The 116,634-nt window shown below is 37.1% G+C and overlaps 1 protein-coding gene and 1 pseudogene across 1 annotated transcript; both read left to right on the plus strand.

Moving 5' to 3' along the window:
- The first annotated feature begins 16,900 nt into the window (after positions 1-16,900).
- LOC143387590 (S-phase kinase-associated protein 1 pseudogene) lies at positions 16,901-47,360 on the plus strand (annotated as a pseudogene).
- A 4,077-nt stretch (positions 47,361-51,437) lies between these two features.
- On the plus strand, positions 51,438-61,754 carry Mmp13 (matrix metallopeptidase 13). Its single transcript, XM_076843828.1, has 10 exons — positions 51,438-51,557; positions 51,646-51,887; positions 52,523-52,671; positions 52,836-52,961; positions 54,942-55,103; positions 56,432-56,549; positions 57,533-57,666; positions 58,684-58,843; positions 60,870-60,973; positions 61,654-61,754. The coding sequence occupies exons 1-10, from the start codon at positions 51,438-51,440 to the stop codon at positions 61,752-61,754; spliced, it is 1,416 nt and encodes a 471-aa protein (XP_076699943.1).
- The last annotated feature ends 54,880 nt before the right edge of the window (positions 61,755-116,634 follow it).

A 116,634-nucleotide genomic window follows, 5' to 3' on the forward strand; every position in this document is an offset into this window, starting at 1 on the left:
GACAAATATGCTATACAATCACCCACTTTAAAACATAAATCCCCCTTTGATAGTTTACCCTCCAGCTACTGCCCCAGCTCTCTGCTCAACTATATAGCAAAATTTCCTTCAGTTATTTATATTAGTTACCTCTAATTCCTCTCCTCCAATTCTTTCCTAAAGCCACTTCTATCAAACAATTGAAATAGCTCTGAGTTACTAAGTAACTTACTGAGTAAGTTTCTAAGTTATGTAGTCTACGTTACTAATGACACCCAGGTTGGCATGGGTGAGGCGTTATACACCCGTAACCCTAGAAACTCAGGAGGCTGAGGTGAGAGGATTGCAAGTTTGAGGTAAGTCTGGGCAACTTAGTGAGACTCTGTCTCAAAATAAAAATAGAAAATTTCTGGGGATATAGCTCAGTACTGGATTTTCCCTGGGTTCAATCCTTAGTACAAAAAAAAAAAAAAAAAAAAAAAAAAATCCACGTTGCCAAATTTCTATCCTCAACTTAGTTGGCCTATCAACACTTGACACTGTTAACTAGTTTCTTTTCCTTGAAAAATTAATTTCCAGCATAATACTCTCTCCCAATTTTTTCTTCTACTTTATTCATCTCTGCCTCTCAGTTTCTTTTGCTGATTCCTCCTTATGTAGATGACCATTGACATTTGAGTGCTCTTCCTCTCAATACTCAGAACACTTCTTATCTCCTTCCCGCTACCCTAGGATGGCCTCTAGCTTCTAAACACTGCAAACCTGGAAATGTATATTTCCAGTTCTGATGTCCTTTTTTCTTTTGAGGGGGGAGGGAATAATCAGGGATTGAACTCAGGGGCATTCAACCATTGAGCCACATTCCCAGTCGTATTTTGTATTTTATTTAGAGACAGGGTCTCACTGAGTTGCTTAGCACCTTGCTTTGGCTGAGACTGGCTTTGAATTTGCGATCCTCCTGCCTCAATTTACCAAGTCTCTGGGATTACAGGCGTGTGCCACCACACAGGCTGGAAGTCCTCTTTTCTAAACTCCAGGATCTCCCACTGACTTTTCAACATCACTGTTAGTATTGTCTCCCACCCCAGACTTAGTTGACCCTTGATCTTCTTCCTTAAATCTCCTCCCCCTCCTCTCTGTCCCATTTTAGTAAATACCAGCCCCACCCTTCCAGCTATTTAGGCCAAAGAAACTTAAAGTCATTCTCAACTCCTCTTGTTCCCTGACTCTGTATCTAATCCATTAACAAACATTGGTAGGTTTTAAAGACACACAGAACCTGACCATTATTCCAATCTGCATGGCAGTCATTCCAGTTCAATTGCCATCATCTTGCTTTATTGTTAAATGATCTCTGAGGTAGTTTTTGTCTCCCTGTAGTTTGTTCTCCTCAGTTTTTGAAACCATAACTCATTCTTTTTGCAAGGTAACTCATTTCAGTTATTCTTTACTTAAAATTCTCCAGTGTCCTATCTAACCTAAGTACAGGGTCCTACAAAGCTCTATCACATCAGTCTGTCCTCTGTTAAACCCCTGATATCATTTTCTACTGCTGTCTGCCCAGCATCCATGCTGTTCTCTCTAATTGAGGATTCCTCTCTGATAGCCCTGGGCCACTCCTTCTCTGCCTTCAGGAATTTGCAGCCTCCATTTCACTTCCATCTCTACCTCCACCTCCACCTCTATCTCTACTTCCACCTCCATGGGAGACTCTAAGTCCATGTCTGCCCCTTTTCTCTATAACATTCCTCACCATCTGACATGCTGTATGTTTTATTTTGTTTATTTGACAGTAATTTAAGTTTCAAGAAAACAAGGGTAACTTCCTGGTCTGTCTTTCTTTCCTTTCTCCCTCCCTCCCTCTCTCCCTCCCTCCCTTCCTTCCTCCTTCCTTCCCTCCTTCCCTCCCTCACTTCTTTCCTTCCTTCCTTCTCTCCTTTCCACCTCTTCTTTTTCATTTCTTTCTCTTCCTGTATCTAAAGCACTTAGAATTATGTCTGATACAATAAGTAAATATTTGTTCAATGAGAGAATAAATTACATCCTAATGATGTGATCTATAGTATATTTTACCATTGTTATTAATGATCATTTCTGTTCACTGCTTTCCATCTAATTTTTTAACATTTTTTTTCATTGTTCAATTCAATAATTTTGCAATTGAACATAGTGAGGTTCTCAGGGGTTATATGGCTTATTAGGGTTGCATGAAGATTTCTATACAGAGCCCAAAGGACTCCTTACATTCATCTTCCAGCTGGTATAGGAAAAGCAACCACATCAGAGAAAAATCCAAAGAGTAAGAGAATGACAAACTATTATATAATTCTTTCTTAAACTGCTTGGCTTCTATCCTCCAAGATAACAATTACTTTAGTTTGGCAATTCAGACTCAGTTCTCTGGCTTTCCTTACCCTCTTTCTGTGTCTTAAGTAGTATGTTTTTCTGGCCACAATGAACAGACCCATTTCTGTATTTCTCAACTGAGCATGAAACCACATGTTCTGCTAGTTCCCAGGAACATTTAGACAATGCCAGGCAGGACTGTCAGATCCCAGTCATTTGAGATCATGGAACTGCCAAGTTAGAAGGAAACAGGGAACCAACCCCAAGTTACAGCTGAGAATCTTGAAGCCTGAGGGGTGGGTATGCAAGGTTACACAGGTCTCTTCACATGATGGGTAGTGTTATTTCTACTAGCTCAGCTTCCTGCCAATGACCATTTTTGTACCTTTTTTTTTCTTCTTAAGTAATGCCTGAATCTCTTTTCAAATGGGAAACTTAATTTTTAGTCTCCTGTTTTAGGTTATAAATTTGTCATCTAGGGAAACAGGTTTTGTTCCCCTGAGGTATTACTATCATGGTCAGGTCTTGATCAGTAGGAATGAATGATGTGCTTTAAAGGTTTTGGAGCTTCCTCTGCCCTGCTCCTCAGACCTTCACATACAGGAGAGCTGTCTCTGTTGCTTAGGGCCTGAGTAACTGGGTGTGAATGGGCCCCTTGCCTAAGGTCATCATCAACAGAGATATCACATGATCATTTAATAATTATAGGACTTAACTTTGTGAAGTCCTTCAGAGTTTACAGAAAGCATTCACACAAAGAATCATTTGATTTCCTTGGCAACTCTGTGAAATAGGCAGAGGTGATATATTAATTTCAAAACATGGTGAGAAAACTAAGATTTAAATGTCATGTAAGGTTTTAGGATTATTTGACTAGAGAAGGGCAAAATGAAAACTAGATCCAGGATTTTAACTTCAGTTCAATTTTTCTTTCCACTGCAGTGAAATTATAACATATTTTGGACAGAATAGTAGCTGGTTGTTACAACTTATCAGATGGCTTTAACCAGTTGTGCTTTGTTGTTATGGACATTCATTAAGTCAAACTTATTATGAGTTTACTAGGAGCCAAGCTTCTTGCTAGGGGCTAGAGATACGAAAAGGATATAGTGTAATTTTCATTGTAGTAGCATTATTAGACAAGCTATACACGCCAACAAATAAAATCAGCAGTATCATAATATAATAAGAACCAGAACAGAGATATGATTGCTAAAGCAATCCAAATTTTAAAATTAGGAAAAATTATTTGTTCTATAAGCGAAATTGGTGTGAAGAGAAGCAGTAAATAGAGGAGGGAGTACAATCCAAACAGCAAGAAATGCACATATGAACACAGCGAGGTAAGGTAAAGCCTAACATTCTAACAGATTTAGATACAATTTAAGTAAAAATGAAGACATAGCAGAAGCTAGGTACTTAGAGGTTACTTGTTGGGTATGTCACTGAAGGGTTTAAAACAAAAGAGGGACAAAATTACTCTTCAGGCTGGGAAATAGTGGACAAGACCTCTGTGATAGAGTAGAGGAGAGGGTCTTTGCAATGATCCACAGGATGACATACAATGTTTGACACCATGGGAACAAGGCTCTAGATCTATGATTTTTTCCTAAGACCTAAGAAGAGTTTTGAGAATTTCAAAGAAAATTCTCTAAAATATGAAAAACTGGAAAATAAAAATTGATATGCTACATTAAAATGACTCCAAAACATAAATTGTGTCAATTTAATTATTGAATGTAACTGTGACAAAGGTTTTGTTGTCTTCAGAAAGAATGAATGAGATAGGTTTTCTCACTGTAAGAGTTGCAACAGAAGCAAAATTATTGTTGAGAAATGATAACCAGCAAAAACTTGTTATCCTAAGCCAATGATTTCAACAGGAAGTTACAAAAATAATTTTAAAAACCTTTTGAACATGAAAAGAAGTACTTTTCATGGGTTGTTTGTGCATTTTTAGGTATTTCACAAGAAGTGGGATGAGCTCCCTAAAAGTCAGAATGCCCATGAATTCCAAGGTTTGAAAATGGCCCTGACCCTCTAGCAGAGGGGCTATGGAAATAGGAAGTAAGTATATTATATTTAAGAGGTAGAATTGGCAGTATTGGAGGGTAGAGTTCTTTGTTTATTTGTTTCTGGTGTGGTATTACTAGCTGAAGAAGAAAGTTTGTTCAGGCAGAAAGAAAGCTGAACCAGGAATCTTGGTGTCCTGGTCTTGGTTCTGCCACTGACCTGCAGTGATCCTAGGAAATCCACTTATCCGTACCTCAGTTTGCTTCTCTGTTCAATGACTGGTTGTTCTAAAATCAGCTGGCATGTGGCCCACAGGAATAAAATTTGTTGATAGTGTCATTTTATATTTTATTATTATGTCTCTTTTGCCCTAGACAGGAACCCTAACCCATAATCTCTTTGAAGAACAAGTTCTAGCTTTCAAGAACTGACCTCACACCTTCATTTTGACCCTTGGAAATCTTTTTAATTATCTTTTTTATTACATGACTTAAATCATTTTGACTGCTGAAGAGCAAGATAGTGAAGAGGAATAGATGAAAATCTGTCTTCATATGTCAATAGAAGCCTCATGATGGAATTCTTAAAGTGTATTCTGAAATTCTCTTTAGTTTCAAACTATTAATCAATATATCAAAGAAACCACATTTGGAGAATGGTTTGGGGGAACCATCATAAAAGTTGATTCTGTCTCATCTGAATGTTGGTCATAGCAAATACATTCAGACATTGGAAACAGGCTACTTGCCTATACTTGAAGACAATGACCTCATCATCATTGCCCAGGTCCCGGGGTGAAGGTACCCAGAGGCAAGGGAAAAAGAGATCTTAGTACGTGAGGAAAATCACTACAGCTTTCCCAGTGGGGAAATCCTTTGACTTTGGGTTATGATATTTCCTTCTTCCAATGTTTCTCTTTAGTTTGATAAACCAGCCTAAGTCCCTCTTAAGATCAGGAGCCATCTTGTCAAAAGTTATGAAAGATTCATTTCTGTTTTCTGTAAAATATTAGGATTTCAATTTGGCCTGGCCGTTTGATGTTTTAAACTTGCTTGGAATGCCTGCCCATGCCTTGAACTCACCCACGCCTGGTTTTCCCTGACCAGATAACAACCTTCTCTGAAACCCTAATGGCGCCTCATAAATTCTGATGTTGGGATCTAAATTTACTCCCTAAGTGCTGAACCATTTAGACCATAAACCTACTACCTGCCTTTGTATTGTGCTTGTCAAAATCCTGTTATCTATAAGTTCTCAAGACATCCCCTTTTTGCAACTCTTTGTGCTATAAAACTGTGCTCCTAGAGAGCTGGAATACTGTCCTCTAACCCAAGGATTTCGAGAAAGACAGTCTCAGTTGGTCGGAATTACAAGCTTGCTTTAATTTGATTTAAAATTGGAGCCGGTGGTCTTTTCTTTGCATCGTGGTTTAACAAGTTCATCAAATTGATGATCACTTCACCTCTTTGAATTTCTGTCTTTTCATCTGTAATGTGTTGTGATTTGACCCTAGATCTGTGCTGGCTGACACAGTGACTCTTGAGCACTTGAAATGTGTCTAGCCTAAACTGGAGTATGCTCTAAATGCAAAATACACACAAGACAGTACAAAAAAAGAAAATAAAATTCCACAATTGAGTATTTTTTTCATTATATTAAAATAATAATATTTCACATAGTTTGGCTTGATAAAATGTTATTAAAATTAATGTCACTTTTTAAAACTGTCATAACTGGAAAATAGAATTAAGTTTGTGAACCTCACTGTGGATTACATATTTCTGTTGAACAAGATGGTATATACTCCCCCTTAGCTTTCAAATTCTGTGATTCTAAATGTTTTTTAATTACTATTTCCTGCAATTACTTAGCAGATGAAACAAGTTAGAGAACACTTAAAATACTTCTTGACTTCAAGAAGCTCAGAATCTTACCATACTTATAAATTTCATGTTCTTGATTGACCTTTGAATCATTGACACCTGGTATAATGCTCATCTAATGTCTGTCCCCCGCAAAATGGAACAATTAGAGATAATTTGTTTGGATCCATTTATGCTAATAGGACATAAGTAAAAGCATGGTATCCCTGGGTGATCTCAATGTTTCATGTCAGGGGAATTGCTACTGTACATTGAACTTTCCAGCATTTTCTACTAAGGAGATGGGACATAATTTCTTCCCCTGCCTTTGACCACTATAAAGCTGTTGGCTAGTGCTGATTAATTTAGAGCAGAAAAATAAGAGAAATTTTGAGGCAGCATGTTGCAAAATACTAAAAAATAAAAAATGTACAACAGATAAACACAATTTAACCTTTAAAAAATATCAAAAATTATAACTCTAGAAATTTTTTGATGTTATCAAGGTCATACAATATTCAAGTAATGAATGACCCAATTCATATTTTGGGAAGAAAGGGATATAGTCAGAAGAAAAACTATGCAAACATTTCAAAATGACTAACCCTAATATTACATAAAGTGGCTAAGCATGTAGCTCAGTGGCAGAGCACTTGCGTAGCATGCACAAGGCCCTGGGTTTGCTTCCCAGCACCATGCAAAAAAAATTTCTATATACAAATAAATACATATAAATAAATATATATTTATATACACTTACACACATACAGTAATTTGAACTCATTTCCTGGCAACCATTTTGTTGGTTTGGCAGATTCCTTCAGTTTGAAATTTCTCCTCAGAAGGTATGAAAAACAAAGTCATTGCTGCAACTGAAAGACCAAGCAAGATTCTTTCACTGAAAAGCAGAAATGCATTTGTTCATTTAGATAGAGACATTTAGATCACTTGATTCCCTTGCATAATCATATTTGGTTTCTTATTAGCAGGAGAAAATGATTATTGATGTCCACTCTAAAGTGAAAAAGCCAAGTACAACCCATGCCTCTACTCAGGTGAAGGAATTGTCTTTACAGAGCCCTTGGCTTCCAGGCTGGTCCACATCCCGTTTGATGATAGTAAGGACAGAGTAATTTGGGGGTAGAGTAATGCTCTTCAATGTTTCTCTTCGGGTGTAGGGGATCCATTGGTTCCCCTCACTCTTAGCCCATCTTCATATCTACTTTTCTTGGATTTTACCCCTTTTCCCATGGAGGGAAAAGGGCACATCTCACCACCAAAAAGTATGAACTCTTTGAGACCAGGAACTATCTTCTCAGGAAACATAATAGTACTTGGCAAACATAGAATCCAGTAAATGGTGAATGAAAAGATGATTTGTTTTTAATAGTTTTGGGGTTCAGCTCCACATTGCCTTGATGAAAGCTAGAAGATAGGTATTTCTGAGTAATGACTAGTCTATATGAAGATTTAGGATGAATGTATAAGAGTTTATATGTTTTCTAATGCCATAGAATCTTGTGAAGACAGCTGGAGAGTTGGGCTATTTCAGGCCGGATGGTCTGATGTTCTTAGGAGAAAAACATAAACAGGAACAAAGCAGCCAGCTGCCCTTTTGCATGTTGCAATGACAGAATTCAGACATCACTTAGAAAAACAACTGGCTGCAAATATTCTTCTGACTAAGCAAAAATGGAAGCTGGGGAAAGCTTCTGAAAACATTTCTTGGGAATTTTCACAACTTTCTCAATGCTGGAGGTTTTAAGAGAAGTGTTTTATGTGGTCTTTGGTTGCTGCCTACAAAATATAGCAGCCTATTCTTAAACATAAAGATGTGTTTTAGGATGTCTGGTAAGGGAACAGTGCTTTACCTTTAGCCTCTTAAAAATTTATAAATTAAACCAATTAGAAACCCATTTTTGTTTTCAGAGGTCAGTAATGACCTATTCCTCAGTTTTCTCTTCTCTGGTTTCTATTCCTACTTATCATCTAAAGAGACTCTCTATAATGTCAAGAATGACATTACTTTTTAAAAAAAATCCAAAAGCCCTTCCTTCGTCTTTGTTTTCCATGACCTTGTGTGACCACCTGCTCCTTCTTGAAATCTCCTCCCTTCCAATTTCCAAGATATAATGCTCTTCCAGACTCTGCCAACCTCTTATAGTTTGTTTCCTTCATAGCTTCTCTTATTCCTCTTGACTCATGACTATGCCCTTCTGACCCCTTCTCTTTACAGTTTTCCCAAAAGAGCTGCCTTTAGAGAACATTTCTTTCTGTGAGCTCTCCCTTAGCTTGATTTAACAAGTCCAAAGCAGAACTCATTATTTTAACCTCAAGATCTCCTTCCATTGTTCTTGTCAGTAGGGAGCCATTTTCCTAGGCCTAATTATTTTTCTTCATTCTTCGTAATCAGCCAGCCATTCAATCCTGAAGATTTTCCCTTTGAAATACATCATGTCTCTGCCTGCCTCTTTGGTGTGCATTACTATTACATAAGTCACACCCCGATTATTGCACTAATTTTCTGGCTGGTCACACAGGACTCATCTGATTAGTCAATATATTGGTTTCCTTTTCCCTTCCAGTATAATTGCATCATGATATCCACCTGATCAAATGTCTTTACTGACTCTATTTTCTTCCATTGAAACCTAAATCCCCTGTGTGTTTAATGGTAAATTGCAGGAACTGAATTTAGTAGTTGGTTTAGCAAGTACAGAGAGGGAGAAGGAGGGATCATATTTACAAGACAAGACCAGGGAGGTCTTGAGGGTCACAAGGGAAATGCCTAAGATTCTGGTTTTTGTCCTACAGAAAATGAGGATGTCTCTAACTAATGTTAAGTGGTGAAGGGCATATGTGTGACATGATCAGTTTTCATTTTTAAAAATGTACTCAATTGTAGAAAATAAGACTGGGTTATAAGGTGACAATAGTGGAAGCAAAGAAATAAGTCAGGAATCTATTGCAGTAGTTCTGAGAGAGTTGACGGTGGCTTGGTCAAGAGTGGTGGTGAGGGATACAGAGAGAACTCAGTGGATTTAAGAGTTATGTAAGGGATATAGTTTCAAGTCACCATGTAGAAGGAAATACTGAAGTAAAAAAATGGCAATATAATAAGAAAGGGCAGGATGAGGCATATATATATGTCATCAGTAGGACAAAGGAGAGGGACATCAACTATAGTTCTGGTAAATCAGAGATCTATGTTACAGAGGAGGGAGCTCCTGAATAGGGTCTTTGAAGACGATTAGACATTAGACAGAATAGGAAGGAAAAGAATATTCCAGACAAAGAAAGGAGGTGCATCTGCAAAGATATAGGAGGATAAAATGTTACAGTGTGTTCATAGAACTCTGAACATTTAACTTTGGCTAACATATAGAGTGCAAGAGCAGAGGTGGTGAAAAACCAGCTGCACAAGGATGAGTGTGCACACCACAATGGGCTCTCTTTGATTTTGCCCTGTGGGGTTGGAGAGCCACTAAGGGCTTGGGAAGGGAGAGGGTGGAGCCAGTTCTTGCACTGAAACCAACACTTCAGTAGCAAGGAATATTGGAGATAAGTGGAAAAGTTGCCCGGAACCAGGAAGACCAGCGGAGGAGGCTCTTGTGGTTTCCTGGGTAGAGTTGATGAGGGAAGGAATTAAGAAACTAGTAGCCAGAGAATGAATAAAGAACAGAGTAAGGAAATAGGTAGATGATAAAATTAACAATGATTATATGTGGGGAATTAAGGAGGGGGAGAAATCTAAGCCCCATTCAAGGTTTCTGGCTTGGTGACTGGGCAGGTGATAGGTACAGTTAAGGACATGTTTAGAGAGAATGATAAGGAATTTCACTGGGAACTTGCGAGGTCAATGATTTCCTGAATCTCTACATGAAGATGGCCAGAGGATAGGTGAATTGGACAAGCTGGAGTTGATAAGGAAGATCTGGTCCGGGCACATGCTCACAGATGCTACGTGGAGAAGTCATCTGAGGTTAAGAGGCTTGATCCTCCTAAAAGATCCCCTCTTGCATCCCTCTAGTTCTTTGTAAATACGATAAAGACTGAATAAATGGTTTAGTGATAAATACTTCCAACTGATAATTTGAGAGTAACTCATATGAGTTTTGAAAGGCAGATGAAAAACTTTAAATTACAGCTCTACTATTATCACTGATTTTTTTTTTTTGGTTCGTCTTCTTTCTCAGATTATAAATCCCTGAAGGAAAGGAATAATGTCCTATTCATCAAATCCCTGCTTACTAGATTACTTCTTAATAGAGAATACTAATGTGTGGCAAATAGATTTTGGGTGAATGAACAAATAGGATTTTGTCAGATATAGGAAAGAGTTTTCATGCAGAGGCAGTGCAGAAAGAAGCTGAAGTGTGTTCTGATGATTACCTTATCTCTATATTATATGTAGTGAAGTCTGTCACCAAGGTTTTAAAGGTCTCAGAAACACCTTAGGCCAAACCAGAACACGTATGTAAAAGAAACAGTTAGTTTCTCACTCCCTTAACTTTGTGCTTGGTGGTAGATTTTGGATGCCAGAATTTAAGTCACAAGATCAGAGAAAAGACTGCACATTAGAATATGTAATCACAGGACTGGTTTTGCAAGCAGGAGTGTGTGAATAGTTCACGTTCCATAAAATTTTCTCAGGGCTGAGAGTCCCTGGATATTAAATAAGAATTCAGTTTGAGGAAGATGAAGATGATGATGATGTATTATTTAATTCTCATGGTAATTCTATTAGGTAATATTTGTTATTACCTAATATTTATTCATTTGCATGTGAAGAAACTAAAGTATAGAGAAGCTATAAAACACACCCAAGTTGCAGAGCTAAAGACAGGCAGAGAAAGAATTAAAAATTGGGTTTGTTTCATTTTAGGACTACTTATGAGATTATTCAACTAGCAAATATTTATTTAGTACCTATGTGGCTTGATACTGAGTGCAATGTTGAGCAGAACAGCTGTGTTCCAGCTTTCACAGAACTTAATGAGGCAGAAAGTTAATCTAATTATATGAAAATATGAAGTTGTGATGAATGCTATGAAGAAAAAATATAGGAAAATTTTAGAGTATTTTTAGTGCACATAAAGGAGTGCTATGGTACTTGACATTATAGTTCTATTTAAACATTTATCAGAGTTGGGGATATGGCTGTAGAGCACTTGCATAGCATGTGCAACTTGGTTTGCTTCCCAGCACTAACAACAACAACAACAACAAAGCAATCAGAAGGTATAAATGAATATCAGCATAGAGCCAGAAGATCATTCTGGTGTATAGTGGCTGAATATCTGTGATGCCTGACACATGCAAACCATAATTGTGGTGCCTTGCCTGATTAGCTATAGCTTCTATCCTGTTTCCCTTGTGCAAATCTTTGTATTCACAAATATTAACTGTACTATTGAGTAGACAAATAAACAAAGCATTTAAAATCTTGGAACATTCCCCACATTCACTATATAGATGAGGAATTTTGTTCTTTTTGCTTTTATCCATACTATAATCAAGTCATCCTTGAATGCAGGAATAATCTGAATGGTACTGCTGGCCAAGTCTTAGAATTAGAGAAAATTTTCCTATAGTACTTGTATGAAATGTTTAAAGCTGTGCCTGCCATATATTAAGCACCAGTAAGTAAACTACCATTCTTGTTACTATTTTTATTTGTGCTATTATTATTATTATTATGTCTTTATATTTTTACTACTCTTGTAAGTACTGTGATAACTTATAAACATTATATTCAGGATTATGAAATTAACCTACCATCTGTATTCAGTACAACATATTAATCATGTGGAAAATAACACTTGAATTTATACCTTCACTTAAATTCCAGATATACAAAGATTTGAATGTAAAAAATAAAATTATTAAAGTATTATAAGATACATAGGATAATTTTTAATATTTTCTTAGCAAGGAGAATATTTCTAATTTTAAACCAATCTTAGAAACCATAAAAGAAAACCCTGATTTTTCACTCAATTGTGTAAAATTTAAAAAAAAAAGATCTCCATGAGAAAAAGATAAAAGTCAAGATACAAAGCAGTCTGGGGAAAAGATTGTAATTCATATCAGAGAAATGGCTAATTTTCTTAATATGTAAAGAGCCCAAACTAACCACTAGGAAAAGAGACAAATAACCTACCAGTAAACTAGCTAAGGATATTTTTAAAAATTATTTTTTGAGACAGAGTCTTGCTAAGTTGCTGAGGCTGGCCTCAAACTTGTGATCTAAATGCCTCAGCTTTCCAAGTTGCTGATATTACTAGCATCTACCACTGTACCTGACTGCCTAGGATATTTTCTAAAAAATCATACAGTGGCTCTTTAATATGAAAAGATGATCAACATAATACATAATAAGAGAAATGCAAATTAAATGACAGTGAATAGCATTTTTCACCCCTAATATTGGCAAGTATAAACAATGAAAATACTGTGTTGAATTAGGGGTTGATGGTAAGAGGAAATAGAAATTTTCAAACATTTTGGTGAAAGGATAAATTAATATGACTCCTATGAAAAGGAATTCACCAATTTCCCCCACCCCCCAAAAAACATGTAAACACTTTGATTACAGCAATTCTATTAAGTAATTTATTTTAAAGATCATTATTTTTACACATGCAAAACGAGAAATGCATAAGTATGTTTACTGCAGCATTGTTTGTGATAACAAAACTAGAAAACATCATAAGTATCCATCCAGTAGGGATCTGATTAAGTAAATCATCATAGTTTCATACTTTGTGATACTGTACAGCTTTTATCAAGTACAAAATTGGTCTCTAGGTACTGATATAATCTGTAATCTGTAAAGTAATTTTTATTGAGGCATAATATTTGTATATCTTTATGGGGTACAGTATGATAATTTGGTACATGTATACAATATAATGATCAAATCAGAGTAATAAGCACTTCATCTCCTCAAATGTCAGTGGTTTCTATATGTTGTAAACTTCCATGGTCTTCTTTTTAAGTTATTTTGAAATATATGATAGATGGTTGTAACCAATAGTTATATATTCCTGTGCAATAGAAAATTGGTAGTAATTTCTCCTCTGTTTTTTTATAATTAGTATTTTTAATTGTGTTTTTATTAATGTGTAATCATACATAATAGTGGGCTTATTGTGACATATTCCTATGTGTACTTAACGTAATTTGCTCCATTTCATTCCCTAATAGTTCCCTTTTCTTTTCCCTCCTCCCTCCCACTGATTTCCTTCCTCTGCTCTATTGGTCTTCCATCCATGTATTTTTTTAAATTAGTGCATTATAATTATACATAAAAGTGGAATTCATTGTAATATATTCATACATGCACATAGTATAATTTGGTCAACTTCCTTGCACAATTCTTCCCCTTACTTTTCTTGCGAACTGTTGCTATCCCGCTCCCCTCACCCCTCTCAGTCTCTACTGACCACTATTTCACTCCATTCTTCTGAGATCAACTTTTTAGTTTCCACAAATGAGTGAGAACATGTGGTATCTATCTTTCTGTGGTAAAATAAATTTTAAAGTGAAAGATGCAAAGTGTTGTGTATAATAAGCTACCATTATGTAAAAATATAATATATACTTTCCTATATTTAGGATATTTCTGAATAAGAAACATGAATAGGGTTATCTGAGGAGGAGCACTAGGTGACTGGGAAGACCTAAGTTTCATTATATTCCCTTTGTATCTCAAATATTGCATTTGAGTATATTACTAATTCAAAACTTGTAATCTCCATCAATAGTCACCTGATCTGAGTTTGAAAATGACAAAATCTTAGACCTGGATGGGACTTTGGAGGTTAGATTGTCTGTTCTTTTTTATTAATGCAATTGTCTTGTCTACTATGGGAGCAGCAATTACTCTTTTACATTCTTGAACATTTCTATTCATGGGAAACTACACCCTGTGGAAACATTTTGTTCTACTTTTGGATATATTTAGCTCATTCCTTCACTGATTAATGTGACTAATACTTATTAAATACCTAATAGGCTCTTGGCATTGTGTGACTATTGTAATTCTTTCATTATACAGATTCTGACATGTCTTTTTCTTTGGCATTCATTTATTTTAATTCTCTCTTCCAAAGAATCACATGGGCATTCTTTAGCAACCAGAGAATACTTACTCTGTGTGAAATATACTCTGCTGACTATTTTATGTCTCATATGAAATACAGAATAGTTTTCAGACCATGGCTCAACTTGGCAAATTTTACCTAATTTTTTTGTGTAACATTCTGCACTGTGGTGTTCTGAACTGATTTCAACCATTCCAGAGTGGTCAGATGAGCAGAGAACAGAAATATTTTGGTCTGGGTTCTATATTTTTATAAATACAGCCTAATATGTTAATTTTTGTTAGCAACTTTGTTAAGAGGTTCAAGTTGATTTCACAATCAAGAAAAGTAAGTAAAACTGAAAAGACAAATTACTGAATTAGGAAAATTATGCAAACCATATTTCTGATAAAGAACTTCTCTCCAGAATATAGAAAGAGGAATTGCAACTCAACAGTAAATAGACGTATAATAAATAGACAAATAACTCAACATTGCAGATGGTCAATAAGCACTTGGAAATATGCTTGCCTCTTTAGTCATTAAGGAAATACATACTGAAATTATCAAAACCACTTCACACACAAGCCTGTTATCAGCTAGGACTTTGTTAGGTGCTGGCAACATGAGGGTAAAAATGACATGTTCTCCACCTGAGTCTCTAGACTAACAGTCTGTGAGGAGACACATACATTCAATGTGGTAAGGTATCCACGGCAAGAACAAGGGAGACTGTCGAGGAAGGTCAGGGGACAAAGAGAACCTAACACATCAAACTACATATGTCATGTTTACATATCCTGTAAGATTTAAGTGCTCTGTGGTATTTTTATGATCTTCCAATTTCAATCTCAATAAAGAAAAAAATAACCTACGTGTAATGAATTTGGCATACTTTGTGCGACCGTTTTTGTCTCCAGTTGACACTTCTTTCTGACTGCTTGAAAGCCATCTCTTTCATTATTTCTTAAATAATTTTGCAGGAGCTTGGCACATGGATTGAAAACCGTAATAAACTAGGAGTAATAAGAAAGAAGAATAAGCTGATTCACAAAAAAAAAGTCAGAAGAGAGGAAGTAGAACTCTAGCAGGCAGAGTGTAAAACTGACTTTACATTGTGCCTAGGCTACCTTGGGCTCCTTGAGACAGTGAGTTTGTAGAATTCTTCTGCTGCTATTACCTCCCCTTCCTCCTTTTTCTTAAAATGATTTCAGTTTTTGATGCTTGCTGTTGATATACTCCTAGCTACTACAGCTGTATTGCCTCATGCACTGTCTTTGGTGTGTGTGTACCGGGGAATGACCACTGAGGGGCACTCAACTACCGAGCCACATCCCCAGTCCTATTTTGTATTTTATTTAGAGACAGGGTCTTACTAAGTTACTTAGCATCTCACTTTTGCTGAGGCTGGCTTTCCTCAGCCTCCCGAGCTGCTGGGATTACAGGTGTTCACCACCACACCTGGCTCTCATGCACTTTTCTAAGAACATGTGCACCTTCTTAAAATGCAGGGAGACTTCCCCCATCTTTTCTCTTAGCTCTGTCTCTTTTGAACCAGACATTCTCATCTTCATTGCTACCCATTTCTTCTTTTTTCTTTTACATTGTTCACTCCCTTCAGAACACACTCATCTTCAAAATCCTAACTACGCTTTAAGACTTACATCAGATAACTGAATAAAGCATAAAGCCTTTCCCAAGTTTTCCTAAAAAAAAAAAAAAAAGAAGAAGAATGTTTTTTGAACTCTCTTAACATTCTATTTGTCTTTCTCTGACTTTTTAAAAAATTGAACCCAGGGCCTTATGCATGCTGAATAAACACTCTTATATTCTCAGTCCCTTGTACTTCTCAATTGACCCTCTTTTTGGAAGTAAATATTTTGAACACCAGGCACTGTGCCTTCTTTACTTTTAAAAATATCCATCCCCACTGCTAATAGGCCAGGCCTAGTTCTTTGTATGTGGTACTTGTTCAATATATTTTTCTCACAGGATTTATAAATATGCCATATTTAGTTTCAATTGGCAAATTGAAATTATCCTACCACATATCATAGTTATGCAAATGGTAAAGAATAGCTTGGAACTGAAGACTTGTGTGACAGAGAGGAAGGAATCTAGTGGGGAAAACTGCAGGAGACGAGAATGAACACAAAGACATAGGCCAGATCAGGCAGAGCCTATTGGCCTCTCAAGTACTGTGGTTTCTATTCTGGTGAGATGTCAGTCATTAGAGAGTTGGGTAGAAGAGTTTTGTGTTAAGAACTTTTAAGGATCTTGAGGTTGCTCTACTAGTGAATATATTGAAAAGGAGACAAGGGCTAACGTGGGTAAACCAGTTAGAAATCTATCACAGTAATGTAGGCAAGACAAACAGCAACATGGACCAGAATGATAGCAATGGAAATGACCAGAAGTGATTGATTCTGGATATGTAAAGAGAAAGAGTTGTCTCAATTCCCTATACTCAGGCAGCAAATAAGCAAATTAGAAAGTTCAATGGAATTGATTCAAAATAGCTCTTGTACAGTATTCCTATTTTTAAAATAAGTTCTAATACCAAAGAATTTTATTAACATGTAGGAACTCACTTCCTTCTACCTGAGTGGCAAGATGGGGAAAGTCAGCACTATTAATCTGCTGCTGGTAGAGCCCATGTGGGCTTTGAAGTTCTGTAGACCCATGTGCATCCTTCTGCTTTTACCTACTACCTGTGTGACTCAGGTGAGCAATACCAATACTCTTTGTTTTTATGTGTAGGAGAGGTATGGTAATAAAATAAAATAATGTGCATAAAGAGGCCAGCATAGTGCTTGATACAGAATAAGCACACACTCAAGTCAGCTTCCTTCCTTTTTCCCTCTCAATATAGACCTCTACCTCTGCCTAGGAATCCTTCCCGTATACACAGAGGAAAACTGAAATCTTAAATGTAACCCTTGTTGTTTCTATAATTATAGAAAATTCATTTCAGAAACAGGATAATGGAAAATAAATACTTTCCTAGGAAAAATGTTAGTACTTTCTTAGGAAAAATGTTCGAGTCTGATATGAATTATCCTATCTAGTTTATTGTTGAAACTAATATTTTTATCTATTATTTTAAATGGATAAGTCTCTTGCGTTAGAGACTTAGAAGTATAAGTTTATTGTGTTAGAGACTTGGAAGTGGAGTTGTCTTCCAAAAATGTCATTGGGTTTCACTAAATATTTTCCTCTTAGATAAAGATTCTTTTCCTGCATAGTAAGATTTCATAAAGGTGAAAGAAAGTATAAGGAACTTGTGGGACATTTGCAAAGTTAGGCTAGGTCATTTTATAATCTGGGAAAAAATCAAGAAAATATGCCACTCAATCACTTAAAAAAGTCTAACCATATAACATACAAACCTCAACAATTTCCTCTTACATTTATGTACTCACCACATTTAGATCTCTTCCTTCCTCTCCCTTCCCCTCTACTCATACATTAGCAAGCTCTGAGGGAGTATAACTTGTATATCCCAAGGTCATTTTTATTTGGCTCAGATGGTTTTTAGAAGGTCATGCTAGAATAGCTGCTTGTTCTTCACTTTTCAAAAGTTCCTGTGAGATAGTTATGTTCATCTTATACCTAGATTAAAAAAAATTAGTGGATTAGAAATTAATTCATCTAGTCATTACTCTCTGTAAAAACTAAAAAAAAAAAATTGTTAGTTTTCCCAGTTACTAACTTTTGGATTGCCCACAACTTGGTCCTTTCTTGTGTCCATTTCCTACTGTGATGGTGCTTCCCTCTGCAGCCAGGAGAATCTGCTAGTTACAGGGTGCACGTGACTCACCTGCTCCTTCCTTTGAGTCACTCTCCTGACCATATCCTAGCCTGAATTTTTTCCAGATGTCTCTTCTTCATGCTATTTCCTTTCTTATTTCAAAATACTCCTTAAAACTACATGTGACCTTCCTGGTCTAGACTGCCCTGAATAATTCCAATAAGCCCCAAGAAAGCAGGCATTTATTAAAAGTGATGTCATTACGTATTTTATCATTAGAAATAGATGATGTTTCTAGCACAGAATTTGGGACTGGGATGCATTTTAGAGATTATTCAGTGTGATTTCTTTATTTTCCAGATGAAGAGGACCGAGGTCCACAGGATCCCACTTAGGATCAGAAGTCCAGTTTCTTGACTCCTACTTCAGTGTTCTTCTTACCACCCCATAATCTGTTTTGTAGTTATCTCCCTTCCCCAGTACAATTATTTTAATCTAGTTATTAGCACAGTCTAACTAGCTGTGTGATAATATTAGAGAGTCTTTCTTACATCACCTAATAGCTATTAATATTTGGAAGTCACTTAACCTCTTTGGGTCTTAATTTCTTCAGTTGTGAAACAGGTATAGTGAGAGTAGTTACATCATGGGGTCATTATGAGTATTCACTGAAATTATCTATGCACCTGGCATGTAGTAATAAATATTAGTGGTGATACTGATGATGATGAATGTTGTGGTGAGCGCAAAATAACACTTGAACTGGGTTTTTGTCCTTTGGTTGGTCTACTGGTTCTTCTCCTGCCTTCCTTAAACTTGCTCTTTCTTCTGAGGCTCTCACAAAGGGCAATTTGCATCTTTACTTTAGCTTATGGATGAGGTTCAGAACAAAGGAAGCTGAGAATATTAGGATTAGCCACAGAGGCAGTGAATAGGTATGGACCACTTGACAGAAATGATGTTAGAAAAATGAGTGAAACTTAATTCTTGCCTTCAGAGAACAAGAAATTTAGTCAGAAAGTCAGATCTAAAACCCCAGGAACAAAGTATAATTAAGTACCCAGACTTTCAGTGACTTGAAGTGCAGCATCTGGTTGGAAAAAGAGCTAAACCTGGACTTGATTGATCAGGGAAGATTTCTGGTGTCAAGGGACTTGAGTCAAGACCTGGAGTCTCACATGAAAAAGGGTGCTGTTTTGGTTTAGCTATGAGGTGTTCCCCAAAAGCTGATGTGTGAGACAATGCAAGAAAGTTTAGAGGTGAAGTGAATGGCTCATGAGAGCCTTAACATAATCAGTGTTAATCCACTGATAGGGGTTAACTGGATGGTAACCGTAGGCAGGTAGGGTATGACTGCAGGAGTGGGTCACTAGGGTCATGCTTTTGGGATCTGTATTTTGTCTGTGGTGAGGGGAGTCTCTCTCTCTCTCTCTCTGCTTCCTTGTCCCATGTTGTGACCTGCTTTCCTTACAACACTCTTCTGTCATGATGTTCTACCTCACCTCAAGCCCAAAGCAATGGAGTTGGCCATCTATGGACTGAGACCTCTGAAACCATGAGCCTCAAGTAAACTTTTTCTCCACTAAAATTGTTATTGTCAGGTCTTTCGTTATAGCCATGAAAAAGACAACTAAAACAGGTACATATATCAGTGTGGGGATACTTGGTGGAATGCTCTGGGAACACAAAGGAGCATAGTATTATCATTCCTTTTTAATTTACTGTAATGCAAAGCTTTGGCTCCTACTCAGATTCTTTCTTCCCTTGGATATGTTTATCCAATCAGCTATTCAGTCCTTCCCTTCAACAATTTTTCTCCCTTCTATGTCTACTACTATTTCCTCCATTCAGATTCTAATTCTTCTTGCCTAAAGAGATGCTCAAATAGCCTCTGGTCAGTTTATCTCTAATTCTTCCTGGCTTCTGTCCACTCTTAGTACCATTATCAGATACATCTTCCTAAAACACAGCACTGATGAGAATAATAACAGTATTGTGTGAAATACACACACATATGTGGACCAATCAGACATTTCATTAACTTAGGAAGATTTGAAGAGTTATCAGGAGCTTCACAATAGTGCCAACTTATGACTTTTTTTGCTCTGTCTCATGTGTCAACCTTAAGTGCTTAGCTATACCAATCTTGATTCTAGTATCAACAAAAATTCTCCTTTATCCTTCACAGGGCAGTGTTCTCCAAACTCAGGCCACAGAGTGGCCTATGCTTTGACCCCAAGAGGAATGTTGGTAAATAGCCTTTTCTCCCTCTTTCTACATCAGGAAGAACAAACCACTCTAAAACCCCGAGGTTATTTGTTTTGAAGATAGAGTTTTAAGTGGAAAGAAAGTTCATACTTTGGTCTAAAATACAGTCACTTCCTGTATTCTGGGAGCTGGACCTTTGATTGGTTTATTTGAAAACCTCAATAGGGAATATGCTAGGGGATATGCCCTCGAACTGCTTAGTCTTGTGGGGGATAGACATGCCCACAGATAATAAATAACACTACAGCTGGCATGTTCTACATTAGGAATAAACACAGAGGAGGTATGCTTAAACTAATTTGAGAGATCAGACTTTCTGGAGAAAGTGGGATTCAAGTTGAGCTTGAAAGATACCTAGAAGTTATACAAATATAGAAGGGGAGTAAGTACATCTAAGATGGAACCGTACAAAGGCAAGGAGGAGTGAAATAATATTTGCATTAAAAAAGGACAATTCGGGGCTGGGATGTGGCTCAAGCGGTAGCTTGCTCGCCTGGCATGCATGCGGCCCGGGTTCGATCCTCAGCACCACATACAAAGAAAGATGTTGTGTCTGCCGAAAACTAAAAAATAAATATTAAAATTCTCTCTTTCTCTCTCTCTCTCTCTTAAAAAAAAAAAAAAAAAGGAGCAATTCACTGTTTAGAAGAACAGGAAGACATGAGTGGAGAATTTGGAAGGTGTCAGGTCTTGGAGGCCCTTGTTTGCCATGTCAAGAGGCTTGGACAGTGTCCTGGAGGTAATGGAGAGACAGTGAAGCATTCTAAGCCAGGGTAATGGTATGTTCAGATTTGTCACTGGGATCATGTTCAGTCAGGGTCTCTGAGGTGAAGGACAGATTTGAGACTGGTGGAGAGATCTGGAGACTGATGCAGTCAGGCAGATTGCGATGGGCTTCAGACTTAGGTTTGAAGCAGAGAAGTGTCGAGGGAATTTCTACTGGCAGGTCTAAGTAATAGGAGGATGGTGGGGGAGGGGCTGAAAAGGACAAGGTCATGGTGACTGGAGGTGCCTGTGTTTGCTGGGGCCTATCTGGTGCTCATCACTGAGATGAAGATAATGAGTATAGTTTTAGATGTGCTAAGTCTCAGTTGCCCTTAAATGCTCAAATGGAGAAATGGTAATTATTCACTCTCTCACTTCCTTAAGGCCTTTACTAAAATATCAACTTCACTAAGGCCTTCTCTGCACACCACTCACCCAGCAATGACATCCCTGCCTCCTGTGCGTGTGGTTTTCTCTATATTACCACCCAATTACATTTTTAAAATGAATATTTTTTTTGTTTTAACTAGTTGTACATGGCAAGTAAAATGCACTTATGCACTTTGATATATCATACATTATATATAATTTCTCATTTTTATGATTGTACATGTTGTAGAATCACATTCATTATGTAGTCATATATGTACATAAGGAGATAATGTTTATTTCATTCTACTATCCTTTATATCCCCATATCCCCTCTCCTCCCTCACTCTTCTCTACCTAATCTAAAGTAACTCTATTCTTCCCTATTTCCCCCAGCTCTTATTGTGAATTAGCAACTGTGTATCAGAGAAAACATTCGGGCTTTGTTTTTTTGGGATTGGCTTACTTCGCTTAGATGATATTCTCCAACTTCATCCATTTACCTACAAATGCCATCATTTCATTCTTCTTTAAAGCTGAGTAATATTCCATTGAACATATATATCATATTTTCTTTATCCATTCATCTATTGAAGGTCACCTAGGTTGGCTCCATAGTTTAGCTATTGTGAATTGAGCTGCTATAAACATTGACATGGCTGCATCACTGTATTATGCTGATTTTGAGACCTTTGGATATAAACTGAGGAGTGGGATCACTGGTCAAATGGTGGTTTCATTCTGAGTTTTCTAATCTTCATACTGCTTTCCAGGGTGGTTGCACCAATTTGCAGTCCAACCAACAATGTATGAGTGTGCCTTTCCCCTCACATCCTCACCAATATTTATTGTTGCCTGTATTCTTGATGATTGCCATTCTGATTCTACCCAATTACTTTTATCACCTTATTACCATCCCTTTATTTTTTAGTTACCTAAGTTTTAGTTATTTGCCCTTTCTCACTAAAACATAACCTCTTTTGTCATAAGTTATTGTTATTACTTTTTGTCTACTATGTTTCCTACTATATCCCCATTACCAATGTAGGCAGTTGGTTTTATGAGCTCAGGAGGAAGTTGAATAGTTACCTAAGACAGGACTACTTTGCAAATATCTATAGCCTGGCACCTTAATCTACTCTGATCTGTGCCTCTTCCTTCCCCCTCCTTTCCTCTCAGAAACAGCTCTTCCTCTTGCCTTCCAGTCTACTTAGTTTCACAATTTTACAGTGACTGTGGTTCTGATTCCTGGCAAGATCAAAACCTCTGGAAATTTAACCTATACTTTTCTAGTGTACAAACAGACACCCTGGTCAAATTTTGGCCACTTTTGTTTTTCTAGGGCTGGGCCTATTGGTGTTAAGTAAACTGAAAAGTATGCCATTTATTTGGAATCTGAGTAATTGGTCTTTGTACTTTACATAACCAGTGGAAGAGAAGAGATGGTTGAATCAAAATGTGGAAACAATTTTTGAAAACATGCACATCTGAAAGGTAATGTCTCTTTACTTGTGTTTGTTTGTCTTGCCCAATTCAGAAGAAATGAATCTGCTTTTCCCAAAATGGATGCTTCTACCTGTGCGTCTGCTTCCACTCCCTCCTGACCACTCTGTGATCCTCTTGCTCCCTGGCCTGGACTGTTGTTAAGTGCATTTTAATTGGGTCCTTGGCTCCAGGTTCTGACCCTGCTTGAAACATACTTATAATAAGGATATCTCTGACTATGACACATGATCCCTCCTTTACTTGTATGGAAATTACCTGGGTAGGCATTGATCTCCTTGGACTAGAAGGCGAATTCTTGGAAAGTGAGTAGAACTTTAGGCCAGTGACTAATACGACACTTGTCACGTACCTCTATTCAAAAATCTCTTCTTGTTTCCCATTTTTTTATGGAACACAGTACAGATTGATTTAAATGTTATTCCAAGTCTTCTGTAATTTCACCCAACTTTCTTTTCTTTTTTTTTTTTTTTTTAATCACCACTTCCTACTGTATGCCCCCCTTACTCTCTAGTAGAATAAAGCAGGGTCATCCGAAGCAAATCTGTTTTCAAAATAGCTATGTCAGAATCTCAATCACTGTTATTTTAATAAATAAATAAGTAATCCGGACAGCAGATATCCATGCCCCCATGCCTGGCACTCCCATCCCTAATTCAGTCTACCTTGGACTTGAACTGTGGTGAAGCACAATTTCACATGGCTTGATAATTTACAAAATTGAAAGGTGTTTTCTTTTTAGGCCAAAACCCTCTAAATAAAATTGGCTAAATATAATGGTCTGTTCATACTACCGGGTACCTGCCTTTCCTGGAGCCCTGTAAGAATGCTCACACTACCTCGCGCCATATTGTTCTCTTTGCCTAGCTTGCGCCCATTCCGTTCCTACATTCTCAGCTAGATCTGTCCAAATCCTTCACATCTTGTCAACAGAAACAGAAGCATCATCCATATATATTTTATCCCTCTCTCTAATTATATGAATTCCTTCCTCTTTAGTATCTCCAAAGGGCATTGTTAACACCCCTCTTAGAACAGATATCACAGTCAGACTTGAGGAACAGAGAGTTTTATGTATTACCCTTTGGAAGGAATGTCTCTTTTCTATTCCTGGTTTCCACAGAGAAGGATCCTCTCTTAATTTTCTTAACCTTTTGCTCTTCCCATTACTGCTTCCTCTCTAACAGGAATGGAAGTGGCAACTTTTAGTCTATGTTTCTTAACTGGGTGGTATTCATTCATTAGTAGTCCTGAGGTCACACATTTGATCTTTGCTCTTGGTTCCCACTCCACTTTTACCTGTGTGTCTACTTTGAAGATTCAAGTGTCCCTCTGCTGGGCTTTCCAAGGTCTAGACCCCCAGGGATAAGAGAATAGGAAGCCCACTTTGGTTTTTGCATTGTGTGTGTTTGTTCTTCAACCTGGACTCTGTTAGTAATAAAGTTTGATCTGTTTCTGTTTTTTTTTTTTTTTTAAATTTTATTTCTCAGTTTGTTTAGAACTGTGGTGGGGGAAAAGGTGTTTTCTAATGTGTTGGATGTCTTCACCTTATCTTTTCTATTTATTAATTATTTAGGGCTGAGATTATGTCATATTTATTTTATATCCCTTGCAGACTAACATATGGAAGGTATTTAATATATACATATTTCTTGGATTGAGTCAAGCAAATTTGTAAATTATACAGAGAAATGATGAGTTGTCCTATTGAATGTAATGGGTGCTAGCATCCGCTGTGTAATTCTTGTTTATATGCTCTCAGAATCAGATAGCATTAATGAGTTAGAGTTATTCGGAAGCAATGTCTGTGTGATGCAAGGACATCCAGATGTCCAAGCCAATGGTTAAACTATGGAGTTCTCTGGTCCAGAGAACTACAGCTCTCACACAATCCCAAAGGTCCCAGCCTTCACCAAGATGTAAGAATATAAGAGACCATGTGCATGTTAATATTTAAATCTCACTAGCACTTGGCCCTTACCTTCTCACCCAACATCTGGCTCCCTCATGTTATTCTGTGTATTCAACAGGTGACTGGATGTCGCATGTTCTCAGGGATTGTCCTCTTGGTGATCTTTTAATGTAGCCATCTCAGAGGCAGTCAGCACTTTCTCTGCTGCTGTTGCCTTATATGAAAACACGAGGGTTGGTGTGAGGCTGCTGGCTCCCAGGGTTCCCAGGGTCACTGATCTTGAGTTGCCAGAGCAATGCTGGGTCTCGTGCTGTATTCTGTCGGTGGGGAAACAGCACAGAGAGGAATACTGACACAAGAAGACCATCTGAACCTTGGAAAATGATCATGCCTACTGAAAAGGAAGAGGTAGGGAAAGATGAGCAGCAATGGAGACCAAACTGGTAAATTTCTAGAGCTGGTTTGGCAGAGAATCTCAAACATGTTTAAAACTACACATTACCCCCAGCAGTTTGACTTTAAGGATATCATCAGAGATTCTTATGAAGGTTTGTGCCTATGGATATTTATTCCAACATTATTTAATGTTGGAATAATATGAGTCACTTCCAGACTGCAGTTTTGGTCAAGTGATAGAGGCCAAATTCAGAGTGAGAGGGGAGAAGTCAGAGTGAGTGAGAAGGAAATGGAGATAGTGAAATCGAAGACAGAATTGAGACAGAATCTTCAGAAGACTAGAAAAGGTCCCCAATCAGAAACAGAAGGGAAGCCAATGTGCCTAGGCAGTGGAGCTGAGGGTGGACGAGAAGTGGGGGTGGGGGTGAAGCTGGGGTAGAATCATGCAGGGTCTTGTGAGCCATGATTGGAAGATTGGGTTTTATGGTGAATGAGAAAGGAAATAACTGGAGAGTTTGAGGTAGGGAGTAAGATGACCTGATGATCTGTTAAAAAAACATTTGCTTGGGCTTTTGTTAGAAGAATAAATTTTAACAACAACAACAACAACAACAACAACAAAAGTGTAGTCAGTAGGGATAAATTACCAGACTATTGCAAAAGATTGAATAGCCAACACTAGACTTGAGTTTTACCACAGCTGTATGGTTCCCCCCCCAACTGCACTAATACTGCAATAAACATAAGGATATAAATTTTTACGATTTTAGGTTATTACTTTCCAAGAAAATTCCTGAATTAAAATGACTGAATAAAAGATAAAATCAAGGGGTAGAGATATATCTTAGTGACAGAGCATTTGCGTAATATGCTTAAGGCCCTGGGTGCAATCCTCAGTACCACTAAATAAATAAATGAAATTTTTTTTAAAAAATAAAATTATTCTTTTCCTTTAAAGGTGTTCTGTAACAGCACCATTCACAATATCTAAAAGATAAAACAATCTAGGTATCTATCAATGGATGAATGAGTAAGAAACTGTGATATATACACGATGAAATATTACTCAGCCATGACTAGGAATAAAGTACTGTTACCTGCTACAAGGAGATGAACCTCCAAAGTATAACGCTAAATGAAAAATAAAGGCCAGACACAAAAGATTACCTCTTGTATGATTTCATTCACATGAGCTACTCAGAACAGGGAGCAGATGTGTGGCTGCCAGGCACTGCCGAGAGGAAGTGTGAGAGACAACCAAGTACTGGGTCTTGGGTTTTCTTTTGGGAAGACGAAAATATTCAGGAACTCAGTTCAGGTGGTGGTTACACAACTTTGTGAATGCACTAAATACCACAGAATTGTACACTTTAAAAATGGTTAATTTCATTTTATATGAACTTCACCTCAATTAAAAAAAACTGTTTTAAAATGGTCTATATATTTCTTAACTTTGAGAAACCACATTCTCATTTTTTCAATAGTGCTTTCAGGAGGGAATTAGCAATTTACCCTGGTGGCAGCAAAACACGTGTGTCCTAGTTTTACTATATACCAACAGCATTATGTTTGCGAAAAACACTCCATTTAACAATTCTTTCATTATTTCCTGCTCAGACACATTTCCTCATCTAAAAAAATGTGTCTTTTTGTACTTATTTTTTTAGCTCTTATGTTTCTGTTGTAGTTTGGTGCTCTATATAATAAACCTTATTCCCTTTTCTGTCCTGCTCTTTGTACATATTTTTCCCCTGTTTGTTTTTAAAGAAAAGTCTGCATTTTTTACATTGTGATACCATCATGACTATTTTTCTTTCCCACTGAATTTCCTTTTCTATTTCTAGGCTGAGAGAGTCATCCATTTCAAGAGGGCTGGTTAATATTCAATTGCATTTTCCTCCCAGTTTCTCTATGGTTTGATACATCAGAATTCTTCACAAGTTTTCTTATAGGAGAATGAGAAGTTTTAATTTCTTATTCTTAGCAGACTGATATAATTTTGAAAATAGGTACTTAAAATTGAGTTCTATGTCTATGACTTTTAAAGGAAAAGAGAGTATCTTGGACTTTAATGATAACAAATTACTCTTATTATGGACATTCCTATTATGGATTGAATTATGTCTTCCCCAAATTCATATGCTGAAGTGCTAACCCCCAGAACCTCAGAATGTGATCTCATTTAATATATGGTTGTTGCAGATGAGTTTAGTTAAGGGGAGCTCAAACTAATGAAGGTGAGTGTCTCTAATCCAGTATGATTGATATCCTACTAAAAGGAAAATTTGGACACAGACACAAGCCTAGGGAGAGTGTCATGTGAAGATTAGGGTTATGTTGCCACAACCAGGAACTACCAGAAACTAGAAGAGAGACCAAGGGTTCTTGGTCTTGATCTTGGACCCTAGTCATTGGAATTATGGTATAATAAATTTCTGTTCTTTAAGTGACCTACTTTATGGCACTTTGTTCTTGATGCCTGCCCTAGAAAACAAATACCTTTACTTACACATGTATGAATTAGTATTCATTATACATCCCTAATCCTACAGTTCTTTTATAGTATCAAGGAAACACACTTACAAGGTACATATCTTCAAAATTCTAAACGCAACTTTGAAAATGAATGACATTAAGTTAATATAACAAGCAGTGCAATTTTGCTACAAGTAGATCATGGCTTACAGCATGAATAAGTTTCTATCTATCATTAATGTGTGGGTGTAGTGTAATCCTCCCATTTCTCTTCCACAGGACTTTCCTTCATACAGTGCTTATGACATTACTTAGTTTTCTTTTAATCAGTATATTCAGTTTTCCTGTTCTCGTTTTAGAAATTCTCAGTAAGCTTTAAACACAGCTGAAAAATGGACCCTGAAATCATGCCATAGTTCCTAGCATCGAGATGGTCATCTAAATAATTCAGGATATGCTTATGTTGATTGTCATTAAAATGAAAAAAAAAAAATTAAACAATTCTCACAGGAATCTAGCAACCCCCTAAGAACACTGGAACAAACTACCACTCCTTCAAAACCTCAGTTTGGGAAAAGGGCAGTCTTTTGGGACCCTTCCAGTTGGAGAGTTTTCCTCAGAGAATGGCTCTCCCTATTGCTTCCTCTTTAGTTAATGAATTAGATTATTGGGACAGAGATATATTCCAGATGTCCTCTGCTTTGCTTTCTGTACTATTGACTTCTTTAAATCCTGGTCCTCTTCACAAAATCTGGAAGATGCTGTAATTCCATTTCCAAAGCCAGCTTTCTTGCTACCCCTGAGCACTAAACCATGAGCTGTGAAAAGAGTTTAGTTCTCATGACCTATTGCAAAGTCATATCGATATTTTTTTAAATCACTCCAGCTCAGCCAAGGATGTTAGCTGAATACAAGCCAGTCAAAGACCGACAGGAAAAGAAAGATTTGCATAAGTCTTTACTGAAAAAAAAAAAAAAAAATCCCAACAATGTAAACCTAGACTGCTGTGGTCTCACTTCCCAAAACCTCCAAAGTAGGAACCGGAAAGCCAGCAAGCCACTTCTCACGGTCTATAATTTGGAAGAGGAGAGAACTAGATTTCACAGTGTTTGGACACCTTTGCCCAACTATATAATAATCACATCACCCCCTAACCCAGATTTCTGGGAAAATTAAATTTCCTCTAAAATAAATGCAAGATTTTGCCCAAACCTGTAGGGAGGGAGGGAAGGAGGGAAAAACGGAAAAGAAGAGGGGGAGGGGAGGATAATTCAGAATAGTAAAAAAGAATTTATTCAAGGTTTACTGTGGAAATAAGTGTCACAGTTGTTAGAACATCCTAAGTTGCCTCGACCAGTGCTTGCTAGTGGAATGTGCAGACGAAACACATGCTGACTTGTTCCTTTGTTCAGTGCCACATCCTGGGACAGGATGACAGAAGCAATGTCTGCAAGCTTGGGATCCCTTATCTGCTCTCTTCCCAAGGCAACTATGGAGTCAAGATGATCCAGCCAATCAAATCGTCTCCAGCATGGGGAGACTAGAAAGAGGATGTGGCATAGGGAAAGGAAATCAATTTGAATCCTGTAAAAACTGAACTGGGTATTTTCTTTACTCTAATTTTTATGAGCATAATTTAAAAAAATCTATCTAATTATAAGACATTGTGAACATTAATGGAAGTAAACCATATATATATATATATGTGTATATATATATACATATATATAATACATGCACATACACACAAATGTTAGGGTGAGCTATTTGAAATTGCCAATATTGATCATTTTTGACATATAAAAACAGTAATTTTAAAAAATATTTTAAATATTTTATTTGACATTTTCACTTCAAAATCTTAGTATGCATCTACTTGTGACTAATAAAACAACACAATACAAAGATAAAAAAGCCAAAGCTAATTCTTTCCCCTCTTAGCCTTCTACCTTTGTTTATTCACACAGAAACTCAAATCAACATAAACTGGATAATTGACATACTTGTCCTCACTCATATACACATATGCAAACATATGTACTAGTATAGAGAAGATGCTAATGTTTGATTTAAAAACAGCAATTTCATATGGTTTGACCTAATATGTATGTAAAGCATTTTGGAGCCTGGTGTGGTGGTGCATGCCTGTAATCCCAGAGACTCAGGAGGTTGAGGCAGGAGGATCACAAGTTCAAAGCCAGCTTCAGCAACTTAGTAAGACTCTGTCTCAAAATAAAAACTAAAAAGGGCTGGGGGTGTGATTCAGAGCTTGAGCATCTTTGGGTTCAATCTCTGATAGGGGAAAAAAAAGAATTATGGGCAGTAGCAAAAATGTAAGGAGTAGTACCTCTTTGCTTTGAAAAGGGCACATGTGACACAATATGGAACATACAGGCCATAAAACTTGATGGAAGGTACAAAAGGCAGAGAGATGGTGCAAGTGGGAGAAGAGAGAATGAAAGGGTGGTGTGCCTGCCCATCCCTAGTATATATTTAGGAAAGGGTACAACAAAAGAACTGACCAAGGCACAAGGCCTGGTTTGGCATATCTATGCTTTGCTAACATCAACGCTTCCACACAAGTCATTTGTAAACTGAAAAAAAGAATAATCCCAACTTTCCAAGGCAAATTAAAAATATACCTTCATGTTGTCTCGATTTTTTTTTTAACTTTGAGGTGTTGTTTAATGTTGATGCATATCGATGCCAGGATGTGAGTCATAATATTTTGCTCATTAGTCTTTTTTTTTTTTTTTTTTTTTTTTTTTAGCTACCATAATGGGAGAGGCTAGCTCTGAGACAGGCAAGATTGCAGTTGTTTTTCAGCTTTTCAGACTTACAATGAGCAATGTTCTATCAATTTGCCACCCCCACATTCAGTCTCCTGGAAATGACTTGCCACCCCAGGTTTGTCTCCTGATTAATGGTTGAGAGCTTGACTTTTCAACTAGGTGATTTTCTTACCTGGTGGCTGGCTGGATGCCTGTGGCTTTGTCCAGTGAAAACAGGTTGACCACTAATAGGAACTGGGTCAAATGGTGAAGACTCAAGTCAGGAATGGTTTATTTATGGCAGAAAAGCAGGACTAGAATGAGGTCAGATCAATTTAGTGGATGTATTGGATTCTGACCATATGAATTTTAAAAAAAGAAAAAGTAAAAAAAAAAATGTAGCTTCTCCGTGCTGGGATGGGGGATGAACATAGGAGAAGAGGTTTAATGTAGCTTATAGAGCTATTTCCATTAAGCACATAGTTTCTTCTGGATTTGAGTTCAGGGAAATTCTTCAGCAATTTAACAATTACAGAAATTCCATATCTTTCCTACCAAACAAATATAGACCCAATGCATTGCTCAACATCTGCATGGTAAATTATATGCTGTGGTAGATGTAAAAGGGGAAAAGCCATAAGTGGAGGACATTTCATCCCACAGCACAGTGGTGCCAATTTCAGTTGGTAGAACCCCTGTGGCTTCCAGGAACCTAAAGGAAAATATTATTTTAAACTGTTTCCCCAATGTAATACAATTTCTTCAAAACAGAAACAGTGAAACATTTGACTCAATACTGAGATTCTAGATCGTGTAATGGGATCTTTATGATGAACCTTTATTTATTTTTGCTTATTTTAAAATCTTTTTTTTTTCCTGCTAGTTGGCTTACTGTTGGTTATCTCATGGTGAAAGGGATGTAGTTTATAAACTCTCTTCATTTTCACTTGGAATTTTTTTTTCTGCTTGAGATTTGAGGAATTCTACCCCAGCAATTAGGACAGGTTTACCAAAATCAGATGAGGAATACTGTGTGGAAATAACACGTCAAAGACAAATCAGTATCCACTTTGGGATGTTGATCTGGATCTGGACAAATCTGCGCCTTCTATAAGACAATATCTGCACCCCTCCAAGTAGGCCACTTTGGCATAAAGACTACTTTGAACCAGTGACAATTGAGAATTGCCCTCCTCTCGTTTGCCTAAAGGCCGGGCATAGATTTGTCAAGGTGTCCCTCTCTCCCCTCTCTAATCACGGGAGACAGCTCTAGGCTTTTATCAGACCAGAGAATGCACCAGAGTGATCTATATAATAACACTTATGCTTTTTCTTTCTCTTGTCTGTTCTCTACAAACTTATTGTGTAGTGGCACCCCGTCTTCCACAGAAAATCTTAACTAAGCTTCTCCAGAAATCTTCATCATAATTGATTTTAGGACTATCAGCAAAAGAGTCTCTCCAAAAGAGTTCAGTTTAGGTAAACTTCCTATTTTCCTGTTGCTCTATTTTACTTGGCCACTGGCCTGGAAGAAATCAGGACTCCAGGTGCTGGATGCCTCCTTACTATTTTTCCACAAACATGTATCCAGTATAGTAGTTTGTAGAAGTGTGTTTGCAAAAGCAAAATGTGATTAAAAAAAAAGAAAAAGATAAATCCTTTGACAAGGCCTCTGGCCTTGAGCTGGAGCTTCACAGAGATCTCTACATTTCTGAGATAAGAGTTAAGTTATCAATTGGGCTCCATGGTAACAGCTGGCAGGGGGAGGAAAGAAAGGGGAGAACACACTCTTCCCTTCTCAGGTGTTGTCCTTGAAGGGTTAACTTGCCCAGAACACTGAAAGAAAAAGTGCTTTTATGTGAATTTCTGCAGACTGTGAACTTCTGAGACCCTCCCCTTACATGTCCTTACATGCTGGGTATAAAGTTCTGAAACTACCTGTACTCGGGGTTCAGGGGATTAATTGATTACAGCAAAATCTGTACCCTCTGAACCTGGCTGCAGCCAAATAAAACTATTTCCTGCTATCTTCAGTGCCTTGCCTCGTCTGTCCTACAACAATTGCTCTTTTATTAAGATGCTACCAACCCCAAATTCTAACCACCACTTTAAGTTACTCATCACTCAGTGTTTTCATGTATACAGAATGCACATTAATAAACTTCTCTGTCTTTTTCTGTTGTTAAACTGTCTTGTGTCAGTTCAAGTTTACTGGGATCCTCTCAAAAACCTAGGAGGGTGCGGGGGTGGGGGGTGGGCGGGAGTTCTGGTCTTCCCTTATACTGGCCTGGGACTCTCCAACTCAAAGAAAACTTGTTCTTGAGTTACCTGTATACATTAACAACTCACAGAAAGTGATTTGGCTGATTCTTGTCCCAGCTGGATGGATGGAGCTGACCAGATGTTAATGAGGGCCTTTTGGATCTTTTTGTCTTAGTGTTTACCAGTTGATGTTCTTTCTCCTTTGACTTCCAGTCTCAAGTTCTTTCTGTGGGATATGCCTCTCTTTCTAATCCACAAATTCTTTTTTTTTTTTTTTGTACCAGGAATGATTAAACCCAGGGGTGCTTAACCACTGAACCACATCCAAAACCCTTTTAGTTTTATTCTTTTAAATTTTGAGACAAGGTTTCACTAAGTTGCTTAAGACCTTGCTAAGTTGCTAAGACTGGCTTTGAACTTGTGATCTTCCTGCCTCAGCCTAAGTCTCTGGGATTACAGGTATATACCACTGGGCTCAGAGTCCCCAGAATATTTGTTATTTTAATCTAGAAACACTATAAGGCAGTGGTAAGCCTGTGGGCTTTGGTGCCCCAAAGAGATTTAAGTCTTGCATCTACCATTTATTGACTGTGTATGTTTCTTTATCTGTGAGAAGGAAATGATAATAATAAAACCTGGTTAAGTGTAATTAAATGACATTATTTAACCAAGTTACCAAATAAGAAACAGCTGTTGTTATTATCATTCATCTTATCTAACTCTGTATTAGTGTGTATAATGCAGCATAATTGTATGAAGAGAAGTCAACAGGAAATTTTCTTAGTATAAAAGTGATTAATTTAAGGAATATTCTTTGGAAGTTGTTAACTTTGACTACTGCTGCTCCTCTTACCATCCTGCATTACCTTTTATCTTTTAATAGGAAATCAACCAATACTAGCAAGGATTGTGAAGCAGCTGTAGTATTTTCGGAGATGTACTGACTGGTTCATTGCATACTATGCCCACAGCCCTCTTTCACACATTGGTTACCATACTTTATATTGGCTATCATAACATCATTCTGGCCACCTAATTTAATTCAAACCATTGAACAAAATATAGTCATCTATAAGCTTGCCAGAAACTATGCAGAAGCAATTCTATATTGGAGAGTATCTAGATGAGTTAAGTAGATCATCTCAAAATACACCCCCGTCTACTTACCCACTCCCCCTCCCCCTCCCCCACACCCCATGAGAATGGACAGGAAAAGAGAGGGGGAGAGAGAAAAAAATTATAATTAAGAAGACAATAAGCAGACACTGAAGCAGTAAAAGCCTATAGAAACAGAAATCATGAAAGAAGAAACTGGAGGGTCAGCAGTTAGTATAGATAGTTGAGAGTTACATAGGAGAAAAGAAACAGAGGAGAAAAGATGCAGGCATCTGGCAGTGACCCTAAGCTAGTCTCTGGCTTTGGTAGAATTTCACCAGAGTTGCTGTTGGCCACCTAGAAATGCATCGAATGTGAAAAGAAGTTTTAGTGCTCTGGGAGTGCTGCCTAGGTTACTGTAACATTTTAAAGATAACATGGCCTCTGTAAACCTCCTCAAGTGTTCCTGGATAGTATCCAGTTGATCAATCTCTGGGTAAGCTAGCCTTTACATGTGGTCCTACACCACACTCCAAATCCTGATTTCTTTTTCTCCTTTTTCTTCCTTTGTCTTTCATTAGCAGATAACCTGCCAACACGTGTAAGTTTCTGTATCCAAGCATCCCGGGAGAACCTGTAACTAAACACATATTTCAGGTCTCCAACCCCATTTGAGGTTAGACTTTATTGTAAAACCCCAATCCAGGATGTATGCAAAGTTAAAGACCAGTGTGGACAAGGTCAAAGAGCCCTGGGAATGTTTCAAAACAGAAAGAACATGACATATTAATTGAAAAAGTCATCTGCTTTTCTCTACATCAGCTACACATGCCGCTTTTCTACCCCAATTCTTTTTGCCCTCTTTTCTCTGCCAGTCCATATCCCTCACCATGTATCTGCAGAACCTCTTTAAAATTCACTGCCTCCTAGAAGTGCTTCCTACACTTTTAACTGATCTGCTATTAGCTCCTGCTGCCCTCTTTTAGAATGCGGTAGAAGAATTAGTATTTTGTAAAAAGGTTTCTGGCAACTTGTTTTCCCTTGTTTTTTACTTTTTTCTTTTGTCTAAGAGATTAAATTGGCTATATCTTGTATGTCTTCTAAAATTTTAAGTACTCTGCTTCATGACTAACTGATGTTCAATAAATCTTAACTGATCTTCAGTAACGGTAAAAACTGAGGCTGATAATGATGATTGAGAATCTGCTGTTTTTTCAGGTAAGGTGCTCCTACTTTACTTTTATAATCTCTATTCCTCATATTGATATGTGTAGCCAGTATTTTCATCCATAGTTTACAGATGAGGAAAATACAGTCAGAAGGGTTAAATAATCTGTTAAAGTCATACAGCTTTTAAGTAACACCATCAAGAGCGAATTTGGTGCTTTTATTCATTAAACCAATAGTTAACATTTTCAGATACCTGTTCTACATAGGAAAATTTATGTCTCAAATAATACTCTTGCTTATAAACTTAAATATGAGTATTTATAATTGTCTACTTTTTTTTGATAATATCCTGCATGTCTGAAGATTTTTCTTGTTTAAATGGTTTTTAGGGAAATAAGAAGTCATTTTGTTTTGTTTTGTTTTGTTTTTTGTTATCTATAGTTTTTTTTTTCTGTTGTGTGTGTGATTGTGGAAAACCCAGTGGTGATTCATACATAGAAAATTTCAAAGCTTCTCCTAAAGGTATGCAGCACCCTCATCATGTCTCAAGGGCATGGCTCATTGACTCTATACCATTTATATTTTTATTCAGTTTAAGCCACAAATGCTGTCTAGAGTTGAAGCCAGAGAACATGACTCACGTTAGTGAGTACAAAGATCTTAAAGCCTTATAATTTTAGAAAGATTGTAATCAGTGTATTAAAATGATATTTATTAATATTAATAGTACAATAGCAATATTTAGATCACTAACACATTAATTGAATAAAGCTTCTTACAATTTTAACTGCATTTAGATATAGGTAACTTTTCCATTTAATCTATCCATTAACCAGGTAATTTTCGGGGAGGGGGCGTTACTGGGGATTGAACTCAGGGGCGTCGGACCACTGAGCCACATCCCCAGCCCTATTTCATATTTTATTTAGAGAAAGGGTCTCACTGAGTTGCTTAGTGCCTTGCTTTTGCTGAGGCTGGCTTTGAACTCTCAATCCTCCTGCCTCAGCCTCCTGAGCTTCGGGAATTACAGACGTGCACCACTGCGCCTGGCCTCAACCAGGTAATTTTTGAGCATTAACTTCATAAATTCAGCAGTATTATTGCAATTAGTATGTAGCTCACAGAAAAACAATTATGAATTCCAAGGATGTTAGGTTCATAGAAAACTCTCTTCGGACAACTAAAAAGAAATCTCTAAATCCCTCTTTTAATTAACTATATCTTGATCTAGGAATTACTTGTGTCATATTTTATTATGTTTGTTTTCCTTAGACTCAAATGTGTGTGTACCAAAAAGCCAATTTCATTTATATCATAGATCAAAGACCAGGTAATTATACTTTATAACAGGTAATCTGGTAAATCTGGTCTGGAATGGGAAAGGCTACCATCATTTGTCTTTTTATATCTCTAGTGGTATAACATCCTTCACCTTAAAAATCACCTTTAATTCACAACAGTTTAACGTAGACCGGAGCTATTCATAAGCAACTAACAAATTGGTGCACTAAGTTAATTTGAATAGAGAAATACACTGCTAGGCAAAAATTTGTTTATTAGAGAATCAACCCAGTAATCTGTACATTCTTGTCTATTGGGAGACACATATATGAGAAATATAATCAAGAGCAGAAGTTTTCTTAGTTTATCTGGAGACAGAACAGAAGGCCCTGCATGAATTTGAAGTAGGATTTTCTCAGCCTGGTTATTCTTTTCTCCCTCACGGAACCCCTCACAAACTGTCAGACATCTGGGACAGTTTTGAGAATGGTTGAGGAGTTAGCTACAAGCCAACTCCAAATACTTTCCTCTGATTCTTTCATCTTAAAATAATCCCATCATTTATTTCACAACTTTAAGAATATCTTTTAAATTTACCTACCCCAACAGGGCTGCAATCTTTTCACTGTAGTTTGTATTTCAAAAAGAGTATTTTGTGTTTATCTTTATAATATAAGTTCATGGATAGATGAAGATTTCCTGCACATAATTCCAGTTTTATTTTCATTGTCATGTTCATAGTTACATTTTTGGAGAAATCCTCCACTTTGGTGTCACCCATTCAAAAATTTATCTCAATTGATTATATGAAATTAATCATGAAGAATAATAATAAAGTGCTGAATTTTTAAACTGATGTATATTTTAAAAGTTGTTATTTCAGACACTGGGCCCTATGTTAGGATAATATTACTCTCACTGCTTTCTAGTCCAGTTTCTTGAATTGGAGAGAGGTAGGATGCTCTAGCAGTTCAAGGACACTGCTATGAATGTTATCAATCATTTGGGAGGGCAAAAGATAGACTGAGAATAGATGAATTTACCTAGATTTCATCAGAAAACTATCTTGGCCACCACTGTTTCTGGAAACCATTTATTCATGTAATGCCTAAGTTTTGAGGAACTTCATCCTAGTTTTTGGCATTGTGATTTGGCCCAATCACCATCAACTGACTAGATTCTATAATAAGAAAATGAGTAATGGTGTAGCAAATTGATTCAAAGTCATTAGTTTAATTTGGATTAAGGCAAAATACCCTGGGGCAAATGAAACATTAGGATAAATGCCTTATTTTTTATTTTTTTTTTTTTACTAGTTATGCAATGTACTGAAAACAGTCTGAAATCAACCAGAAACTGGCAGGTGTTGGACTTTCCAAAATGTGTAAAGTATTTACCATTTGAGCAAGAGTGGATCAAATTCAACCTCTTGCTTGATCAATTTACATACGTGTACAAGAAGTCCAATTTGCCTAATCATTTATGTTTGCCAATATTTGGAAAGTTGGGAAAGAATTTTGGCTTTGGAAAAAATTAACACATTCTTAATGGTGCTTTACCAGGCAAATGGATAATTTCCTACATGTGGATTATATTATCCTTTTTAGGCAGCAAGGTGAGTGGATCCACATTGATGCAAACTCATAACCAGGGTCTTTGGTTCATTATTTGTTGGGAAAATTCTTCCTAGTCCTATAGCTCTGTCTGCACATATCTCCATCTAGGTGTCTGGGATGGACTCACTCAGGTTGTTGGCCACTCTCTAATAAATAAAAGAGAAAGCACAAGGACCTTGTTGGTTTCAGAATAAATGCCACTTCCCTTCATTTTTTATTGGTTCTTTTTAGTTATACAAGACAATAAGATGTATTTTGGACCTAATTATAAAAATATGGAATATAATTCATTCTAATTCACTTCCCAGTACTTCCCCTTCCCCTCCTCTCTCCCTTTCCCCTGTTGGGAGGAGGGTTGGGATAGGGAAAGAGTGGAATGCATCTATCTAATTTTCCTATGTAGACATTTGAATATGCTACAGTGAATCTCACCAACATGCACATCCATGGGACACTAATTAAATGCTACTTCCCTTCTGATTGACCTCCCTTCCATTTCCCTTCCTTTTCTAATGCTCTCCTTTCTTTTGCATTCACTGATTCCTTCCTCTCTTCCTCCTTCCTTCTTCCTTCCTGCCTTCTTTCCTTCCATCAGAACACAAATTATAAGCTTTCTGCTATTAAACAAAAGTCCTCAAAAAAGCAAAATTTGCATTCTATCTTTAAATTCATTTAACAAGGAATGAAGCCTTTATTTTCACTCATAAACTGTTGCTTTGGACAAAAGAATGTGCTATACTTGCTCATTCTTGAACAGATAGAAATGTAATTGCAGTAGGGATTAAAATATATATCATATATCAGTACTTTGACTCCATAAAAGCTTAGCAAAGCAGAAGTTCTATTACCTCCTTCCAAAACCCTCCCAACATGAAGGTCTCTGTAGACCCCACACCCACCCCAGCAGTGGAGACACCAGGGTTGTGCTGATGATCTTTTTGTTCTAGAATCTTATTATCTGCTAGCTGCTATCAACCCTCTCATGTACTTTTACAGCATCAAGGCAGTGTTGTTTCTTACAGCGGTAACAGGCCCCTTTCTTGCTGTATTCCTCATTTTGCCTGCAATTTTTACTATTTAATGTGCTTTCTTTCTAGCACTATTTCAAAGAATGTTATCAACCAACTTCTCTTGAAAAAACTACAGAGACAGAAGAGAAACTCTAAACTCTTGGGACACAGACTCTAATATATGGAGGCTTGTTTTGGTCTAGAAGTACATTGCCAACTAGATTCTGAAAATGAAATGGCTAACTGGTAACTTCATCTCCAAGTAAAACTTTGGCTCATATTTCCCTCCTGTACAGTGTATAATGTTGCTCCAGCTTGCAGGATCAGTTTATGCAAATCATGTACTTATGTGTTCAGAAGCAGTTTGGGTTAATGCTCAGTATCCTGGGTTATCCTAGTCAGGGGTCTGAGATGCTAATCCTAGTGCCAATTTTATCTCCTTAGTTGTGAGGAAGTTTTTCAATGTCTTTGGGCCTGTTTTCCAATGTAACATGAAGGGATTAGTCTAGATGATTTCTGGAGGCCCAGTTTGGGGCTGTATAAATCGGTTTCCCCCAAATCACGTTCTTTTGTATTCTAAAACCAGGCTTTTTCTCTGTTACTGGAATCTTTAGTTAGTATATCTTTTCTAGGTAGCTTAACATATAGGAAAAATAATTTCGTAAATATATGATAAACAACTAATGGTTTCATTTTTTCAGTGATAATTAATTTTCAGTGATAATTTTTTTTTTTTTTTTTTTTTTTTTTACAAAAGTTAAAATCAGGATCTGGAGTTGTAGCTCAGTGGTAAAGCACTTGCATGGCACGTGAGAGGCACAGGGTTCAATCCTCAGCACCACATAAAAATAAAAAACAAATAAATAAAGTATTTTTAAAAAAGGCAAAATCAGTTGTCTCTTAATCCCAGTAACTTATTACTACATATCATTTTCCTGCAAATTTGGAGAGTTCAGAAATAACAAATAGAAAACACATCATTGGATGAAGTTGAGTCTTTTTTTCAGTGGAAGTCCAGATAATCTAGCAGGTTGAGCCTGCTCTTAATTTCTATCTATTCATTTATATATCCATTTAGCCACTTGAATATAGTGCCTAATATGAGACAAATATGTGTTTAATCTTTAGGAACATAAAAATAAACAGAAAGTATTTCTGTGCTCAACCTGAAGTACATCAGAGAGTTACTTCTTTGTTAGTGAACTTCTTTTAAAGTGAAACCTCATTGAGTTCTAGGCTATTGATATAGTTAAATATTTTAAATACTGAACATGAAACACACTTTCAAGTGTTGGAGAAAGGAAACACTTTAATATATTTTGGGTTATTTTTGGTTTTTCTTGAAAGGCAAATTAAAGAGAGTAATAACTAATTCTTCCCAATAATTTACAAACTAATGATTCCTTTACCTTATTTTACAATGTTTCCTTAATATTATGCTTCAGAACTCTGTACCACCACTTCAATCTCTTAGCATATTACTACTTGGAATGTAGCATAGGCTGAGTGTAATTTATTAGTTTATTAATTTATTAATTATCACTTCCCCTCATTTTCAATATAATTAAAATGACATTCAAATATTTTATATAAGATGGAATTTTACACCCTTATTTAAAATTATTAGTGCCTTATGGTAGTTTTCAATCTTGGATGATAATATGCAGTTTAGATTTTTAAACCAAGAGCACTTGTGAGTATATAAAAACAAAGCTGGCCTCCAGAGAAACTTTAATATACCACGGTGTAACTTAGATTTCTGATTCTATATGGAAATGAAAATAATAATCAAAAGGATATCTTTTTAAAAGTATAATAACATTTTAAATGTCACATGTGGGGACCTACTGAAATACCTGTTGTATGTATGTGTGTTGGTCAAAACAGGGAACCAAACAGCAGATCTCAATGCTGTGGGCTCATTAGCAATCAGCAGTCAAAGTTGGAGCTGGGAGACTCAATTTCCCTAGAGTTTTCTGGAACACTCCTTACATCATGATTTTCTTTGAAAGCAACCATAACAATGAAGATAAAATTGACTTTACTACAGACTTCTCGTTTTTGAATACCCTCCACCTGAAGTGATAAGCTTTCCTATAATCTTAACAATTTTACCATAGCTCTTTTTTGAGTTGTTTCTGTTTAGAACATGGTAACCTACCTCCCTTCGATGGGCCCCACAGACAGCTGCCTCATGCCTTTACTCCTAGTAAGGATTTGGGAGGCGAAGCTCACTTCAATGTTGATGAAGTCTAGACAAATTATTACCAAGGTAAAGGTAAATATGCTTTAGTGAGGATTGATGTAATCATTCAACTTGAAGAGTGGTCAAAGTTACAGAAATTTCCCATTTGGGAAAAAATTGCTTTGTCCATTTTATGTACATAAGTGGTCAAAACATTGGGCTATTCCATATCCCCAAACAGCAATTAGAGCAACGAAACAGAATGAACCAAAATGGGTTTTGAGGTCTTGGAGGGTTAAGATAACACCACACGGATTGTGTGGTGTCACTCACTATAAATAATTTTGACCTGACCCAGTTTTTCCCGCCTGTGGTGGCAAAAAGTGTGACAGTTTACCAATCAATCATTTAAACCACAGTGTGGTAAGCATATTTACAGTGATTCACAAACAAAACATAGTCATATATTCAGGTATAAAATGATGCTTTATTTCATGTTTTGCTGCTTTATTTTAGATCGCACTCTTTACAGACATTTTTGACAATTATTGTATTAAGAGGTAGGCAACATAGGCATTAAATATACTACCTACAATCTCTTTACTTTTCTATTAGAAAAAGAATGTGTAAGGCTGGGGTTGTAGTTCAGTGGAAGAGCACTTGCCTAGCATGTGTGAAGCACTGGGTTCGATTCTCAGCACCATACACAAATAAATAAAATAAAGATCCATTGACAACTAAAAAATATATTAAAAAAAAAGAAAAAGAAAACATTGTGCCATTCCAACCTGGAGCTGGCAGAGAAAATATATTTCTCATAGTAAACTAATGACCATTAAAAAAGCTTCCCATAAAAATTCCCCTAACTTGATGTGATATAGAATTAGAAGTGTGTGTGTGTGTGTGTGTGTGTGTGTGTATCAACTGCATACCAACGTTTGCCAAATACTCATTTGAAAGACTTTGATGAATTAATAAGAATTATTATATTGGGGCTGGGGATGTGGATCAAGCCATAGTGCGCTCGTCTGGCATGCGTGCACCCCAGGTTCTATCCTCAGCTCCACATACAAACAAAGATGTTGTGTCCGCCGAAAACTAAAAAATAAATATTAAAATTCTCTTTCTCTCTCTCTCTTTTTTAAAAAAAGAATTATTATAATTGACATGCTTATCATTCTTTTTCTTTTTTAGAATTTATTTATTTTAATTAGGTATATATGATAGCAGAATGCATTTTGATCCATTGTGCACAATTGCAGCACAAGTTTTCATTTCTCTGATTGTATACCATGTAGCATCACACCATATGTACAGTCATACAGGCATGCTTATCATTCTCATGCAAAGCTGCTAAATGCTTCGAAACAACCTAAAGCCCAAATTTGAATTTCCCTCATTTATTATTGCTTGAGGCCCAGCAATTGTTTTCATAGTGCCAAAATAATAGTGTCTTGGCCACCATATGTAAAGTGGAATATTCCTCACCTGACCCTTCTATTCCCTATCCCTCTTTCCTGCTCTATTTTTATCATTCTCTCTCTCTTCCTATTAGAGTGTTAGCACCATGAGGTCCAGGATTTTGATGTGTTTGATTGCTATTGTGTATCCCCTGTGCCTAGAACAGTTCGAGGCAAATGATCAACTCTTTCTTTCTCCATATTTTTTGTTGGTGCATTATGGTTGTACATAATGAGATTTGTTGTTACATATTCATACATGTACATAACATAACAATATAATTTGGCCAGTATCATGCCCCAGTATTTCCAATTTCCTTCCTCTCCTCCCTTCCCCTGGTCCCTTCCCTTTATTCCACTGATCTCCCTTTGAGTTTCATGAGATCCACCCCCTACCCCACTTTTCCTTTTTTCTCTCTAGCTTCCACATATGAAAGAAAACATATGACCCTGACCTTCTGAATTTGTCACATTTTGTTTAACACAATGGTCTCAAATTCTATTCATTTTCCTGCAAATGACATCATTTCATTTTTCTTTATAGCTGAATAAAACTCCATTATGTATATGTATGAAATTTTCTTTAAAAGGATTGGCTCTTGATAAATACCTCATTAGATGAAAGAAGAATGAAAAGTCGATTGGCTGGTTAAGGGATGGCATCTGAAACTAAATCAGGTCTGTCTGATTCAAGGCCTGTGCATTCATTCTTGTGTTAAACTCTGCCCCAGTGGTGCTTAGTCAGACTTGGTGCTGTTGGACCTTTAAGCCCCAGTGGGCTTCTTCCAACTAATGATATTAGCATTCCTATCTTTTGGCTTTCCTGGTGCCAAATTCAATATACAATGGAATTTTTAAAAATTGTGCTACGGACTTCAATTGTGCCTTGAGATCATCTCTTGTCTCTAATTGATATGATTTAATTACTTTATCTTGCATTTTAAACATTGCTTTCCCATTCATTTTGGCCTGATCTTCTGAAATGGCTTGATGCAGTTTATGAAGACCTTATATTAATACTGTTTAGAGGTGAATCCTTTCTTTTACTTCTGTCAGAAAGAAGGGCTCCTCTGATAGAATGTATGCAGGTCTTTCCCCTGTGCATAGTTACTTATTTTTAAAACTTTCTTCCACATTTTTATTGGTGCCCTATAGTTGTACATAATGATAGGATGTGTTGTTACATATTTGCACATGCACACAATATAACAATATATCTCTAGTCTCAGTTTGTGTCTGTCTGGAAGGGCTTCAGTCCAAACTCTGCTCTCCCTCATAGTGAAGGTGCCTCTAGTCATATTTGGAATTCCATCATTCAGCTTTCAATTCTTCGGACATTGGAGGTTTGTTATACTTTTAAAATTACAAACATTTTCAAGAAGAACAAAGACCACTTGAGGTTTCCAAGACTGATTGGCATTCTAGGGCAGTTCAGACAACTGAGGCTAAGGTTTTGAGGGAGGAAGAATGGGTGATAATGATTATGCAGAGATGGATTACCAATATATGGGAAACAAAAATGAAGGCCAATGCAGAGAAGAATATGTTACCCTTGCATTTGAATGGCAGAGCAGAAATTTTGTGAGTTTTGATTGTAGACATGTTTTTTAAATCTCCAGAACCAAGAACAGAAAGTGAATGATTGATCATGAATAATAAACTTTTTCAGAGCATTTAATGTAACTTAATGAATGTTGTTATGATTAGTAATAATGCAGGGAGCCAGACATTGAGTTTAGCACTTTACCTATATCATCTCATAAGAGCCTCCTTAGTGCTCTGTTTGACACAGAGGAAAAGAAAGATTTGGAGACATTAAACAAATTATCCAAAATCTGGGAGCTAATAATAAATGACAGAATTGGGACTGATGTCTCTAAGTCCAAGTCCTGTGCTCTTAATCCCTCTGTGGCTCTACTGCTTAAGGCTGGATCACTGGAGAAGTAAAACAAACAAACAAACAAACAAACAAACAAAAACCCAAACATCCATCCTAGAGTCTGTAGCTTAAATGATTCTTTCTTTCTTTTCCCTTCTTCTTCTTCTTCTTCTTCTTCTTCTTCTTCTTCTTCTTCTTCTTCTTCTTCTTCTTCTTTTTCTTCTTCTTCTTCTTCTTCTTCTTCTTCTTCTTCTTGTAATTCAGGTATTGGTTTATAATGTACCTTGCCTTTGACAGGTCTTAGTTGTTTGATCATAGTTTTCTTTCTTTCTTTCTTTCTTTTTTTTTTTTGGCCAAGAATAAGGCTCTATTTTGACTCATTGTTTTTTTTGTCTGTTTGTTTGTTTGGGGGTACTGGGGATTGAACTCCAGGGCACTTGATCACTGAGCTACATCCCCAGCTCTATTTTGTATTTTATTTAGAGTCAGGGTCTCACTGAGTTGCTTAGCATCTTGCTTTTGCTGAGGCTGAATTTGAACTGGTGATCCTCCTGCCTCAGTCTCCTGAGCCACTGGGAGTACAGGTGTGTGCCACCATGCTGGGCCTGATTTATTGTTTATCACATGAAAAAAGTTTGGAGCCCTACAAGGCCCCACAGTGCTAGATAAATATCCCAAGGAAGTTTGTGACCTTGAATTCCCAGGAGATACCCAAAGGATAGATGCTGCTGTCCATGATCCTACTACTGGGACCACCACATTTTTTCATAGTGAACAAGTACTACTAGCCAGTCGAGGTAGAAGATTTTGTTGGCAGTTCATAGTTACAGCGAATTCCTCATTTTTATGAAATATAAATTTCTGAAATTAACTATGTAGAGCATATTTCTAGAAAAGAATTGAATATTAACATCTTTTGGGGGGTGATATTTAAGATTGAACTCAGGGAAACTGTGCCACTGAATTACAACCCAAGTTCTTCTTATTTTTTTATTTTGAGACAGAGCCTCACTAAATTGCTGAGGCTAACCTCAAACTTTTGATTCTCTTGCCTTAGCCTCCCAAGTTGCTGGGATCACAGGCATATACTACAATGCCTGGCCTAAATGCATAGCATTGTTAAGATTTAGTTTGAGCTCATTCCCAAATTTGTGATACACTTGATGATGAAAACAAAACTATGAAAAATGACCACTCCAAATTCATTAAAGATGGTTTGTCTGGAACTGATAAAGTGGATGCAACATACCAATAATACAATGAGTGTTTCTGTCCTAGAAAGTGCTGTTTAAGAAAACTTTAGTCAGAATGGCAATTATCAAGAATACAAGTAACAATAAATGTTGGCGAGGATGTGGGGGAAAAGGTACACTTACATATTGCTCTGACTGCAAATTGGTGCAACCACTCTGGAAAGCAGTATGGAAATTCCTCAGCAAACCTGGAATGGAACCACCATTTGACCAAGTTATCCCACTCCTTGGTTTATACCTGAAAGACCTGAAATCAGCATACTACACTGATACAGCCACATCAATGTTTATAGCAGCTCAATTCATACTCAGATAAAGCTCATTCACATTCGATAAAGAAAATGTGGTATATCTACACAATGGAATATTACTCAGCAATAAAGAAGAATGAAGTTATGACATTTTCTAAAAAATGAATGGAACTAGAGAATATCATGCTAAGTGAAATAAGCCAGTCCCCAAAAAACCAAAGGTCAAATGTTCTGATATGTGGATGATAACCCACAACAAGGGAGGGTAGGGACTGGAAGTATAGAAGTTCATTGGATTAGACAAATGAAATGAAGGGAAGAAAGGGTGGATGGAAACAGGAAAGACAGTAGAATGAATCAGAAAATAACTTTCCTATGCTCATATACGAATACATGACTATTGTAACTCCACATCGTGTTCAACCACAAGAGTGGATCAAAATTGTAATGGATTGCACCCCATGTATGTATAAAATGTCAAAATACACCCTACTATCATGTATATCTAAAAACAACAAATAAAGAAATAAAATACAAAAGAAAAAAAAGAGGAAAACTTTAAGGTTAACTTTTAAGGATATATATAGTGTAGTTTGGGGGATCATCTCAAAAAAACTTGAGATGTTATGGCAATTTATTTTCTTACAAGACTCTGTTTTCCAAACATTATATAATAACGTTGCATTTGTGTACATTAACTTTTAAATACGAAATTTTGTTCTTTAAAAATTCTTAGGTTCGGAGTCGCCTTGTCCTGTGCCTTTTTCTTTCCTTGTGTGGATGCTGCCAGGCCCCTTCAGGCTCTGGTCCGCCATCTTCTTGAGACCAACACCATGACTGAATTGTTAGAATCACTAAATTACTGACCTGCTTTGCAGCTGTAGAATCTAAAATGAATCCCTATATATTCTGTTGCAGACCCGTGGATCATGCCACAATTGGCCATCAATTAAGTTACAAAGTTCTAATGGGGAGATATTTGAAGCTGATGTAGAAATTGCCAAGCAATCTGTGACAATCAAGACCATGTTGGAAGATCTGGGAATGGATGGTGAAGAAGATGATGACCCAGCTGTTCTACCAAATGTTAATGCAGCAATATTAAAAAAAGGTCATTCAGTGGTGCACACACCAGAAGGATGACCCTCCTCCTCTTGAGAAAAGTGAACAGAAGATATTCCCATTTGGGACCAAGAATTCCTGAAAGTTGACCAAGGATCACTTTTGTGAACTTATTCTGGCTGCGAACTACTCAGACATCAAAGTTTGCTTGATGTTACGGACAAGACTGTTGCCAATATGATCAAGGGGAAAACTCCTGAGGAGATTTGCAAAACCTTTAATATCAAACATGACTTCACTGAAGAGGAGGAAGCCCAGGTAAGCAAAGAGAAGGGGTGATGTGAAAGGAAGTGGAATGTTGTACCTGACACTATGACACTATAAGGATTGTTCCAAATACTAGTTGCACTGCTCTGTTTATAATTGTTAATGTTAGACAAACAGTAGACAAATGCAGCAGCAAATCAATTTATTAGCATAATATTGTCCTTATTGCCTGTGTAGTTTGAGTACAGACTCCAAACCTATGGCTGAATTTCTTCTAGTATGAGAAAAAGTTTATTTTTTCTTTACTCTGAATAAAATCGAACTGTGGGTTCTCTGTAGAAAGGGTCATTTTGGGCTTTCCCTGCTTTTGTAAATCGATATCTGCCAAGTTTATTGTCCAGTTTACTTTGGTGAGCTTTTAAAAGTTGACATTGTAAATAAAACAACTTGCAAACGTTTTCTGAAATAGGGAAAAAAACAAAAACAAAAACAGAACTTATGTTCTACTTTAGTGAATTAAGGTAATAAGACTAGACTTTTTAAAATTAGTGCATTAAAATTATATATAATAGGAGATTAATTGTAATATATTCGTCATACATATAATATAATACAGTCTATTTTGATAAAAGTAGAACTTTTGCTTTGTTGTTTAAATATTAGGAAGCTTCAAATTCACTGAAGTTGCTTTTTGTTAAAGCCACTGAGGCATTTCTCCATTTTTACAACTTGTTTTCATATCTATTATTCAGTACCAAACCATCTTCATTTTAACCTTTTCAAAGAAATTGGGGAGGGGAGGGCCAGAATGTGTTTTCTATTCCTAGTTGTTTTCTCTTAGAGTGTTCGGCTAAATCTGGCAGAAGCAGCCATGTAGTAAATATTCTTTTTAATGAGGCACAATGAAAATTAGAATTGATTAGGCAGTAAGCCCAGAAAATTAAGTCTTTCCTTTCAACTGTTATATTCTGGCAGAATCTAAAAAATAATTTCCTTTATTTCTTACAGATTCTATTAATTTCTTTTGTGGATCAGCCCAGTACAAGGATAGCATCTCTAAAAAGCATGTGATTGAATTGTTAAAAGGAAATGACCTCCTAAATTGCTGACCTGCGTTGCAGCTGGAGCCTCTAAAATGAGTCCCTCTGGATTCTGTTGTAGAACCTATGGATTATGCCACAATTGGCTATGCATAAGCAAGTTAGGCAGGATACTCCAACACCTTACGTTCTAGGGTATAAATATGACTAAGTGCCAATTCAAATTTAGTTTTCTCTTTTAAGAGCATGTAAACCCATTCCATGGGGTTATAGACAAAAAGGAAGTCAGAAACTAGAATAAAGCAACCTTCAGAGTGTTCACAAAAACTCATGCAGTTGCATAGTCAAATCACTTATCATTTACAAATAAAGATACTACTGACATTGTCAACACAGACAATACATACTCTAATTAAAACATGCTCTTGAACTTCAGGATTCTTCGATTTACAGAATTTTTATATTTTAGACCATCTCAAGTGACCAATTTGGTTATACCTAATCTGAGTGCACCCTATGCTTTACAAAACTGTTGCTCATGGACAAATTTTGTTTCTCTCTTGGGTGATACTCTCAATTTAGAAACTGGTGATGATCTGTGTTTTAAAAAGTCCCGTATTGCTTATGTCTGAATCAGTGGTAGATACCTACTCTAATCTTGTCCAATTGTGTTTGCTCATTTTACAGGTTTTTAAATTTCCCAGTGATTCAGTAGGCGGGTTAGAACCATTTTTAAATACCAACTTAGCCCCTATACGTTAAAGGTGACATTCAAAACCACAGCCATTTCACCGGTGATAACCAGAAGGCTTGGCTTTCATTTTTACAATTAACCACCTGTGATAAGCACTTGTGTTGACAAGCAGGCTGCCAACACATTACAAAGTGGTGACACATCCTATCAGCAGTCTGACACCACTCCTCCGCGAACAATTCCCTATAGACAAAGTGTTTGGTTCTCTTAAGGGATCAACATTTATTTCAATATTCTGGGGAATTCCTTATCTTTACTAAAAATATTATGGAATATGTAATAGCACATTTTTAGTAACCTCTGTTTTCTCTTTTCTGTAACTAATAAAATACTAAAGCTATTTCATAATTATTTTTTCATAATTACTTTTAAAGTTGAGAAACAGTGGCATTTGTCCTTGTTTCTCTTTAGAAGGTTTTTTTGAAGGAGGTATTATTGTAATAATCCTGTTAAAAAAATTCTCATCTTACCCTTCATTCCATTGTCATAGTGACTTGAATAATATCCCTCGCAGTTGATGCTCAAATGATATTCATTGATTTGATAGCTCAAAAGATTTCTTTTCTTTTAGAATGGTTACATTTCTACAAATACCCCCAAAGATATGAGAATGAGTAGCCTGTTTTATTCTTTTTCCCCCAATTTCAAACACTGAAAAAATGTTCGAAAGAAAAATTCTTCTGAAGAAGAATACAGTAAGCTCCATGGTGGATAGGCTTTTTTTTTTTTTTCTTCTGATTGAGCCCAGATTTAATCTTGAACTCACTGGAAACACTCTATTCTTAGGGTGTATTTGTCTGTGTTTTGGATAAAAGCATAATAGAATACCTTCAACTGATTGCTTTTATTTCATAGTCTTTATTGGTTTTCTCTAAGGTACTGACTACTCTAGATTATAGCATTTTATCCACATTTTAACCCTTTCCTACATGCTCTAAATCTCTATTCATGCTTCTTTTCTTTGGTTAATATGTCTTTGAGCTTCTTTTTCTTTTTGACTCTTGATCACTTAAATTAACTTGCACGTTCAATCATTTATTTTATCTCTACTAAAAATATTACAGAATATTACACAATATGTAATAGCATAAATTCAACACAGACAATACATACTCTGTGTACATCTACAGGGGACTACCTATTTAAATCTACAGGGGACTACCTATTTACATCTACAGGGGACCAATCATGGCATTTTGATTTCATGGTACTGAATGTATAAAGCTTTGAAAAGAAGAACAGTTGTAAATCGAGGACTCTAAAACTGTTTTTCTGAGTTATTGGACCAATGGTACTTTTATTGTTCAAATGTAAAAATGAAATTTGACAAAGTTTAAACTGACCATGTGCTTACTTACAGCTCTTGTTTTCCTGGGCACTTCCAGAGGTGTGAGAACCAAGCACCTTGGTTTTTAAGAAAATGTCTGAAAAGAAACAGGGTAGAAGCGATATTGGATAGTGCTTACGAACATGGAGTGTTGAGTTGACTGTCCTGGGTTTAAATTCTGATAGTACCATTTATTAACCTTATGACATTTGCCTTCTCTTCGTCTCATAGTTTTCACCTGTAAGATGGAAAACAAGCCTTCCCATAGTACCTGCCTAGGGTGTTGTAAGGATTAAAAGAGATAATGGCCTTTAAATGTAGTATGCAGCAATCTTTCAATATATATTCCTAATCATTAGAGTTGTTGAATGCTATTATTCTACTTCTGCCTGGGCTTGTAGGAAATTTGTGCAGGACTCCATATTCATTGAAAGGGCATGCCAGTGTGTGTAAATCTGACCTTGGGATTCAGTCCCTTACTACATCTGAGGACTGAAGCTTGGTTCTTGTGCAATTCCACAGCCCTCAGGTAAACAGTATTTCTCCCTACAGTTGCTCTTAAAAGAGAATGTAGTTTAGAACTCAGAAGGCTGTAAGCATTCTTGGTGCAGGTCTAGGTTTCTCTTTATGGGAGTAAACATATCACCTTGATATTCTTATCTGAAAAAGCCAAAGCAGCTGCTTTCCTACAGAAAGAAGAAAACATTTTTGCAAAGTGAAGTGAAAAAATGTACTACTCTCTGCTTCTTCCCACAGTATCCATAAATATGCTGAGGGAGTTTATTTTGCCAGATGGTTTTGTGACTCTGCTGAAACAAGAGATGCCCTCATTTTATATTTCCCTCAAATTCTGCCACAAACCACACTCGGGAGGAAGAAAAAGAAAAAAAGTCGCCTTGTAAGCATGCTTACCTTTGACTGCTGAGGAAGTTGAGACACCCATGAATGATGACTCAACATTGCAGGCCTATAAAAGTAAAGGTATTTGCCAGTGGAAAGGCAGCAGACTCCAGGCACAGCCATTCAAGATGCACCCAGGTGTCCTGGCTGCCTTCCTCCTCTTGAGCTGGACTCACTGTCGGGCCCTGCCCCTTCCCAGTGGTGAGGATGATGAAGACTTGTCTGAGGAAGACCTCCAGTTTGCAGAGGTAGAGTAGCTTACCCATCCTGAGGATGTGGCCCAGCTCTTAAATTCTTTCCCCTTTTAAAAGCAGCTTATTTGGGTCTCTTTTTCAGCACTACTTGAAATCTTATTATCATCCTTCAAATCTTGCGGGAATCCTGAAGAAGAACGCAGCAAGCTCCATGGTGGACAGGCTCCGAGAAATGCAGTCTTTCTTCGGCTTAGAGGTGACGGGCAAACTGGACGATAGTACCTTAGATATCATGAAAAAACCAAGATGCGGGGTCCCTGATGTGGGCGAATACAATGTTTTCCCTCGGACTCTCAAATGGTCCCAAACGAATTTAACCTACAGGTGAATAACAGACTCCATTTACTTGATATTTGCTAGTTTTTTCTTCTGGTAGTAAATGTCTAATACCAAGTTGGCTTTAAATATTTAATTGGAAGTTAAGTAGGTCTAGAAATGATTTTAAGACTGCTGCCGGGAATGTCTCATAACATCAATAATTGTAATGTTATAATCCAACATTACTTTTCAGGGGACATCACAAAGCAAATCTTTTAGAAATGAAACCAAAATAAAAATAAAAATAAATTCAATAAAACTTGCAAAAATAAGACCTCAGTCACATTTATTATCATAGAGCTAAAGATAAAAGGTTCCACTCTTGTTAGAAGTTTTACAGAGGTATTTTATTTAATTTGGCTATATTGATATAATTCCAAACTTTTACCATGCAAAATAAGTTCTATTATATGTCTGAATACTTTAAGAAGCCACATGGTCAAACGTATAGAGATACTCAAATATCTAATTGAATTCTTAACTTTTTATCCTTGAATATCACCACAACTAATAAATTCTACCTATAGTAGAACTTTTAAAAAAGACATTGCATTTTAGTTGAAAAGCAATGTTCCAAGAAAGTGTATTGTAAAATAGCTCTAACTTTCCAAAATGTAATTGAAACTTTCTCTGTTGAATAGAATTGTGAATTATACCCCTGATATGACTCATTCTGAAGTGGAGAAGGCATTTAAAAAAGCCTTCAAAGTATGGTCCGATGTGACACCTTTGAATTTTACCAGACTCCATGATGGCACAGCAGACATCATGATCTCTTTTGGAACTAAAGGTAATGAGGCAGAATCATTTCTGAAATGTTTTTTTGTTCTAATCCTTAATCGGTTCTGTTTTTATTCCTTCTTCTAGTCATTCATTAAGTTTATAGCATTTAACAAAAGTTGTGCCAGGTTCTACTGGGCATGCTCAGATTCTGACTCTCCCTTTCGTTTGTAGAGCATGGAGACTTCTACCCATTTGATGGACCCTCTGGTCTGCTGGCTCATGCTTTTCCTCCTGGACCAAACTATGGAGGAGATGCCCATTTTGATGATGATGAAGACTGGACCAGTAGTTCTAAAGGTAATGTTTTTTATACAGATGAATTAATGTATTATTAGATTACACAGTGAACATATTCCTACAAAGTGAAGAAGCATAAAATAAATTGTATTTAGCATTTGATTATATTTTCTAAAATAAATAAATAAAACCAATCTTATTCTTGTTAGTATCTCTACAAGAGACATTTCTACAAATAAATTGTGAATGTGAAAAAATGGATAAAATGTATTACTTTATCATCCTGATCTGAGGGATACTAACTTAGAAGTCTGATTAAAATGTCTTCTCTGTCAGCAAAGGAAATTTTATTGTGGGTTCCTTTTTTTGCATGTTGAAGAATTATAGTTTATATAAATTTATATCTAAAAGTCATTAGGACTCCATCTATGGGTCATAACTGAATTGCATGGGAATTGAAATAGAGTCTTTCCTTCGTAGAAATATTAATGACATGAGTTCAAACAACTTTCTATTCCTTATTGCATGAGTTACTTGCTTCAGATTTGCCTACAGCACTCATTTTATAAACACTGCTTTGAGAAATCAAGATAATGTCTTTAAATGCACTGAGACAGATAAGATGAAGGATGTATTTACAAGAGGAAAATGAAACGGATTGTGGAATGCATTTATTTAGTCATTGAATCTTCAAAGCTCAAATTAATTACAATGCAAATTTAGGAAGAAAAATCACAGATTATTTCAAAGAGAGTTTAATTTTGGAACTAGAGAGATTCTAATTTAGGGCAACTAGAGGTAGTCTTTCTTTATAGACAGCTGATTTTTATATTTCATTGAAATATAAAGGATTATTTTTCCCAAGTAAAACTGGGCCTTAAATGATCAGTGTCTCAACACCAGTGCCTCTAAAGGAAAGAGTGAAAATTCACATATTCACATATTTGAGTATTTCATAGGTGAGAATGACCTTAGGAAGAAAGAACAACACTAACTAGTGTTAAGACAGAGTTACAGTAAGACTCAGATTTAGATTCCTATATAAGTTCTGCATTTGAAACATATATAACTGAAGTAAATGAAAACTTCCACAAATAAATTTGGAATAAGTTTTCAGTTGAAGGCCAAGAAAAGTATGCATTACTGGTCACTTTAGTAAAGAACTACTTATTTAGATATGTGACCTCTGTAGTGTATGTGCATACTAACTTAGTTCAGTCTCTTCATGTACAGGCTATGATAACAGGGTATTTAAGGTAGAACTGAAACCACTGGCTCCAGCTTTCATGTATTCTAAGCAGAAGTAAATATCCCTATTGCCTTACACATCTTATTTTTCTTTTAATGCTTTATTATCCTTTTTCTTCCCTATCTAAAGTAGCAATATTAGGAAGCTAAAAATTGATAAAAAGAATGTCTAGAGGAAACCATGTAAACAGTGACATAGTCATATTCTAGAGTACAGGGGAAATGCTCAATCATACATAGTTTCTAGTATTATAAACTCTATGGTCTAGGAAAATTCTGGAAAGGATCATTTGGTTGGAATTTGTTCCCAAGTATATACCCAGAGACCCTAGTTGATGTGTTCTCTATGCTTGGTCATTATCTCTTGGATGCTGCCTCCTGTTTGGATGCTGTCCTAGACTGCATATTAGCTAGGCAAGGCTCTATGTGATTTCCCTACTTCTAATTTAAGGTAATTTCTGTCCACTTTCCTCCCCTGGCCTAAGAATAAAAATAGCAAATCAGAATTCCTATTGTATTCACAGTAAATCCTTATTAACTAATAATTATATGAGAGCAATCTGTTGATATTGCTGTAGGTAACTGATTAATTATGTAGGCAACTATAATCAAAGAGAACCATAAATTATTAATAAAGATTATATCAATACTTTGAATTTTTTTTCAAGCCACTGAATATTAATTTTTAAAAGTGAACATGATAATGAAGAAAGAGAAAAGTAAGATGGAAAAAATATTTCTTTCATTGACTGAATTTCCTTTTTTTATCACTGTTTCTTTGTTTTCTTACAGGCTACAACTTGTTTCTTGTAGCTGCCCATGAGTTTGGTCACTCCTTAGGCCTTGACCACTCCAAGGACCCAGGAGCCCTCATGTTTCCCATCTACACCTACACTGGAAAAAGCCATTTCATGCTTCCTGATGATGATGTACAAGGAATCCAGTCTCTCTACGGTGACCTAATTTATCAGCTATAAAAACAGAATAGAATCAGTTATAAAATCAGTTACATAAGTAGAATAGATGCATGCATTAGATTTTCTTTCTAAATTGTCCAAAGAGAAAATATTCCATTCTGTATGCTTTTTTTTGCATAATATAACTTCTGTATTTGTATTTTATACATTGTCAGATACATTAGATACCCTCAAAATACCTCTACCATGAAAAAGGAAAATATTTTATTTCCCATTTAACCAATGAAGCAATTAAGCCTGTTAGAGTTTAGTACACCTATAGTAACACAGTTGATGGTGACAGCAGTTATAAATTCTTGGTATTCTTTCAACTAGTCTAATTGCCATAGTAGAAATCACTCTTGTGAACTTCAGTAGTTTTTAACCAACAATTATAATGACAGTGAAGAAATCCCTCCTTTTATTCTTCCAATTTTTCCATAATATTTACAAAACATTTAAATCTTAACCAAAACATTTATTTATAGATTACCTGCCATAAATAGAATGAAAGCCACCATGCAGTCATTAGTGTAAACATATCTGGAGCAAAGAGCTCAGAAAACTTGCTCACTTCTCCTCAATCCATAATTCCTCCCCACCCCAGATTTAAATTTATTATTATAGCTAGTGTAAGCAAAGGCAAGAACTTGAAGGTGGCCAATGGAATTTTCCATTTTATTTTGCAATTTTTATTTTTACTATATTGTGAAAAAGGGACTGGTAATAAAATTAGATAAAACACTGTACGGTTACTGCTGCGCACTGCTGTGTGAGCTGGTGGAAGAGTTATAACCATGTGCAAATCACATCAGACTTGCCGCAGGCTGGCTTGTCACTGAGATGCAATGCACTGTGGCAAACTGGTGACGCAACATAAGCTGATATTGACAGTTGATAAGATAGTCAGGAGAAGGAGATGCTTTGAGGGCGATCACAGGCATAGCATGCCATCAGAAATGGCTTTAAGAGAAATATGTTTCTCAAGAACAGTTTGTCAATTGGTGATACAAAGTATGGAGGAATTTTTCTCAGTCTTTTGCTTTTTTCTCACATCTATCAGATAAAAAAAATTAATTTGTAGTTCAGCAGAGTCTGAAGGTTTGTTGAAGGATGAAAGCAGAGAGGTAGTCCCCTTGCAAGACCTTGGTAACCCTGGAGAAAGGAGGTAGGATTACCATTATGTAGGAGCTTTAGGACTTACTGCCCTCCTTGGAGGGAATCCATTCTTTCTCTCCATAAGCAGGATCAGACTGTTGTGCTGTGACTCAGGTCATCAGGGGGGGTCATACTCAGTAACTTCTGCCATTTATTTCACCACTGCAGGTCCAGGAGATGAAGATCCTAACCCTAAACATCCCAAAACACCAGACAAATGTGACCCCTCCTTAACCCTTGATGCCATTACCAGTCTCCGAGGAGAAACAATGATCTTTAAAGACAGGTACTCTTGAGAGTCTTTCATCAAATCTGCATGTGACAAACATTTGCATGGCCATGTTTGCAAACTGCCAAAACATCCAGTCAAACATTCAGAGTCTAACAGGGAAAAGAATAGACTTTTGGGCAGTTTATTTACATGTTGTAGATCCAATAAATGACTAATGAATAGACACTTTCCTTTCCAATGGATAATCTTAGCATTGAGCAGCTTCATTTACATCTTTGGTTATCTTTCTTATAAAGACAACAAAGTAAAGTAAGTAATCCAATTTATTTGAAAAACAGACAGACACTGAGAGTAATTACTGAATTAGTGAAATGTTACTCATTAATGTCCATAAGAATTCCTTTTGGCATGGAAAGACTTTGATTTCAGATACCTAGGCTGGAATTTGAGAGGGGGAATGCTTTGCAACCTAAACTTATAGGTATTAACATTGAAATATTAATTTTCAATTTCTAAATTGTTGTATGATGCTCATTTGTTTATCTGTTCACTAATCCATTAGCTGCCCCCTCATTTTGATCCAACAGCATTCCTTTCATACAACTCTAATTATATTGTGCTCTGGTGTTTTCCCACATTATCAGTGAGATAATGTGAAAACTACATGGAACTACATGGAAGACATAGCTTGTGTATTCATGTTTTTTTTTTTTTTTTTCTAGAGCCCAACACAGTGCCTGGCATATTGCTTGCCACTTGCAAGATTTACAAAACAAGAAAAAAGCACCATGTCAACCCACAAAAGACTCAGAGCTTTCACTAAAGCTCTGTGACATTTTAAACTTGAATACCTTAGGCTAGCATTAGGATAACCAAAACTTAAAACTACCCTTGAAGGAATATGGAACTTTTTCCCCTTCACAGGTGTTAGGGAACAGTTGTGTTAATTGTGTTGATGTGGAGAGAGGTGGCTTGCAGGATAGAAATATTGCACTTAAAATATGATAGAAAATTATGTCTTTCTATTCTTGTGCTAGATTCTTCTGGCGCCTGCACCCTCAGCAGGTTGATGCAGAGCTGTTTTTGACAAAATCATTTTGGCCAGAACTTCCCAATCGTGTCGATGCTGCATATGAACATCCTTCTCATGACCTTATATTCATCTTCCGAGGTAAGCCATCCAAGGTGAGGCCTTCCACATGACCAGGGAGACAGTGATAGACTTGAGACTTAATAAAATGATCACTACCAAAAGTACACCTAAATTAAGGATCAGTTGAAAACCAAAAACCACCTGACCATTCTACCAAATATCCCTAAATTTGATATGCAAGAGTTCTATCTTATTAGCTATCATATCTATTTGCATCATATCCATCATTTCAATTTTTTTTTCTCTTGGTTTCTCTTAAAAGTTGCTTACTGGGGGCTGGAGAGGTAGCTCAGTGGTAGATCTCTTGCTGAGGCTTCCATCATTAGCACTGAAAAAAAAATCTCTATATATTGTTTACTGAAAAACCATAACATTGTACATTTTGAAAAAGTGAAAAAATGTTAACTATAATTCCCCTTTCTGTAAACAAGTTCATTTTATTATGTTCTCACTTTCTTTTCTAGTCCTTCACTATATTTAATACATATTGTTTACATATTTGGTTTCAAAGCATAGATACGTGTTTAAATTCTACTTATTCTGTTGATATAAAATCATGATAAATTTCCGAATTGCTATTCTGTCTTCATGACCACAATTTAATGCTATGTTTATCTAACATTCTACTCACATTATTTTTATTATTTGACTACCATAACTAATGTAATAATGAAGTTACTTTTTAGAGAAAGAAATAACTTTCTAACTGGTATAAAATATGTGTTTTCAATTTACTATTGTGCTGTATAGTCAAACAAAATTTTTTTTACCCATCTCTAAACAATATTCAGAGGTAATAAATTGCCAAATTAACTTTGATATCTGCTTGGCTATATTCAGAACGAGGAAGTTAGGGTCTTACACACTAATTTTTATTGGAATAATGCTTGTATCTCTATGATTCATAAACACTGTGATAATGAACACTGAATATTTTATTTCTGAAATATAGTATTTTTTTTTAAGTAAATGTTCACATGTGTGAGTCCTAATAGATTTTCTTTATACTAAAACTGTTTTTTTCACTTCTTCTAGGTAGAAAATTTTGGGCTCTTAATGGTTATGACATTCTGGAAGGTTATCCCAAAAAAATATCTGAACTGGGTTTTCCAAAAGAGGTTAAGAAGATAAGTGCTGCTGTTCATTTTGAGGACACGGGCAAGACCCTCTTCTTCTCGGGAAACCAGGTCTGGAGGTAAGACAACAATATGCACTGTCCCATCTTGTGTAATGGGGACAGAGCAAGCCTCAAACATCTGCTCCTACTCTTAAGTTATTATCTTACCATATTATTTTAAATTTCATACCAGTCACTCATTTCTTTCTGTTCCACGTCAAGCTCCTGCACGGGCTCCAGACATGTTTAAAATCTTAATCTCTCTTAAATACACACACTCTATCCACCTCTTCTCAACCGCTCTTTTCTTTCTTAGCCATTTATTATGCCTCAACCATGGCAAACTGCTACTTTTACTTTGGTATCTTTATTCTTTTTAATCTTTTATCTGGACTCTCTCTCTTGTCACCACCTCCTAGTTTATAAGTGGTTCTATTTTCAGGGGTTAGAGAGGACACCAGAATGGGTACAGGTAATGATTAATTGAGAAAAGGCTCCATGTTTGTAGAATCAGCTGATCCACTAGAGAGGGTGATCAGTAAGCTGATGGGCCCATAGTTTGTAAAGTTAAATTTCTGAAGAGAAAATGGAACTGGAATATTTACAACATATTTAAAGGTTCAGGCAGCACTGAGCAACATTTAGGAGTCCAGATCCATTTCTACAATGGGGAATGACAATATATCAAGGAACTCCACACTCGAAATATTTAGAATGGATGCTTTATTCTATTTCTACATACACACAGGCACACACAGACACATGCACAACTATACACTATATACATCTTCCTGTGTGTATCATCTTTGTCTTTTGAATTATTTTTTTTCTGATAATTAAATTTGTACCTCTCTAAAAATTACTGACAGCTTCTATCTGGCACAACTTTCCATTTCCTGCACTCTGGAAGAACTCTATGGTTCAGTCAGGATGAATTGCTTATCAGATCGCAAACATACTGTGCTTTTAAATCCCCCTCAACTTCTCTTACATAATTTTCTTCCTTTCATATCTCCCTCTTAAAACTCTAACTATCTGAAATATTTGAAGAATATATAGAATTTTTGAACACCCCACTCAGAGGTTATCTCCCCTTTTCCTGTACAGTCATGACATTTTCTGTTTACTCTCTTATGGTGCTTAACTTACTTACCTTATAATGCTTACCTTATAATGCCTGGTGTTGAGCTGGAGATGCAGCTTAGAGGCCGAGTATTGCTTAACATAACAAAGCCATGGGTTCCAACCCCAGTAACACATACACACACACACACACACACACACACACACACACACACACACGGGCCTGATGCTATAATTGTGTATATATGTCATATGTCTAAGCTTTCTTGATGGGTCAGGGATTCTTACCATTTACATATTAGGATGTACTTCAAGGATATAAAAGGCTCGCATTAGTAACAATAGCACCTTAAGGGATACTATTTTTTTAGGTTAATTTCAGAATGTATTCGGTTGGTCAGGGTGTGGTGGTGATAGGGAAGAAGAAATGTAGAATATACAGTTATGCATGGGGAAACCTGTTCTCTCCTTTCAATCTTTACTATCATAAGCCCTTATAACATTTTAGTGCTGAATTTAAACCTTAAATATTTTTATATCCATTACTGTACTTAGCAAGTTATTTTACACATAGTAGAAGATCAATAGACAATTATTCAATGCATATATTTATTCAGTGAAATATATTTTTTCATTCTAAGAATGCCATCCTAATGACATACTTTTATAACAGGTACAAAATTTGTAAAGTGGAAATAAGCTTATAATTATCCTTACGAAGATGACCTTTAAAAAGGTCAACAAATACTCATCAAACATTCATTACTAATTAAAAAGAAACTATCAGATATTTTAAAACTTGTCCATTCTGAAAGGTATCATTGAATCCATTGTATTATATCTAAAATTGTTTTGTTTTGAGGTGGGTTCTCCCTGTGTTGCCCAGGCTGGCCTTGAACTTGAGATCCTCCTGCTTCAGTCTCCCAAGTAGCTGGGATTGCAGGTTTACACCCCTTCAATGGGCTTAAATCATTTTTAAGAACTAGAACTTACTTAAGAATTTCTTTTTCTTATTAAATAGATATGATGATACTAATCATATCATGGACAAAGACTATCCCAGACTGATAGAGGAGGAATTCCCAGGAATTGGCGATAAAGTGGATGCTGTATATGAAAAAAATGGTAATTATTACATTGCATTAAACTTCAACAAGAGCTTCTGCAGCTCCTTGAAACTCTTTCCTGTATGAAGGGTTTTAATATAGGACTTAGATGCGCTATTAAATATATGGCAGTTAAGTCATTAATTATTCTTGAGTGACTACTTACACAGAGCACAAACAAAAAATAAGTTGCTTAGAAAAAAATAAAAATTTTAATTATTGCTAATTCTGTAAAAAAAGTCATGCCAAACCCTATATATTACCTTAAATTATATGTAAAAATGCCAAGATGCAAAGGATGTTGCCAGAATTTAAACTAGGAATGGAGTGGGGGTAATTTATAAATAAAGGCTCCTAACAACCAATAATTTATATGACTTTTTGCTTTAATTATGAAAGGAACTATTGTCCCTAACTTACAACAAATAATTAATAAGTATTATTAACTAATGTAAGTATTTCTAGCATTGAAATTGGAATTCATGGTAAGACAATGAATTCTAGGTGATAATTTAGAAGATCTGAGAACATTTTCTTTTAAACCTATAAGCAAGACATTAAAATGTTAGTAGGATTTAAAAAGATAAAAATTGCAATGTTAAAAATATTTCAACTCTAACAGATTGGATATTTAAGATTAGCTGTAGTAAAACATTATTTTCAAACTTTTAAATTTTCCTTATGGTCTTTTTCTTGTAGGTTATATTTATTTTTTCAATGGACCCATACAGTTTGAATATAGCATCTGGAGTAACCGTATTGTTCGTGTCATGCCAGCAAATTCGTTACTGTGGTGTTAAGTGTCTTTAAACATTGTTATTTAAATCCTGGAGATCACTTTGGATAATACTTCCAGAAATGTGGGGCAAGGGAGGACAGCTTCGTTCTGTGAACAAGCTTCATAAGTTATCTTTGAGCATTTATTATCTGTATGACTATGCGTGGCTGGAACCACATTGAAGAATTCTGAAATAATGAAGTCGAGTACCTCCAAGGATCACCTGATGCCTGTGTGCTCTATAGCAGCAACAGTTGATGGCATTTCCCACGCCAAAAGTGGGAATATGGTGTGTCACTGAGATTATGAAGTAAATCACATATGATTATGAATCATCTTTATTAAAATGTACAAAATAGGATAAACATGAACATTTTGAGAAGTGTATCATAGAAATAAAGGGAAATGCCAGTAATAGACTTGTAGACAACTTTCCAAAGAAATAATTTCGGTTTTACACTGAGAATATTCACATGTACAAGTCCCTCTTTATACAAACATTAAGAAACTATCAAAGTTACTAAAGAAAGGAGACAAAGACTAATAAAAGAACCATAGATGCAGCTTTGGATTTTGTTTAATTTTCGCTTTTGGCAATGGATTGCTTTCAGATAAGACAAATATTTCTCTGTGTATTGATAGAAGATCAAGAAAGAAGGTCTCTCTTTTTATTAAAACATTTTGGGGCTTTGCAAAGTCACGAAGTAAAAAGTTAAGACTGTATCAAAATAATTTAGGTGATAGCATTATGTTTCCGTAAATCACTTGATTATTTAAGTCCCAAATTTATGTTTCAATTGTATTTTAACAAATTATTTTAATTGTCCAGTTTACCTTGGACATATAGGCTATTTTCTAAAAACTTTAGCAAGGAATAAAATATGTCTTACAAATTGGAAGTATACATGTTAAAACAGAGACATCCAAAATAAGGAAAATAGGGTACTGTGATCCTCTTGAGATATGGGACTGTGTTGTTTTTCTCTGCTTTTTTTCCCCCAATTCTTCAGCACTTGGCAGGGCACTGAGCACTTACTGAATACATGAGTGGCCCCCAGAGGAAGAACTATTGTGCTGAGAAATCTTGTTCATAAAAACTCAGGCAAAAAAAATGAAATATATATTTGCACAATGTATTATAATGTGTTAATGTTGTTTCTAATAAAAAGATATTTTCAACAGACATTTTTATATGGCATATTTTACTTTTAAGTATAATTTTAAGCTTTCCTCACAAAATAATTTATTATCAATATTTCTTGGTGAATGCAGTTTACTCTCCCCACCCTCTCAGAATTTAAATTTAAAATTAATTGTACTGGGCTATGTCAAAGTTCTGATACAGTTTGCTCAGCATGGTGCTGGTGAGACCATTCCTTCTGGGCCAGCCTCCCTTGATGAAGCACACAATTCCTCAGTATCCTCCTTGCTGACAGTATTTGGCAACTAAGTGGAAAGAGCTGGAGTTAGGAAGACTGAGTTCTACTTCTCGCTCTGCCTTGAATTCTTCCCTGTGACTTTATACAGGTTATTTCATCTCCATGGGCCTTACCTTTCTTATCTGTAAAAGGAGAGGATTGAAAGCTGTGGTGAATTTGGGGAAATATGGAGAGGCAGGAAACTCTGGAGGCAGGCAAGAGAACCTAGGTTCCCCTTGGGAAATTCAAGTCCCTTCTGTTTTCCTAAGTTTTGCCCATTTGCAAACATTTAATACATTTCTGTTAAGTGTCATTCACCAGCAAAACAAAACAAAACCTTGATTTGTACTCCCCGAAAAGCTTATACATTACTGTGAAGACAAAACTGCAAGATGACAAATTCGGTAAGTCAGGTGCTCTGTTGGGGAGCAGGGAGCACTCAATGGGAGAAGAATGAATTGCTGATGTGTTCTTTATGGTGTACCTCAAAAATAATCTGCATACTTTTCATTTTCCCTGACAATGTAACAGAATTATTGATTTCTAAGTTTTGCTGTTAGGGTATAACATAGTCCGTCCGTCCGTCCGTCCATCCATCCATCCATCCATCCATCCATTTATCCACCAGTCCATCTAACAAAAATCAAATGGAGGGCTGGGGATATAGCTCAGGGGCAGAATACTTGCCTAGCATGCACGAGGCCCTATATCCAATACTGAGTAGCACCAAAAAAAAAAAAAAAAAAAAAAAAATGTTTGGAAGCTGGGTGCAGTGTGGCAAAAGGTTGGAGATGTAGCTCAGTGGTAAAGATCCCCTGTTTTCAATCTCCAGTGCCTTGCCTCTTCCTCCAGCCTCCAAAAATCAACTGGGCACCTGTCCACAGGTCCTGTGTCAGGAATTTAAGTAGAAGTTGAGGAAATAGTGAAGAACAAAACCTCCTTACTTTTTTGGAACTCAGTCTAGTTGGAAGCACAAACATTAATGAAATAAGTATGTGTTTAAACTGTGGTAGGTGCCAGAAAGAGTAGAAACATGGTATTCCGTGAGCCTCTAACAAGAGGGGCTTTATTGTATTTATGGGGCATGGGGGTCAAGGGCAAAGGAGGTGGTTCAGGAAAGGTTTCGCACAGAAGAGGTTCCTGAGCTAATGTAAAAAGTGGGAAGTTAACTGGGTCAGTGAAGGCAATCAGGGAAAGGGCTCAGGGCCCAGGGCTCCCGACTGGAATGGATTTCTTGGAGCCTAATAGGGAATTACAGGGGTGCTTCATGATGATTTTGGCAGAGTGTGAATTGGTAAATTATACCAAGAAAGCACCTACTACAACCATGTTTATCGTATCCTTTAAGTCAGTCGCAATGCCAAACATAAATCAATGAGTCTCTCTGACAAATAAAGGGATAAAAACATATTGATTCTAAAGCCTGTAAGTTCAAATAAAAATAGCATGGGTCCTTCTAGGCAGGATGTGTAAGTCTAGTTCCTGATAACTGAGTCAGTTGATGGAAACATTAACTATTTGTGAGTGTATGGATCTGAAACATGGTTGGGCCCCTGTCTCTGTAAGAGCGTCGGGAGATCCTTTCCTGGTAAAAGCTGTTCTCTTGATCTAGAACTCAGTGAATTTTCTTTTCTTTTTAAAAATTTATTTATTTATTTATTTTTGCATTACAATTCTTAATACACCATTATACCATATTTACCATATCTCTGTTAGCATATAAGTTATGTTGACACCAAATTCACATCTTCATACATGTATTTTGTATAGTGATGAGGGTCTCCTTTCACCATCCATACTATTCCCCTTCTTCCTCCCTTTCCCTCCCACCTCTATTCCCTATCTAGAGGTAATCTTCCTCCCTTGCTCTCCCTCCCAAGCCCATCTATAGTAATCAGATAAATGCAAATTATAACTACTCTAAGATACCACCTCACTCCAGTAAGAGTGGCAACCATTATGAAGACAAACAACAATAAGTTTTGGCGAGGATGTGGGGTAAAAGGTACACTCATACACTGTTGGTGGGACTGCAAATTGGTGCAGCCAATTTGGAAAGCAGTATGGATGTTCCTTGGAAACCTGGGAATGGAACCACCATTTGACCCAGCTATTCCTCTTCTCAGACTATATCCAAAGGACCTAAAAACAGCATATTACAGGGACACAGCCACATGAATGTTTATAGCAGCACAATTCACAAAAACTAAACTGTGGAGCCAACCTAGATGTCCTTCAGTGGATGGATAGATTTAAAAAATGTGGCATTTATACACAATGGAATATTACTCAGCAATAAAAAGAGTAAGATTATGGCATTTGCAGGGAAATGGATGGCATTAGAGGAGATTATGTTAAGTGAAGGTAGCCAATCCCCAAAAAACAAATGCAGATGTCTTCTCTGATATAGAACCCAGTGAATTTTCCTGGTGTTGTATAAGGCCACTCACTGTCTTTGGCCCTAGTCTCAGGCAGGGAAACTCTGGGAGGATGATTTCCAGTTTCCTCCTGTAGAGGAAAGGCTCCTTCAGCAAAATTCTTCTCAAAGTGTGTTCTGAAGGCCAGTGAATCAGCATCACCCAGGCACTTGTCAGAGATGCACATTCTGTGTCATCCCAGAACTGCTAGATGAGGAACTCTGTGTTTTAGAAAGTCCTCAGGTCCCTCAGGTCCCACAATGGCTATCTGCAGGCTTGACAGTTGGAGAAACCAGTAGCTCAGTTCAAGAAGCTGGAAGCCTCAGATCAAGAAGAACAAATGATGCAACCCTAGTCCGAGGCTGAAGGCCTGGAGGCCATCTGGAGAGTTGCAGGTGCAAGTCCACATTCAAAGGTGAGAATTACGGAGTCCAATGTTTATGGATGATGGCAGCAGCAGAAACACACACCCTCACGAAAAGCCGATAATATGTGCATATGCAGTGTCCCCTTCTTCCCCTTGTTGTTCCATCCAGGACCCCTCACTATAGGATGGTGCTGCTACCTGCAGGGCCATTTTCCTACTCAGTTTGCTGACCCACATGCCAATCATCTCTGGAGACACTCTCACAGACACACCCGGCAGTGTGCTTTACCAATCTTACAGGTGTCTCTCAATCCAGTCAAGTTGACAACCAAGATTAACCATTGTACTTTATTTTTCTCTTATTTTAGAAAGATGTTTTCAGAACACTTTTCCTTATTTGCTTTATCATTTGCTGTCACTCTTATAGATATCCCTATGATAAAGAGTGACATAGATACAGATATAAATATGTAAAATCAGGATACTTTCTTGACCCCCAATCTCAATTCCAAATTCTCAATATGGCTAAAGTTACCTGGATCAGTGTTATTCCACTGTGGCCAATCATAAAATTCAAAAAATGATCAATATCTATTTGGAGTTTACCACTGGGGGCTGTTGTGGTTTTTAAAGAGAGCACCTTGTAAGTTAAGCAGAGTATTCTAATAGAATCGTCTGTGAAATAACTAACAGGTAAAAAACAGAAAGGCTATTCTCACAGATGTTCTTAAATGGGATGAGAAAAGGCCAAATGAACATTTTATGAGACATGATACTATTATCCTCAGAACTAGTATACTGGGCAAATGTGCTAGACTCAAATTGAATAACACTAACAATGTCCTCTTCATAATATAATGAGAATTAAAAGTTTGAAGGGTTTCTCAATGTTTAACAATAGCCAGAATGTATTTGAAATAGGAGAAACTGATAAGATTTTATACCGGTAGAACAAATTCTGTCCTTGGAATTATCCTGAATAACTTCCATAATAGATTTAAAATATCATCCTGTAACTCCTTATCCTCATTGTAGAGTTAAAACATCAAAACATATATAATATACCTTGTAAAAAGATAGCTACATACCAAATTTTAAGCCCTGGTCACAGAAGTTATCTTGAGTTTAAGGATTTGTCAGGAAGCTGTGGGATTATAAAAGCTCCACTAGGTGGCATCAGCAACACCTTTCTTAAAATTTTGAAACATTAAATTTGAATTAAATCACAGAACCAGGCTTTGTTCTTTAATATTGGAATGAGGAACTTGGCCAAATGGCTGATTGTGTAATTCCTGAATTTATGTCATTGACTTTCAAAATTTAACAGCCATTATGAACTTAAGAATACAAGTTCTTAGTCATGTATGTGCCCCTGTCACTTATCACAAGAAATCAGAGTCAGGATGGTATGCCAGGCCAAGCCACCAAGACCTGTCGTGTACATGCCTTATTTTTGGGATGTGAGAGCCATATTGGGCCTCTGGGTGACAGACTCCAATGTTTAACACAAAACACAAAATACACAAAAATATGAAATCAGTCCCCCAAAGAAACCAAACTAGCACTGTTCCAACAGCAAGAGGGAAGAAAATTCACATTACCAGGGGTGGTAAATCTTGTTTTCCAAGTGAAAAAGTGAATAGTCATTTATCACCTGGGGACAATGTCAGGTTTAGAGGAAAATGATGTTTAAAGTTCCCAAAATTTCTTTCTCACATGACTCTAATTTTTCTAAGTTTTTGGACTTCATAGCTGTCTGATACTCTGATGAGTGTGAAATGCTAATCTAGGCTTTCTTGGTTGGGTTGGTTAGACCTCCCTGCTTACTCAGACTGATCTGCAGTTAACAAAACCTCTAGAAAATCAAAATGTACTGAGTTTATAGCAACGGCAGGACCATCTTTCTAAGAGTAAATCATAATGTCCTACTTGATCTAACTTGTCAAAACTATGATTTAAAATTATTCTTTGAGGAGGAAAATTTCTTTTCTATATAGGAAAATCTGAACAGGTCAAATTTAATTGCATGAATGCTATTTTTTCCCCCATAACACACATTCATTAAAAATTCATAATTGCATATCCTAGAATTAATCATTCAATTGTGTCACCACATATCAATTGGGCAAGGAACAATTATGAGTATCAACATTCAGAGAGTTCTGAATCTCAAGTCTTGGTTGTAGTGGGACTGGGCCCATGTGATTCAAATCTGCCTGTTACCGTGCTGTTCTTTAAAGGTGAAGGTGTATCTATTCCCATTTTCATAGCTTTATGCTAGATGGAAAGACATTGATAAAGCATCCTTATCTATGTCTCCATTTCTTTCATCAAAAAGATTTAAAATTAGCAACTAAAAAGATAGGCTTTTTTGCTTATCTTCTAAGCATTCCTTTTCTTGACAACTGTCTTAGACCACCAGGCACTAAAAGTACAATCCAGGTCATGAGCAAAGCAGTTCATCTGACCCTTCCAATTCTATCTTAAAGGAGTTTTGAGTTTTATACTTCAGCCAGCTTGTACATCAGTTTAGTGAGTGCCCAGGGTCTTTTGACTTTGTTTCCAAAACAATACACAGAGCTGTTACTTATCTCTAGGGACACATGATACATGGTGTCAGCTGGTGCTCAGTTTCTTAGCAAACTTTGGTTCAAATCATTTCGACCTGAGCTGAGGTCTGAGAAACATCACCAGCTGTACCTCCAGCCAAGACCACTTTTATTAATCTACTTATCTTGCCTTATCCTATATAAGATCTTTCCTAAGAAGTTGTATTCCCTGTTTCACAGGAAACCTCTAAATTGCTTTATGATTTGAATAACAGAAAGATAAAACAAAGACCAAGGAAGTTGGGTAATAAGGAACTGAAATTCCGGTAAATATTTTGTAGTAGTGGTAATGGAAGTAGAGTACTTACCAACAAAAATCACTGAGAAATTATGTGGACTTAAGTCAAATGTGAATTAAGAGCTCAGAGTTATTTTACTAGAGCTGCATTCTACACTCTGCTTGGTGTTTACATTTAAGTTCAAAACATTTCCCAAGGTCTTCAATATGGTAGATTTAGGAACTAGGAACATATGGCAATATTGTGTATCCTGCATTTACATGAGACAAAAACAAAGGAACAGATTGGACCATTTTCTTTCAATGCCTTCATCTTACAAATAAGAAACTAAGGCCAAAGGGAAGCAAAAGAGCTGTCCAAGATCACTGAATAATGTTTGAGATGGGACCGTACAATCACCCAGTGTTCCTCCTCTGGCGTGTTAATTCCCCTACTGATTTCCATGGGACAGAACCTTATATGTTCAGCCCTCTATTATTGATTAAGGGGCATGAAATACACCTAATTCTACTTCTGTAAAGGTACCACTAATGTTATGGTACCCTTGACCCAGAGTTGGGAGAAGCTGAGTCTGTGCATCTGTGTCACTTTGGACAAAGGTCAGGCCCCAAAAGTCAGGGTCTCTGGCCTTTGCTGACTATCTCCCTGCTGCAGAGGTCTCTTGACGCTAACTGACCTGAGCCAAGAGAGATGGAGGGAGCTCTGGCTCAACTGTCTGGGACTCAGTGTAAAATCTTCTCTGTCAGGACAACTCTGACCTTGAGCCCAGTTTTGATGTTCTGGTTTCCATGTTTTCTCTCAGATGAGTCCCCACTTTTGCTGCAATCTGGTGAACTAGACCCCGTTTTTCTTTCCTAGAGTCCCAACTTTTTTAATACTCTGCCCGGTAGACATTCTTTCTTTTTTCTCAACTTTAGGGATTTGAGTTTATGGTGCTTGCCTTGGTCCAGAGACTAAATCTCACTGTTGATGGGGGGCTGGTCTCTGCTTTCAGTAAAGACATAAATACTAAGACATGCACAAATTTTGCCATCGTAAATTTTGCCATGTCCATTCCAAACATCTTACGTTTCCCTTCCCTTTCTTGCTATCAGCCATCATGTTGACTTCTTGCTTCAGTGGGAAAATAGCTGTCAACTAACCCCACAACATTTAAACACCAACCCCATTGTCTCACTCTGGACATCAGCAGCACAAAATCCAATCACCACCTTTGCTGCTCCATCTCTCAATGTCATCTTTTGTGACTGAACCACTGTCACCCAAGCCTGGGTCTGTCTCTAACACTTGGGAGGCCTTTCCCAGCTCTTTTTTTCCCTTCTCACTTCTGTTTTGGCTTTGAATGGCAAGGGATCTCTGACATATAAGTATGGAAACCTTGACTTGTATGTCCCTCCATTCCTGGCTTTGCCACGACTAGTTGTGCACGCATCACTGAAAATTTACACTCTTGGGAGAATGAGCCTGGAATAGAGGCCCTCTTAGGCCTTAGCATCAGGAAATTCAGAGATTCATGGTCTAGAGTGGCCCTGTTAATAGAAGCATAACATGCATCAGATATGTAATTTTAAATTTTCTAGTTGTCTCCTTTAAAAAAAAGTTAAAAAAAAGAAGGTAAAATACACTTTAATAATATATTTTATTTAACTGACTAGATCTAAAACACCATCATCCCAAATATAAATGGAGGTTTACAAAATTATTTATGAGCTATTTTACATCTGTCTTTCATACAAAGTCTTCAAAATCTGGTGTTTATTCTATACTTACAGTACATCTCAATCCTGACTAACCCCTTTTCAGTGCTCAGTCACCACCTATGGTATGGGGTGGTCCATTCCTGCACTCATGGTGACTTGTGATCTCAGGAGAGCAAAGTAGGACCATCCTCAGTGTGATACAGTCAGATCCCTTCAATTTCCCCAATCTACTAGCCTCCTTTAGTCTTGCTTTATTCAGAATCTAACCTAGATCTCTTTGACAACATCACTGACTCCATCATCCTTTTTACTACTGGACTCCTGCAGTTTGAATGTGTCCCCTAAATTTCCTGTGTTGGAAACTTACTCCCTAAATTCGTATCTTGATAGCATTTGAGAGGTGAGGACTTTGGCAGGCAATTGACTCTGCATTCCACGAATGGACTGATCCATTCCCAGATTAAAGGATTCATGAGTTACCATAGGAATGCCCTTGTTGTAAAGTGAGCTCTCCCTGGTTCATTTACTCTGTCTCACCATGAGACACCCTCTGCCACTTCATCATGCACCAGGAAGGCCCTCATCAGAAGCTGGGGCACATGCCTATGCCAAACTCTTCAACTTCTCAGCCTCTAGAACCATGAACCAAACAAACTCAGTCTTTATAAATTATCCTTTCTCTGGTGTTTTGTTAAAGCAACTGAAAATGGACTAAGACTCCAGCATCCCCAAAACTCAAAGTCTTCAGTATGTGAAAGCTCTACCCTCAGGAGGATTGATTGGTTTTTGAGTTGTTTTGATGCTGGGGATTGAACCCAAGGCCTTGTGCATGCTAAGTACATGTCTAGCACTGAGCTTCACCCCAAGAGAGTTGGTTGGATAATGCAGATACTACTTGTGAGGCAGCAGTGAAGAAAGGGAGCCCATATTACAATATGACAAAGACTCATCAATCAAACATTATAAAAATCAGGATAAATTTACCTGTTTCTGGGAGACTGCTGTGAAACATCAAGGGGATTATGCCACCTTTCTGAGAATAAACCCATTTCTAAAATTGGTTGAGGATAATAGTAACAAAAATCATACTTTTCTTTGTGTCAAAGCTGTTTAAGTGCTTCACAAGTATTTATTTATTGTTATGATAGTTCTACATTTGTTCACATTTTATAATTGAAGAAGCAAGTACAGAGAGATTAAGAGACCTGTCTTAGTATGTGGAAAAACTGAGATTTGAACCCAGCCATTCTATCTGCAAATCTATGCACTATGCTGAAATAATGGATATATAGTCCTTAGCAGAGTCCCTGGTACATATCAAGTGCTCAAGAAATAATTGGTACTACTTTCATAGTCCTGAGATGGTGGTAGGGATGGGCCAGGAGTGATAGAGATATGGGGTGTTGGATCTAACTCAATCTCAGACACAAAACCCTTCCAAAAAAATCAGTTGCTGAAGTCATTCTTTTGGGTTTACAACTGTTCTTAAGCATTTCCTCTATTCCTGTAACCTATGGGCCAGTTCTCTTCAGTTTGGTTGAAATGTTTGTATATCTGCTTTGTTTTTGGAGGATATGAAGTTCTCTTTAAAAAATTCTAAGAAAGAGTTCTCTAGATCTAAGAATAAAGCATGAATCATTTGTATTTTTGCAGCTAACAAGTCCTTCCTCCTTTGGTTTAGTTCTGGCAAATAAATGGGTGGTGGCATCAGAAGACATTCTGCCCTTTGTTAAGACCATCTGGTCAACTATTGAACTATCCATACTGATAATGGATATTGGCATGGGAATATGGTAGCTTAGAAAATGAGAAAGAGGGCCTAATAAAGGATGTATTAGTATTTGTCCATGGAATACAGTTTAACCTTTGTTTGAGGAAATAGTTCTTTTTTTTTTTTAAATCAGATATCTTGTTTAGGCTAATTTTCAAACTTATGTTTCCTGAGCACAAAGCCAAGAGAAAAGACCCAGTAGCTTCTCAGTTGTAAGGAAGATCAGTTAATCATCTGGAATTTCTCTTAAAGGAAACATGGCATGATGTTGGCCCTGTACCCTGGGATATGACACACCTGATACTAAAATCCTGATGAATGCTCAGGTGAATATGGACAGAAACTGTTGTTGTTTAGCCCTTTCTTTTCTAAACCTATTTTTTTCCCCATGCTTTAACAATTTAACAATGCCATGACCCAGTCAGCTGAAACACAAAGTAGTCATTTTTTTTTTTCAATCATATGCCTGGTTTTATTTCTACATCAGTAATGGAATAAAATCTGAAGATTCATGTAGTATTGAAAGAACTATATCCTCTGGGCCTTCTCCCATTGTTTTAAAGCCAGGTAGGGTGGATGTGGTCATTCCATCGGCAGCACCCTGACATGCCCATACCCTTAGGTTACAGCATTACAGATGTCTCACATCAACTGCAGGATTCCCTGATCCCTACTCTACTCTAACCTTGCAAGTGACAGTTTGTGCTATTAACTCCCAATGCCTCCACTTTGTGATAGGAAGAAACTAATTCAAAGTATACCCTTTGTTGGTACCATCATTGATGATAATTCTTCACTTAGTGAAAGAAAGTTAAGGCTTTGGGCCGGGGGGTAAAGAACACACCCTGTGGAAGCACAGTTTTATAGCACCTGAATTCCTGTTACTGAACATGAAATCATGATAATTAAAATTGAGTCAAGCTGAGGAAGCTCTTGGTATGTGCCCTGAAGATTAATTCCCAGAGTTGGAACTCTTAGGGGGCTGCAAACCATGGATAAGTCTGTCATCCAGATTTCTTAGAATAAAATTGAATTCTGGGTTTTCATTCACTGCTTCTTTATTCACTGAGCAGAGCAGTACTGTTTATATAGGAGAGTAATTCTGCTTACTGAGGTTGTAGGTACAGTCTTCAGAGAGGAGCCCAAATTAGGTATAAGTTTAAAACTGAATCAAATCATCCAAGTGAGAAGTTTAAATAAAAAGTGCCAGGACAATTTTTTTTTAAGACAATCATGTAAATAGATTTGCAGATTCAAGTTACAAGATCTCAGATTATTTGGTTTATGTAGTTTTACAAATCAGGGTAACAACATTCCCATGGCAGAGGAGGTAAATACAATCCCTGACCATTAGGAACATAATTGGTGGCCAAGGGTAGTAGTTTGAGGAATGGCTTGTCCCTAGAATGTATTTACAATCTCTGCCCTAGGGAATTGATTGCTTCCTGCTCCTCTGTTACCAACTACAAAACCCAAATCAATCTGAGCAGTATAGTAATTGGAATCTGCAATCTAATCTACTGATGGCTTAAAAAAGAGGGTGCCCCATTTGTCCTGGCCCTGAGCAGCTTTAATCTTTAGTGAAAGATTGTGACAAAGAACAGTGATTTCGCCAGAATGGTGGACACATGGTTTGTGGTTTCTGTAAACCTGACTGTGATCATCACTAACAGGCCAGGGCCAGCCAGCTCTGTATGACCTTGAATGAACCTGGCAGTCATTCTGCTTCAGAGCTAGTTATGTTGACTACAAAACTTCCCAGGTTTGTGATCTTTTTATGACGCAGACACCCTTGTGTATGTGATGCTATGAACTGACTTAGGACAGGCCTGGACAACAGCAGTTGGGAGTTACAAAGGGCAAAGGAGAAAGGGAAGGGAAATAGGAGGAAATAAGGGGCTTTGGATTGGAATACGAGACAGAGAGACTATGTCCTCTGAAGCTATTCAACTTACTACAAATTTGGCTGTGCCCAAATGGTACTTGGGAAATGGTACTTCGGGTCTTTCCAAAACAGGGCATAAAGCAAACAGTATAGAATTGCAATATGCTGCTGGGGAGTGCGTATGTATGGATGTCTCATCAGGGGAGCCATTATGACCACAGACTCCTATTTTCCTGCAGCGCAGCCCACAACAAGACTACTGTACTCACAACTAGCCTGAAAAGAGAAGAATCAGAAAATCCACAATTCAAGACCAGAGTCTCTGAGCCTCTGCAGATCCCAAAATGTACACTAAAATCCCTCTTTGGAGATACCTAAAATTTCTTTGGGTCTTTTGGCCATGGCAGTGCAATAATAAAAAGCAATAGTGCAGCACAGCAATGTTAAAGAACAAAAAAAGAACAGTTTTGAGCTCTAGCACTTTCAAAGTGGGCAAGCCACCACACTGCTCTGCGTTTTACATTCCTTTGCATTAAAATGAGGATGGTAATACTTGCCTTGCCTACCTCACAGGGTTGTGAGAAGGACCACCTGAAACGGTATCCTTGACGCATGGAAACACAAGGTGATGTTTTGATATGACAGTTGTTAGTTATTCCTAGATCCCATTTCCCTTCTTCCCCTTCTCTTCCTCCTTCCATTCTTTCCATGTTTTTTTTCCTACAAACATTCTACCGTATTCTAAGACCCTTAAGGAGTAAGCCCTGAGCAATAGGGAGTTTGGATTCCATCACTAAAATTATTGTTTAAATTATCTCATTCTGAAAAATGGAGCCTATACTTTCCTACATTTAAACCTAAGGAATTATCCAGAGCAAATACTGATAGGAAAGAACAGAGGCACAGCTAGTTCACATACTGTTTAGAGCTTATTTATTATATAGAAAAAGCATCTTTTGGCTTTTCCAGACTGAGAAATAAGTTGGGCTTTCCTTTAGTTTTTGGTAGTCCTTTACACCCTATTCTTTAAAACCTATCGAATTTTGTATTGGAATCTCCTAGTTGTTGTTCCAATAAACTTAAGCACAGTTCTATCATTTTGTGATAGTTAAGCCTGAACAAACTTGACAAAGAAAATCAAGATGGATCTTGTATTTCATTTGTGTTTTTTTTAAATGACTAATTTGTGGGAAAAGGAAAACCAACTATATTATAAACATATTACAGAGAAGAGCTTTAAAACAAACACAGACTTAATAAATAACTGAGACATTATTGCTCCACTCACAGAATTTATTGTCATGTGATGGAAAATGTAGTTTACTCACCACCCTGGAATATCTGTTTGGTCATCAAGCACTGAATCCAGTAAATGTAATATCCAGAAGAAGACGATGAGGCATATATGCCCTAAGTCTAGTGTCGCTCCAAGAGGCTGCTCCTATGTCAATGGGCAAACATTAATTGAGTGTCCCCTAACTTGTCCTTAAGCTTAGTTGAATGAGAGAGAGGTGGGGACTCCTCTAGCCTGTTTGCAGTTATGCACTTGTGCTCCGTTGCTTTTAATGACTGAACATGTGAATTAGCAAAGGCTTACCCAGCCTTCTCTAGGCAGCTGAAATGCCAGGCTCCATGACTCCATCTCTCCCTTTACTGAACTTGTAAAGCACATTACTTTTATTTTTCTTCCAGCATTTGTATTTCCCACCAGCTTGTAGGAACACTGGGGATTGAGATCATGTCTTATATGTAAAGCAATGCATTTTACAAAGAAGTATCTGAATATATCCTAGACAAATTTTAATTGAAGGCTGACCTGGACACAGAATTATGGACTCCATATCACACACAAGCTCTATGACACAATGATTGTGCCAAGGTTTCTAAATGAGTCAATGCTGCAACAGAAATGGTGAACAGTTTCATCATTGCCATATGAAGCATTAAATTTCTGGTTTGATCAATGGTGAATACATTCTGATAGACTCTTACACTGTTTTCGGGTTTCTTCTCCCTAACTCTTCTACTAGGTATTAAGTGACTTGAGGATAGTGTCATGATTTTTATCTCTTATCTTTGTTGATTTCTTTCTTATTTCTCTATTCCCTTAGTACATAATTTATGAACTGCATTGAGTTCTACTTCTGACCCATAATTCACTCCTCAAATCCTTGTAACTTGGTTTCAGCCTTATCATATTAAGGAGACTGTGATTTCAGATGTCTTCTGGGCAGCTGGATTTTCCTAGTTGCCAAGCCCCCCAAGGGTCTTTATTTCTTATGTCTATGTCTTTTTCGGGGGGATGTGGGAGAAAGATGGGGAATCAAAGTATCTGACACTGGCAACACCCTTCTTCATTTGGAAGTGTCTGTAAGCTCTCACTTACGTGGTGTTTTTTCCTTAAGTTATATTAGTTCTGTGATTTACTGTGCCCCCTTTCCATAAATATTCCCTAAGTTTCTCTCTTCACCCCCCTTTTTCCCCTCCTTCCACTCTTGCTTCGGCTGCCTGATGTGCTTCCAGAGTTTCAAACAACGCTTCCCCTCTTAACCCTCTATCTCCAGTCTGATCTTGTTATGAATTTCCAGTTGCTGTTGGACCTCTCAATTCACAAGTCTTGGTGTCACACAAAACAAGGTGCTTGATAGGTCTCCTTTTGTTTCTCTGATGTCACTCATCTCTTGTCACTTATCTTCTCTTTTATTCACTGCTCTTCAGCTTTATTCGCTGCCAGTGCCTTTCTGTTCTTCAAAAAAATCAAACTCATTCTTGCCCCAGGGTCTTTGCAACTGCTTTTCCCTAAGGATCACTTCCCCTGGATCTCTACACACTGACTCCTTTTTACTCTCTTTCCCACCCAGCTTGCAGTCTAGAATATTCTCTCTCCTTGACCCTTCTGTTTCTCTCATAGGGCTTATCACTCTCTGAATGCAGCTTGTTGTCCTGCTTGCTGAGAATATAGGCTCTGTGAGGACATAGACAGAGCGTTATCTTGGTCATGTTGGAGTCTGAGCACCTAGCACAGGGCCAGCACATGAAGTCATTGCATTAATAAATTGTGCATTAGGAAACCTGCGTTTTAGTCCCAGATCTGTTATTGACCAGCTTTGTATCCTTGTGTAATTCACTTCTTAGACAGTATTTTTCTCATCTGTAAAAAGATGGAGCACAGTTTTCTAACATTTTTTCTATGTGCCATTTGGGTGCCCCTTAAGTGTTTGAAGAGAGGGGAAAGTAATGGGAAGAAGCCTGGGGGACAATGCTGTGGAACTCACTTAACTAATCTTATCTCAATACGAATATTATTTTGCCTTACATGTTAGACTTCTATTTAGAATTTCATTTGCAGAAGTGTCCACATTAAAATTAAAAGCATGGACTGGGGATGCAGCTCAGTGGTAAAGCACTTGTGTTTGAGGCCTTGGGTTCAATCTCCAGAACTGAGTTTTTTAAAAAAGGAAAAAAAAAAAGTATAATCAGAACCACTGATTCTGATCATTGTAAGACTCTTCTATTTTTAATTATAACTGTCTCAAGCAGAACTTATCCTTCTTTTCCTCTCACAAGTTAATCTGAAATCCTTATTAAAAATTTTGACTTTGTCACACAAATTCAAAACTTCAGAGTCATTTTTTACAGTTTCTAGTTCCTCCTCTTTTCTGTCCAACAACTTCTGCAATTGTTTTATATGTTTTCCTGACCAACTCTTTATTTCCATTCCCAGTGCCTAATCCCTAGCTCAAGAGCTGATACTCTCTTATCCGGTCTATTATAATAACCCCCATACTGTCCTCCCTGCCTCCTGTGCTGGCAATCCTTTACCTGTACAATTACTAATTGATATTTCTAAGCAGTAGTCTAGTAATTGGGCTTTGTTCACATTCTTAAATGGTTTCTCATTGCCCATCTAGTACATCTAACATGACTTATCCAGCATGATTTGTGCCTGCCATGTCCTGGCTCTCTTCTCAAAATTATATACACAGGGATCACCATGCTCTGGGACAGGATCCCATTCTCCTGGCCAGGGTAAATGACTAGACATCCATTGTCTGAACAGTGACCTCTAAGACAATCTAGCAAAAAATCTTTGCCTACCAAGTGTTATGTACTGCATGGCATTTGATTAACCAAACAAATACTTTCTCCTACAGAATTTAAACATAAGATTTGAGGGAATTCACAGACATTAAGGTAGGAAATAGGGAAAAGAAACATAAATAAGAGGTTCTGGGTGAAGTCATGAATCAGGTGGCAGAAACCATCAGAGAGAGGGAAGCAGAGGGAGTTCCCTGGCAGCAAGAATTGAAGTGGAAATAAAAAGATAGAATGGCTGAGCCATCTGCTTGGGCACCTTTTGGATACATTACCTCTTCCATGAATCTTCCCTTCATATATGGAAATCATCAGCCTTCTGAACATAGAAGAACTAAGTCCCTCTGTCTTGACTTTTATTCCATTTTGTATCTTTTTTTGAGTGCAATCAATAGAACTCAAGTGTGGCTAAGAATTCTGGGTAGTTCATAGAACTCAAAGAAAGGCAAAACTCGTAACTATCAGGAAGGACAGGATCCAGTGTGATCCTGATAACTCAGGAACAGGAATTTTGACTTTCTCTGGGCATGCCATTGAAATTACTCTTCTCACCTGCTTCTGTGTTATACTCAAGAGCCAAACTCCAGTTTAAAACCCCTGACCACTCTTCATGGGGAAGAATAATTCTGGACCTGACCTGCAGAGATCCATAGCACATAAATAGAGGAGAGCTAATTCCTTAAAGTGAAAGTGAGGTGCTTTTACTAAAAGAAAAGGAAAAGGACATTTTTCAGGCAAACAACAACAAAACACATTTGGAATGCATAATCTCTGTATTTTATGGTTATTTGAAGAGTTGTCTTTGTGTCTATCTTAAAATAAGCAAGTATTGCATTTCCCTCTCGAAGCAGGGTTCATTCTTAGCTTTTATTTGATTCTTTAGTAATTTGAATTTTACTACTATGTGTAATATTTATTGAGTACACAAATGAGTGAGCCATGCACTCTCCTGAGTATTATGCCCATATTCTTATTTGATCTTTGCAGCAGATATATACAGTAGTTCTATTATTAATTTTATATTACAGAATTAAAAATATAGCTTGGTAAGGAGGCTAAGAACCTTTCTAAAAACATAGCCAGTGAGAAACAGAACCAGGGCTTAAACATTGGTTTGTATAACTCCAAAGTTCATGTTCTTAATGACTCTGATGTACCGAGTCCACAGTATATAAGATGATTTTTTTTTTTTTTGAAACAGGTCTCACTATGTTGCTCAGGTTATCCCTGAAATCCTGGACTAAAGCAATCCTACTGCCTTAGCCTCCTGAGTAGCTGGTTCTATGGACATGCTCCACTGTTTTCATCTCTAATATATATATGTGTATATATATACACACACATATATATATTTTTAAGAAATTCCTTTTATTGCCAAATATATTAGAAAAATTGCCTTAAGTTTTTTTCTAATATAGATTTTTTAATAAAAGTAATTTGGGTCCTGGTTCAATCCTCAACAACAAGAAACAAAACAAAAAAATCCTCTGAAATCTGGGGTGGGGTGGGGTATAACTCAATCGTAGAGGCCATGCTTAGCATGCTCAGGGACCTAGGCTCATTTTTCAGCACCAAAAACAAACAAGGAAAAAAAAGGAGATGTTTTTCATGCTTGTTCAAAAAAATCTTTTATTATTCAATTATTGAAAAGACTAAAATTCTATCATTGTAGCAATCTTGATGGAACTGGAGGAATTTTGTTAAGCAATATAAGTCAGACCCCAGGGAGACAAATACTGAATATTCTTACGTATATGTGAAAACTCAAAAGTGATCTCATAGAAGTTAAAAGAACAGGATTACCTGAGGTGGGGAAGTGAGTGTGGTGAGGAAGAGGATGGAGGGGACAGTTAGTGGGCACAAGGGTGCAACTGAACAGTATGAATAACTTCTGATGTTCTATAGCACAGGATGGTAACTATAGTTGACCACAATTCACTGTATATTTCAAAATAGCTAATAGAATTTCAGTTTCCCAGCACAAAGAAATGATGAAAGTTGAAAGTGATGGGTATACACATTACCCCAATCTAATGATTACATAATGTATACATGTATTAAAATATCACACTGTACCTCATAAATATGCATGATTATGTGTCAATTAACAATTTAAAAGTATATCAGAAAAAGCTGTTAGTTCTTCCTGTAGTCCAGGACACTGCTATGACTTAGAGTCGGAAACTCAAAAACAAAACACAAAAAAACTACTGAGAAATATCAACAGCACAGAACTGGCGGAAGCAAGAAAGATTGAAAAAGAAATTATGATCCTTAGTGTGAAAAACTCCAGAGTACATGGACAAGCCACTTCCCTTGACCGTGGACTAAGAGACGTCCCAGCATGGAAAAGAAATGACACTGCCCATGAGGAACTTTGGTAGACTGAAAGGGGCCAAGTACAGAGAGGATGTGGTTATTTTTTCTCCAACACATTGAACAGATTGAAATGTGAATGAAAGGAACCAAGTTTTAAATGAAGCTCTCGTTCCCATGAAGGCTAAGGCATGCTCCCGGGCCTCCCCTCCTCTTGTGGGTGGAGGTCGGGGGAGCACTCCTCTGCCCTGAACCTGCTGGTTGGGCGGAAGATGATTTGGTCTTGACTCTTTTCTCAATTCTCATATTAGAATGTAACTTCTCCCAGAGAAGTGAAACTGCCAAGCTTTTCAAGTTATTGCTGGCCACAGCCACTCTAGGGACCCGTACAAGTGAGCCACTCTTGTTCCTAGAATGCAAACCCCAGGAGGGACAAGAAGGCATCATGGACAAAACTGAGCTGAAACAGAGAGGGCCAAGTACTTTCAGGGACCCCAGTGGCCATGCACTAAATTTCATACCCCTTCCTGGGTCCCACCTAGGAGACCTGAGGTGAGGGTGTACTCTGTGGCAGGTTTACCCACATTTAGGAAAGGTGACACTACAAGGGAAGGGAGTAGATTCCAAGGAAGCCAATGATTTCTTCCACACCATGACTCACCTGTGTTCTGACTAAACTTACCTCCACCATCGGGCTCTACTTTGAACAATAGGGAAATGACATCTTCATTTCTTTCTTTTCATTCTCCACTGCACTTTTTTTTTTTAGCAGCTTTCAAATTTTACTGTGTTTCTTGAAAGGGGTCCTTAAAAATGCAGAGTCTAGGTATTACCTCTGGAGATTCTGATCCCGTAGATACTGGCAACCACCCGAGACCCACTTATATCCTCTCTCAGTTTGCTGGAGATGTTATTTCACAGTTGCTGGAATGTTGCTTAGTTAACCTCTTCTCTCTCCTGTGATCTCTCCTGTCCTTCAAATAAGAGCACAAATCTTCAGGATCAGGAAGTGCATCTTCTCTTTCTCCAGCTCCCCTTAAGGTAGACCTCACACGTTTACAATTTTGACCCAAGGTGAACAGAAACTCTCTCTCCATGCCCTTCAAGCCTGCCCATGTTAGGACTGGGTTTGCATAGAAAAGAGATGCCTTCCAGGCTGAAAGAGCCAGGCACACAACAAAGGTTTTTCTGCACAACTGCATAAGGATGACTCAAAACACACTAAAAATAAACTAAATATGGAATTTAAAGAGTCTTTTTTGTTTTCCAGGAGGTTTTTTTAAAAAAGTTTTTTTTAGTTGTAAATGGACACAATACCTTTATTTTAATTTTTATGTGGTGCCGGGGATGGAACTCACTACTTCACGCGTACTAGGCAAGTGCTCTACCACTGATTCACAACCCCGGTCCGGGAGCATTTTTAATCAGTTCATTTTACTTAGAATATTATCTATAAGAGGTTATGATATTGCTTCCTTTTACTCCATACTTAGGACAAACCCATTGCTTTATTTTATTAATAATTCATTTAAAAAATTCCAAATTGGTCAGAAGTACAATCTTACACCAGAGGCCAAAGTCATCTATTAGTCTCAGGCATTCCTTTAAAGAGGAGAGAGAAGGATCTGGTAACTTCTTCCTTATTAAACAATATGTAATTGCCTTGCTTAAAACTTATCAATCGCTCCAGTTTGCTTTCAGAATATGATACAAACTTTTCAGGGTGGATTATAAATACCTTCCCAGCCTGACCCCATGTACCACTTGCCAGCCCAACCCAGCCTTCAATGTGGCCCCCTGTCTTCCTCCATAATTCCACCCTAGGCTTCAGTACCCTTTGTTCTTTCTGGCATTTTATATGCCATTCTTCCCACTCCAGCTAACTCCCTCTTCAACCTTCAAATCTCTTTTTAAAGGTCACTTCATATCAGAACTCTTCCCTAGCCCCAAGTTTAGGTTAGAGGCAATAAGGACTGAGTTTGCATTATAATTGCCTGTCTTTTTTTTTTTTTAAAAAAACTATATTCTCTACCAAAACTAGCTCAATGTAAGGCAGAGAAAATGAAAGCTGTGTGTGTGTGTGTGTGTGTTTGTGTGTGTGCGTGTGTGAAGCTTGTATGTATAGACACACATGTGTATACACAAACGAACTGAGTGGAAGAGAAGTGGAGTGATTTGTCTCCCTTCCCATGAGCTAGAAAGCTCTGGGATACCCCGATATTGGAGTTTGTGGCCAGGACATCTGTAGATGTGAGGAAGACAGGTGGGAGCTCTGCAGTCACATGGCCAGTGCCATCCTTTGAGCAGCACAGGAAGGGCCTCTGAACTCGCCCCCTTTGCCTGGCATAACAAAACCTGAAATGTAAAGACTTTGTTTTGAATTCCATATCATATAAGATTTTTTGACAATTAGCTACCCCATGGAGTGAATGGGAAATGATCACCATAAACAAACTAGTTAAATGTCTATCACCTCACATAGTTACCATTTTCTTCCTCTTACTTCCTCATTTCCTTCATCCCTCTCTTCTTTCTTTTATTTTGTGGTGAAAACACTTAACATCTACCTTTAGCACATTTTGAGTAGGCAATTCGTTATTGTTAACTGTAGTTAAATGTGCATTAGGTTCTAGAACTCACTCCTCTTATATAACTGAAATTGTTTACCCTTTGACCAATATGCCCTCATTTCCTATACTCCTCCCACCACCAGCAATCAACATTCCACTCTGTACTTCCATGAGTTTGACATTTTAAAATTCCACATAAAAGTGAGATAATATAGTACCTACATTCCTATGTCTGGCTTATTCCACTTAGCATAATGTCCTCCAGCTTCACCCACATTGTCACAAATGGCATGTCCTCCATTCATCCATGATGAACATTTAGGTTGTTCTCCTATCTCAATAGTTATGAATAATACTACAATGAGCATGAAAAAGCAAATATTTCTTCAAAATTCAGATTTATCCAGATTTTTCTCTCTACTCCCTCTTTCTTTCTCTTTTGGATTTATAAACAGAAGGAGTGACTCAACTTATAAGGTGTGCTTATACTGATTCTGTTTCTGCCTCTACTGACTTATCAACCTGCTCCCATTCATACCTCTTCTGAGAGTCACTATTTGGTATGGCACCTTTCTGTTGGGCAGGGCTTTTACTTCCATGCTCCAGAGATTACTTGCCAGCCCATGAGTGTCTTAGGTGAGGCATTGCTCTCGGTCATTTGTGGTTATAAGGACAGGTCACCCTGACCATATCAGCCCAGCTACTTTTGCTAAGGAAATAGCTTGACAATGGCTCTGAAGAGGCAGAGGAGGCATCCGAAGCTCCAGGCGTAGCACGTGCTCTTGCCCCTGTCCAATACTGCCATCCAGGTCACTGGATGCTACTCACGTACTAGTTTTTAAAGAAGTCACTTAAGCAATTATTTCCTTATAAAATATACCAGCTAAGAAAATGTATGAGAATGTAAATTAGATCATTTTGACTGTTCTGCAAAACAGGAAGAGAAAATAAGAACTTTTCAACTTCAATGCATGACTTAGGGTTTTTCCACATTATTTAGGAAGATGTGGTTAGCTTATTTTACTGTAAATTTAGTATGGTTTCAGCAATATCTCATGTGTCTGGGAATGGTTTCATTTCCTTTTACGATGCTCAGTCCAGTAGAAAAAAATAAACTCAGTGTATATGTAAACCACAAATCCACTTTTTATTACACAATAGTCTGGGGCAATTTTAGTCACTATTTGGTATAATATATACAGAAGGTTAGTTATAGAGACTGTATTCTAGTTGAACTGGCCATTTTTTAGTCCAGCAGTTTGGTCACATAGACCCAATTATTTCTGACATTATGTTGTACCTCTGAATGTTAGACTATGCCTGAAAGTAAATCAGTGGCTGGGGATGTAGCTAGAGGTAGAGCACTTGCCTAGCATATGTAAGTGCTGTGCTCAGTCTTTCCTTCGTGGCTACCATTGACTTCTTACTAACTTCCTCTCTCAGTGGATGCATAAGAGTTAGATAATGGGTTTCCCAAAATCCTTTAGAATTTTGGTTCCTATCTGCCTGAAGCCAGTCTGACAAAATGTGAATGCAATGTCAAAAGCTTCTCTACAAATGACCTGTCTCAAAGTCTCTGTTTCAACTTGGGAAATGAAAAGGAGAAGGATTTTTTAAAATGAAGCGTGACAGCTCAATTCACAATAGCTAAGCTATGGAACCAACCTAAGTGCCCTTCAATAGATAAATGGATAAAGAATATGTGGTATATATACACAATGGAGTATTACTCAGCCATAAAAAGAATGCAATTATGACATTAGCCAGCAAATGGATGAATCTGGAGACTATCATGCAAAGTGAAATAAGTCAATTCCCCCAAATCCAAAGGCAGAATGTTTTGGTCTGATATGTGGATGCTAACTCACAATAAGGGGGGTTAGGGAAGAAAAGAAGTACTATGGATTAGACAAAGGGGAATGAAGGGAAGGGAAGGGGAATGAGAATAAAAAGAATGAATCAGACATTACCTTCCTATGTTCATATATGAATGCACAGTCATTGAAACTCCACATTATGTACAACCATAAGAGCAGGAAGTTTTACCCCATGTATATATAAGATGTCAAAATACACGCTACTGTCATTTATATTCAAAAAGAACAAATGCAAATTTTTTAAAAACTGAACCTTGTTTTATTCTACATAAGAGAATTCACATTGTTAGAATAAAGGAGATCTTCAAATATTGAATTTCTTGACTGGTATTTCATTGGAACCACTCACCAGCGGTCTACATTTAAAATGCTCACACTTTAGTGGCAACATGGAGATTCTAATGTGAAAGTCAGGGCAGGTGGGCATGAGTATGTTTTTGTTTTGTTTTGTATACTGGGGTTTTAACCCAGGGGTGCTTCACTACTGAGCTACATCCTTAGCCCTTTTGTTTTTCATTTTGAGACAGGGTCTCATTAAGTTGCTTACGGCCTCCCTAAGTTGCTGAGGCTGGCCTCGAACTTGTGATCCTTCTGTCTCAGGCTCCCAAGATGCTGGGATTATAGGCACGTGCTACCATGCCCTATGGCATGAGTGTTTTAAGTTCCTAATAATAATTTCAATTTTCTGGTAGGATTGGATAAAAGGTTTATAATTTGCTCTTATTCTCTCCTCCACCAGTGAACAGGAGCTGTAACTCACTAAATGATGACTTCAGACATTACTTTGGGAGAAGGAAGTTTGGTTTCTAAGTGTAACCTCCTCAGTCCACCACAGCTCATGACAGAAGAGTGTGCAGAGTCATCCAGCAAAGAGGCCTGAGTGACTTTGAGTATCTATTTCCCTTGAAACCTTCTTGTTTCAACATAGCTTCCATTTCTCAGTTGTTGAATTTCCTTCTAGAAGGGACATGAATCACAGATCTTTGGTATAGTAATATAAGTTGGATCACAAGAAAATTCTTGAAAATCCAAAACAAATTGAAATGTTGCTCAGCAATAAAAATAAACAAACCATGCATATGTATAACAAAGTAAAAAACTTTCAAAAAATGAAGTGTAAGAAATGTTACAAATTGCAGAATTCATTTATAGGACATTCTAGAAAGTAGATCTATAGTTTCCAAGGACTAAGAGCAGAGATTGATGCAAATGGATGGGAAAATTTTGCAAGTTGATGAAAACAAATTATGTTTTTCTTTTCTTCTTCTTCTTCTTCTTTTTTTTTTTTTTTGGTATAACACATTTATTGGAAGACAGTATGGCCCAGATTGTTGAAGTAATTCTTGGACATCACATAAAAGTTCAGTGCTGGGATTTGGACTGTATTTCATACCAGAAAGGTAGGCTTCAAATCCTCTGAATAGAATAGACAGATTCTATTCCACAAGGAGAGACAAAAAATAAAAATAAAAAATAAAAAATAAATCCCTGTGACAATTAGAATTTCTAAAGGAAACATTGTCCAACTGTTTAAGATAGCATTTTTTTTTTTTTGCTACAATTAAAAGACCTGACAAGAACATTAGAGGAGAGAAAGTTTATTTGGTGGCTCACAATTTTGGAGGTCTCAATCCATAGACAGCTGGCTCTATCTCATGGGGTTAGAGGTGACACAAAACATCATGGCAGAAGTGTATGGGGAACAGAAGCAGCTCATATGATGATTAGAAATCAGAGAGAGACTAAGCTCAGCTCAAAAAATATATATCCAAGAGTCAATATGTATATATCCAAAAGGCATGGCCTAATTGACCCACCTCCTTCAGCTACACCCTAGAAGCCTACAGGTATCACTCAGTTAATCCTCACCAGGGATTAATTCACTGATTATGTTAAGGCTCTCACAACCCAATCACTTCACCTCTAAACCATCTTTCTTTGCCTTACACATGAGTTTTTGAGGGTCACCTAATATCTAACCATAACATCTACAGGAGGGGGATTTCTTTTTCACTGTATTGAAAAACATATAGCATCTATCTTCTTAACAAAATTTCAAGTGTAATGTATAGAATTAGTAATTCTATGTGCATTATTATATAGAACAACTCTAGATCTTTTTCATCTTGCATGACTCTAAATCTGTTTATCTTAGTACATTCAGGCCAATATGACAAAACATCTTAAATTGGGCAGGTTATAAATAACAGAAGTTTATTTCTCACAGTTCTGAAGGTTGGTAAGTCTGAGATCAATGTACTGGCAGATTTGGTGTCTGGTGAGAGCCTGCTCTTTGATTCGTAGATGACACCTTCTCACCATGCCCTCACATGGTAGAAAGGATGCACCAGCTCTCTGAGTTCTCTTTTATAAGGGCACTACTAACCCCAATTATAAGCTTTCTGCCCTAGTGATCTAATTATCCCCCAAAAGCACTACCTATTAATACTATGACCTTGGGAATTAGAGTTTTAACATATAATCTTTGGGGAACACCTACATTGGAGGATCAGAAGCATTCCTTGTGTGCATTTTTCAATTCAGTTATTGTATTTTTCAGTTCTAGAATTTCTGTTTGGTTCTTTTTTATAGTTATATCTCTATTAATATTCTTTTTTAGGGGGGTTGGAAAAAGCAAACACAATTTATTTTAAAAATTGTAAGTACTTATTTTTATTTTATTTCTTTTTAAAAGTTTTTTAAAAAATTTTAATTTGTTATATATGACAACAGAATGCATTATAATTCATATTTCACATATAGAGCACAATTTTTCATATCTCCGGTTGTACACAAAGTGGAGTCACATCCTTCATGTATTCATACATGTACTTAGGATAATGATAAACATTGCATTCCACTGTCTTTCTCTTTCCCTCCCTCCGCTTTTCCCCTTTGCCCTATCTAGAGTTCATTTAATCCTCCCATCCCTGCCCCCCACCCCCGCAGCATATTATGAATCAGCATCCTTAAATCAGAGAAATCATTCAGCATTTGTTTTTTGGGATTGGCTAATTTCACTTAGCATTATATTCTCCAGCTCCATTCATTTACCTGCAAATGCCATGATTTTATTCTCTTTTAATGCCAAATAATATTACATTGTGTATATATGCAATATTTTCTTTATCCATTCATCTACTGAAGGGCATCTATGTTGGTTCCACAGTTTAGCTATTGTGAATTGTGCTGATATAAACATTGATGAAGTTATGTCCCTGTAGTATGCTGCTTTTAAGTCCTTTGGGTATAGACTGAGGAATGGGATAGCTGGGTCAAATGGTGGTTTCATTTCCAGTTCTAAATGGGCCAAGGAACTGAACAGACACTTCTCAGAAGATATACAATTAATCAACAAATATATGAAAAAATGTTCAACATCTCTAGCGATTAGAAAAATGGAACTAAAAAATACTCTAAGATTTCATCTCACTCTAGTCAGTATGGCAACTATTAAGAATACAAACAACAATAAGTGTTGACAAGGATATAGTGAAAAAGGAACACTCTATTGATATTCTTATTTTGTTAATGTTTCAATTTCCTGAGCTTAATGAGCATCTTCATACTGGTTATTTTAAATGTTTTTTTCAGATAGTTCTTGTATACTGTTTTTAAAAACTCAAGTTCTAGAGATTTATTTTGTTTCTCTTATTAACCCACATATCATTTGTTTCTTTGTGTGCTTTGTAACTTTTATCCTGGAATTCATACATAAGAAAAACACAAAATCTCTTCAAGCCTTTCTTGGCCTGGCTTTGAACAGGAAAACATCTTCACCAATCAGTCCAACTGTAGATTCTGGGAAACTTACTGTGGGTGCATCATCTCTGGATTTGTGTATATGTATTCTAAATTAGAGGAATTCTCCAACTTCTTTTCTCAAAAGCATGAAATCTCTTGCTCCCTCTGGTGTCTATCTTTAATACCAATGTTCTCTGGAGCTGCCTCAAGCTGCCTAGCTCTCTTTTTAGGTTTCAGATGCCCCCAGCTTTCTAGTATATGCCAAGTTCTATCAGGCCTCCGAGTCAGGAAAGACAGAAACGAGCCACTTACTCAGTCCTCAAAAAGTATAAGAATATTCGTTGTATGTGCCATTCTTTTTCCACACCATGAGAGGTGACACTGAACCATCATGCTATACTAGTTTCTCTAAAGTTGCAGTAAGCTGCCCAACCATCATTGTTTTCAGTGGCCTTTGTGCATTGATGCTGCTAGGTCCTGACAATGCTCTGAGGCAGGTGAGAAAAATAGTCCCTTGGGAAGCTTCCTCCAAACCAGAACATTAGACACATGCCCCAACATTTTCCTTTCCTAGGAAGAAGCTAGAAGTTAGAGTTTTATTCTACTTACTCTGCACTAACCCAAGAAGGAGAAATATGGAAGGAGACTTGAAATACCAAATAGGCTGTTTCCTTAAATCTTTGTACCTTTTCTCCAAGATGTAATTACATTACTCATTTACATTACATTTACATTTTTGGTGGTTGATGGCACATAGCAATGCCCAACATATACTAGGCCTTCAGTAAGTGTCATATTCTTTAATCACATATTTATAATATTGCTTTTCATTTCTTAAAGCACTATTCTTGGTCAACTGGTTTCACAAGAACCACAGTAAAGTGAAGCCTTGGTGGAGTCATCTCATTTATTTATCTCTTACTCTACTTACTTCCCTATCTGCAAGCCTGACTCTAGTGGTCTTGTGGTCAAGTTTCCTCTAGTTATAATTTCTGGAAGGTAGCTTCTGGCTCTGCCTCTTGACTTTCTTATCCGACTGTTCTCACCAACCACCAGCACTGCTGAGACATGGGGCTCCTCTCTTCCCTGTCCCTTATCCAAAATCCACTGTCATAGAAGGCAATTAATATTCTTCAGTCCCAGGCATTGAACATGTTTGTTATATTTGTTTTGAACTATTGTTTTACAAATATTGGCATATAATTTATTATATATAATAACTTGTTTTATGTAACACATATATGTATTAGTATATGTACTAATATATATATATATATATATATATATATATATATATATATATATATATATATTAGTACTAGAAAGTGAACCCAGGGGAATTTTGCCATTGAGTCACATCCCCAGGCCTTTTTATTTTTTATTTTTATTTTAAGACAGGATCTTGCCAAGTTGTTTAAAGCTTTGATAAGTTGCTGAGGCTGGCCTTAAACTTGTGATCCTCTTTCCTCAGCCTCCCAAGTCACTGGGATTGCAGGTGTGTACCACTGCATCTGGCTGTAGAAAATATTTTATAGAAAGAAAATATTACAGATATCATTGAAGGTTCCCCTTTTCACATTCTCTATGAATCTGAGAGGTTTTTTTTTAAAAACTAAATATGGCTCATTACTCAAGGATAATGAGAATATGACTAAAAGTTACTTGGTAAAAATTTAGCTCCTAAAGTATATGGTTTTGTGATATTCTAGGAATCCCTCTCTTCCCTAGCTCTTTCAGGCATCCCTAGCAGAAACATGCCTCTGGGTATGAGACCACATTATGAGAACCACTTGTAGTTCTATGACTACTTTTTGGCTTCTTATGCACTCAATTATGGAAGATATTATGCATGAATCAACAAAATTTCAAAGAGCATCTGCTTCCCTCCACAAGATCTGGAGATTGAGACTCTCTTTTAAATTATAAAATCTAGAAGATGATCTGGGCCTATTGAACCATAAACTTTTTACACAGTAGAATAGTTCCCCTTAACCCATAGGGAATACATCCAAGACTCCCCAATGAGTGCATGAAACTCTGTATAGTAACAAATCCTATATATACTATGTTTTTTCTATACATTCATTCATATGATGAAGTTTAATTCATAATTTAAGCATAATAAGAGTATAACAATAAAATAGGAAAATTTTAATATTATGCTAAAATAAAATTATAATCATTATCATCATCATCATCATCATCATCATCATTATCATGATATTCTTACACTTTGTGGCCATTATTAAATAAAATGAGAGTTACCTATCATAAGCACTGTAATACCTTAATAGCTGATCTGATAACCAAGATGGTTACTAAGTGACTAATGGGTGGATAGTGTATACAGCATGGATCATTGGACAATGGATGATTCATGTTCCAGATGTGACAGAGCAGGACAGTGCAAGATTTCATCACACAAGTACATAATTTAAAATTCATGGATGATTTATTTCTGGAATTTTTCATTTAATAATTTTGGGCTGGGACTGGGGATGTGGCTCAAGCGGTAGCGCGTTGCCCCGCATGCGTGCGGCCCTGGTTCAATCCTCAGCACCACATACAAGCAAAGATGTTGTGTCTGCCGAAAACTAAAAAACAAATATTAAAATTCTCTCTCTCTCTCTCTCTCTCTTTAAAAAAAATAATTTTGGGCTGAAGTCAACAATGAGAAACTTAAACTGAGAAAAGCAAAACCATGGATAAGGCAGTAATCCCTTCCTTAGGTATGTACCTAGCCCTTTGATACTGTTTTATTTTTTATTTTAAAGTTTTACTTATTGCCCAGTTGTAAGAGATATTCAGTTTCAATGAATAGGAATAATTTTCCGAAATGATTGTATCAATTTTGACTCTCATTAGCAATGTCTGAAGTTCCAAAATGCTCTAAATCATTGCCAAACCTTGATACTACAATCCATTTTAAGAAGCCTTTTTGGTGCTCTTGGATGAAGGTATTCACTATGGTTTTAATGTGAACTTCTCAATTAGAACCTTTCCAGGGGCTTTTTGGCCATTTGCATAACCTCTGTTGTGAAAGAGCTGTTTAAGTCTTTTGCTTTTATTTTAAAAATTGGGTTGTTTACCATTCTGTTAGATACAAATCAGACTTGTATGTTTCCTTCAAACATAACATTGCTGGTTAATTCGATCATATATAGAAAGAATTAGCCTTTACAAAGAGCACAAGTACAGATTTATGTGAGAAGGCAGCTGCACAGCTGTGTTCCCAGGGTTTCAGGGAACACCACAGCACAAGTCTAGAGAGCAGGTCTAGACATCTGTGAGCAATTGAATCGTGTATATGACAGGAACCTGAAAAACCTCTGGTCAGTCATCAAAACAGGGATTTTTAACAAGGCTTTAGAATTTAATCTAAAAGAGAAATGAGAGTTAAAAAGAAGTGAGAAATAGAGAAAAGAACTTGATATAAGACAAAAGTGGCATTTTTATTCCTGAGAACTTGATAGTCAATATGAAAAATAGCACTGGGATAATTGGCTATGCAGAAGTAGAGAGCTAGCTTCTCACTTGTACCTTCTATAAAGTTAAATTTTGTATGGACTTAGGATCCAAATGTAAGAAAGAAAATATTTATTCATTTTCATTGGTTCCTTTTAGTTATACATGACAGTAGAATTCATTTTGACATAATTATAAAGCACAGAATATGTCTTGCTCTAATTCAGTCCTGAGGAACCTTCCTTCCCCTCCCTTCCAAGACCTTTGCACCCTTCCTGCTACTCTAATGATCTTTCTGCCATTTACCCATAGTTATTCTTTTTAATTAATTTCTTGTAGATATACATGAAGGTGAGATTTAGTGTGATGTATCCATATATGTACATAGGAAAGTTATGTCAGATTCATTCCACTGTCTTTCCTTTTCCCATCCTCCCTCCCTTCCCTTTATCTGCTTCACTGAACTTCTATTCTTTTTTTTTAATCCTCCCCCTTGCTCTTATTGTAGATTAGCTTCTAAATATCAGAGAAAACATTTGATCTTTGGCATTTGGGGATTGGCTTATTTCGCTTAGCATGATAGTCTCCAAATCCATTCATTTACTGGCAAATATTATAAAGTCATCCTTTATGACTAAGTAATATATACACAAAACATATATATATATATATATCACATTTTTAAAATTCATTTGTCTGTTTGAGGATACCTAGATTGGTTCCATAGCTTAGCCATTGTGAATTGTGCTGCTATAAACATTGGTGTGACTGTGTCACTGTGGGATGCTGATTTTAAGTCCTTTGGATAGATACAGAGAAGTGTGATAGCTGGGTCAAATAGTGGTTCCATTCCTAGTTTTCTGAGGAATCTCCATACTGCTTTCCAGAGTGGCTGCACCAATTTGCTGTCCCACAAACAATGTATGAGTGAACCCTTTTCCCCACAACCTTGCCAACATTTGTTACTTATATTCTTGATAATTGCTGTTCTGATTGGAGTGAGAGGAAATCTCAGTGTACTTTTAATTTGCATTTCTCTAATTGCTAGAGATGTTGAGCATTTTTCATGTATTTGTTGATCACTCACGTTTCTTCTTCTGAGAAGAGTCTGTTTAGTTCCTTTGTCCACTTATTGATTGGGTCATTATCATCATCATTATTATTTTTTTGGTATTAAGTTGTTTTTTTTTATATCCTGGGTATTTTCCACCTGAGGAGCAGGTGGCAAAGATTTTCTCCCATTCTGTAGGCTTTCTCCTTATGCTCTGTTTCCTTTGCTATGAAGAGGCTTTTTAATTTGATGCCATCCCATTTATTGATTTTTGACTTTAGTTCTTGTGCTTTAGGAGTCTTTAGGGAAGTCAGTTCCTGAGTGACATGTTGGAGCACTGGACCTCTATTTTCTTCTATCAGGTATAGGGTTTCTGGTCTAATTTCTAGATCTTTGATCCATTTTGAGTTGAGTTTTGTGCAGGGTGAGATATAGGGCTTAACTTTCATTTTACTACATATGGATTTCCAGTTTCTCAGTACTATTGTTAAAGAGGCTCTCTTTTCTCCAATGTATGTTTTTGGCACTTTTTTCAAGTATGAGATAACTGTTTTTATGTAAGTTTGTCTGTGTTACATTTCATTGTTCTTTGTGCTTGTTTTGGTGCCGATGTCATGCTGTTTTTGTTTCTATAGCTCTGTAGTATAATTTAAAGTCTGGTATTGTGATGTTTTCTGCTTTGCTTTTCTTGATAAGGATTGCTTTGGCTATTCTGAGTCTCTTATTTTTCCAAATGAATTTCATGACTGATTTTTCTATTTCTATGAAAAATATCATTGGAATTTTGATGGGAATTACATTAAATCTGTATGGGGCTTTTGGTAGTATGGCCATTTTGACAACATTAATTTTGCCTACCCAAGAACATTTTTTCCCACCCTCTAATGTCTTTTTCAATTTCTTTCTTTAGTGTTCTGTAGTTTTCTTTGTAGAATTCTCTCACCTCTTTTGTTAGATTGATTTTCACATACTTTTTTTGAAGGTATTGTGAATGGGATAGTTTTCCTAATTTCTTTCCCAGCAGATTAATTATTGGAGTATAGGAACATAATTATTGGAGTATAGGTGTTGATTTTGTATCCTGTTACTTTGCTGAATTCATTTATGAGTTCTAGAAGTTTTCTGGTGGAGTGTTTTGGGTCTTCTAAATAAATATAGGATCCTGCCATTGGCAAATAGTGATTATTATTATTATTATTATTATTATTATTATTATTATTATTCTATTCATAACCCTTGAATTTCCTTCTCTTGTCTAACTGCTCTGGCTAGTGTTTCAAGGAATATGTTGAATAGAAGTGGAGAAAGAGGGTATCCCTGTCTTGTTCCTGTTTCTAGAAGAAATGCTCTCAGTTTTTCTCCATTCAGAATAATGTTGACAGGGGTTTGTCATACATAGCCTTTATCATGTTGTGGTATATTCTTCCTATCCCTAGTATTTCTAATGTTTTAAATATGAATTGGTGCTGTACTTTGTCAAACACTTTTTCTGTATCTATGAAATAATTATATGATTTTTATTGTTAAGTCTATTTATGTGATGAATTATATTTATTTTCATATGTTGAACTCTGGGATGAACCCCTGATCATGGTACATTATCTTTTTAATATGTTTTCATATGTCATTTGCCAGTATTTTATGAAGAAATTTTGCATCTATGTTCATTAAGGATATTGGTCTGAAGCTTTCTTTCCTCCATGTGTCTGTGTCCAGTTTTGGTATTGGAGTGTTACTGGCTTCATAGTATGAGTTTGGAAGAGTTCCCTCTTTTTATATTTAAAAGAATAATTTGAGGAGGATTGATATTAGTTCTTCCTTAATGGTCTAGTACATGTTGGCTGGGAATCCATCCAGTCCTGGGCTTTTCTTTGTTGGAAGACTTTTGATGTCTCTTCAATTTCATTTCTTGAGATTAATCTGTTTTTCTATATCCTTCTGGTTCAATTTGGATAGGTCATATATCTCTAAGAATTTGTCCACGTCTTCAAGATTTTTTAGAGTATACATTTTCAAAATAGTTTCTGATAATCTTTTGTATTTCAGTAGTGTCTGTGGTGATATTTCCTTTTTCATCTTGAATTTTAATAATTTGCGTTTTTTCCCTCTTTCATTTGGTCAGCTTGGCTAAAAATTTATCAATTTTGTTTATCTTTCAAAAAAGCATCTTTTTGTTTCATTGTTCTTTTGAATTGCTTTTTAACCTCAATTTTATTGATTTTGGCTCTGATTTTAATTATTTGTTGTCTTCTACTTATTTTGGTGTTGACTAGTTCTTCTTTTCTAGGGACTTGAAATGTAATGTTAGATCATTTATTTGGTACTTTTATATTCTGAATGTATGAGCTCAAGGCTATAAACTTTTCTTCTAGAATAGAAATGCTTTCATAATGTCCCAGAGATTTGACATGTTGTATTATTAATCTCATTTATGTCTAAGTATTTTTATTTCACCCTGATTTCTTCTGCTATTCACTCATCATTCAAAAGTATATTAATTCATCATACAAACAGGTATTAGAGTAGTTTCTTTCTTTTTTTCATATTCTTGTTGGTTTCTAATTTTATTCCATTATGATCTGATAGAATGTAAGGTTTTCTATTTTCTTTTCTTTTTTTGATATTTGCTAAGATTTGTTTTGTGGCCTAAAATATGGTCTCTTTTAGAAAATGTTTCATGTACTTCTAAAAGAAGTGTATTCAGTCATTGATGGATTTCTATAGATGTCTATTAAGTTCAAATTATTTATTATTATTTGGTTCTGTAGCATCATTATGTAGCTTTGGTTTGGATGATCTATCCAGTGATGAGAGAGGCCTGCTAAAGTCACCCAGTATTATCGTGTTGTGGTCTATTTAATTCTTAACATTGACAAGGGTTTGTTTGATGCACATCAATGTTTCATTGTTTGTGGCATAAATATTTACAATAGTTATCTCTTATTGTAGAATTTCCTTAAGCAGTATGAAATGATCTTCTTTGTGTCTTCTGATTAATTTTGGCTTTAAGTCTTCTTTATCTGTATGCGACAGTAACACTTGCTTATTTATAAGATCCATGTGAATGGTATGTTTTTTCCCCAACTTTCACCTGTAGTCTGTGGTCTTTGCCTGTGAGGTGAATCTCTTGAAGATAGTGTGATAGTAGGAGCAAATGTGACTCCATTTTGTTTTATGACTTCATCCTGTAAAACAACCGTGCCAAGTAGAAGAGTCATGACTGGGGCAAGATGTTCTTTTCCTTTTGCTATAGAAACCTTTAAGAACACAAAACTACCTAATGGGGTATTGTTTCTGTGACTAGGGTAACGGGGCTCTGTTTCTGTAACTGGGGTGATTGGACTAACTGTGATTGGTTAGGCTTCCCTCCGCTTAACTGCACTATCCCGCTTCTGTAACCTGGCTTGCTTGCATTGGCTAGACTCCCGAACATCCCTTTTGCGGTTTTCAGGCTTATAAGGAGTGCCCTTGCAATTGTTCGGGGCTGATCAGGGGAACAGCTTTATGTTCTGGTCAGCCGCCACCAGTGTGCTTCAATAAAGGCTTGATTCGATTATACGTGAATGGTCTGAAAGTCAGTTTATGAAACCCTGGGACAAAGGTTTAACTATAAGAATAGCATATTGTTGGGCCTTGTTTTTTGATCCAACTTGCCAACCTATGTGCTTTGATTTAAGAGTTTAGACCTTTTGCATTCAATGTATTGTTGAGAGATAATTTTTATTTCCCGTCATTTTGATTCATTGTTTAAATTCAGTGTTTAAATTGGATTAAATTCTTCTTTGACTATTCTTCTAGGGTGATTCCTCCCTGTGCTGGCTTCCATTTTTGTTTTTTATTTCTTCTTCATGAAATATTTTACAGAGTATGTTTTGTAGTGTAGGATTTCTAGTTACAAATTATTTTAGCTTTTGTTGAAAGTTTTATATTTAATCTTCAATACTGAAGCTTAATTTTTTGGCTATAGTATTCTTGGCTGGCATCCATTTTCTTTCTGAGCTTGGCATATATTATTCCAAGACCTCCTAGTTTTTAGGATCTGGGTTGAGAAATCAGTTAAGATCCAGATGGTTTCCCTCTAAATCTGTGTGACTAGTTGTTTTTCTCTTGAAGATCTTAAAATCCTATCCTTAAACTGTATGTTAGGGATATTTAGAGTACTGTTTCTTAGAGTGGATCTGTTGTGCTTCTGTATATTTTGAGTTCTGTATGTCCTATGTATTTTCTTTTTCATTTTTAAATTTTTTAAATATTTACTTTTTAGCTTCAGGTGGACACAATATATTCACCTGTATTTCCGTGTGGTGCTGAGGATCAAACCTAGTGCCTCATGCATGCTAGGTGAGCACTATACCACTGAGCCATAACCCCAGCCCCATGTATTTTCATTTCCATTTTATTCATAAGGCTTGGACATTTTCTGATATTATTTCATTGAAAAGATTGTACATTGTTTTAGTTTGTGTTTTAGTCAGTTTTTTTTTTCTGCTGTGACTGAAAGATCTGACCAGAACAATTTTAAGAAAAAAAGTTAATTTGAGGGCTCACGATTTCAGAGGTCTTAGTCCATTGAAGGCCAGCTCTACTCTTTGAGGCTTGAGGTGAAGTAGAACAACGTGAAAGAAGAGTGTGGCAGAGAGAAGCAGCTCAAATGATGATCAGAGAGGAGAGAGAGAGAGAGACAGAGAGAGAAAGACTCCATTTTCCAGATACAAAATATATACCCCATAGCCACACCCCTAATGAACCACTTCCACCAGCCACACCCTGCATGTCTCCAGGTACCACTCAGTTAATCCCATCAGGAACTTAGTCAATGATTATGTTAAGGATAGAACCCAATCATTTCTCCTCCAAACCTTCTTGCATTGTCTCAGACATGAGATTTTTGGGAACACCACATTTGAACCATAACAATTTGTATCTCAGAGCCTTCACCTATCTGGATGAATTTGGCCTTTTAATTTTACCCCAAATTTCTTGAATATTCTATTCATGGTCCCTTAACATCTTTTCTCTGTGATTGACTTTATTTTTAAGATTACATATTGAAAAATTTGTCCTCAAAGTGATCTAATCTATTGATAATGCTTTTCATTGAATTTTTAATTTAATTTATTGATCCCTTCATTTTGAGGATTTTCATTTGGTTCTTTTTCAGAAGTGATCTTTCATTTTCTGTATTTTTTTCCCTCTGATTTTACTTTTTACAAGGCCTCTTAGCTCATAGAATAATTAAACTATGAACTTCCTAATTTTTTTCTCTGACATTTTCTCCCTTAGGGTGTCCATGAAATCTGTGGTTGAAGCATTCTGGGTTGCTTTTTCATACTGTTTGTATGTCCTCCATCTGTCAGTATGGGTCTGACTTTTTAAAAGTGAAGGAACACTTTGTGAGATTTTTCTTGAAGAGCTTTTTTGATTCTGCTTTTCCTTTTCTGCCTCCTTTCTGTGTTGTGAGGAGATTAGGATTGCTGCCTAGCTTGCTCTCACCATTTTCCTCTGTATCAGTCTGATGGTGTTGGTGGCCTGTTCTGTTCCAGCCTGGACCCTTTGGACTTCTGGGTATCCCAGTCAACCTTAGGCCCCCCAGGAAAAGTGACTCTGAGGACATGGTGCCTTTGGGTGGCAGTTTGTGTGGTGCGGTATGGCAAGAAGAGTGCAGCACCTGAGTTCTCAGGGGCTTGAAGGGCACAGGGACACCCGAGAGCTCGGCCACACATTAAAGAAAGAAAACATAAAAGATGTTAGAAGAAAATTTAGGAAAGCATACCTATGATTTTAGGAATAAGGGTGACATGCTTAATCAGGCATCACAGGAAATCTAAAATTAAAAAAGATGGACAGAGTCCTATATTTATATATACACATATGTTTGTAATGCATAGAATTGTCCATGGGTCAATTTCCTTTATAAAAGAACTTTTACAGATTGATAAGATGGAAAGAAAATAACCCAATTGAAAAATAGGCTAAAAATATGAGCCGAAAATTTAAAAAGCATGTATTCTATTAGTCAAGATAATGTAGATTAAGATTATTTTATTGATAGGATGGGCAAAAATGAATTCACTTTTTCATTTATTTGATATTTTTAAGGATTTTTTTTAACATTCTCATGAAATATTTTTAGAAAAGTAACGGAGACTTAATATTTCCTTTGTAAACTGGATCTGGGTTGAGAAACCAGATGGTTTCCCTTTAAATCTGTGAGAACTTCAAATAAGTAGCATAGTCCTAGCTACTTTGGAGAATGTAGTGAGAGGGTCACTTGAGCCTAGGAGTTCAAGGCCAGCCTGGACAACACAGGGAGATCCATTCTCAAATAAAAGAAAGAAGGAAGGAAGGAATTGAGAGAGGCAGGAAAGAAAAGCAACCAGATAAGTAAGTAGAGAAGCTGCTTAAAATGTGAACGCCTTAGCCTCTTCTTCATTCTCAATTATAGGATAGAACGCAAAACATTTTTATTGCTGCTTTTTAATGCCTATCCTCCCAAACTGACCTTTGCATCTTATGTACATTGTTGTTGCTTAATATTTCCTGGGAGTTGAATCTTAAATGAATATTCTTCTTTATCTTTTGTTAAGAAAAAGTAAACAAAATTTATAACTAATACAAAAGAAGACAGCATATCCTTTCAGTGTTCTACCAAATCACTGTGTGACTGATCCACTCAGGATTAGTCAGGTAGGGTAATGTATTTTTATTGGACTTGCTATTCACTATTGATCAAAAGTCTAGGTTTTATGGTTACATGGTAATTTTCAAGTTTTTGCTCATCAACTATATAAATAACTTCTGTTCAGTAGGAAAGATAACCCTAATAGTTATGGTTTTATTGGCTTATTGGATATTAATTAGATTTCTATCTAACCTAAACCTTTTCCAGATTCTTATACATACACAGTTTCTCAAATATTCTTTGGATCATCATTATTGTCTTGCTGATTCTATCGTTAATTTATTGAATAAGTTCTTGTATAAGTCATGTTTTTAAGTTTTTGAAAAACCATACTTTGGCATCTCTGAATTCACCCAACTTTCAAAGCCCAACTCAATGCTCATTTTGTGAATACAATTTGCTTAGCTATTCCAGGTGATCTCTTCCTGCTCTTAGCACTTATAGCAGTGTTTCAACTTTGAGTGCTAGGATTTCTTGAGCTTGCCTGAGAAGCTAGGGAAGAGAGAAAGGTAAAAAGGGAAGTCAGGTGGTGATGGTTGAACAAAAGAGTATTTTTAAATTTTATATTTGCCTTTTTTTGTTTTTGTTGTGCTGGTGATCAAATCCAGAGCCTCTTGCATGCTAAACAAGTTCTGAGCTGCATCTCCATCTTTACTTGCTCTTATGCAAGTTAATTTGGGGAAAAAATGGTTCAGCAATAAAATTAATTTGGAAATCCCTGCCCTGCAGCAGGGGGTCAGAAAAATGTATCAGTAAAAAGTCAGATAATAAATATTTTATACTAGGTGGGCTATATGGTCTTTGTTACAACTGTTCAACTCTACAACTGTAACCATGGATAATATATAATTCAAAGAGTGGGGCATGTTCCATAAATAGAATTTATTTATAGATACACATTTGAATGTCATAATTTTCATGTGTCTCAGTATACTTTTTTATTTTTCAACTGCTTAGAATTGGGAAAAAAAACAAACAATCCACATTCTTAGCTTGCCGTCTGTATAAAAACACACAGGATGCTTTAGCCTATGGCTCGGAGCTTGTCAACCTTTGTCCTCCTGCAGTGTTTAAAATTCATGTAATTATTTGATTACTTATGTGTCATCTATATTGTTATGTTTTATATCAAAGTCTTGTGTCTTGTGTCTTCTAAAGAAAGACATCTCATAGTTCCTTGGAAATCCCCTAATGACCAAGACCACTGGAAAAAAGCACGCACAGTTAAAGCTGACTAGGAGAATCAGTTTTTCTCACAGTTTCTTTGACCTGAGGAAGCTGTGGGTGGTATGGGATTGGTCCTTTAAGTTGGACCAATCTCAGGAAGAACCAGACACAACAGCCAGCCAAGGAAGCCAGGGAGATCCTTGAGAGATTTTAGGAGCCGTGTTGCACTCTGATGAAAATGGAGCGAACCTGGGAAGCAGCTGTTCCTTTTTCACTCAAGCTGTGAAAGCAATGTAAAGCCAGGCAGAAAAAGCAGATTACTGACAAATTTAGTTCCCATTATATCTTTAAGGATCAAAATACTAACAGGGGAATCACTTTGCCTTCCACAGGCTGTTCTTTGCCCAGAGTGCTCCTTCTCAGGATGACAGTGTTCCAACTGACTCCAAAAATCAGCTCAGTGACAGCGGATGTAGCTCAGTGCTAGAGCACTTGCCTAACATGTGCATAAAATCTCAGGCTGGAACTGAGGCTCTTTTTTCATTTCCCAAAAGCCTTCCCCATCTTCCCCAGTCCCGGCACAGACACAAAACACATACTGGTTTGAGCAGACCTTCTCTAAAGCAAGAATAGTTACTTGGCTGGCACATCATAGTACTCAGTGATTTTTTTTTCTTTGTTTTTGACTGGGATATTTTATTGCTAAATAAAATTTGTAAGAGGCCACTGTTTTGGATGAAGCACCTGCAACAGCCCACCTCAGATCAAATCAAATAAAAATTAAGTCATTTATACAAAAGTCCATGTCACCAAATAGGATTAAGTTGTTATCTGATCTGAGAAATCAGGAGAGAAGATATAACTGCCAAATTTCCCAAACAGGCCAGTTTCTATCAGCATAATAAAGATGTTATCTCTGCTTTAATTCTTGCAATAAAGTAGCAGGAAGTAACTTGATGTTAATCAGTTATTTTTCTATTGTTCTGTCTCTCTGTCCCCATTTTATAAGAAAAATAAATTCAAAATTACCCATCCAATTTTTGTTTTTTTTCTGCTTATTTCAGTCCTCTCTGTCTATAAAACCAATCTTTTTAGCCCAGCCCATTGGAACACTTACTCTAATTTATGGAAGGAAATATTTCTTTATTCTAGAATTGCAAAGTCAACAAAGATATTTAAACTCAAATATCCTTGTTGTGATTTTGGTTTTTAATCCCCCTCAAATCTAGCCATTTGGGGGTCTCAAGAATGCCTGATTTTTATTTATTTTTTTTTATCTTTGTTGCCTGGAGCAGGGAAGAAGGAAAAATGAAAGTCAGATTTTAGTGCAAATTCTACATAGATCTCCCACTTCCTGGAGCAGTGGTCCTTCATTGCTGGACCACACCTCCAGGGTTTCTCATTCATCAATCTGGGAAGGATGCCAAAACTGTACATTTCTAAACCAATTCCCAGGGTAGACTGATGCTGTGTGTCTAGAACCAAACTTTGAGAAACAATGCTTTGAAACTTAGCTCCATTACTGCCCCATAGCACTAAAAAGTTTGGAAAGCTTGTCCTCTGACTTGGTGGCTGCCATGCTGTTATCATCCTTCCCCTCCAATCCCAGATCTCTGATTGCGCCTCCTATCGTTATTGTCTTCTAGCTAGGTCGCCATCAAACCACCAGAAAAGGGGCTGAGATAGTTTCCAATTGAAGTAAAATCAAGTGATAAAGGCTTTGCGTTAAAGGAATTGGCCTTTAAGAGGGGGTCCAATTTTGTAAGCTAATAGAGTGAAGCTCCAGGAAGGATTTCAGAGTTTACCTACGTGGGGGAAAATAGAAAAGCTTTTCCCACAGGAAATTACCCAATCCCAACCACATCCACCACTTGTGGTTATAGACATCCCAGAAAGTATTAAGGGATCAAAACTTGTTTGGGTCATACATTTGAAACATTATCACTTGAAACAGACACATCTTGAGTTCTGTTTTGTGTGTCTCTGTGGTGGTAACAGGGACTACCTGAAGAGACTCAGCAAAGGAACCATTCTAGGAGTGTCATCTGTACAGGGAGGAGAAGAGAAGTCACAAGGACCAGGGTTTCAGAGGGAGGAGGGATAAGACTTGGAAAGATCAAGTGGGGAGAAGGAAGAGGAAGTTCTAAGGGGAGCTAAGGACAGCAGCATAGTCAGAGGAGAAGGAATGGAAGGATGGCAGCTTTCACAGAAGGGAACCATTGAAGAGGCTGGAAAAAGAAGGAGGGGAAAGAGAATAGGGACTTTCGACCAGCAAAGAAATCTGACCTTGATAAAGGTCTTTGCCTTTCTTGAATATAGTCTCTGTAAGGAGACCAGAATAACAATTCTATTTAGAAAATTTGACTCTGTCTTTCCTCTGCTTCAATTCTTCAGTGGCCCATAGTGCTGCCAGGATTGAATTGGACCGCCTTAGCACAATCCAGGCTCCTGCTTTCCGCTTCAGTTCTGTCTCTAGAGACATCCCTCCTTTTCAACATACACGCGCACGTGCAAACACATATCCCTCTGCTCCAGCCATCTTGACCTGGTCCTCGGAGTGCACTCAGACAGTGCCATGCTTCTAATCATGGGATGCACATTCTAGTCACTCTGCCAGCTTCACTGTCCTTACCCTCTGCCACACTCTCAGCTGATTTAAGACTCCCCTTGGACTTTTGGGAAGTCTTTCCTGATCCAGCAGTCACATTCCAGTCACATTTCATCTGTGTGCTTTCCAAGAACCCTGATTCTCATTGTCATTTCTTGGTCCTGTAAGGCCCCTGGGAGCAGCTGACCCAGCATACATTGTAGGGATTGTAACTAGTTAGTCTGATCCCCTGTTACACTGTGGTATCCTTGAGAACAATTATGTCCCTAGAACCTAAGCCATGCCTAGCACACCATTGGTAAATATTTGGGGAGTTAATGTTTGAGACAATGATATTATTCTTTTAGAAAACTGTATGTATTGGAATTTTGAATTAAAAATTAATCTATAGCATTTATAAAATACATAAAAACACAGAAAAGGAAGTAAAAATCACTGGTAATTACCCTACTCTGAGATAACCCCTCATAGTTTACAAATGAATTTTTGAGAAAGGGAACATTATGTAACAAGTAGGAGGTAGGAAAAAAAATTTCTGAGAACAGTGTATCTTCAGAGAGAATGAAATTAAAAGGCATTTGCCGGTAAATGGATGGAGCTGGAGAATATCATGCTAATTGAAATAAACCAGTCCCAAAACACCAAAGTCCAAATTTTTTTTCACAGTAAGGGGGTGGAGCTAGGGAAGAATAGAGTTCTTTGGATTAGGCAGTGAAGGGAGTGAAGGGAGATGAGGGGGTCTGGGGGTAAGAAGGACAGTAGAATGAATCTGACATTGCTATCTTATGTGCATATATGACTACACAACTGGTGTGATTCTACATCATGTACAACTAGAAGAATGAGAAGTTATACACAATTTATGTATGATGTGTCAAAGTTCATTCTACTGTCATGTATAACTAATTAGAACAGTTAAAAATATGCAAAAGGAATACTAATTTGAAAAGGCTAATTAGAAGGAGATTTAAGACTCTAGGTGTGAGATATTAAACCTCTGGAGTAGAAGGAACTAGAAAAGAAAGAACTAAGGTGAATGTAGTAAGTAGTGAATAAAATGACAGGACTTGGAAATTGATTGAAGGTGGTGGTGGATAGAGAGGTAAAGGAAAGAAAGAGTGCTGGATGACCCTAAAAGCTAATATAATGTTAAATAAAGAAAAAGTTTTGATAACTGATGTGATTCTGCAATCTGTATTTGGGGTAAAAATGGGAGTTCATAACCCACTTGAATCTAATGTATGAAATATGATATGTCAAGAGCTTTGTAATGTTTTGAACAACCAATAAAAAAAAAACAGAAAAAAAATAAAAAAATTAAAAAAAGAAAAAGTTTTGAGTTTGGGTGAGGGGCAGTATTTTTCACTCATTTATTCCTTGATCTGTTGAGTACCAATCCTATGTCAGGTCTGTTCTCTGTACCGGATATATCAGTGAACAAAATAGCAAAAACCCTGACTTTCCTGGACCTTTGGTTCTGGTATGGGAATGATAGTTTTATTTGGGATAAACAGGCAGATTCATACTAGGAAATCAATCAAAAGGAGTTAAAAAAACATTTAAAGAGGTTATAAAGAGCACATGTGTTCTGTTAATTTTCTGAACATGTGTAATGACAGGAGTAAAGAATATTTAGGGCTATCACACCGTAGTGAGCTGAGGTTTCTTGGGCCAGTGAAGAAAGTAGCCATTTGCTCCAGCAGAGGTGCAATGCAAAACCCCCTAGTTATGCAATGGCTGCTATTAGGTTGGTGCCAGATGCAGACATGGATGGCATTCCTGCTTGACGAAAACTGGGAATTAGTTTCTCTCCTAAGAAATGTCCCCTAATAAAAATTTCCATAACCAACAGTTAGAAAAACCACAGGAAACTTTAAAAACTCCTGAAGAAAATCACTAAATAAATAAAATGATTCAATTATGGCTACACAAGCATATTCACTTTTTGAAAATTCACTGAGATGAACACTTATGACTTATCCCCACTTCTGTATGTGTATTAAAAGCATCCCAGTTTCCTAACTAGTTATGAAGTCCGTCTGACCTTCAAGTTCCTCATCTGCAAAATGGAAATAATACCAACATCTTAGCTTAAATGCTCTGAGCTTAAATGAAATAGTGTGTATAAAGTGCCTGTATAGATGATTACATGATCAGTGCAACTGTAAATTGTGTTACAACCAGAAGAATGAGAAGTCATACTCCATTTATGTATGATGTGTCAAAGTGCATTCTACTGTCATGTATAACTAATTAGAAGAAATTAGAAAAATAACCCCACCCCCCCAAAAAGTGCCTGGTTGAGTGAGTGCTTGCCATACAGAATGCTCTCATTCATAGTAGGTTGTATTTTCTCCAGCTTTCTCATTTTATACCTTCAAAGCTTTTCCAGGTTTAAATTCCCCATGAAGTCAAAGGGAGATCCCTGGACATGGCAAAGGCCATGGGGCAGACAAGGAGGACACTGTCTTTAGCCAAAACAAGCCAGGCCCTGGCATTCTTGGGTAATAGGGAAAATGTGAAAATGTGGAGGCACCCTGTCATAACTGCAACCCAGCCAAACACTGCTACCAAGGTGCCAATGGTAATAAGAGGACTTGCAGCTGAAATTACAGCAGATTCTCCCCACAGGAAAATAGAGGGGTACGTCAAACAGACAGCAATATGAAACATCCAAGTAGTGGGATTCCCCATGGGATGATTGTAACAGGGAATCTGAGTTTACTTTTTGTTGCCAGTTTTACAGGAATATTTGGATGACTCATGAAAACCCAATCAATGGCTACTTTCATATGTGCCATCTTCCAATACAGGATTTTGGGCAACTGACATATTCTGCTATGAGTAGCATGTGGTATTGACTTTTTTTTTCTTGAGATGTTGTTTCTTGAGTTTTCCATTCTCCCTAGTTTGGTGCCAAAGGTAATTGGTCAGTGTTCATCTAGCATGAGAATTTGCATGGTAGTTAGCTCTAAAGCTTCCCTTCAGAAGTTTGGTCCTTCCTTGTCTCAGCAGCCAACCATGGCCTTGATTATTCTTTCCTCTTCAGGGCTTTCTTCACTTCACATATAACCCTGGCCTGAGATGTACTTTGTGGACTAACCTGGTTACCTTGGGGATCCTCTCCTTTTCACATATAATCAGTTCAGTTCTCCATTAATACTTCATCTCCTTGGGATGGGGAGGGTGTGACCTCTGTTACTATTGTGCCTTAGATCCATGAGGGCTGAATCTTCTTCTTTCATCGATTCCTTTTCTTTGGGGGTAGGGGAGGGTGGGAGATGGAGGATACTAGGAGTTCTTTTTTTCCCCCCCTGCCTCTGGATTTATTTGTACAAAGAGCATGAGAGGACACCAGTTCCCATAGACAGGGACTCAGGGATCACACCAGTTCTTTGTTCTTACACTCAGAGGCTTTTTCTATGAAGCCTTCACAGGGACCTGGGCACCTTTGGAAGCAGGAGCTGAAGCCAGAGCTGGAGCTGATACTGGAGCTGGAGTTGCAGCCTGGGTCTTGGCTTGGGCTTGGGCTTTTGTGGCTGAATCTGCGATCCCTGACCATGTGGGCACAGGTTTGCTTCCTGTGCCTGCGATGGACTAGCAAGGCAAGGTGATCAAGCTTGCGGCTGGCACCCTTTGACATCTTGGGCTTAACTTCCTTAAACTTTGCAAGAGCTTTGCTAGCCTCAGCGCGTGCACTCATGGCCTAGGCATGGGTTGCCTGCATTTTTTTCAGGCCCTTCTTGTTGTGCTTCTTGGCAAAACACATATTTCTCAGGAACTTAGAGTCTACGCCCTTGAGAGATTCATATCTTTGTGATGGGGGTTTCTTGATACCATTTCTGTGCCATTTTCAGGATTGGTTGTGGGTGGTGTGGTTCTTGGACTTGGCCATATCTGTACCGCTTGAGCACCATGCCCGCCCTGCAGTCTCCACTCTCCACAGCCACACAGCAGATCCCCCTGGCTTCAGGGCAGCAGACAGGCACCCCAAGCTCCGTGCCCTGTGTCCGCCCATAAACTGCGGATGGCATGAGATGCCGCCTAGGATTTCTTGAAACCACAAGTTTTCTATTTCTGAGCTAGATCCCTAGCTCCTTTTTTTTTGTTTTTCCTGAGACAGGACCTCCCCAAATTGCCTTGAACTCAGCTTTTCTTACCTGGATTTCTTAAATGCAAAGTCATAATCCCATCCATCTGTCACTTAAACAGGAGGACATTTGTTATTTAAACCTACATATTGCTTAACCTCAATGGATATTTACCTAAAAAATGATAGGACATGTGTTGTTGGGTTCAGTAGAACATCTGGTTCAATAAAGCATCTGACCTTGTCTGTTCCTAACTCCTTATTGTCTTGGCCTAGCCTCTAGCCCTTAAGGTATAGCAAGTAAGGGAAATAGATGCAGGAGAGGTACATGGAGACTAATTCCCTGATCTCAGCATCTCCAGCCCATTTCTTTATAGTTACTATAGAAACAGGGGCTGGTGCTTGAGAAGGCTTGTCATATCCCACATATCAGTGTGAGCCTATGATTCATCGTACTTTCTACTCTATGGAAGTGGGGGTCAGGGCATGAGGGCTACTCTATGCTGGAGTTTGGGATAGATATCCGCCTTTGAATCATTGGCCTAACAAAAAACATGAAAGGTGTAGGGAATTTAGATTGTACACATTGTTTGATGAATCATTACCCCCATTATCTCTATAAGAATGAGAAACAAGACCGCATTAACAAATGCAAACAGCAAGCTTGTGAGAGTCAAGTGATATATGAATAATAGCACTTAATAATTATGTCACATGGAGGGCAGTGATCACCTCTATAGCAGCTACTACATTCACATGTCAGTATGTGAAGAAGTGAAGACGAACATGTCCAGTGGCCTGTGAAGTACCTTGTACTTCTGCAGAAATTCTGGTCTGGCTTCCCCTCAGCTGCCTGCCATGATGATGCTGTGGAGTCCATATCAGTTATAGGTTGTTGTCAGAAGGAAGGGGTTTGGAGTTTGGGGAAATGCCCAAAATCATGAAGAAAGTCTTTGTTGTACAAAATTTTTCTCAAATTCAGGGATTCATCACCTAGGTCCAAGACCACTAAAATTATCTTAAGAATGTAAGTACATTTCTCAAGAGAGGTTTTATCACTTTCATGAGATTTTCAAGGAACCTGTGATCTCCAAAAGACTCTCGACAAGGCTCCATTCAGGGTACTTCACAGTGACAGAGAGAAGACTGATTTTAACAATTCTGCAAGGGTGAGGGAAGAAAAGTGCTACAGAAGTGTAGACTTAAGATTCCTTTTCCACTGTTGTGGAGATCAAAAAACCGGAAACAGTATACACTCAACCATAAGGAAAGCTTTGAAAATTGTGATACATTCAAATTATGAAATGTGATAAGGGTATTTATTAGGATGAACAATTAAGTCCTATGCCAGTTAATTTGGAGAGTTTCTCATGATTTGATCATTAAGTGATAAAAGTGAGAGTCAGAGGAATGCATGTAATATAATTCTATTTTTGCAGAAGAAGTCATGACAAACCTCCTTCCCCATTTTATATGTATATATGTTCATGCATGTGTATGCACATGGGTGTACATACAATATGAGCAAACAGGAGAAATATAGAAGGCTGCATATCAGATTATTAATGAAGAGGAATCAAAGAACAGGATAGAGTGAGTTATTCAGTGAAGGGACAAAAGGAAGAAAAGGAATGTATGCAAAGCAAATGAATAACAAAAAAAATCCGCTCTATGGAAAAAGGGTGTCAATCATAAGAATGGCATGCATGATATGAACCTATTTTTATAAAATTTATGATATGTGCATATATGCATAAAAAGAGGCATGGAAAATGATAATTATAATGGTGATGAGTTTATAAATGTAATGTCAATTAATATTGTATTCTATTCCTTATATTTTATAAGTTGATTCTTTTTGTAGCTCAAATATTTTATAACTGACATGTATTACTTACATAACCAGAGAAAACTTTTTAAATCTAATAGTAAGAAAAAGAAAAAAATCTTATTTTTTGTTCGGGTGGGATTTTATATTCTTCATGCATAATTCTAGTAGTCATTAATTATCTTCAGGAAGGAGATGTAGGAAACACAAGTTGTATCATGCACTCTAGCTGTACAGATTCATCCCCAGATGGATGTCAATGTGATGGGCTTAGCAGTGAAGGAAAGAGTTCTACTAGCTTGGGAAAGAAGTCAGAATATAAATAATCTGCGCAGGGTCACAGATGCTGAGGCAAGAAACAAGAAACAGGCTGCTATCTGCCTGAATAGAGCTTGAAGGAGCAGGTCAAGAGATAGGTCTTTCTGGGAGTTAGCTTACTAGAACTATATCCAGAAGCACAGGCTGCACTTGGATTGATGAAAAACAGGTCAGCCTTTCCAGAAGCAGAGGAGAACGTGACTAAAGACATGAAGAGCTCCATTGAACTTCCTTGAGTTATGTCTAAGACACAGCTGCTCAGACACTGTTGTCACTCACTGTGAGATATGTTGCATTTATAAAGTGGTTCTAAGCATGATTCACTCTTCTTTGCAGAGCTTATTAATCATCTCATGGATTTGATATTAGGAAGAAGGAAGTTCCCTGGTCTCTCCACAGAGTGAATCTTCTCGGAGCTCACTTGAGTTGGAAAATCCCAAGAGATTTGTTGTTCATAAGGAAACTAAGATGTGAAACTTGCGCTCATGAAATGGCTTGCTGCTAAAGAAGGGCCTCTCTATTTGATCTGTGCTTATTGAGATATGGTAGGGTACCATTCTAGGCAGAGAGGATTCCACTTTTGGTTTGGTAAAGCATTGCTCAGGTGGTTTCATTCTGTTTTTCCTCGAATGCCTTTCCCTTTCCTTTTCTCCTTCCCTTCCTTGTATCACCCTCATTCTCTTCCTTTGTGTGGGCCTCTGTGATTCCCCTGTGGGACCTGCCTCCTCAAGATACTGTTGAAGGCAGGCAAACTGAGATAATAGGAGGACTCCCGTGAAAGAGCACTCACTCAAAGCTATGTCACTTACAAAGTCTTGACTCCCCTGAGTCTGCCAGTAGAGAGTCCATAGCTTTCCACATTTTCCCAATAGAAGGTCTTCCTTCAATAGTTTGAAGCTTTGTCTTTTAGGGTTCTCAATGGCTATGAAAATGCCCATGATAGCTTTTCAAGGAACCAGGGGACAATACTTTGAAAAAGGGTTTGTTAAAAGGCAACTGAGATCAAGAGAGGTTTCAGAGAGCCCTGATTTGTTGAATGTGAATGGCTTAGAGACGGAGGTAGGAGAATTTGAAATATTTCATAATATTGTCTCCTATCACCTCTAGTTTAAGTACATGCATGAAAAATGTGAGCAGGTGCCAATAACGTTACTTCCATGTTTTAATTTCCCTTTATTTAATGTCAAAAACCTATGTATTAACTGCCTAGGGATACTACTCCTTTTTATCTTTGAAGGCTAAAGAAGGATCCACCCGGCATATTAATCATGTAAACTCCCCAATGTATGCTTTTTTGAAAAAAGAGATAAAACATTTAGAAAACTATACGTAAAATGTATTAATACAGATAATGATGTTGATGATGGTAGAGCACTATGCAGAAAGCACTTTCACTATCTATCCTGTATCCGTAGCATTATGAACGGCAGTCCAGATGTACCAGACATGTCCCATTTCCCATAAGATTTAACTTCAGTTCTAAGCCCACGTCCCACTGAGCTGGTAGGAAATTCAACCTGTCATTCTGGAGTTTCATCTTATTGGTTCACCTGGGTTGCTGATATTTTCAGTTCTGCCAACTGCTGCTTCCGTGGCATGCTTGCTTTGTGGATATTAGGTATACTAGGCCCAGAATCTCACTTCCCTGTTTCTGGTTATTCCCACTGTGGTACTGCCACATCCTTGCAATGCCTCTGTAGAGTGGGGCTCAGTTCCTCCTGGTACTCAGAATTCTTGAACTCACCCACCACTCCCAGTATTGGCTCAGCTAGGGAGAAATCACTCTCTTCTTAATTTTATTTAACAGCACTAGGGATTGAACTGAAGGTGTCCTGCATGCTAGGCAAAGCTCTACTACTGACCTACATCCCTAACCCTAGAAACTCTATGAAATTATATACATTTTAGTGGATTTACTGGAACGTGAATAATGTGCTCGGGTCACAAATGTTGAGACAAGAAATATAGAGTCTGCAGGCTGCTTGAGTGGAGTTTGAAGGGAAGGAGAGAAATATAGGAAAAAATAATTGAAAAACTTAAAAATTATCTTGCCTCACTCTTGAAGAGAACCATGTAGACTCTTTCTGATCTATCCTCCTCTTTCTAGACATTGATTTTTTTTTCTGAATCTATTTAACCAACAATTACAATTAGTCTCTTCTTTATTAGAGTGCCACTACTCTATAATGACACAAACCCAGATTTCCTGGCTTTATGGATGTTGTCTCTAAACCTTTACCTACTGCCTGGTAAGGTGCCACATCAAACCAGGTGGAACTGGTGTCATGGTCATTTACTGATCTAGTAATATAGAGGGGAGGTTTTAAAAAAATGTTTCTTCAGTACTCGAGATTGAACCTAGACCTTGCATATGCTAAGCAAGTCCTGTACCCTATCCCCTTTTACTTTATTTTGAGACAGGGTCTCACTAAGTTGCCCGGCCTGCCTGAAGTTTAAGATGCTCCTGCCTCAGTTCCTGAGTCAGTGGGATTACAGGCTTGTACTCCTGTGCTCAACTAGTACAGGCTTCTTTGTGATATGCATTCTTATTAGGGGCTATATCACTTCCAAGTGCTGAAAACTGTTCATTAGAGGCAAAAAAATTTTTGCTTCTTTATGTATAAAGAACAGATATGCATACAACACATAAACAGATATATGGCATTTCTCTGGTACTAAAATGGCAAGGGAGGAATAACTAAAATACCTCTCTATGGGGGACAGTAATGAAAGATCAAAAAACAATTCTCTAGTTGTTACAAAGGAAAGAGACCAGTATTTATGAAATGGCTCTCAATTGGTCAGGCATAATGCTGAGCAGTCTCACGTATTTTTATTTAATCCCCACAATAGTCATTTGTAGATGAGGAAATTGAACTTAAATAACTTGACCAAAGCCACACAGCTTAGCTTGTAGCTAGAATAGCTGAGGTTTAAGGCCAAACCTATTTCCAAAGCCTTGCTTTTTTCCATGAAACTAAGCTGCAAAGTCAAAGTCAGTTCACACATATCTGAATCATTATTGCTATCCCTGAGTATTTATTTTGTTGTTGTAGATCAAGAATAGAAGAATAAAGAACTCATTAACAATGCATATGCATATGTCACTGCATTGTCTGTACCTTGTGATAAACACAGGGCACCATTGCTTCCTGCCATATTTTGTCTTAGAGTTGTTTGAAAGGAAGTCATTTGTTAGGGAAGAAAGGTGATAAAAGAAAGGAAGGATACTATCTGTACCTTTCCTATTTCCTCCCTTTAATTCCCTTTTCTGGGCTGCATCTAGCATGGTGGTTCTTGCTTCCAAATTCCACACCTTCCAGGAGTTTGTTAACATTCTGCAGTTTCTCCTTGGAAAGAATACCTTGGGGAACTCTCTGATACAATTTTGAGCTGAGCGCTAGCTTAGAAGGCAGGAGAGCCTCAGCAATCACTCTGATGATCTCTGTCTTACAAATGTGAGCTGAGTAGCAGCTCTGTGCAGGGTCAAGCTCTAGTTCATTCTGGCAGAAGGGGCTCTCCTAGCTGTCCGCATCATCAACCTCATCTGTTTTCAGGACATTTTTCCAGCTGTTTTCTTGTTGGATGTGGATTCACTTGTGGTCAAAACAGAGTAAGAACACAAAGGAACTATGCAAAAGTTTTATTTTCCTGCATGTGGAAATCAACTTTCTGTTGAAGTTTTTCTATTTTTACTTGTTATTTAGGTACATTTTTCTCCATTGCAGAAAAAGTAAGCTGGTCTATCCCAAACATGGCCAACATGCGTGAGCAGGGAGCTAAGGGAGAAGGCAAAGAATTGACACTTATTGAGGTCCCATCATATGATGGCATACAGCTAGGTGTTTTTAATGAATTATGCTACTTGCTCTTTACAAAAAAAAAAAAAAAAAAAAAAAAAAAAAACAACTTAATTTTATCCACATTTTTAGATATAAAGAAAGTGAAGCACATAAAAATTACTTGTTTAAGTCTACAAACTCACTAGGGTGACTCCAAACATTGTTCTCCTCAGAGATGCTGTAATCCAATTTCTGGGGAGCCTTAGAAGCAGAGGGCATGGTAGTCGCAGGGCCAAGCCCAGGCCAATGTAGGGGCAGAGGTGCGCAGAAGTTCACCCTCCAGAGAGCAGACAAGTGTTGCCACCTCCCTGGAGAATTCACATCTACTTGCAGTATTCCCAGGACTATCTTGTTACACCTGGCACTCCCAAGAGCAAAGCTTTTACTAAAAAGTTTGAGGGTGTCTTGGTATTATTTTTGTAGTTTTTGCAATAAGATATTCATAAGGGAGACACCGCTGAAGAAAAATCAAAATAGCAAAGGAAGTGTGACATAGCAAAAAGGCAGGACAGAGTCAGGAGACTGCCTGGATGTCTCCTTAAGCAATCCACTTCTCTTTTCCAGATCTCCATTTCTTTATCCATAAAAGGAATCAACTAGCTGAATTGTTCTTTCTGCACAGACAAACTATTGGTTCAGGGAAAGGACAGCTAAGAAATTTCTTTGAGCATTTTGTGAGTGTTGCTCCTTTCTGGTCCTGGCTGGTAATAATGCTTCTGTTTGCCTCTGGATTCCTGGGGATGACACTACAAATGATTGCAGGTATCAAGAATATACCCTGGAATATCCTGGTGTCTGTCAAAGGAAGAAAATAATATAAAAAGCTTTGGAAGCCTTTAGAAGCTTTGTGCTATAAAGCATGCCTTCTAATAAGGAAAACCTTATCAGCCTAGTAGACACTCATGAGGAGCTCTGACCTCAGCTGTTCTCTGAATTTTCATAAATATGCTCTTCTTCACATAGAGCATTGCCACTAATCCCTGTATTCTCACTTCCTTCAGTATGTCCCCTGGGAGCCTTGTCTCTCCTGGGACCCTCAGCTTCCAGTCTGGGCCTGAAGAATATTTCTATAGCTCCTTCTCTCAGGAGAGAGGCCTGGCCAGGTAGTTGATCTCCCTCTTAATTTCCATTACACACTTCTTTAAAAACGTCTTATTTAAGAGTTCAGTAAAGGAAGATGAAGGGAGAGAGCAATCGCTAAACCCTTAAGGTGTATTGGTAGTAGGTTAATATTTTTCCTTGTTAATGTAATTTTTGTAATTCACAAGGTATATACAAATATCTCAATTTACAAATGAAAAAAAATAAGTGTTAAAGAGTTTAAAGTGACTGTCCAAGGTCATAAAATGCTGGAACAATTTTATAGCAGGTCAGTTAGACTCCAGGACCTAAGCTGGCAACAATTGTAATGGCCTTTGGCTGCCCAAGTGGTCTTTATCTCCTCCTACTTGACTCATTTGGGGTATTCAGTGAAGCAAGACTTCTAAAGAAATAAAATTTGGTTATGGTATTCTATTTTTATTTGTAGTGAAGACATTCTTTCACTTCTCTGTATCTTTGGCAGTGTTTCCTTGTATCTCACATCCTACACTTTCAAGATTCTTACTGTAATCTTTGGATAACCAGATTCATTCCTGCTGTATATAAGATCAGTTCCTGCTTTCAGTGAGATTTAGGAATACACCATTCAGGAAAGGATTGCTCCTATTAGGGAAGTTTTCTTTTGATGTCCTTAGCATTCTCCAAATAGATTCATTCACATATGTTTATTACGAATTCCAAGGTAGTTTTTTTGGCATCAGGAATAGAATGGTGGAAAAATCAGCCTTTCTGATATTTTCCAACAAATAATATATTTTTCCTGCTTTCAAGTCCAACTCTGTTGTGTTCCTTTTAAGATTCTTGAACTGATTTCAGCATTCCAAAGGGTTACCTTACACCTTTCCACCTGATTTTCCTCCTCATGAATTCTAGAACTACATCTGGTTGCAAACTTGATAAAAATCCCACTGGTCCAACTATGGAACTTGAAAAGTTCAGAGTTTGGAGGAGTAATACCAGGGCCAATGCAAAGGCCTCTTTTTCTTCCTATTGAGAAGGGAATCATTCCTCCAGAGGTGCCACCTTAGAAAAATGCTAGCAAGCTGCCGGCAGCGTGTCCCAGGTCAGGGACATGGGTCAGAGCAATTATTCAATGATGACACACTACTGTGTGCCTCCAAACATCCAGAAGGCTGTTAAGCCAGCATCAGCAGGCAGCTGACTTGTGGTGGGATTTGAAGGACTGTTCAGAAGGGTCTTTCCCCTCACACAGCCCCACTACTTGCAATTCTACTTTTGAAGTTCTATTCCTTGACTCGTACATATTTTCAGTCCTTAATACTCTATGTCTGTGAGGCAGGTTTTATGAAAAATGGAATAGTTGGGTCAAGAGGGAAAGAAGCTGTGTTGATAAGATGGAGAGATTCCAAAGGTAAACTTTTTCTGTCACTGAAAAGTGTTAAGCCTTGTGCTGCAAACTCTGGACAATTAGGAGCTAAGGAAATTTTGCCTCTGGAAACTATCAAAGAACCCCATTGGGATTGGTTTTCAACTGCAATGACTTGATGATCTCAAGTTATAGAATTAGGACCTAAGCTCATACAACACATAGAACATCAAAGCATACTGATGTTATGAAATTTCTCTTGCTAAACATAAAATCTCTATATCATAGTTCCATAGTTCTCTATGGAGTTCCCAAGGTAGAGAGGATTCATCTATCTGGCAAAAAAAGAGAAACTTTATTTATGAAATATTTTCAAATCTACTTTAAAAACTGATTTCATTTCTGATGAAGAGGA

The sequence above is a fragment of the Callospermophilus lateralis genome, chromosome 2, assembly GCF_048772815.1.
Source record: "Callospermophilus lateralis isolate mCalLat2 chromosome 2, mCalLat2.hap1, whole genome shotgun sequence".
Taxonomy (NCBI): Eukaryota; Metazoa; Chordata; class Mammalia; order Rodentia; family Sciuridae; genus Callospermophilus; species Callospermophilus lateralis.

Excerpts from the sequence above, each read along its gene's own strand:
- Mmp13 (XM_076843828.1), top strand. The coding sequence starts at position 51,438 with ATGCACCCAGGTGTCCTGGCTGCCTTCCTCCTCTTGAGCTGGACTCAC. Across the intron at positions 55,104-56,431 it reads AGGAATCCAGTCTCTCTACG|GTCCAGGAGATGAAGATCCT; the intron begins GTGACCTAATTT and ends TCACCACTGCAG. Across the intron at positions 56,550-57,532 it reads ACAATGATCTTTAAAGACAG|ATTCTTCTGGCGCCTGCACC; the intron begins GTACTCTTGAGA and ends TTCTTGTGCTAG.